Genomic DNA, 144,179 nt, shown 5'->3' with positions numbered 1-144,179 from the left:
TTAGGTGGTTCAGTTCCCCTTGGAGGAGGTGGGATTTGCAGATCCTGTTTGCACCGCCTGTCAGGGCTTCGATTGTGCTTCTTTTTTTACCTGGGTGATGGTTGGAGTTTTTATGTTTTATTTATTTGTGTACAGTATTTATATTCCACCCTTCTCACCCTGCAGGAGACTCAGGGCGGATTACGACATACATATACATGCAAACATTCAATGCCATAGACACACAACATATAAAGACAGACACTCAGAGGCTACTTAAAATTCCAGCTTTTTTTGATTAGGGTATTCTGGCCAACAGGGGAGCTGTTGCTTCATCATGCATACTTCCTCATTCTTTGCAATCTTGCTGAAGAGTTTTATGGTGTCATAAATTAGTTAAATTAGCCTCCCTGCATACGCAGTCCCTAAATTTCCTACTTGACAGATGCAACTGTCTTTCAGGCTGCAAAGGTCGACAGCAAGCTACACAAATTGGTCAGAAGCTCACTCCAACCCAGGCTTGCTTCAAACTCATGACCTTTTTTGGCCTGGGTGATGGTTGGAGTTTTTATGTTTAATTTATTTGTTTACAGTATTTATATTCCGGCCTTCCCACCCTGCAGGGGACTCAGGGCGGATTACAACGTACATATACATGGCAAACATTCAATGCTGTAGACACATAACATATATAGACAGACACACAGAGGCTACTTAAAATTCCAGCTTTTTGATGAGGGTATTCTGGCCACCAGGGGAGCTATCGATTCACCGTGCATACTTCCTCATTGTTTGCAAACTTGCTGAAGAGTTTTATGGTGTCATAAATTAGCTAAATTAGCCTCCCTGCATATGCAGTACCTAAATTTCCTACTTGACTGATGCAACTGTCTTTCAGGCTGCAAAGGTCGACAGCAAGCTACACAAATTGGTAGGAAGCTCACTCGGACCCAGGCTGGCTTCAAACTCATTACCTTTTTTGGCCTGGGTAATGGTTGGAGTTTTTATGTTTTCTGTAGACTGTGTGGCCCAATTGTTGATTTGGTATGGGGATGAATAGAACATTTAAGCAGAGGCTGGATGGCCATTTGTCAGGGGTGCTTTGAATGCAGTATTCCTGCTTCTTGGCAGGGGGTTGGACTGGATGGCCCATGAGGTCTCTTCCAACTCTTTGATTCTATGATTCTATGATCTAAAATTGATGGTTCTCCTTCATTTTTGTTTTCTGTGGTATATTGAACATTGGGTGGATGTTGTTGATGTGACCCAGGAACTTATTTAGTTCTTCTTCTCCAGAATCCTGCAAACAGAATCATGCTTGTTGCCTCAAGAGCATCAGAACTTTGACAAAGATGGGTGCTTTTCCTGGTCACCAGTCGATTTGTTAGCCAAGTTAAGTAAGGTTACCATCTATTTTTTGGACAGCTATCCTTTCTGCTTGGCACTTCACCCATTTATATACCTATTGGATGAGCCCCATTCTTCCCTTTGAATCCCCTACAAGAAAAAAAACAACAAGCCCCGGAGAATATTACACCCGGGACTGGAGTTGCCAATGCTGCATTTTATGGCCCACAAGTCTCTGTGACGATTGATTCTCCCAAGGTTATTCCCTCCTTATATCACCTCTCCTTTTGCAAGCCTTGCCATTTTTAATTGTCACTCTTTGTGGAACAAAGCTTTTATTTATCCTTTCTTTTCTGTGATGGCGTCTCTTTCAATAAAACTATCGACTGGGCAGAACAAAGGCGGGCGAGCGCTCTATGGGCCTTTATCTCCCTCCTCATCTGATACTTCCACGCTTCCCTCCCAAAGTGGGACCAAACTTTGCCGCTAATTGCAGCTTAGAGTTCTTCGAGGCTCCAAACTTCTGAGGTTTGGAGGCACTTTCCTGATTTGGTGGTGAGTGTCTTGCAAGGCCTTGGCTGCAGATTATTTATTCATTCATTTATTTACTGTATTTGTATACCACCTTTCTCAGCCAATCGGCAACTCAAGGCGGTTTCCAACAAATCAGTACACAGATTAAAACATTAAACAGTATAAAACACCTGAAAAGCAATTAAAACAACACCATTAGTGTCTAATGTATTGTCGAAGGCTTTCATGGCTGGAATCACTAGGTTCTTGTGGGTTTTTTCGGGGTATAGAGCCATGTTCTAGAGGCATTCTCTCCTGACGTTTCGCCTGCATCTATGGCAAGCATCCTCAGAGGTAGTGAGGTCTGTTGGAATTAGGACAATGGGTTTATAGAATGATAGAATCCTAGAATCAAAGAGTTGGAAGAGACCTCATGGGCCATCCAGTCCAACCCCATTCTGCCAAGAAGCAGGAATATTGCATTCAAATCACCCCTGACAAATGGCCATCCAGCCTCTGCTTAAAAGCAAGTTAAACATGAACCAACAATGTGATGTGGCGGCAAAAAAAGCCAATGGGATTTTGGCCTGCATCAATAGGAGCATAGTGTCTAGATCTAGGGAAGTCATGCTACCCCTCTATTCTGCTCTGGTTAGACCACATCTGGAATATTGTGTCCAGTTCTGGGCACCACATTTCAAGAGAGATATTGACAAGCTGGAATGTGTCCAGAGGAGGGCGACTAAAATGATAAAAGGTCTGGAGAACAATCCCTATGAGGAGCGGCTTAAGGAGCTGGACATGTTTAGCCTGAAGAAGAGAAGGCTGAGAGGGGATATGATAGTCATGTATAAATATGTGAGAGGAAGCCACAGGGAGGAGGGAGCAAGCTTGTTTTCTGCTTCCCTGGAGACTAGGACGCAAGGGAACAATGGCTTCAAACTACAAGAGAGGAGATTCCATCTGAACATGAGGAAGAACTTCCTGACTGTGAGAGCCATTCAGCAGTGGAACTCTCTGCCTCTGAGTGTGGTGGAGGCTCCTTCTTTGGAGGCTTTTAAGCAGAGGCTGGATGGCCATTTGTCAGGGGTGATTTGAGTGCAATATTCCTGCTTCTTGGCAGAATGGGGTTGGACTGGATGGCCCATGAGGTCTCTTCCAACTCTTTGATTCTATGATTCTATGATTCTAGGGGCCACCACTGAGAAGGCCCTGTCTCTCATCCCTGTCAAACGTACTTGTGACGAAGGCGGGACCAAGAGCAGGGCCTCCCCAGATGATCTTAGAGTCCTCGATGGTTCGTAAGGAGAGATACGTTCAGACAGGTAAGTTGGGCCAGAACCATTTAGGGCTTCATAGGCCAAAGCCAGCACTTTGAATTGGGCCTGGTAGCAAAGCGGCAGCCAGTGGAGCTGGCACAACAAGGGAGTTGTATGTTCCTTGAGTGCCGCTCCTGTTAGCAAAGTGGCTGCTCAGACCTCACTACCTCTGAGGATGCTTGCCATAGATGCAGGCGAAACGTCAAGAGAAATGCCTCTAGAACATGGCCATATAGCCCGAAAAAACCCACAAGAACTGAGAAAGTGGCTGCTGTTCGTTGGACTAGTTGAAGCTTCCAGACCGTCTTCAAAGGCAACCACACGTAGAGAGCATTGCAGTAGTCTATACGGGATGTAACCAGAGTGTGGACTATCGTGGCCAAGTCAGACTTCCCAAGGTATGGGCGCAGCTGGTGCACAAGCTTTAAATGTGCGAATGCTCCCCTCATCACTGCCGAAACTTGAGGTTCCAGGCTCAGCGATGAGTCCAGGATCACACCCAAGCTGCGAACCTGCATCTTCAGGGGGAGTGTGACCCCGTCCAACACAGGCTGTAACCCTATACCCTGTTTGGCCTTACGACTGACCAGGAGGACCTCTGTCTTGTCTGGATTCAATTTCAATTTGTTAACCCTAATCCAGACCGTCACAGCGGCCAAGCACCGGTTCACGACTTGGACAGCCTCCTTAGTGAGAGGTGGCTAGGAGTGACAGAGTTGGACATCATCTGCGTACAGAATGGGCAAGAGGAGGGCCTGGGACCGCTCTGGAAGACATCCAGAGAAGGGTGACACAAACGGTCCAAGGTCTGGAAGCCAAGCTTTGCAAGGAGAAGGGAAAGTTTAGCCTGGAGAGGAGAAGACTGAGAAGGGGACATGACAGCTACGTTTAAACATGTGGTGCCTCTCCATTCAGCTTTGGTCAGACCTCTCCACCTGTCTCAAATTCTGGCCACCACAGTGTAAAATAGATATTGACTCTAAGCTGGAAGGTGTCTATTTATTTATTTATCGTGTCAGTAACAACCAGACAATTGTATTACACTTTTAACAATTTTTTAACAAACAGACAAAACAGAGTTTGCAAGCTTGGCAGTTGACTAAATGTCCTTTGACCAGTATCTGGCCCCTTGGAGTGCCTCTGGTGTTGCTGCAAGGAGGTCCTCCATTGTGAATGTGGCGGAGCTCAGGGTGCATTGCAGCAGGTGGTCTGTAGTTTGCTCTTCTCCACACTCGCATGTCATGGATTCCACTTTGTGGCCCCATTTCTGAAGGTTGGCTCTGCATCTCGTGGTGCCAGAGCGCAGTCTGTTCAGCGCCTTCCAAGTCGTCCAGTTTTCTGTGTGCCCAGGGGGGAGTCTCTGGGTTTGGATGAGGTTCTGGGTTTGAGCCTGCCACTTTTGGACTCTGTCTTGCTGAGGTGCTCCAGCGAGTTTCTCTGTAGATCTTAGAAAACTATTTCTTGATTTAAGTCGTTGACGTGCTGGCTGATACCCAAACAGGGGATGAGCTGGAGATGTCTCTGCCTTGGTCCTTTCACTATTGGCTGCTACATTCCGGCGGATGTCAGGAGTGCAATACCGGCTAAACAGTGTAATTTCTCCAGTGGTGTAGGGCGCAGACACCCCGTGATAATGCAGCATGACTCATTAAGAGCCACATCCACTGTTTTAACAGTGGTGAAATACCGGCTAAACAGTGTAACTTCTCCAGTGGTGTAGGGTGCAGACACCCCGTGATAATGCGGCATGCCTCATTAAGGGCCACATCCACTGTTTTAGTGTGGTGAGATGTGTTCCACACTGGGCATGCGTACTCAGCAGCAGACTAGCATAGCGCAAGGGCAGATGTCTTCACTGTGTCTGGTTGTGATCTCCAGGTTGTGCCAGTCAGCTTGCGTATGATATGGTTTCTAGCACCCACTTTTTGCCTGATATTCAGGCAGTGCTTCTTGTAGGTCAGAGCACGGTCCACAGTGACTCCCAGGGATTTGGGTGCGCTGCAATGCTCCCGTGGGATTCCTCCCCAGGCAATAATCCTCAGAGCTTGGGATGCTTGTCCTTTCTTGAGATGAAAAGCACATGTCTGTGTTTTAGATGGATTAGGGATCAGCTGGTTTTCCCTGTAATAGGCAGTCAGAGCACCTAGAGCTTCGGAGAGCTTCTGTTCAACCATCTCAAAGCTCCCTGCTTGAGCAGTAAAGGCACCATCATCAGCATAGATGAAGCTCTCTGTCCCTTCTGGCAGTGGCAGGTGTCTGAAGGAAGAGGACTGTAAGCTGGAAGTTGTCTGAAGGACCAGGGGAGCATTTGCACAGTTAAAACATGTGTGCCAGCTGCGCCCGTACCTTGGGAAGTCTGACTTGGCCACGGTAGTCCACGATCTGGTTACATCCCATATAGATTACTGCAACGCTCTCTACGTGGGGTTGCCTTTGACGACTGCTTGGAAGCTTCAAATGGAGGGAGGCTCACGGCAGTGAGTCCCTTCAAGGCATGGGGGTTCTGTGTGGGAAGTTTGGCCCAATTCTATCATTGACGGGATGCAGAATGCTCTTTGACTGTAGGTGAACTATACATCCCAGTAACTACAACTCCCAAATGACAAGGTCTATTTCCCCCAAACTCCACCAGTGTTGGGTATCCATGCCAAGTTTGGTCCAGATCTATCACTGTTTGAGTCCACAGCGCTCTGGATGTAGGTGAACTACAACTTTGCCCATTAAACCCTTCCAGTATTTTTTGTTGGTCGTGGGAGTTCTGTGTGCCAAGTTTGGTTCAATTTCATCACTGGTTGAGTTCAGAATGCACTTTGATTGTAGCTGAACTATGGATCCCAGCAACGGCAACTCCCAAATGTCAAGGTCTATTTTCTTCAAACTCCATCAGTGTTGATAATCCATGCCAAGTTTGGTCCAGATCCATCATTGTTTGAGTCCACAGTGCTCTGGATGTACGTGAACTACAGCTTCCAAACTCGAGGTCAATGCCCACTAAACCCTTCCAGTATTTTTGTTGGTCGTGGGAGTTCTTTGTGCCAAGTTTGGTTCAACTTCATCATTGGTGGAGTTCAGAATGGTCTTTGATTGTAGCTGAACTATAAATCCCAGCAACGACAACTCCCAAATGTCAAGGTCTATTTTCCCCAAACTCCATCAGGGCTCACCGCTTTGAGTCACCTGAGGGCTGAGAAAAGTGGTATATAAATAAAGTAAATAAATTCACATTTGCGCATATTGAGTATTCGTGCCAAGTTTGGTCCAGATCTATCATTGTTTGAGTCCACAGTGCTCTGGACGTAGGTGAACTACAACTTCCAAACTCGAGGTCAATGCCCACTAAACCCTTCCAGTATTTTTTGTTGGTCGTGGGAGTTCTGTGTGCAAAGTTTGGTTCTATTCCATCATTGGTGGAGTTCAGAATGCGCTTTGACTGTAGGTGAACTATAAATCCCAGCAACGACAACTCTCAAATGTCAAGGTCTATTTCCCCCAAAGTCCAGCAGTGTTGAGTATCCATGCCAAGTTTGGTCTAGATCCATCATTGTTTGAGTCCACAGTGCTCTGGATGTAGGTGAACTACAACTTCCAAACTCAAGGTCAATCCCCACTAAACCTTTCCAGTATTTTTTGTTGGTTGTGGGAGTTATGTGAGCAAAGTTTGGTTCAGTTTCATCATTGGTGGGGTTCAAAATGCTCTTTGATTGTAGGTGAACTATAAATCCCAACAACCACTGTGCTGCCACGCACTGGGCCTGTAATAATTGATTTTTTAAACAGGACATGCTCTTTGTGCCCAGTGGGGAGCCGGGGTGCCTCGGGTGAGAGGCCTTCAAGGATTTTCCCATACACAGTCTTTAAAAGGCTTGAAATGTTTAACAAAGTTCTTTATTATTGCTTAGGTCTTCAATAAAACAACAAACATTTCTTGAATCTTCAACAGATTAAACAAATGCTTCTTAGCTTGCCCCAAAATGGACAGGCACCTTGCTTGGAGAACTATTTCTTTCTTTAACAAGGAAAAACCCCTTTTAACCCCTCCCAGGCAATCTACTGTCTAAGCTTTGCTGATGTGGGTTCTACTACCGGTTCCAATCTGCGTCTTGGGTCCTGAGTAGACCTACCAGTCAAGGCTATGTAGATTCTCCAGCTGGAGTTCTTTGGGTCTGAAAAACTGTTTTCTTCCGAAACTTTAGGACTGTTTCCCTCAGATGCTGTAAAGCTGAGAGGCTGTAAGCTCCCAGCCAGAGCTTTGGGACTGTTTTCTCCCAGAATTTCTGCCCCGGATGCTCTAGGAAATGAAGCTTTTCTATGGATGGAGCTAATCCACGTCTTGTAGCTTAGCTTTCCACTATAAGACTGAACTAAAAATGGCTCCCTCTCCTCCCGTGGCCCTGGGGAAAGGGGCAGAACCAAAACTTAACAATGATAGACAGGTGGCTAGCCCTATGATTGCAAACCAAGGGAAGCCACCTTGTTGCAAATGCATGGAACCTTGGAATATATGCAAACACTCAATAGAAAGAAAATGAAGCTGAAGCTCCTTGTACAGCTGTACCAGCACAACTACAACTCCCAAATGACAAAATCAGTCCCCACTCCAACTCCACCAGTATTCAAATTTGGGCGTATCGAGTATTTGTCCCAAATTTGGTCCAGTGAATGAAAATACACCCTGCCTATCAAATATTTACATTACAATTCATAACAGTAGCAAAATTACAGATAGGAAGTAAGAATGAAAATAATGTTATGTTTGGGGGTCACCACAACATGAGGAACTGCACTAAGGGGTCACGGCATTAGGAAGGTTCAGAACCAAACTCCACTTTGCAAAGTCTTAAACCCTAGAAACCATATTGAAAGTGTGTGCCCCCCACCCCCGTCCCCAACACCCCCTCTTTTTAAATTAATCCAACTGAATCTATTCCACTCAGGAAACGTTGTAATTATGAGATCCCCGTTGAAAGCTCCAGTGGATGCTGTCACATTCATTAGCTCCTCCGTTTATTAATTAGTGTCACCTATTACAATCAATGGGATAGATCGGGGCTGAGGCGGGGGCGAGGGGGGCCGGCTCCCAGCAGGCTCGGCGATAAGATTTCAAAAGCCCCAGCTTCCAGTTACTGGCAATCGCTATATCTATTTTGTTTTAAACTATGTTTGAGCAACTCTTTGCTGGAGGAATGAAGAACCTATCGATCTATCGGGCCGCGCGGAAAGCCGCTGCACAGGAATGCAAATCGGCATCGATCGGCCTGAACTTTTTAGAATTTCACTTTGAGATGGGCTTCTCATCTCACTCTTGGAAACAGGGAAAGGCAGGCCAGGCAATGTCGCCCTTCGCCTGTTGCTGCTGCGCATGGTGTCTTCTTCTCAGCGCCTCGGAAGCAAGGCTTGCCCAAGCCGGAGAGACACAGAAGTTACTCTTGCCCTTCAAACCTGAAAGGTCAACAACAGTTTCAGCTGCAAAGAACACAAGCGATCTTGGAAGCAGAGAATTGTGAAGTTGGAAGAGATGCGTGTCTGGGCGCTGCGTTTGGTGGTCCCTATGTAGACTGTAGTAAGAACTGACCACGGAACAACAGACTGGCTCAAGATTGGGAAAGGTGTCCGGCAAGGCTGCATCCTCTCACCCAACCTTTTTAAGGCCCGTCGCAAACTAGGTTCCTGCTGGAGAAACCCTTGCTAGCAAGTCCCTGACGTCATGAGCCTGCGCCTCTCTCCCCGCCCCTTTCTCCACCCCTTTCTCTTTGCGAGCGTGGTTTTTCCTTTGCTAGGGCAGCATTGCCCGCATTTTCTCTCAGTTGAATTCAGCCAACTGAGAGAAAATGCGGGCAATGCTGCCCTAGCAAAGGAAAAACCACGCTCGCATGGAGAAAGGGGCAGAGAAAGGGGCGGGGAGAGAGGCGGAGTCTCGTGACGTCAGGGACATGCTAGCAAGGTTTTCTCTCGCAGGAACAGAGTTTGCGACGGCTCTAACTTGTATGCAGAACACATCATGCGAGGATGTGCGGGGCTTGAGGAATGCAAAGCTGGGGTGAAAATTGCTGGAAGAAACATTAACAACCTCAGATATGCAGATGACACCACTCTGATGGCCGAAAGTGAGGAGGAGCGGAGGAGCCTTCTAATCAAGGTGAAAGAAGAAAGCGCAAAAGCCGGGTTGCAGCTAAACGTCAAAAAAACCAAGATTATGGCAACAAGAATGATTGACAACTGGAAAATAGAGGGAGAAACCGTGGAGGCCATGACAGACTTTGTATTTCTAGGTGCAAAGATTACTGCAAATGCAGACTGTAGCCAGGAAATCAGAAGACGCTTCCTTCTTGGGAGGAGAGCAAGGTCCAGTCTCCATAAAATAGTAAAGAGTAGAGACATCAGACTGGCAACAAAGATCCATTGCCTAGTCCAAGCCATGGTCTTCCCTGTAGTCACCTACGGATGTGAGAGCTGGACCTTCGGGAAGGCTGAGTGAAGGAAGAGAGATGCTTTTGAGCTGTGGTGTTGGAGGAAAGTTCTGAGAGTGCCTTGGACTGCGAGAAGATCCAACCAGTCCATCCTCCAGGAAATAAAGCCCGACTGCTCATTGGAGGGAAAGATACTAGAGACAAAGTTGAAGTCCTTTGGCCACATCATGAGGAGACAGGAAAGCCTAGAGAAGACAATTATGCTGGGGAAAGTGGAAGGCAAAAGGAAGAGGGGCCGACCAAGGGCAAGATGGATGGATGGCATCCTTGAAGTGACTGGACTGACCTTGAGGGAGCTGGGGGTGGTAACGGCCGACAGGGAGCTCTGGCGTGGGCTGGTCCATGAGGTCACGAAGTGTTGGAGACGACTGAACGAATGAACAACAAATGTAGACTGTAGTAAAGATGAAGATCCACCCAGAGGAAAGGTGTTCTTGCCATACATCAAGGGAACCACTGACCGCAGAGGGAAACTGATGAGGAAACACAACATACAAACCACTTACAGACCCACCAAGAAAATCCAACAAATGCTACGTTCAGCAAAGGACAAGAGGGATCCTCTCACCTCTGCAGGAGTCTACCATTGTAGACCATGCAGCTGTGGACAAGAAGTCTCTATAGATAGGGACCACCAAACGCAGCAGCATTGCCCAGACACGAATCAAGGAACATGAAAGGCACTGCAGACTACTTCAACCAGAGAAGTCAGCCATAGCAGAGCACCTGATGAACCAGCCTGCACACAGCGTATTATTGGAGAACACAGAAATGCTGGACCACTCTCACAACCACCATGTCAGACTACACAGAGAAGCCATTGACATCCACAAACATGTGGACAATTTCAACAGAAAGGAAGAAACCATGAAAATGAACAAAATCTGGCTACCAATATTAAAACACTCAAAAATTACAACAACAAAACAACAGAGGGAAAACAAACAGGCACATAAAATCACTCTCAACAAAAGATTTCCCCCAGGCACTTCCAAGCCATTGAATGCTAATCAAGGTGATCAGCTGAAACATTCACAGCTAGCCCCAGAAGACAAAAGTCCTTTGTCTCACCGTGGTCATTCCACAGATATATAAACCCATTTTTCCTACTTCCAACAGACCTCACTACCTCTGAGGATGCTTGCCATAGATGCAGGCGAAACGTCAGGAGAAAAATTGCCTCCAGAACATGGCCATATAGCCCGGAAAAACCTACAACAACCCAGTGATTCCGGCCATGGAAGCCTTCGACAATACACGGAAAACGGAATGTTGGAGGACAGGAGTGCTGTCTTTAGCTAATTGCAACATCCACATTTTCTTTTAAAAGGCAAAAGTTCACTTCACTTGCCCCATTGCCAACAGAACCTCTGAAGATGCCATTAGTCATAGATGCAGGTGAAGCATCAGGAGAGAATACTACTGGAACATGGCCATACAGCCCCAAAACTCACAGCAACCCTTTGAGTCTGGCTATGACAGCCTCCGACAACACCGTGATAGGATTGGCCACATGGGTGTGCTTGTGACACTGTGCGTATGGTGGAAAGGTCACCCTTGAATGCCAGGTGTCGGACTCTTCTTGGTCATGGGTTTGGGAATCCTAGTCCAACAGTCCAACAACAGCATGTTGGCTGTGAAGATGCTATAGACAGCCTCAAATATCGGAAGATCTGTCATGGGATCAGCACCTCTCAGGCTATCGTATGTGGGAGACCAGCCATCCCTCCCCCCCCTAAAGTACCAGTACCATTGACTACAGTTACGTTTTTGTCCTTTGGAAATTCGCCATAAACTGGTAGCCAAGGGCTCACAAACCATTCCTGGTCCAGAGTAGCACTAGGCAAAATAGGATAAATAAAACAAATTAACACAATATAACACAGCATACATGTTGGTGCAGGTCATCGAATCATAGAATACAGAGTTGGAAGAGAATTGTTCTCTGCGCAACCATGGGACTTGTTGGAGCAATCAGAGCAAGCTGAATTGTTGAATTCTTTTCTGTGGCTCCAAAGTCATAGAATAATAGAGTTGGAAGAGACCACATGTGTGACGGCGTGAGTGGCGCCACCTACATGTAGAACTGTTAGTTGCAAGATTTAAACTGTTGTATCATGCTTAATCCTGCCCTTTTACCCTGCTTATGTATAGTTGGATTGATTGGTTATTTATAGCTGTCAATCAGTGTTGTTTGCACCAGTTGAATTGTTTTTTCAGCTCATTTGTTTGGCCCCACCTCTTCCTGGAGGAGGGGAGTGCTTCCCTTTTTCATTCCACCATCAGATTTTCTACCAGATTGACGTAAGAGACTTGGCTCTAAAAGGCCCTGATTAAGTTACCTCTCAGCACCAATTCTGAGGTTCTTACCCTTGAGACTTATGCTTCATGTTCAGATCAACCAGAACGATGTTGGGAAGTCTCAAGCGCCTTCAAACCAGTTATTTTGGCACCAAATCAAGACTTTGTGTCTTCAAACATAGGCAATTCGGACAGGGGTTGTGGATTGCTCTGGCATTCACAGCCATTGAGAAAGAGGGACCTGGAAAAGCTTCTCAGCTGCAAAACTCCTTGGACCCAAGACAACCAGAGACTGTAATGTATGTTTTCCTTCACCCCTTTGAAACTTCCAGCTTATTGCCTTAAAGAGATAACTCTTTGTGAACAATAAAAAATGAAGTTCAACAGTGACAAATGCAAGATACTCCACTTTGGCAGAAAAAATGAAATGCAAAGATACAGAATGGGTGACGCCTGGCTCGAGAGCAGTACGTGTGAAAAAGATCTTGGAGTCCTCGTGGACAACAAGTTAAACATGAGCCAACAATGTGATGTGGCGGCAAAAAAAGCCAATGGGATTTTGGCCTGCATCCATAGGAGCCTAGTGTCTAGGTCCAGGGAAGTCATGCTACCCCTCTATTCTGCTTTGGTTAGACCACATCTGGAATATTGTGTCCAATTCTGGGCACCACAATTCAAGAGAGATATTGACAAGCTGGAATGTGTCCAGAGGAGGGCGACTAAAATGATCAAGGGTCTGGAGAACAAGCCCTATGAGGAGCGGCTTAGGGAACTGGGCATGTTTAGCCTGAAGAAGAGAAGGCTGAGAGGAGATATGATAGCCATGTAGAAATATGTGAGAGGAAGCCACAGGGAGGAGGGAGCAAGCTTGTTTTCTGCTTCCCTGGAGACTAGGACGCAATGGAGCAATGGCTTCAAACTACAAGAGAGGAGATTCCATCTGAACATTAGGAAGAACTTCCTGACTGTGAGAGCCGTTCAGCAGTGGAACTCTCTGCCCCGGAGTGTGGTGGAGGCTCCTTCTTTGGAAGCTTTTAAGCAGAGGCTGGATGGCCATCTGTCAGGGGTGATTTGAATGCAATATTCCTGCTTCTTGGCAGGGGGTTGGACTGGATGGCCCATGAGGTCTCTTCCAACTCTTTGATTCTATGATTCTATGATTCTATCTATAGTGTTTGGGTCTTTGAGAGTTCCAGTTTCCCTAAAGGAGGGCAAGAAGCAATCCCCTGGGGAAAGATGTCATGTCCATGCCTCTTTCACGAAGAGCTATAGCCCCCAGGCGTGATGGCACAACATGGGCCATCTAGTCCAACCCCCTGCCATGCAGGAAAAGCACAGGAAACGTGTAGCATCATAAACAATGGATTCGATAAGACAGCAAATGGCTGCACACATGCCTCGAAAATACTGGGCTCCTGCTTCACCTCTGAGTTTGGCAGACCAGAACTACAGTTCTAAAAATAATCACAATTACAGTAAACCCATTAAATCAATGGAGTTTATCTTATCTACTATTTATCAATTGATTTTATGCTTCTAACTCCAGTGTAGGATTCACACCCATTTTTCTGAGGACGCAGTTGTTCTCTGGTGCAGAAAAATATTCTAGAGCAGAGGTTCTCAACCTACTTAATGCTGCGACCCCTTAACAGAGTTCTTCATGTCATGATGACCCCCAACCATAACATTACTTTTGTTGCTACTTCATAACTGTAATTTTGCTACCGTTGTGAATGGTAATGTAAATATCTTATATACAAGGTGTATCTTCATTCACTGGACTAAATTTGGCACAAATATCCGATACGCCCAAATTTGAATATTGGTGGAGTTGGGGCGGGGATTGATTATGTCATTTGGGAATTGTAGTTGCTGGGATTTATAGTTCACCTACAATCGGAGCATTCTGAACTCCACCAACAATAGAATTGAACTAAACTTGGCACACAGTTCTCCCTTGACCAACAGAAAATACTGGAAGGGTTTGGTGGGCATTGACTTTGAGTTTTGGAGTTGTAGTTCATCTACATCCAGAGAACACTGTGGACTCAATCAACGATGGATCTGGACCAAACTTGGCATGAATACTCCATACGCTGAAATGTGAGCACTGGTGGAGTTTGGGGAAAAATAGACCTTGACATTTGGGAGTTGTAGTTTCTGGGATTTATAGTTTGCCTACAAGCAAAGAACATTCTGAACCCCTCCAGTGATAGAATTGGGCCAAACTTCCCACACAGAACCCACATGACGCAACAGAAAATGCTTCCAAAAAGGAAGAGATGGACAGGCGGAGAGATCTTCAGCCTCCTCTGCTAAAGGCGTTCCTAAGACTATCCGAAATATGTGTTTTCTGATGGTGTTTGGCGACCCCTCTGACACCCCCTCGTGACCTCCCCAGGGGTCCCGACCCCCATGTTGAGAAACGCTGTTCTAGAGGCACCCAAAATATTTTGGGCAAAGGGATTCCACTTTGGATAGAATCATAGAATCATAGAATCAAAGAGTTGGAAGAGACCTCATGGGCCATCCAGTCCAACCCCATTCTGCCAAGAAGCAGGAATATTGCATTCAAATCACCCCTGACAGATGGCCATCCAGCCTCTGCTTAAAAGCTTCTAAAGAAGGAGCCTCCACCACACTCCAGGGCAGAGAGTTCCACTGCTGAATGGCTCTCACAGTTAGGAAGTTCTTCCTAATGTTCAGATGGAATCTCCTTTCTTGTAGTTTGAATTTTGGAGCACAAGACTCCCGACCTCATGATTGTGTTAAAAAACAAAGTATGGGTTGTTGATGTCGCAATCCCAGGTGACAGCAGGATCAAAGAGAAACAACTGGAAAAGCTGATATGATATGAGGATTTAAAGATTGAACTGCAAAGAATCTGGCACGACCCAATCAAGGGGGTCCCAGTGGTGATGGGTGCAGTGCCTCAAGACCTTGGCCTGCACTTAAACACAATTGATGCTGACAAAATTACCATCTTCCTGCTGCAAAAGGCCAACTTACTGGGATCTGCACAGATTATTCGCCGATACATCACACAGTCCTAGACACTTAGAATCATAGAATCAAAGAGTTGGAAGAGACCTCCTGGGCCATCCAGTCCAACCCCATTCTGCCAAGAAGCAGGAAAATTGCATTCAAAGCACCCCTGACAGATGGCCATCCAGCCTTTGTTTAAAAGTATCCAAAGAAGGAGCCTCCACTACACTCCGGGGCAGAGAGTTCCACTGCTGAACGGCTCTCACAGTCAGGAAGTTCTTCCTCATGTTCAGATGGAATCTCCTTTCTTGTAGTTTGAAGCCATTCTTCCATTGCATCCTAGTCTCCAGGGAAGCAGAAAGGAAGCTTGCTACCTTCTCCTTATGACTTTATCTCACATTTTTATCCATGGCCCTCATCATGTCTCCTCTCAGTCTTCCCTTCTTCAGGCTAAACATGCCCAGCTCCTTAAACTGCTCCTCATAGGACTTGTTCTCCAGACTCTTGATCATTTTAGTCGCCCTCCTCTGGACACATTCCAGCTTGTCAATATCTCTCATGAATTGTGGTGCCCAGAATTGGACACAATATTCCAGGTGTGGTCTAACCACGGCAGAATAGAGCATGGGGAGCATGACTTCCCTGGATCTAGACACTATGCTCTTCCAATTCTAGGGTTTTATGACTTTCTGTTTAGACTTGGAACCCATCTCCAAGATACCTCACGATGTATGTATAAGCAAATATCCAAAATTCAGGAAAAAAAAATCCAAAACCCAATGCACTTCTGGTTCCAGGGATTTCAGACAAGGGATAAGCAAAGTGTAGCCTGAAGTGAATTACTAAAAACACATCCTCTGGGGTAACGCGATCAACCCAACACGCCATTTTCTCAAAAGCCAATGTTTCCTTAAAAAACAGATAGCCCACTTAACAATCAATGCAACAAATTAAGCTATGCCCACCAATCTTAATGACAGTGAATTAATTCTTCAATATCTAATGTTTTACATCCTAATGTTCCAGGCTGTGGAATGAATGTGTTGGGCGATGAATCTCTTGAGGATGCCAGTCAGAGGATCTGCTTTAATTGACATTTCAGTCTTCACTTTTTGTATGCTTCAGCCCTCTTTTCCCCCATACATCTCTGTCTTTCTAAACCTAGGTTACTTTGCTTATACTCCATAAAAGCTTATGGGAAAAGGTGCCACAACTCTTTATGGTTCTTTCGTTGTTGATACGTAGAAGGCGGCCAATGTACCCAATGCTAATCAACTCAGGGTACTCTGACTTTCCAGTAATCTTGCACACCAGATCCCCATTTCCAAGGCGTCTGAGTCTCATTCAAGACACTTTTTGAGAAATCTAGTGCAGACTCTAGTGCAGGAAACCAGTCCAATGTGGGCTAGGCAAAACTACGGTGAGGTGGATCTGTAATTGGTTAAGTGGACAAACACAGAGAGTGCTCACTAATGCTTCCTCTTCATCTTGGAAAGAAGTGACAAGTGGAGTGCCGCAGGGTTCCGTCCTGGGCCCGGTCCTGTTCAACATCTTTATTAATGACTTAGATGAAGGGTTAGAAGGCAGGATCATCAAGTTTGCAGACGACACCAAATTGGGAGGGATAGCCAAGACTCCAGAGGACAGGAGCAGGACTCAAAACGATCTTGACAGATTAGAGAGATGATGGGCCAAAACTAACAAAATGAAGTTCAACAGTGACAAATGCAAGATACTCCACTTTGGCGGAAAAAACGAAATGCAAAGAGACAGAATGGGTGACGCCTGGTTCGAGAGCAGTACGTGTGAAAAAGATCTTGGAGTCCTCGTGGACAGGAAGGTGAACATGAGCCAACAATGTGATGTGGCGGCAAAAAATGCCAATGGGATTTTGGCCTGCATCAATAGGAGCCTAGTGTCTAGATCTAAGGAAGTAATGCTACCCCTCTATTCCGCTTTGGTTAGACCACATCTGGAATATTGTTTCCAATTCTGGGCACCACAATTCAAGAGAGATATTGACTCTAAGCTGGAATGTGTCCAGAGGAGGGCGACTAAAATGATCAAGGGTCTGGAGAACAAGCCCTATGAGGAGCGGCTTAGGGAACTGGGCATGTTTAGCCTGAAGAAGAGAAGGCTGAGAGGAGATATGATAGCCATGTATAAATATGTGAGAGGAAGCCACAGGGAGGAGGAGGGAGCAAGCTTGTTTTCTGCTTCCCTGGAGACTAGGACGCAATGGAACAATGGCTTCAAACTACAAGAGAGGAGATTCCATCTGAACATGAGGAAGAACTTCCTGACTGTGAGAGCCGTTCAGCAGTGGAACTCTCTGCCCCGGAGTGTGGTGGAGGCTCCTTCTTTGGAAGCTTTTAAGCAGAGGCTGGATGGTCATTTGTCAGGGGTGATTTGAATGCAATATTCCTGCTTCTTGGCAGAATGGGGTTGGACTGGATGGCCCATGAGGTCTCTTCCAACTCTTTGATTCTATGATTCTATGACTCGAAAACAGTAGCTGGCTTATAGAATCTTAGAGTTGGAAAAGACCTGAACGGTCATCCAGTCCAACCCCTTTCTGCAAACATTCAATGCCAAAGACACACAACAGATATAGACAGACAGTCAGAGGCTATTTAACTGTTCTGGCCGCCAAGGGAGCTGTCTTCCACTTCCACATTCCCTGCATGCTTTTGCTGGAGTGCTTTGCTGGAGTATTATTTATGGCCTCATAAATAAGTTAAATTAGCCTCCCCACACACAGGTGGCACCTAATTTTCCTACTTGACAGATGCAACTGTCTTTCGGGTTGCAAAGGTCGACAACAGGCTACACAATTGGTTGGAAACCCACTCCAACCCGGGCTGGCTTGAAACTCATGACTTTTTGGTCAGAGTGATCTTAATGCAGCTGACACTCAGCCAGCTGCGCCACAATCCTGGTGCCATACAATTCAATGCCATACAATGTAATCATAAAATCATAGAATCCTATATTTGCATAATCTGGCAGTCGTTACAACACCAGAAGAGAGCCTTTAATGTGCAGAGTAGGAAGCTTGCGGAAACCAGAGCTAAAGTAGATGAATGCCAGTGGCTGTAAAAGGTACTCGGCCACCTTTAGAAATGGTGGACAACTCATTAGCTTACATGCATATTTAAATCAGGGGCAATAAACTTTGGAATTTCAGTAGATCGCATTACAGCATGGCACAAACACAGGAATGTGTGTGAGATTGCATTTACCCAACATTTATGGCCTCATAAATTAGTTAATTTAGCCTCCCCACACTTTAAGGTGGCACCTAATTTTCCTACTTGACAGATGCAACTGTCGTTCGGGTTGCAAAGGTCGACAACAAGCTGCACAATTGGTCGGAAGCTCACTCTGACCCAGGCTGTCTTCAAACTCATGACCTTTTGGTCAGAAGTGATCTTAATGCAGCTGACACTCAGCCAGCTGCGCCACAGTCCCGGTGCAATCATAGAATCATAGAATCAAAGAGTTGGAAGAGACCTCCTGGGCCATCCAGTCCAACCCCATTCTGCCAAGAAGCAGGAATATTGCATTCAAATCACCCCTGACAGATGGCCATCCAGCCTCTGTTTAAAAGCTTCCAAAGAAGGAGCTTCCACCACACTCCAGGGCAGAGAGTTCCACTGCTAAACGGCTCTCACAGTCAGGAAGTTCTTCCTCATGTTCAGATGGAATCTCCTCTCTTGTAGTTTGAAGCCATTGTTCCATTGCGTCCTAGTCTCCAAGGAAGCAGTCCCGGAGTGAGTCTTGGCCAATCAGTTCTCTGATTCATGCATCTTCAAATTTGGTCTTCCAGCTGTTTTTGTCTTCATCTCCCAGAATTCCTGATCATTGAACAAGCTGGCTAGGGCTTTTGGGAGTTGAAAGCTAAAATAGCTGGAGGGCCAGAGTTTGGGGTTGCCTACGCTAATGTGTTGAGGTCATTTTAAATCCTGATCCTGTCCTCTGGAGTATTAGGTCTCTCTCCCAATTTGGCGTCACTTGCAAACTTGCTCAGCCTGCCTCTAAACCTTCATCCGAGTCATTAATAAAGTCCTGAAAAGCCCAGGACAGAACCCCGAGCTTCTCTACTTCTCAAGCCAAGAATGCACAAAGAGGGGTTTGACGAGTTTTACTTAGTTTGAGTGAAAATGCTATTTCTGCCATGAATATATGAGATCTGTTTTGGGAAAAAGGGGATTTTCAGCTACTAACTTAATGGACTGTGCTTAAAAATATTCAATGCAGGCTAATACTGCCCCCCGCAGGAGCTCAGGTGCCTTGGTAGCTATTCCTGATGAAATTCGTTATCAGTTAGACCGAGACAGATCGGCGCTATTGGTACTCTGAACACGAGGAAGAACTTCCTGACTGTGAGAGCCGTTCAGCAGTGGAACTCTCTGCCCCGGAGTGTGGTGGAGGCTCCTTCTTTGGAAGCTTTTAAGCAGAGGCTGGATGGCCATCTGTCAGAGGTGATTTGAATGCAATATTCCTGCTTCTTGGCAGAATGGGGTTGGACTGGATGGCCCAGGAGGTCTCTCCCAACTCTTTGATTGTATGATTCTGTGATACTCTTGGACCTGACAGCTGCATTTGACACCGTGGACCATGACTTGCTGATTCATGGATTGGCTCTGTCTGGTGTACGAGGTTTAGCCCTGAAATGGTTTAATTCGTTCCTCCGGGACCGGAGACAGAGGGTGGAGTGGTGAGGCCAAAGCTCTGAGAGCTTTTGCTGTGGAGTGCTTTTGCTGTGGAGCCTTTGCTGTGGAGTGAGTTCACCAGGGTGCCATCCTCTCGCCCCTGTTATTTAACATCTACGTCCGACCACTTGCTGGACTGGAGAACAAGCCCTATGAGGAGTGGCTTAAGGAGCTGGGCATGTTTAGCCTAAAGAAGAGAAGGCTGAGAGGAGATATGATATCCATGTATAAATATGTGAGAGGAAGCCACAGGGAGGAGGGAGCAAGCTTCCTTTCTGTTTCCCTGGAGACTAGGATGCAATGGAACAATGGCTTCAAACTACAAGAGAGGAGATTCCATCTGAACATGAGGAAGAACTTCCTGACTGTGAGAGCCGTTCAGCAGTGGAACTCTCTGCCCCGGAGTGTGGTGGAGGCTCCTTCTTTGGAAGCTTTTAAACAGAGGCTGGATGGCCATCTGTCAGGGGTAATTTGAATGCAATATTCCTGCTTCTTGGCAGAATGGGGTTGGACTGGATGGCCCAGGAGGTCTCTTCCAACTCTTGGATTCTATGATTCTATGATTCTACGTCTGGTGCGGAGCTTTAGCCTAGAGTGCTACCAGTATGCAGATGATACCCAGCTACTCTTGCATCTCGAACCTGGGAGAACCACCGTGATTCCTGAGAACTTTAGGCTGTGTTTGGAAGCAGTGATGAGTTGGCTGCGAGCGAGCAGACTCAAAGTGAATCCTGCAAAAACTGAGATACTTGCCAGAATTAACCAAGTCTCTGCCTGATTTCGATGGGGAAGCTCTGGTTCCATCTGCCACTGTTCAAAGCCTTAAAGGGGTTGTGTTGGACTCATCGCTGACGATGGAGGCCCAGATCACGGCCATAAGTAAGCAGGCCTTTTTTCATCTTTGCCAGGCAAGGAAATTGGCATCTGACCTTTCGGTAGAAGCATTGGCAACAGTCATCCACGCAACAGTCGCCACGGGGTTGGACTATATATGCCGGCCTTCCCAAGTCAAGAACCCAGAAGATTCGGATGGTCCAAAATGCGGCGGCCAGGCTGCTAGCGGGATCTATAAGATCCCATATTACACCAATTCTGCAACAACTGCATTGGCTACCAATAGAACATTGGATCTCTTGCAAGATACTGATCCTGACCTTGAGAGCTCCAAATGGCCAAGGACCTTTATATCTTAGGGACCGCCTCATTCCTTTTCCCCATCAGTGGTCACCTCGATCCACCCAGGAAAATCTCCTCTACATACCGGGCCCTAGGGAGGGAGGCACACCTGGAAGCTACAAGGCGTAGTAGAGCTTTTTCGACCTATGCTCCTTGTTCTTGGGCTGCCAGAATCAGGCCATCCGTCTCCTTTTTCAAAATTCCATTTGTGAGCCACAGCCATGTTTTTTCTGTCAATTTGGCTCATTATCGACCAACCGAAGGGTTGCCAGTTTGAAGCCCCGAACTGATGTGAGCACCCAACTGTAAGCCCAGCTCACTGTTGACCTAAGCAGTTCGAAAAGTTTGAGCAGTAAGTAGAGAAATTACGTACCGCTAAAACAAGTGGGGAGGTATTTTATGACACCATAAAGAAAAAGATCAGAAAATGCCGTGACCACAAGTTCTGATGGCTCTTTGTCAGATGGAGCAAGAGCACCCCCCTGTGGCTGAATTCAAGTACAACCTCCAAGGTGTACCTGGATGGGTCGTGAGGGGGTGTCAAAGGGGTCACCAAAGACCATCAGAAAACAGTATTTTCTGTTGGTCATGGGGGTTCTGTGAGGGAAGTTTGGCACAATTCTAACCTTGGTGGGGTTCAGAATGCTCTTTGATTATGTTGTTCATTTGTTCAGTCGTCTCTGACTCTTCGTGACCTCATGGACCAGCCCACGCCAGAGCTCCCTGTCGGCCATCACCACCCCCAGCCTCCTTAAGGTCAGTTCAGTCACTTCAAGGATGCCACCCATCCATCTTGCCCTTCGTCGGCCTCTCTTCCTTTTACCTTCCACTTTCCCCAGCATCATTCCCTTCTCTAGGCTTTGCTGTCTCCTCATGATGTGGCCAAAGGACTTCCACTTTGTCTCTAGTCTCCTTCCCTCCAATGAGCAATCGGGCTTTATTTCCTGGAGGATGGACTGGTTGGATCTTCTCGCAGTCCAAGGCACTCTCAGCACTTTCCTCCAACACCACAGCTCAAAAGCATCTCTCTTCCTTCGCTCAGCCTTCCCTAAGGTCCAGCTCTCACATCCGTAGGTGACTACAGGGAAGACCATGGCTTGGACTAGGCAATGGATCTTGGTTGCCAGTCTGATGTCTCTACTCTTGACTATTTTATCGAGATTGGACATTGCTCTCCTCCCAAGAAGGAAGCATCTTCTGATTTCCTGGCCACAGTGTGTACTATAAATCCCAGCAACTATAACTCCCAAATGTCAAGTCTATTTTTCCCAAACTCCACCAGAGTTCACATTTGGACATATTGATTTTCATGCCAAGTTTGGTCCAGATCCATCATTGTTTGATTCCACAGTGTTCTATGGATGTAGGTGAACTACAACTCCAGAACTCAAGGTCAATGCCCACCAAACCTTTCCAGTATTTTCTGTTGGTCATGGGAGTTCTTTCTGCCAAGTTTGGTTCAATTCCATTGTTGGTGGAGTTCAGAATGCTCTTTGATTGTAGGTGAACTGTAAATCCCAGCAACTATAACTCCCAAATGATGGAATCAATCCCCCCAAATCCCACCAGTATTTGAATTTGGGCGTATCGGGTCTTTGTGCCAAATTTGGTCCAGTGAATGAAAACACATCCTGCAAGAGAGGAGATTCCATCTGAACATGAGGAAGAACTTCCTGACTGTGAGAGCCGTTCAGCAGTGGAACTCTCTGCCCCGGAGTGTGGTGGAGGCTCCTTCTTTGGAAGCTTTTAAACAGAGGCTGGATGGCCATCTGTCAGGGGTGATTTGAATGCAATATTCCTTCTTCTTGGCAGAATGGGGTTGGGCTGGATGATGGCCCAGGAGGTCTCTTCCAACTCTTTGATTCTATGATTCCTGTGTGCCAAGTTTGGTTCAATTCCATCACTGGTGGAGTTCAGAATGCTCTTTGATTGTAGGTGAACTATAAATCCCAGCAACTACAACTCCCAAATGATGGAATCAATCCCCCCAAATCCCACCAGTATTCAAATTTGGGCGTATCGGGTCTTTGTGCCAAGTTTGGTCCAGTGAATGAAAACACATCCTGCATTTCAGATATTTACATTCATAACAGTAGCAAAATTACAGCTGTGAAGTAGTAATGAAAATAATTTTATGGTTGGGGGATCACCACAACATAAGGAACTGTATTAAGGGGTCGCAGCATTGGGAAGGTTGAGAACCACTGACTTAACAGCTCACTCGATACCCAATAAAAAAAAACTTTGCAGAAGTAAGGCAAACACCCAGTTTCAATGACAGGTTTCAATGACAAGCAAAGGAAGACACACAAAGACAAGTTTAATCATGGTCCGTTGTATTTTTCCCCCCTGACAATCATACACACTGATTGACTCTCAAACAATAGTTGGCAAACAAACAACCAGGATCTGATATGCGTTCAAGACACGTTTGCAGCAATCAAGACAGGAACCGGACACATGCTACATGACTGCCTGATGGCTACAAGGCGACAGAAGGGACGGTCCAGGACTGGCCACCTCCTGCATGCTGCTAATGCATGCCCTTGGGGTCGCCCCACAAAGAGGGGCTAGCAGAGGGCGGAGGGAGCCTGCAAGCAAGTTGACTCTCTGCAATCCATCAACACACATTGACCCAAATGAAGAAGGTAGGGGAGAAGAAAGGGGTCCATTTAGGTGCCAGAATATAGGCTCATCAGCTGCAGGAATTCCCTTACACTAATCCTTCATATGTGTCTGGATCACAACTCCCAGCAGCTCTGGTAAGCCTAGGCAATTGTGAGAAATATATTGGAAATTGCAGCCTTATTAACACCTGGAGGACTACATGATCCCCCATCCTTACCTATATTATGTATACATTATTGTAGGATACAAAGGGCACATGTACACAACGCCTGCTTGGGAGACAACTTCAGCAGCAACTTCAGACAACTTCTGCAGCAAACAATGAAGCACCACCACCACGAGTTCAGATTTCTGACTGTTTTGAACTAGTTGATATCATTTGCAGACCACGAAAGAAGGATGGAGGACTTCTGAAGGGCAGTGGAAAGAAAGATCTTTAAAGTTGGGGGAATGGCAAAACACTTGCTGTCTTGGGCAGCTCCAAGTTTTCCTCCCTGGGAATCCTGGCATGACGGGACATTCTGGGATAAAAAAAAGAAGGCTACCAACAAGGGAAGATTTGAGTCTGTTGAGGAAATGGTGGCATCACAGAGGCAGGGGGAATAATGCTATCACAGAACTATAACACCTTCTCAGCCCTTTAAGATCTTCAACTCCCTCCAAATCATCCCTGGATTTGGTCCTGTCCCCTTAAATTCAAACTAAGTTTAGATAATTTGGAGTTGTTGGGTTTCATCCCTGACTGCACAAGTCTCCAGCTCTCAATGAGTAGCTAGCCTAGATAGACTTAGGGATTCCTCCCCAATTTCTTTTAGCTAGGTTGTTGAAGAAGGGGTTAAAAGGAGGGGGGGTTGTCTTACTGATCTTTGCATGGCACTATCTCCTCCCCGGGTTTTTTAGTTTTTTTCGGGCTGTATGGCCAAGGTCTAGAGGCATTCTCTCCTGACGTTTTGCCTGCATCTATGCCAAGCATCCTCAGAGGTAGTGAGGTCTGTTGGAACTAGGAAAAAGGGTTTATATACCTGTGGAATGACCAGGGTGGGACAAAGGACTTTTGTCTGCTGCAGCTAGGTGTGAATGTTTCAACTGACCACCTTGATTAGCATTTAATGGCTTGGAAGTGCCTGGGGGGAATCTTTTGTTGAGAGTGATTTGATGTGCCTGATTGTTTACTCTCTGTTGTTTTGCATTAGGAGAAAATGCCTCTAGAACATGGCCACATAGCCCGAAAAACCTACAACAACCCATTATTATTATTATTATTATTATTATTATTATTATTCATTTTTCCTTAGAAGATAGCTCAGTGAAGCTAGTCAGCTCCAAGAACCTTTCCTATCTAGAATGGATTTCTTTTATCTTCAATAAACAAATTATTTTTGATCGTATGAGTTGTGGATCTGCAACCCTGTTCCATCCTGTTGAAAGGAAGTCAATCCTTGCTCACTACATGTAGTTTCTGCTGCTTGTGAACTGTGCATCCTGCACTCTGCTATATTTTTGGTGGAATCACCCCCAGAGAGGGTTATTTTTGAGCCTAACAGCTCTTGATTCCCACCAGGAGTCTGTATCAAGAACCGTAGAATGAAAAGGAACACATTCGAGACCAGGGGTCCTCAAACTAAGGCCCGGGGGGCTGGATATGGCTCTCCAAGGTCATTTACTCGGCCCTCACTCAGGGTCAACCTAAGTCTGAAAAGACTTGAAAGTACACAACAACAACAATCCTACCTCATCAGCCAAAAGCAGGCCCACACTTCCCATTGAAATACTAATACGTTTATATTTGTTAAAATTGTTCTTCTTTTTAATTATTGTATTGTTTTAAAGTGATTTTTGCACTACAAATAAGATATGTGCAGTGTGCATAGGAATTCATTCAATTTTTTTTTCAAATTATAATCCGGCCCTCCAACAGTTTGAGGGACTGTGATCTGGCCTTCTATTTAAAAAGTTTGAGGATCCCTGTTCTACAGAGATACTAACAGGATCACCTCAGCAAGCAAGAGTCTAAAAGTGGCAGGCTAAAACCCAGAACCTCAATCAGTGGCTGAGACTGGATGAGAACTCCCCTCACATGCCAAAGGCTGACCGACTTGGAAGGTGCTGAACAAACTGCGTTCTGGCCCTCTGGTTAAAAGGTTTGTGGACCCCTGGTCTAGACCAACTGTTCATCTGTTACTCTAATCGAAGGGCTCACTGAAAAGGCATCCTTGGGAACAATTGCCACCTGAATACTTGACAGAGACATCAACGTTAGGAGGTATATATACATATCCACATATATGGTAGAAGTGCATGCGTGCATAGCTAAAGAGGCCACCAGAATAAGGCTCTAAGTTAAGGCAATGGATGGTGGCTCTCAATATGGATGAGGTCTTCTGAAAAAGGGGAGACCCATTGGGTGAGGGGACAGAAGGAAAATCAGTTCCAATCACTGACTCCTTAGGTTTGTGTTTCTATCAAACAACTAGAATGTACAAGGTAAACCAAGTTAGCAATGCAAACTGGGAACTCATCGCGCCACACCGGATTAGCTTCAGCCACATAGATCCGTCCAGTGAGGGGCCAGGGAAGCATGTCAGAGGGATCAAACTCGCTTTTCAAGTTGACTCTCTGCAATCCATCAACATACATTGACCCAAATAAAGAAGGTGGGCTTGTTGACTATCCACAAACAGAACAGGATGATTTTCCAGAGAAACACAACTTAAGCCATTCCTGCAGAACGTACACCCAACAGAAGTCAACACCAAATAAATAACCGAAACAGATGCCTCCCCTTCACAGGGTGCTGTTGAATTTGATTATCAAATTTATGGACTGAGCAAGAAATATTTAGATAACCGTAAACAAAAAAACCCGAGTTGGGTTCCAATGAGGGGCAGAAATTAGAGTGAATTTAGCAGGAAGTCTCTATTTGTCTGTGTGACACAGTAGTGCAAATATATAATTTAAGGACTAGATTTCCCATGCTCTGCGGCTGTCGCTCAACCTCGATGCATTTCAGTGGGGTGGGGCAAGATCAAGCACCTGCCCACCTGGAAATGCAAAAGCTAAGCATCACCAGAGCCTGGTGGGTTGCGTCTTTGGAGGCTCCGTCATATCAAGACCACGTAAACATGTTAAGAGAATGATTCTTTTGCTCTTTCTCCCAGGTGTAGCCCCAAGATACCCTGAATGCTCGGTCATGCTCATTCCACAAAATACCCAATAATCACTTCGCAGAGCATGGCAAAGACAGCAGACATCTATTTAAAGCAGACATCTATTCACTTTGGCCCTCCAGATGTTTTGGACTTCAACTCCCACAATTAGGAATTGTGGGAGTTGAAGTCCAAAACATCTGGAAGGAGGGGCGAAGTTTGCTCATGCCTGATTTACAGAAATACATGAGAGAAAGACATTCCGGTAATAAGAAATATATAGATCAAGGGTTATATGTCACGGCTCCCTTAACCCTCCTTTTCATTTGCTGGGATATCTCTACCACGCCTTCAGCTTCATGTGGATGTGGACAGAGGCGAGGGCATGAGCTCTCCAAGCCCTCTTTCACAAGACTCAGCCAAGGAGAGAGGGAACAAGAAGCTTTCCTGGAAGGGAGAGGAAGAGCAAGGGCTCACTGGCTGCTGTCGCTGAAGTAGGTGTTGGCCTCCAAGAGCAGCCCCTTGACATAAACACGCACAGTGTAGAAGAGCGTGAGGAAGTCCTGAGTGCTGAAAACGGTGTCAGCCAGGGCAAAAGGGAGCGTCGAGGGGATGAAACCGCGGCCGTACTCCACCATCCATGTGCCGGCACTCCACTGCACCGAGGTGGCCTCTCCAGAGTGGTGGACAATGGTGTCACCTGCACGGACAGACAGAGGACACAATCAATAGTTCACTCAGAGTTTCACATTACTCCTTTGCCTCTGTGTGATGTGCCAATTGAATGAAACTGTATGATTAGAGTCTGATTAAGGACCTACTAAGGCTTGCCAGGGCTGAGGATACCACCCTAAAAATGACATTATGGAGAAACAAAGGCGGTGAAGAAAAGTTCTGATGGAGGAAAACTGATAAACTGCTGACATAATTGACCTGAGAACTCTTGGGTAAATAGGACCTGTTTATATGGTCAGAGACAATACTTATTTAATAATAATAATAATAATAATAATAATAATAATAATAATCCTTTATTTATACCCTGCTACCATCTCCCGAAGGAGCCCCCGGTGGCGTAGTGGGTTAAAGCACTGAGCTGCTGAGCTTGTTGATCGAAAGGTCGCAGGTTCGATTCCGGGGAGCGGTGTGAGCTTCCGCTATCAGCCCTAGCTTCTGCCAACCTAGCAGTTCGAAAACATGCAAATGTGAGTAGATCAATAGGTACTGCTCCGGCGGGAAGGTAATGGCGCTCCATGCAGTCATGCCAGTGGCCACATGACCTTGGAGGTGTCTACGGACAACGCTGGCTCTTCGGCTTAGAAATGGAGATGAGCACCACACCCCAGAGTCAGACATGACTGGACTTAATGTCAGGGGACTACCTTTACCTTTTACCATCTCCCGAGGGACTTGTTGCGGCTTACAAGAGGCCGAGCCCAATTACATCAATAAAAAAGCAACAACAACAATACAGACAATAAATAAACTCATAAACAAAGCAATAAACAGTAACAATAACACCACGATGCATTAAAAACCTATGGCAGGCCAATTGTAATAATTAAAATTTTAAAAATGCTGGGCATGACAAGGTGACATATAACTAGGATAGGTATTTGGAGAGAGATGGAGTGAGCAGACAATCCTAGATCAAAGTAAAGTGCGATTAGGGACAAGTTGCTTAGGGTTTCCTTATTCTGGGAAAGCACACTGGAACAGCCACGTTTTCAGGCTTCTCTTAAAGACTGCCAAAGTTGGGGCATGCCTAATGTCCTTATACTTATTTAAGTTACCAGAAATGCTCGAGTACAAGCTGACCTGGATATAAGCCAAGGCATCTAATTTTACCCCAAAAAAATAAAATGGGAAAACATTAGGATTGGGTAACAACGCAAAAATTTGTTTCTAAAATCGATTTGTATTTGGGGTTTTTTTTTTGTTTCGATATTTAAAATAATTACAAAATTTTCCTTTTAAAAAGTTCGATATTTACGAAATTTCGTAAATGGTAAAAAATTAACGAATCGATTTCCGAAACAATAACGAATCGATTCGTTAATGGCGGACGCGACCGCGAAATACACTAAAAAACCTCCAAAAATTTCTGAAGCTTCCCTCTCCCTCTGTTCTTGACTGTTGGTGTGATATTATAATTTTTTTTCACTAATTAAACCATAAAACTGGCCCAGACATGCGGAAATAATAACGAAACGACCTCAGAACAATAACGAAACGAATACAATAACGAAATACGAAGCATTTACAAAACGTGTTTAAAAATTCGTTTTTTTTAATGATTGCTCCAGAATGGTTCGTTATCGTTTTGTAACTGGAAAAATTAACGAATTATTAACGAATTACGAATTAACGAAACGAAACCGTCCAGGCCTAGAAAACATATTGACCCGAGTATAAGCCGAGGGTGGGAAATGCAGCAGCTACTGGTAAGTTTCAAAATAAAAATACATACCAATAAAATTACATTAATTTAGGCACCAGTAGGTTAAATGATTTTGAATATTTACATAAAACTGTAATTTAACATAAGACTGTCCAACTCTGATTAAACCATTATTCTAACCTTCTTCAATGTCAATGTGCTTACGTATCCTTCCAATAATAATAGAGTAAAATAATAAATGTAACAAAAATAAGGTGCAGCCTACACACCAACCCTCCTCGGCAGCAGCTACACCTCGCTGCCCCCTCCCTCCAACAGCCAGCAAGGAGGAGGTGAAAAGGAGGCCAGGAGACTTCAGCAACTCCAGAGTGCAAGGTGCAGCCTACACACCAACTCTCCTCAGGGGCAGCTGCACGTCGTTGCCCTTCCCTATCCTCAGTCTACTGGCAAGTGATATCTCACACCTAACTTATGACACCACAACTGATAAAATCTATGTTCCTCTGGACTTCTACGAAACTGATCAGTAGCCTACTACCATCATCAGATAAGACTCTCCTTCCACCCGCCCCAAGAACCTCATATCACATTTACCATCCCCCAAGAAGGCCCAGGACTTTTTTTTTACCCTCCCCATTTTGTATTCAATCTGTACCTAAATAACGTTGTGTCTGTTGGTATGTGGCGGAGAGCAGGGAGGGTATAAAGGGAAGGGCTGAAATGCTATGGAGAGAGAGTTGGGGGGGGGGGGGGGGAGGAAGAGACGGGGTCTACATTGTTAATTGCAGCATTAATATGTTTCATGCTTATGCCTATGTTTGATGTTTCGATAGTTTTAACGGTTTTTATCTACAGTTATATGTTATCGATTTAGATATGTGATATTTTTATATATATGTGAGCCACTGAATTTGCCATTTGCCATTTATTATGTGAGAAAAGCGGTATAGAAATGTAGCTAATAAATAAATAATAAAAATGAATAACCATAGAGTAAAATAATGGAAATGTAATAACAGTAATAGAGTAAAATAATGTAATAATAATAGAGTAAAATAATAAATGTAATAAAATAATCATGAAGTAAAATAATGTAAATGTAATAATAAAAATAGATTAAAGTAATACATTTAATGAAAAGAATAATAGAGTAAAATAATGGAAATGTAATAACAGTAATAATAGAGCAAAATAATGTAACAATAATAATAATAATAATAGAGTAAAACAATAAATGTAATACAAATAATAATAAAGTAAAATAATGTACATGTAATAACAATAAAAATAGAGTAAAATAATAAATTTAATAAAATAATAATAAAGTAAATAATGTAACTGTACTAATAATAGAGTAAAATAATAAATGTAATAATAATAACAATAACAGAGAAAACAAATAAATAACTTCGACTCAAGTATAAGCCGAGGGGGGTTTTCAGCCTAAAAGAAGGGCTGAAAAACTTGGCTTATACTTTAGTATATATAAACCAAAACAATGGCTCTTGACAGGAAAAAAAACAACATCTGTCCGGAAATTGATGGAGATTCAGCTAATCTTAGCTGAATAACAAGTCAATCAATCAAGAGAACAACAAACAACAGGAAAAACTGTTACATAAAGGGATATTTTAGTCATGGAAAAGAGTGTCAGATCTGCAGGGGAATACACAGTCTGGGCACCCGCCAAAAAAGGCCTGAAATGCAGAAGGTGGTGAGTATGGATGAAAGAATGCAACTGGATTGAATGCTGAGTGAGTGTTTCCTGTTTGTCTGTGTAATCAATATAGCGACTATAAAACCAGTTTTAGATCTGTGTGACTACTTCTTTCGCTGATATTTATTTATTTATAGCATTTTTACCCTGGCCTTTTCACACACACCCCCCCTGGGGGGGGCGGCTCAGAGCGGCTAACGTAGGCAGCAATTCGATGCCACATCAATAACAACAGTATAAAACCATAAATTTTTATCATTGAGTTCGGTCCTGCCCAGACTAATCCTCTTGTGTTTCAATGTTTGATTTGTTTTTGCTGTTCGCTTATTATATTGGTTTTGCATTTTATGTATTTTATTTTCTGGTTTTGTTATGCTTTTGTGTTATATTGTGTTACTATATTTTTGGGCGTGGCCTCATGTAAGCCACACCGAGTCCCCCTGGAGGGAGATGGAGCGGGGTATAAATAAAGTTTGTTGTTGTTGTTATTATTATTATTATTATTATTATTATTATTATAATATCTGTTTCCAATTATCGTAAGTCATCAGGTCCAGTTCCATGTTCAAAGTGCTGTTGCATCCACTAGCCAAAGTGCCTAATGCAATTTTTAAGGTTCAAAAAGTATTCATGGCATCTGGAGGCTGCTCCTACAAACGAAAAGGAAACTCACCTGGGTAGTAGATCTCGCTTTTGGTTGTTCCCTCTTTCCACTGCCGAAAGGTCCCTGAGATGACTGTGTCATAAATATCAGCCCAGTAACGTCCTATAAGGGATGGCGCAAAATAATAATAATAATAATAAAAAAGTCAACAGTTAAGGCCTGGGACTCAGTGTGAATCAATACTGAAAGTTGCCTGCTCTTAAGGATTATAATTTTCCCATTATGCTTCTGAGGAAAAGGCAATGACAGCTGGCTGAGTGTCAGCTACATTAAGATCACTCTGACCAAAAGGTCATGAGTTCGAAGCCAGCCTGGGTTGGAGTGAGTTTCCAACCATTGTGTAGCCTGTTGTCGACCTTTGCAACCCGAAAGACAGTTGCATCTGTCAAGTAGGAAAATAAGGTACCACCTTAAAGTTGGGGAGGCTAAATTAACTGATTTATGAGGCCATAAAAAAGACTCCAGCAAAAAAGCATGCTGGGAATGCAGAAGTACTTCATCAGTGTCGTAGATGGACGATGAAAGCGACAGATCCCCTGGCGGCCAGAAAAAGTTAAATAGCCTCTATGTCTGTATATGTTGTATGTCAAATTGGCATTGAATGTTTGCCATATATGTGTACACTGTAATCCGCCCTGAGTCCCCTGCGGGGTGAGAAGGGCGGAATATAAAAGCTGTAAATAAATAAATACTTGCAATAATTTTTTTTTCTTGGCAACTATCAAACACTTTATGAATACATAAAAATATATAGAGAGAACCTTGGATCCCAAAAATAAGATTTCACACAACCTTATTGCAGGCCCTCTTCCAGGTGTTTTGGACTGTAACTCCCACTACCGGATGTTACGAATTGTGGGAATTGGAGTCCAAAACACATGGAGAGTTGAAGTTTGTCCATGTTTTTTATACAGGCTTCCTTCAGTCCTCCTCCTTCACAGTCCATGATAGGGGAGATTGATATTTCCATGGTTTGGTAATGTGCTACAGGTGGAGACAGCACCGTTTAAGGCAGGTATCGTGCTCCCAGTTACCTAAAACAGGGTGCATGATTCACAAAGCTATTGACAAGGAAAGCCAAAGTTTGAAGGTAGGATATGGACACTGAACAAGACACAAGGGATGTCTTGTTCAACTCCAAGGCACTATGCCACCTTGCCCAATTAACACAGTGACAAAACGCTAGCTGAGCCTGAACCCAAGTTTTGCAAATGGGGACCTACGAAAAGAAAGCATGCATTCCCTCTTTGCTGATGGAACAGTTCGACCCATCTTACCCGAATGTCCCCCAGTGTCAACCGCTGTGCCAAAGAGCAGGACGTACTCCGAGAAGGAAGCATGGAGCAGGCACATGGAGCCCATCCAGCCCCCGGCATTGACAAAGACCCACTGCAAGTCCTCATCTGGCAGGATGTGCCCAGGATGCTTCTTGCGCAGTTCCACAATGATCTTGGAAAACGCCTGCTCGTGGTCCAAACCTGCAGGCAATAAAATGCCCAAAGTGAGGCTTTGTTCCATAACCACCTTTTGGGGGGGGGGGGGGGGGGTAGAAAAGCTAGGAAGTTTAAAAAACCCAGTGACCAAGGCCCTCTCAATGGGCTGCCGTAGTCCAATCAGGCCATCTGGTCTTTACAGTCAACCTGCCCTATATTTGCAGAAACCCGGTGAATCTATTACTGTGTTATTGTATTACTGTGTATTGATGATTTTTATCTGTTAATCATTTCAAGTGTTTTTTGTATGTTGTATATTTGATATAGGTATCGAATTGTGCCTTCTTTGTAAGCCGCCCTGAGTCCCCCCTCGGGGGTGAGAAGGGCGGGGTAAAAGTAACTGAAATAAATAATAAATAATAAGTGAAAAACCATGAATTTAAAAAATGCATTTTTTTTACCTGAGAGAACACTTCTCTAGGAATGCCTAGGCCAGGCATGGGCAAACTTTGGCCCTCCCTACAGGCGTTTTGGACTTCAACATAATAAACATAATTCCTAACAGCTGGTAGGCTATTAGGAATTGTGAGAGTTGAAGTCCAAAATGCTTGGAGGGAAGGCCAAAGTTTGCCCATTCCTGGTCTAGGTTTCCAGCACAATCCTATGGTCAATTTCCACTGGAATGGAACACAGAATCACATTAGAGGACCTAGAAATTCTTAGAAAGGTATTTTTTTTCTCAAAATCTTTTGCCTAAGTGGGGGAAACTGCCTGTAGAGTCACACTGGGAGACCTAGAGAGAACATCCGTGTTATGACTTGCCATTCTGGGAGACTTTTCTTCCTCCCTGTTTAATAATTTACTAAGAGTGATAAATCAGAACAGGATGAGAAATAATTAGTAAACAGAAGAGGGAAGATGCCAAGACGTAATAAACCATTAACAAAATACCAATGAGGAAAGGCAAATACAGAAGATGAAGAGAACCCCACAGATGAGAGGGAAGACGCATAAAAAATAAACATAAACATAAAACACAACAAAATCCTAAAAAGGCAAAACTGCAAATGTGAAGACCCTATTTGCAAAAATGATCAGTTGGAAGAGCTCCCTTTTGGTTACCATTTTATTGCCCTGTCAACCTTTTCATGTGTGTGTTTTCCATGGCAGGCATTGATCATTGATCTAAAACTCTTCTAAGACTACGGTTTTCTATTTATTATAGAATCATAGAGTTGGAAGAGACCTCGTGGGCCATCCAGTCCAACTTCCTGTCAAGAAGAAGGAATATTGCATTCAAAGCACCCCTGACAGATGGCCATCCAGCCTCTGTTTAAAAGCTTCCAAAGAAGGAGCCTCCACCAAACTCCGGGGCAGAGAGTTCCACTGCTGAACGGCTCTTGCAGTCACGAAGTTCTTCCTCATGTTCAGATGGAATCTCCTCTCTTGTAGTTGGAAGCCACTGTTCCACATCCTAGTCTCCAGGGCAGCGGAAAACAAGCTCTCACATATTTATACATGGCTATCATATCTCCTCTCAGCCTTCTCTTCTTCAGGCTAAACATCCCCAGCTCTTTAAGATGCTCTTCATAGGGCTTGTTCTCCAGACCCTTGATCATTTTAGTCGCCCTCCTCTGGACACATTCCAGCTTGTCAATATCTCTCTTGAATTGTATGAAGAATTCATAGTATTCTTCATACCATTGCAATTTATTACTTAAATCTTGTCCCCTTCACCATGAAAATGAATAGAATCTGGTTACCAGTATTAAAAAATGCCAAAATCAAGACACGAAACAAGGAACATGAAGGGGACAATGGACACCTCTTTAATTTGATTAATATATAGCAATGGTATGAAGCATAGTTTGATCAAATAAATAGGCTTAGTCTTTAGTGTTAGAATCTGCTATGAGAAAAACAGGCTGACAGGGCAAAGAAAGGCAACCACCTTCTTTAGAGATTCGGAGAGCTCAATTGAAGGTCTGGAAGGTCAAATTGGAATTGGGAAGTTGTGTTTTCCTGAGCTGTTTTGGTAAGCATCTGATCAAATGGTGCCATGTGCAGGATGAAACAAAATGAAAAGGAGAGGGGGCGTGAGAACAAGGATGTTTGTGAAGTGCACTGTACCTGCAAAAACTATAAGAATCCTATGTAAGATCTCATTTTGGTGTGCGGCTTTCCTTTCAGGATGGTCACCTGCAGCTGATTTGCAAATAACTCTGTGTTTTTCTGTCTACGCTGCCTTCTAGTTCCTTATTGGAAACCAAGACTAGGGGGTTCCACAAGCTTTGCCTGCTTAAAAAGGGGTTTCGCACGTTAGCCTCTTCACTCTGGAGTATTAGCTCTCCCTCCTAATTTGGTGTCATCTGCAAACTTGATTGGCATGCCTGCTAAACCAGGCTTGGGCAAACTTGGGCCCTCTCTCCAGGTGTTTTGGACTTCAACTCCCACAATTCCTAACAGTCAGTAGGAATTGTGGGAGTTGAAGTCCAAAACACCTGGAGAAAGGGCCCAAGTACTGGTATAGAATCCTAGAGTTGGAAGAGACCTGGTGAGCCATCCAGTTCAACCCCATTCTGCCAGCAAGCAGGAAAATTACATTCAAAGCACCCCCGCACCATCCAGCCTCTGTTTAAAAGCTTCTGTGTAGGAAAAAAAAACCCTTTGCTATGTAGGAACCCTGTGTAGGAAAAAAAAAAACCCTGTACTGGTATGGCTGTACCAGGAGCTCCAACTTTATTTTCTTTCTGTTAAAGTTTGCAATCATAGGGCAGGCCACCTGTCCATCTTAATTAAGCTTTGGTTCCGCCCTTGTTCAGGGCTCTGGGAGGGAAAGGAGCCCTTTTTGGTCAGTCTCACACAAGGTAGCTAAGCTATATGATGTAGACCAGCTCGTCCCGTAGAAAAGCTTCCTTTCTCCAGAGCATCCAGGGGAACAGACCATTCGGGTAAACAGAAATTCCAGGGAAAAGGTCCCAAGGCTCTGGCTGAGAGCTCACAGCCTCACAGCAAACAGAGGGAAAACAGCCCTGAAGTTCTCAAAGAATTCTCTGAGGGAGGACAGCACTACAGATCCATGGAACTCCATCTGAAATATCTACAAGCCTTGGCTGGTAGGTCTACTTGATACCCAGACGCATTTGGAATCGGTAGTAGGACCCACACTGATGAGGCATAGATAGTAAACAGCCTGGGAAAGGTTAAAAAGGGGGTTTTTTTCCTACAGAGAAAGTACAGTTAATTAAAGTCAGGTGCCAGCCCATTGAGGACTAGACTAAGAAAGCCTTGAAGTGTTGTTTGAACCATTGAAGATTTGTTGTTTGTTCCTTAATAAAGACGTATCGTTAAAGACTCTAAAGACCATCACTTCAGAAAAATCCCTGAGAACCTCTCTTTGAGGCTTCCCGCTGGGCTTAAAGTATACGTCCTATAGAAAAGACAGCTCTTACAGGCCCAGCTTCCAAAGAAAGAGAAAGCTAAGGTTTTAGTGGACCGCAATGGACTGATTTGGATGACGATTTGAACCGGCAAACTGTTTTAATGCATATTTTATGTATATTTATAACTGTTTTTAATGTATGCTAATTGTATTTAATGTTATGTTATTATATTGTGTCGGCATCGAATAGCTGCCTGTTGGAAGCCGTCCTGAGTCCCTCCCAAACTGAGGGCGCCTCCAGGCCACAGCAGCCAGGCCACCTCCAGGCAGATACCTTCACTGATTGACTTTGCAATTGCCAGTGAAGACCTCCCAAACTGAGGGTGCCTCCAGGCCACAGCAGCCAGGCCACCTCCAGGCAGATACCTTCACTGATTGACTTTGCAACTTCATGCTGTCCAAAATTCCTTTGCACAGACAATAAAAGAAACTACAATCCCTGGACGGAGCCTGCGCCTACACTGAGGAACGAATGCGGGTCGGTAACGCTGCCAGGGCCAGGGGAGGCCTACCCACCGGCGTGGTGCTTCCCGAGCCGGGCGATCTCCTCCGGGTCGAACTCGAAGCGGCGGGCAGAGCTGGAGGCGGCGGCCCAGCTGCGCAGCACCTGGACGAGGAGCGCGGCGGCGGCCACGGCGAGGGCCACCCGGACGGAGCGCGACCCCGGCAGGCCCCTCATCCTGGCCGCGGAGGGCGCTACGCGAGCAGCGCCTCGGAGGGCCCACCAGGCCGCCGCCAAGGACAGGCACAGCCAATCACCGGCGCGGGCCTCTTTCCCGCTCTCGGCGCGAGACAGAAAGCAGCCAATGGCGGCGCTCCTCTCTTTACAGCGGCCGGCCAATCGCAGTCCTCGCTTTCGGGCTCGCCCGATGGCTGGGCGGGGAAAGTGACGTGTGTGAATCGGCGCGCTTGATTGGCGGAGGTCTTCAACCAATCGCGGATGGGATTGGTCACGTGAGCGCCCCGGCAGGAAAAGCAAGATGGCGTCTGAGGGAAAGTTCCAGCCAAGCGGTAGGTAGGGTCTCCCTGTCTATTAAAACAAACATGTTGAAATATTGATTTTATTTATTTAAAAGTTTTGTATGCCGGCCTTCTCACCTCTCTTGAGGGACTCAGACCGGTTTCCAACCATAATATCACATACAATCAATAAAACATCATAATACATATTACAGTAAAACATTAAAACAGCAATTACAATCAATAACTACAATGGTCAGTCGTCACACTAAAATCCTTGCTCATCATCCTCCATCTGTATCTCAGGGTGTTGGTTCACTCATCGAATGCCTGTCTCCATAACCACGTCTTCACCTGTTTCCTAAATGTCAGAATAGAAGGGGCAGTTCTGATCTCCAGTGGGAGAGAGTTCCAGAGTCGAGGGGCCACCACCGAGAAGGCCCTGTCCCTCGTCCCCACCAGACGCGCTTGCAGGGCCTCTCCAGACGATCTTAATAATGTATTGTCGAAGGCTTTCATGGCTGGAATCACTAGGTTCTTGTAGGTTTTTTCGGGCTATAGGGCCATGTTCTAGAGGCATTTCTCCTGACTATCTTAATAATCTTGATGGTTCATAGGGGAGAATACATTCGGAGAGGTAAACAGGGCCGGAGTCGTTTAGGGCTTTATAGTAGGGCTGTCCAAACACGGAAAAAATTGTTTCTAAACTCGATTCATTTTTAGGGGTTTTTTGCGTTTCGTTATTTAAAAGAATTCCGAAATTTTCCTTTAAAAAAGTTCGATATTTACGAAATGTCGGAAATCATAAAACAATTACGAAACTATTACGAATCAATTACGAATCGATTCGTTAATGGCGGCCGCGATCGCGCAATACGCTAAAAAAACTTCTGAAGCTTTCCTCTCCCTCTGTTGTTGACTGTTGGTGTGATAATTATATTTTTTTTCACTGAGAAAACAAACAGCAACCCTAAAACTTGCACCAGGCATGCGGAAATAATAATGAAACATTTACAAATCAATAACGAATCAATTACGAAACAATTACGAAACGAATTGGAAAAATTTGTTTCGTTTTTTAGTTGCTCCTGAATGGTTCAATATCGCTTCGTTATCCCAAAAAAAAACAACGAATTTTTAACGAATTAGGAAATTACGAAACGAAACCGCCCAGCCCTACTTTATATTTTAACACCAGCACTTTGAATTGTGCTCGGAAGCTAATTGGCAACCAGTGGAGCTGGTGTAACAGCGGAGTGGTGTGCTCCCTGTACCCAGCATCCGTTAGTAGTCTGGCTGCCGAGCGCTGGACTAGCTGCAGCTTCCGGGCAGTCTTCAGAGGCAACCCCACGTAGAGAGCGTTGCAGTAGTCTAAACAGGATGTAACCAATATCTGAGACGGGCGTCAAAATACAACAATTTAAAAGCAATAACTAAAACTGACTGGTCTGGCCAGCTGAATGAGGATTGGAACCCTTGTCCCTGAAGTGATAGCTCTTTGCTCAAACCTGGTTCCAAACATCCTCTCAGGTGCCTGAAAGAAAAGTAGATACGAGACAAAGAGGGAAAGGAGAGAAGTAAGAAATAAAGAACGGAAAAAGAGAGAAGATATTCAGATTTCAGAAAGCTGGGATGGTTTGAGGAGCCCTGCACTATTGAATAATGCAGATTGGCACCACTTTTAAATCACCCTATTTATATTTGTCGTGTCAGGGCAACCAGTCAATTATATTACATTTCTAACAGAACAAAGCAAACAAACACACAAAATTTCTGAGTTTGGTCGTTGATTAAATGTCCTTTGAGCAGTATCTGGCCACTTGGAGTGCTTCTGGTGTTGCCGCAAGAAGGTCCTCCATTGTGCATGTGGCAGGGCTCAGGGTCAATGGATTGCTCTTTTCCACACTCGCATCTCGTGGATTCTACTTTGTGGCCCCATTTCTTAAGATTGGCTCTGCATCTTGTGGTGCCAGAGCGCAGTCTGTTCAGCGCCTTCCAAGTCGCCCAGTTTTCTGTGTGCCCAGGAGGGAGTCTCTCATTTGGTATCAGCCATGGATTGAGGTTCTGGGTTTGAGCCTGCCACTTTTGGACTCTCGCTTGCTGGGGTGTTCCAGCAAGTGTCTCTGTAGATCTTAGAAAACTATTTCTAGATTTAAGTCGTTGATGTGCTGGCTGATACCCAAACAAGGGATGGGCTGGAGATGTCACTGCCTTGGTCCTCAGAGCTTGGGATGCTTGTCTGTTCTTAAGGTGGAAGCCACATGTCTGTCTTTTAGATGGATTAGGGATCAGCTGGTTTTCCCTGTAATAGGCAGTAAGAGCACCTAGAGCTTCGGAGAGCTTCTGTTCAACCATCTCAAAGCTCCCTGCTTGAGCAGTGATGGCACGATCATCAGCATAGATGAAACTCTCTGTCCCTTCTGGCAGTGGCTGGTTATTTGTGTAGATGTTGAACATGGATGGAGCAAGCACGCTCCCCTGAGGCAGGCCGTTCTTCTGTTTCCGCCATCTGCTTCACCTTAACCCTAACCCATTTAAAATTCTATTACTAATAGTAATAATTCTAGTTGGACTTGTAGCTTTTTCATTATGTCCTCTATCACTTCCGGCATCACCTTTCTGGCCATCCTCTGAGATATCATGGATGTATGATACCTAGTTATTAGTCTCACCTTTTGCTTAAGGGATACATGTACGAGGGGTATTTTTTAAGTAAGGTCCGTTTGAACATAAGTACACAACTAAAGTTTATTTAGTTTCAGAAAGTACATACTTACTCTATTTTTCGACATAGTTGCCAAGTTTGTTCAAACACTTATCATACCTCTGAACCAATTTAAAAATACCCTCTTCATAAAAACTTGCCGCCTGCTACGATAACCAAGAGTTCACTGTCTGTTCTCACGAATCCTCGTTTCAACTGAAGCCACCAAATCGTCTGTAATCAAAGAAGGGCGACCAGAGCGGTCCTCATCATGGATGTTGTCACAGCCATCTTTGAATTGTCGTACCCACTTACGCACTTTGCTTTCGCTCATAACAGTATCACCATACACTTCACAAATCTGTTGATGAATTTCTGCAGCAGTCTTAAACATTTTTAAAGCACAGAACAGAACGGTACAGGTTAGCTGCAGAGCGGAAATTGAGCACAGTTGTTCCTGAGGCATGCCGGAACATGATGCATGCGCTCGTTGCGGTATGCACGCAAACTACTAGTGTCTACAACAAAACGGACCTTACTTAAAAAATACCCCTCGTAGGTATGGTGATTTGCTACTGGTGTTCACTACAATGCATAGCATGTCTGAGCTTTGCCTCTAAGTTCATGCCAATGTTCCTCCATTTATCTGTTTTTTTTCCTACTGAATTTTTGCCAAAATTAAGATTGTTTCTGAGAGTAAGAAATGCATGGTTATTGATGGCTTTGATGGCCAGAATCACTGGAGTGTTTTGCCAGACTGTCAGGAGAAAATGCTGCTAGAATACACCCATACAGCCTGGAAACTACACAACACTCCAGCACCTGGTTACTTTGCTGTGTGTTTCTAAGGCTTCACCTTTAAAGAGATTGGGGTGACCTCTTCTCCTTCTTTCCCTCTTTTCATGGTCTGGCTTTGGCACAGAACACCAGCACCTGCGCTACAACCCGCTGCGCGATGACTGGGTGCTGGTCTCTGCTCATCGCATGAAGCGGCCCTGGCAAGGGCAAGTGGAGGAGTCAGCCCAGGATGACGTCCCCCGCCACGACCCAGGCAACCCCCTCTGCCCAGGGGCACAAAGGGCCAGTGGCCAGGTAACTGACTGTCACGAATACTTTTTGAATCTTAAAAATGCCCTTTAATCCATTTTCAGTGGGACAGAGTACATCAGGCACTTTCAGATTTATTTATCGTGTCAGAAGTGAATTGAGAATACAGTTATAATGCATACAAGAAACCACGAAGTTAAGAGCTTGGCATTGTACTAATTTTCCTTTGACCAGAAGTTGGCCACTTCAAGTGCCTCTGGTGTGGCTGTAAGATGGTCCTCCATTGTGCACGTGGCAAGGCTCAGATTGCATTGTAATAGGTAGTCTGTGGTTTGCTCTTCTCCACACTTCCACATCGTGGACTCCACTTTGTAGCCCCATTTCTTAAGGTGGGCTCTGCATCTTGTGGTGCCAGATCGCAGTTTGTTCAGTACCTTCCAAGTCGCTCAGCCTTCTGTGTGCCATAGGGGAAGTTTCTCATCCAGTCTCAGTCACTGATTTAGCCTGCCACTTTTGGACTCTCGCTTGCTGAGATGATCCTGTGAGTATCTCTATAGAATCTTAGCAAGCTGTTTCTTGATTTAAGGCATTGGCATGCTTGTTGATATCCATACAGAGGATGGGCTGGAAATGTCAGTGCCTTTGTCCTTTCATTACAGGCTGCTACTTCCTGACTGATCTCAGGTGGTGCAATACTGACCAAATAGTATCATTTCTCCAATGGTGTAGGGTGTAGACATCTTGTGATAATGTGGCATGTCTCACTAAGTCCCACATCCACTGTTTTAATATGGTGAGATGTCTATGACTGCCACATTACATTTAAAATGAACACCAGCGCCAGCCATTTTTAATTTTAAATTTCTTTTAGGGTATTTGTTTTTATTTATGTTTTAATTCACTATGTCTTATTGAATTATTTTGTTTAATTTTTCATCGTAAGCTCACTGTTCTTACTATTGCATTATTGTGTATTATTTTGATATGTTTATACTTACCTGAGGTATTGAATGCTTGTCTTTTTGTGTATGTAAACTGCCCTTCGTCTCTTCGGGGGGGGGGGAGTGGCTAAATCGAGGAAGGTAATTGTCACACGCTCTCCTTTGATCAGACCTCACCTGGAATAGACCTGTGTCCAGTTTTGGGCAACACAATTCCGGATATGGTTATGGACAAGCTGGAAGGTGTCCAGAGAAGAGTGACTGAAATGATCAAAGGTTTGGAAAGCAAGTCCTTTGAGGATTGGCTTTGGAAGTGGGGAATGCATAGCTTGGTACAAAGAAGGCTGAGAGAAGGGAACATGAGCGCCATGTTTACATATTGTAAAGGATGTCCCACTGAGCAGCTGGAAAACTTATTTTGGGCTGCTCTAGGGCACAATGGAGCAATGGATTCAAATTGCAGCAAAAGAGATTTTACCTGAGCATTAGGAAGAACCGTTATGGGTAAGAGCTGTTGGACTGAGGAATACGCTGTGGTGGAGTCTCCTTCTCTGGAGGTTTTTAAGCAGAGGCTGTATGGTCATCTGTAGGGAGGGTTTGGATGGAGCCTTTGTGCCTGGCAGAAGGGGATTGGACTGGATGACCTTTAGGATCTCTTTGAACTCTAGGAATCCACAATTTTCTGGTGCCCTTACTCCAAACCTATTGTGGGATTTTTCTTGGCAAGATTCATTCAAAACCACAGATGTACAGAGAAAATGCAGTTAAAGTGGTTTTGAACTGCAATAATTCTGCATGTAGATGCACCCTGAGATTTGAAATTTGAATGATATTTTTCTCTTGTCTTCTCTCATGCAGGTGAATCCCAACTATGAGGGTACGTTTGTCTTTGACAATGACTTCCCTGCGTTGCAGCCAGATGCCCCAGAGCCAGGTAAGAATTCCTTCCTTTTGACTCTGTGCTTAATGAGCTACTTAAGAAGTAAGGGTTGGCAACCTCATCCATATAGAATTAATGCAGTTTGACCCCTCTTTAATGGCCATGGTTCAATGCTAAGAGTGTGGTGGAGGCTCCTTCTTTGGAAACTTTTAAACAGAGGCTGGATGGCCATCTGTCAGGGGTGATTTGAATGCAATATTCCTGCTTCTTGGCAGAATGGGGTTGGACTGGATGGTCCATGAGGTCTCTTCCAACTCTTTGATTCTATGATTCTAAGGGAATTTGGGACCTGATGTTTTATGAGGTCTTTAGACTTCTCTGCCAAGGAGTGCTGGTGCTTCAGCAAACTGCAACTCCCATTCTTCCACATCTGCTCACCCCACCAGCTCCATAGATATCTTGAGCAATGATTAATCAATTTGCTCCAAAGAAATTGGAAATTATTGTTTCCATTTGATGTTTGATGTTTTGTCTTATGTCTGTTATAACAGGCTGTGCATTTTATTTGATTTTATAATTCGTATTTATATATTGGGTTGTATACATTTTGTTAGTATGGATGTATATTGTTGTTGTATTTGGGCATTGAATGTTTGCCTTTTATGTTTGGAATCTGCCCTGAGTTCCTTTGGGGAGATAGAACAGAATATAAATAAATTATTATTATTATTATTATTATTATTATTATTATCATCATCATCATAAACACAACAAGATAAGTCCACAGCAGACATTCTGCTGGCTGTTGTATTGGATTACACGTCAGACACTTCCCAAGTGTCCAGGACTGTGTGATGTATCAGCGAATAATGCGTGCAGATCCCAGTAAGGTGGCCTTCTGCAACTGGCAGATGGTAATTTTGTCAGCATCGATTGTGTTTAAGTGCAGGCCCAGGTCTTTAGGCACTGCACCCTAGTCACCATTGGAACCACCTTTACTGATTTGTGCCAGAGTCTTTGCAGTTCATATGTGTCAGCTTTTCCAGTTGTTTCTCTTCAATCTTCACCTGGGATTGCAACATTGTCAATCAATTCTTTGTTTTTTATCACGATTGTGAGGTCAGGAGTCTTGTGCTCCAAAACTCTGTCTGTCTGAATCCGGAAGTCCCAGTGGAGTTTGGCGTGTTTATTCTCTGTAACTTTTTCCAGCTTGTGATCCCACCCAGTTCTTTGTCGCAGGCAGATGGTGTTTGTGGCACAAGTTCCAATGAATCATCTGAGCAACGGTGTTATGCCTCTGCGTGTAGTCTGTCTGCGATCTTCTCGCAGCAGTTGAGGATGTGATCTATTGATTATTATTATTATTACTATTATTATTATTATTATTATGGCAGTTACAGTGGGATCCAACTGCACTACTTTTACTATGTAGATCAGGGGTCTACAAACTTTTTAAACAGAGGGCCAGGTCACAGTTCCTCAAACTGTTGGAGGGCCGGATTATAATTTGAGAAAACGTGAATGAATTCCTATGCACACTGCACATATCTTATTTGTAGTGGGAAAAAAAACCCACTTAAAAACAATACGATAATTAAAATGAAGTACAATTTTAACAAATATAAACTTATTACTATTTCAATGGGAAGTGTGGGCCTGCTTTTGGTTGATGAGATAGAATTGTTGTTGTTGTTGTTGTTGTATGCTTTCAAGTCATTTCAGACTTAGGTAGACCCTGAGCAAGGGCCGGGTAAATGACCTTGGAGGGCCGTATCCAGCCCCCGGGCCTTAGTTTGAGGACCCCTGGTGTAGATGCTCCTTGGGAAACCAGTGGGCTTTACTTCTTCTTAGGGAAAAGGGATCGAATGCAAGTTAGAGATGTCAGGTAGCTTCCTGTTAAGTTTCCTGCTACCTGTGTATCACCAAGAACATAAACAGACAAAGACAGAAGCCCTGTTTGGAGGAAAGAGTCAGGAAGACAGTTTCATTAAGAATGAAAGCATTTCCACCCCAAATTGGGGTGTGCCTTGGCTGAAGAATGTTGTTTCGACAGGAGGAAATGCTCAACCTAAAACACTAATTTGTATGGGAACACTATTGAATGGATGAAGTTGACCGTTGGAGAACCTGGTTTGTCCGTGCTCAGGTGCTGGAGTTGTGAGTGGGCTGCCCCTCATGCTGTCTTGTTTGTGGTTACAACTCTCACTGCCTTCTGGCTTCTCACTGGGTTCCCTCTCTTTCCCCAGATGCCGACGGCCACCCCTTGCTCCGCGCTGCGTCTGCCCGAGGCGTGTGGTAAATGTAGACGTGTCTGGGTCGGGACAGCTCCGGGCCTTCCTTTTCTGCTTGTTGCTTTTGCACTTTCTGGCCCAGACTTCCTTTGCTGGCCTCTACTTTGCAAGGCATGTCAGGCTAGAACTTGGGGCTCAAGCATTTCTAAATGGGGCCTGTTCCCTTATGCGAGACGAAAGGGGCATAATTCCACTTCTTTCTCTTTCTGAAGTGAGCTTGTAACTGCAGCCCCATTTTTAGGGTTTCTCCATTTATAGGGATGACACATTGCATGGGGCAAGGCACACATCTCGCAAGGAGCTTCATACTGCTTTCTGGCATCCAGCCTGTTCTGTCCATCGTGGTTTCCTGAGACATTTAGGGAATGAGCATCTCTGAATGCTATGCTGCAAATTGGTTGGGAAACATATTCTAAGGAGGGCGACTAAAATGATCAAGGGTCTGGAGAACAAACCCCATGAGGAGTGGCTTAAAGACCTGGGCATGTTTAGCCTGAAGAAGAGAAGGCTGAGAGGAGACATTATGAGGGTCGTGTATAAATATGTGAGAGGAAGTCACAGGGAGGAGGGAGCAGGCTTCCTTTTTGCTGTCCTGGAGAGCTGGACTGACATGGAGGCATCTGATTGGGAAGGGATTGAATTGGATGGTGGATCCTTCCCAACAATTGTTTCTCTCCTCTCTGCCCTCCTTCCATCCTTCTAGCAAAGTCATGTGCTTCCACCCGTGGTCTGACCTGACGCTGCCCCTGATGTCCTTGGCTGAGATCCGCAATGTTGTCGACAAGTGGATGGAGATAGCCGTGGAGTTGGGTGCCTCTTACTCTTGGGTGCAGGTTGGTGTGTGCAAGGCCTTATTATTGAGTTGCGATGGCAAGCAAGCTGTCGTGACCTACAGAACACAGAATGTCTTAAACAGCAGTTGAGGTGCAAAATAGTAGTATTTTAATGCAAAACAAACTTAATAAGGCACTTTAAAAGTCAGTGCAAACAGTTCAAAGGATGTTTTCAAACAGGAACACAAAACGCTAGATAAGCAGGCTTGAATTGCAGCCAAGAAATAACAGGAGATACGATGAACTAGGAGCAGAATACAAAACAAACAGTCTTTAAGGGTTGCAAGGCATGGAGCAAAATCCGGTAGGCAAACGTGTAGTCAGTCAGTTCCAAGGGTCAAGAAGCCAGATGTACACTCACGAGCGAAGGTTCCAAGGTCCGAGGCACGGCAGGGAAAACAGGATACTGGGAATCCAAAACAAGATTAGGCAGAGAACAACATGAAACAACACTTTGTCATCTGCAAAGGAATAGGTCCCAGAGTGCTCATTTTATTCACTATCAGAAGAATGAGATTCATTGCTTGCATCTGATTCTGCTCCCGCAGCTGAAGCATCTACACCACGCCAAGCCTGCCACCTTTTCTCTAGTGCCTGATCCTGCCAATCAGTACTCTCATTCCCATTATCCCCAAAACCTTCAAAATCATCACTTGATGTTGCTTGATTGCAAATGTCTCTAATGTTCTGAACCAGAGTCCAGTCTACAGCCTCCTCCAACTCATCCTCACTATCACTGAAGTTATCTGCTGTGTCTCTAAGCCTCTTAGACATAGTGTCACTCTCACTGCCAGAATCACTAGCCACTCTCTTCACTCCCCTGTAATCTGCTTCCATAGCCTCCTCTGGCCTGAATCCTGCAAAGTCTTCTTCATCACTGGGAGCCAGAAAGATGTCACGAATGCGTTTCAGCTGGCGCTGATTCTCCTCTGTTTCTGCATCACTCCTTCTTCTTCTCCTACTACTAGTAGTAGGTATGGTGTCAGAATGCTGACTCACAACACAAGCTTTCAGTCTGGAGGGTTGACTTCTTCAGGCAGGATGTCAGAGAATTATAAAGGGAAGAGAGATAAAAAGATGTATGGGAATTGACGTCCAGGTTACTGGAAGGGGTGAATCTTCTGATACGAGTCTATCTAAGGCAGGTATGGGCAAACTTTGGCCCTCCGGGTGTTTTGGATTTTAACTCCCACAATTCCTAACAGTCTACCATGTTGCGGATTATACAAAAGCTAACCCAGAAAACGTGCAGTCCTGTCCAGACTTCCCAGCCCTTTGTTCATTCACAAAAATATAAGCCAAGTAAATGGGAAAAACAAAAATTTACTCTTAAGTAACAGAGTCAGATAAGCAGCTTCACAAAAAAATCCATCTTTGAAAATAACTCAGTCCATTTGCAGAAAATAAAACTCACACAAAGTCCTATGCATTAAATCCATGCATCTTCTTCTTCTTCTTCCTCAATGGTGCAAGGAGACAAGTCTTGAAGCAAGTGGTTCAGTAAGTCCCAAAATCCATTAGTAACACTCCTCATGTTATACTCCATTCAGGGAGTCTACCAGCTGTTAGGAATTGTGGGTGTTGTAGTCTAAAACACCTGGAGGACCCAAGTTTGCCTATGCCTGATCTAAGGTCTTCAAGAAAAGCATTTTTGACCAATCCCACCATTCTCGCAACCACATTGTCCCTATTGTTTTTAGTATCCGGCCTTTTCCTCTATTTAGGACCGGAACCCCCGGTGGCACAGTGGGTTAAACTGCTGAGCTGCTAAACTTGTTGACTGAAAGGTCACAGATTCGAATCCGGGGAGCGAAATGAGCTTCCGCTGTCAGCCCCAGCTTCTGCCAACAGAACAGTTCAAAAACATGCAAATGTGAGTAGATGAATAGGTAGCGCTTCGGCGGGAAGGTAACGGCACTCCACGCAGACATGCCAGCCACATGAATTTGGAGGCGTTTATGGACAATGCCAGCTCTTTGGCTTAGAAATGGAGATGAGCACCAACCCCCAGAGTTGGACATGACTGGACTTAATGTCAGGGGAAAATCTTTACCTTTGCCTAACATATTGGAGTCCTCGTGGATCTTGGAGTCCTCGTGGACAACAAGTTAAACATGAGCCAACAATGTGATGTGGCGGCAAAAAAAGCCAATGGGATTTTGGCCTGCATCAATAGGAGCCTAGTGTCTAGATCTAAGGAAGTAATGCTCCCCATGCTCTATTCTGCTTTGGTTAGACCACATCTGGAATATTGTGTCCAATTCTGGGCACCACAATTCAAGAGAGATATTGACAAGCTGGAATGTGTCCAGAGGAGGGCGACTAAAATGATCAAGGGTCTGGAGAACAAGCCCTATGAGGAGCGGCTTAAGGAACTGGGCATGTTTAGCCTGAAGAAGAGAAGGCTGAGAGGAGATATGATAGCCATGTATAAATATGTGAGAGGAAGCCACAGGGAGGAGGGAGCAAAGTTGTTTTCTGCTTCCCTGGAGACTAGGACGCAATGGAACAATGGCTTCAAACTACAAGAGAGGAGATTCCATCTGAAAATGAGGAAGAACTTCCTGACTGTGAGAGCCGTTCAGCAGTGGAACTCTCTGCCCCGGAGTGTGGTGGAGGCTCCTTCTTTGGAGGCTTTGAAACAGAGGCTGGATGGCCATCTGTCAGGGGTGATTTGAATGCAATATTCCTGCTTCTTGGCAGAATGGGGTTGGACTGGATGGCCCAGGAGGTCTCTTCCAACTCTTTGATTCTATGATTCTATATAACTATAAATTAACCTAACCAAACCTAACATAATCATAAAAGAACATTTAGACATCTATATAAATAAAAATGTAATGTTTGTGGGATTAACAACTCAAAAACCAATGGATGAATGGACACCAAATTTGGACACAAGACACCTATCAGGCCAACGAGTGACCATCACTCATAAAAACACTGGAAAACGCAGCAGAAGAGAAAAGCAGAAGCCAAAAAAATAAAAATTACATTACAACGCATGCTCAAAACCACATATAAATGCAAACACACATATATACACATATATACACTCAAAACCACATATACACAGACAGGACCACAGCAATGCGTGGCAGGAGATGGCTAGTTAAGCATAAAAAACATCAATAATATAATATTTATTAGGCCTGGGCAACCACGGAAAAATTTGTTTCTAAAATCGATTCGTTTTTTGGGGTTTTTTGCGTTTCGATATTTAAAAGAATTCCGAAATTTTTCTTTTAAAAAGTTCGATATTTACGAAATTTCGTAAATGTTAAAAAAATTACGAAACATTAACGAAACAAATACGAAACAATAACGAATCGATACGCTAAAAAACCTCCAAATGGGACAGGGGGAACTTCTGAAGCTTCCCTCTCCCTCTGTTGTTGACTGTTGGTGTGATATTATAATTTTTTTTCACTAATTAAACAAAAAACAACTATAAAACTTGCCCCAGACATGCGGAAATAATAACGAAACGACCTCAAACCGATAACGAAACGAATACATAACGAATCCGAAGCATTTACGAAACAAATTTAAAAATTCGTTTAGTTTTTAAGTTGCTCCAGAATGGTTCGTTATTGCTTCGTTATATATAAAAAAAATAACGAATTTTTAACGAATTACGAATTAACGAAACGAAACCGCCCAGCCCTAATATTTATATTAAAACCCACTAATAAGCAACATAATCTAAAAACAGTTATTAAATTCCGCCATCCAAAATCAAGTCCTTAGTCTTTCCATCGGTCCATTCACTATTCCTTATTATCTTATTGTTGAGGACTATAAACTTGTGTAGGGTGTGGTTGAGTTTTCGACTCTAGGTTTACAATCAAAAACGACTATAGTGGGCACTCTAGCATTTGCCAAGGTTCAGAGTGAGACCCCCTGGTTAACAACATCCATGGGTGCTCAAGTACCATTGTATACCATCACAAAGCAAAATGGCACCCCTCGTATATAATGTGTTTATTGTTGTGACTCAGCTGGAATCAGAGAGTGTTTCTGATGAGGATGATGGGACTCAGGTTCACAGTTTGGTTCAAAATGTCCCTGTTATAGACAGTGAAGAAATGCAGTTTCCCACAGCAAGGCATGAGAGTGTTGATATTGAAAATAGCCAGTTGCAGTTTGACTCCGAGAAGGAATCATAGAATCATAGAATCAAAGAGTTGGAAGAGACCTCATGGGCCATCCAGTCCAACCCCCTGCCAAGAAGCAGGAATATTGCATTCAAATCACCCTGGTTCTCAGCCTGGTTCTCCGCCTGATAATGAGCAAGCAGGGAAACAGGCTAACGAACAGACTGACCTTGACGATATGGGAACTTTAGATCGGGCTGACCGGTTGGAATTCCGAATTCGAAGGAGTGAAAGGATAGCTAACAAGAGGGAGGCCAGAGAAACGCCTTCATGTTTTGCAAAAGGTATTGAACTGTGTGTTTGAGACCAGATCTTTGTCAAAGCAACTTCGCGTTTACCTAAGGAGTTTGCCTAACCTAGGCTGGATTATCTTGCAGTTTTGTTGTTCATGGTTCCAGGACTTAATCATGTTCTCTTGGGTTTTGCTTTGCTGTTGCCTTTTTGGATTAAGCTTCAAGCGCTATGTTATATTGATCTTCAGAACATTAACCTTTGCTTTCAAGAACTTTTTTACTTTTTATTTTTAGTAAAGTATAAAGACTTCTGGCTGTGTGCAGTTTGGTGTTCTTCAGCAAGGTGAATCTACTCTGAGGTGCAACAGTTATATAAAATGGCAAAAGCAAGGGGGTTTTGGGGAACTTTTTTTGGAATATTTCAAAAGCCGTAGATGGTTGAATCCATGGATACAGAATCTCTGGATATGTAAGGCATTCAGGGAGCACACCACTCCTCTGTTGCGCCAGCTCCACTGGCTGCCAGTCTGGCACAATTCAAAGTGCTGGCTTTAGCCTATAAAGCCCTAAACGGTTCTGGCCCAACTTCCCTGTCCGAACGCATCTCCTCTTATGAACCCACCAGGAATCTAAGATCTACTGGGGAGGTTGTGCTCTCGGTCCCGCCTTCGTCACAAGTATGTTTGGTGGGGACGAGAGACAGGGCCTTCTCAGTGGTGGCCTCTCGGCTATGGAACGCCCTCCCTAGGAATATTAGATCGGCCCCTTCCCTTTTAACATTCCAAGAAAAGGTCAAGACTTGGCTTTATGAGCAGGCATTTGCAAATACAATATAACAGACATAGAGGAAAAAACGAAATGGCTAGACGACGTTATTGGATAATGTTTTTAACAAGGAGACTCAAACTGATACATATTTTTATTGATATTGATTGTTTTATCTGGTTTTATATTTAATTAACTGTTTTATCATATATCATATATACTCGAGTATAAGCCAACCCGAATATAAGCCGAGGCACCTAATTTTACCACAAAAACTGGGAAAATGTATTGACTCGAGTATAAGCCGAGGGTGGGAAATGCAGGCGCTATGGGTAAATGTCAAAATAAAAATAGATAACCAATAAAATTACATTAATTGAGGCATCAAGAAGTGGAAATGTTTTTGAATATTTACATAAGACTGTAATTTAAGATAAAACTGCCCAACTCTGATTAAATCTTTATTCTAACCTTCTTTAATGTAAACATACTTATGTATCCTTCCAACAATAATAAAGAGAGTAAAATAATAATAATAATAATAATAATAGAGTAAAATAATGGAAATGCAATTATAACAGTAATAATAGAGTAAAATAATAAATGCAACAATAATAAAGTAAATTAATATATGTAATGATAATAATAAATAGAGTAAAATAATAAATGTAATGATAATAATAGAGTAAAATAATAAATGTAATAATAATAAGGTAAAATGCTGTAAATGTAATAATAGTAATAAATAGTGTAATATAAATGTAATAAAATAATGCTAATAATAGAGAAAAATAATAAATAACCTTGACTCCAGTATTAACCGAAGGGAGCTTTTTCAGGCTAAAAAAGGGGTAAAAGACTAGGCTTATACTCGAGTATATACAGTATATGTTTTTGATGCTGACTGTACACCACCCTGAGTCACCTGCCGGGCTGAGAGGGTTGGTATATAAATATAGTAAATAAATAAGGCTGACTGTACTTGGAAAAGTACCTTGTTTACAGGAATGAGTTGCGTAGCATCAGTTTGTGCCTCTGGCTGTTCTTCAGCCCTCCTTACCTTCTGCACTCTCAGCTGTAGATCTTTTTTGTTGATCTGCTTGAGTTGAAAAACTGAATATACTCTTTAGGATGGTTACAGGGAAGTTTACAAAAAAAGTGTTTGATCCTCGCTCCTCCTGTCCCATTGGAATTGTTATTCTGATGGTTTTGGAAGGGCCTGCATTATCGGATTTAACTGGAAATAATTGGCTCCATTTGAATTGCCAAAGGAACGTGGAGTTGTTGGGAGCTTTGGCTCAGCAGGACTACAGAGCCTTTCAGCCGCTACAGCCGCGTTCCTCTGAATTTCATTTTTAACAGCCTTCTAGCTTGCTTTGAAATTCCATTCTGATTTTGCTAAGAAAGGAAGGAGCTGAAAGCATTCTTCCTTGTTTAAAAGTAGGCTATTCTCAGAGGACGAGGAGACTCCCTTCGTAGTGGAAGGTAACTTTAAGCTCCCTTTCCAAAGTGAAAACTCATCTCCAGGCACTGAGAAAGCTGTCTTTTCCTTGTCAAAATATATATGTATGATGTATGTATGTATAAATATGTGTGTGTGTGTATGTGTGTGTCAGTTGTGATGGACTGGATGAGGATGAACAAATTGAAATTGATGTTGCAACTCAGAGTAGGCTTCACCTTGTTTCCAAACACCACCACACAAGAGCTGTAGTTTTACAGTTTATTGAGGAAAAAATCCAAGTCAAAATAAAGAATAAGCACTGCAAAGTCCCAGAGATTAAGGTTGAATGAAGAATACAGTTCCAAAGATCTTCAGGTAAAAGCAGGAGACATAATCCTATTGGCAAAGTTCAAACCAGAGTCCCAGGTACAAGCAATGAAACATTTGCCCCAAGAAACACAATGCAAGAAATCCCAAGCATACTGCTTTCCAGGCTAAGGTTATTCCATGAAGCTTTCAGGCTAATAAGCTACGTTGAACTGACACTTTCACAGAGTTTCCAGGAGGCCTAAATACCTTTCTAACATCAAAACATTAGGCTCTCAGCATCATAAAAGCATTGTGACGACCTTTCACCGAGCTAGCCTCCCGTCTACTTGCCAGACACGAACTCCGCCTGATCCGGAGATCAAGGCGAGCTTCTCGGGTCAAATCCTTATCTACATTTTCGGTATCATAGTGAGAAGGCACCTGCTCACTATTTCCTTCATTAAAATTCCTTTGTGGTGAAAACAGCTGTGTTGACACTGCACTGTCTGTGGGAGCCTCAGAAGCAGGCTCAGAGATTTGAGGCACAGACAAAGAGCCAGGAAGCTGAAACCCAACAGGAATCTGAATCCCATCGTTCTCATCGTCAGAAACTAGCTCAGCCACAACAATTGAATCCAGACAAGAAGGAGTTACTACTGGTCAGTTGTAGGGCTGATCAGGGTTATAAACAGACTGGGCCACAGCAACACGTGGCAGGGGACAGCTAGTAGTAGTAGTAGTAATAGGATTTAAAGATCGAACTGCAAAGAGTCTGGCACAAACCAGTAAAGGTGGTCCCAATGGTGATCGGCACACTGGGTGCAGTGCCTAAAGACCTTGGCCTGCACTTAGACACAATTGGTGCTGACAAAATCACCATTTGCCAGCTGCAGAATGCCACTCTACTAGGATCTGCACACATTATTTGCTGATACATCACACAGTCCTAGACACTTGGGAAGGGTCCAACGTGTGATCCAATACATCAGCCAGTGGAGTGATCTTGTTTGCTGTGGACCCATCTTGTTGTGTTTCTAATAATAATAATAATAATAATTTATTTCTAATAATAATAATAATAATAATAATAATAATAGGAATGCACATTTCCCTTAAAGAAAAATGTGTGAACATGGTAGAAATGAGACCCATTGGCATTAGAGAAATGGGACCCAAATGAGATGACAAGATAATATTGGAATAGAGGAAAGAGTTAAGATCCAGGACAGGACACTTCTCCAGTTTGATCTATAAGGAACTGAGGGTGCAACTACACTGTAGGAGTAACTCGTGTAGATCCATGCTGGGGAGTCCTGGGAGCTGTGGTGTGTTGAGGCAGAGAAGACTAAAGACTTTGTGAAACTTTAGCTCCTATGTTTCCATGGCAGCTAAAGTGGTATCCTAAACCATTAGTTCCACAGTGCAGGTGGACCTTGAGAGAGAAGGCCTTGGACAGGCTCAAGGGTCACTTCTCCTTTTCCTTCCCTTGCAGATCTTTGAGAACAAGGGGGCCATGATGGGCTGTTCCAACCCCCATCCGCACTGCCAGGTAAGAAAGTGTTCTTCCAGCATCCAGCCTCAGAAAGGTCTGGGTTGGCAATGGCTTCTGGGCAAGGAATGGGTATTGTTTCAGGCCTCCTCCAGAGTGCTTTTGGTGCCAGTCCTGCCTCCCCTCCTCTCCCCTCAATGCTAAAGCATAAGCTTTCTCAGACATTAATGGGTTAATGGAGGCTGGAGATGTTCAGCTTGGAGAAGAAAAGGTGAAGAGAGGACATGAGAGCCAGGTTGATATATTTGAAGGGATGTCACATTGAGGTGGGAGCGAAGTTTACTAAAGTTTATGTGAAAGTGATCTAGGAGTCTTAGTAGACCACAAGCATAATAATAATAATAATAATAATAATAATAATAATAATAATTTATTTATTATTATTTCGGTTACTTCTACCCCGCCCTTCTCACCCTGGAGAGGACTCAGGGCGGCTTACAAAGACACAATTCGATGCCAGCATCAACATAACAATAGAATAAAAACAATATAGCAGCAGTTAAGCAATTAGCAATCAGATTCTGCATTACAACTGTAAAACCAATAAAACCTGATTTCACACAATTAATGCTCCGCGTTCGCCATCTCCTAGTCCAAATTCCAATTCCACTTTGTCAGTCCTGTCAGTCCTAGTCGTCTGATTGTCCTTATCTAGTTGTCAGATTGCCCGAAGGCCTGGTCCCACAACCACGTTTTTACTTTCCTCCTGAAGGAGAGGAGGGATGTTGATGACCTAATTTCCCCCGGGAGTGAGTTCCATAGGTGGGGGGCCACTACTTAGAAGGCCCTGCTCCTTGTCCCCACCAGCCTCACTTGTGATAGCGGTGGGGTCAAGAGCAGGGCCTCCCCAGATGATCTCAAACTCTGGGGTGGGACGTAGAGGGAGATGCGTTCGGACAGATACGCTTGACCGGGACCGTATAGGGTTTTGTAGGTCAAAACCAGCACCTTGAATTGTGCTCGGAACTGAACTGGCAGCCAGTGGAGCTGACACAACAGGGGGGTGGTGTGCTCCCTGTATGTCGCTCCGGTGAGTAATCTGGCTAGTCCAAGTTTCTGAGATCGGCCTTGCAGGTACCTAAATGTGTTTCTAATGCCACCCTGCGACTAGAGACGGGTTTTATGAGAGTGGAGGCCAGGGTGTGGGTGGCCATACTTAACCTCTGGCTCAGACTGTCCCGTGCACCCCTTGGCCTTGCCCCACTAACCATGGAGGATGACTTCCAATCCACATGGAAGCAGGCGGTAGCATCCAAAATCTCCTCGTTGGGATTTTCTCCAGGTCTACTATTAGCTATGGATTACAATCAAGCCAAAGCACTTATTAAACAACGTATCACAGACACAGAGCGCCAACTAGATCTGGCCTCGGCTCCAACCTTTCTTGTCAGTGAAGACAGCAGATACCTTGCCTCCCCTATGGCATATTTAACATACTTAGAGGTTCCTATTCATCGGAGGGCTTTCACCCTGGCCCGATGCCACGCTCTCCCATCAGCTGTACTCGAGGGCCGCTACCGGAAGATCCCTTTCCCAGAGAGACTCTGCCCCTGTGACTCGGGTCATGTGGAAACAATAGAACATGTGCTCCTTCAGTGTCCGTTCTACAGGGATACCCGTGCCAGGCTTATCTTACCCCTGATAGACAAGCACCCAGGCCATTCAGGACAATTTTATACCTCCCTGCTACTTGCGGATACTAATTCAGCTACAACCTACAATGTCGCAAAGTTTTGTGCAGCAGCATACAAAATCCGCCAGGGAATGACTAGTTCCAAAAGTCAACTGTGTGTCCAGTAATCGTCTTCCCTGAATCTACAATTTGGTGATGGATCTGGACATTGTATGTTTTTACCCTGTTTCCCCTTCTGCTCCCTCACCCATATTGTGTTTTTAGTAGTTGTATTTATATTTTTAATGTACCAAACATGCCAGGTTTGTAAGGAAACGTGACACTATTTCCTGTGCTGGTCAATGACCGAAATAAATGTTTTGATTTGATTTGAGTAATCTGGCTGCCGCTCACTGAACCAGTTGAAGTTTCCGAGCAGTCTTCAAGGGCAACCCCACGTAGAGCGCGTTGCAGTAATCTATCCGGTATGTAACAAGAGCGTGGACCACCGTGGCCAGATCCGACTTCCCAAGGTACGAGCGCAACAAGTTTTAATTGTGCAAAAGCTCTCCCGGCCTCCGCCAAGACCTGGGGTTCCAGGCTCAGCGATGAGTCCAGGATCACTCGCAAGCTGCGAACCTGCCCCTTCAGGGGGAGTGTATTATTAATAATATTATTAATATTATTATATTATTATTAATAATAACTTTAATTTATTTATATATACCCCGCTCCATCTCCCCCAGGGGCCCTCCAACAGATTGGACCTCCAACTTTCAGAATTCTGACCATTGAAGAAGCTGGCGAGAACTTCTGGGAGTTGGAGGCCCAAACAGCGGGAGGGCTGCAGTTTGAGGATGCCTGACACTCCTCCTTGTTCAAGGTAACTGAATTTCCTCCTTGTAGTTGCCATGAGAAGACAATTATGCTGGGGAAAGTGGAAGGCAAAAGGAAGAGGGGCCGACCAAGGGCAAGATGGATGGATGGCATCCTTGAAGTGACTGGACTGACCTTGAGGGAGCTGGGGGTGGTAACGGCCGACAGGGAGCTCTGGCGTAGGCTGGTCCATGAGGTCACGAAGAGTCGGAGACGACTGAACGAATGAACAACAACAACAGTTGCCATGAACCAAACAACCAGGAGGTGGCAGTGTTACCCCATAAATAGCTGCACAGGGCTCCTGTTTGCAGGTAGCTGTAGTTTGATAGGAGAGGCAGAGATGTGGAAATGGACCAGGCCACATGGTCTGGCTCATAGAGCCAAACAGCTAGAAGCATCCCCAGGAGCCATCCGATCTTACTGCGTTCTGTCATGCATGAATACACAATACAAGCCCTCCTGACAGATGGCTATCCAGCCTCAGCTTAAATGCCTCTAGAGGAGGAGGACACTGCAAGAGGCTGTCGAGCAGCAGCGTATTCCATTGCCAATCAACTCTTGCTGCCAGAGAGCTCTTTCTCGTGTCTAGATGGAATCTCTTTTCCTGCAATTTGAATCCATGGCTTTATTGCATCTCAGTCTCTGGAGCAGCAGAAAACAAGTTAGCCCTCTTCTCAATGGGATAGCCTTGCCAATATTCAAACATGGTTCTCAAGTTCCCTCTCATCCTTCCTTTCCCCAAGTGAACAGTTTTAACCCCTAAGCTGCTCTTCATAGGTCTTGGTCTCCAAACTTCCGACTATTTTAGTCACCCTTCTCAGGACAGTTTCCATCTTGTCAATATCCTTGAATTGCTTTGCCCAGAACTGGACTACAGGGTTATTCCAGGTGAGGCTTAACCAAAGGAGAAGAGTTCTGGGACTATAACTTTCCCTCGAGTAGTAGTAGTAGTAGTAATAATAATAATAAAAATTAATAAATGTTTATTTATAATCCTGTCCCATCTCCCAATGGGATTTGGGGCGGCTCACAACATAATCATAGAATCATAGAATCAAAGAGTTGGAAGAGACCTCCTGGGCCATCCAGTCCAACCCCATTCTGCCAAGAAGCAGGAATATTGCATTCAAATCACCCCTGACAGATGGCCATCCAGCCTCTGCTTAAAAGCTTCCAAAGAAGGAGCCTCCACCACACTCCGGGGCAGAGAGTTCCACTGCTGAACGGCTCTCACAGTCAGGAAGTTCTTCCTCATGTTCAGATGGAATCTTCTCTCTTGTAGTTTGAAGCCATTGTTCCGCGTCCTAGTCTCCAAGGAAGCAGAAAACAAGCTTGCTCCCTCCTCCTCCCTGTGACTTCCTCTCACATATTTATACATGGCTATCATATCTCCTCTCAGCCTTCTCTTCTTCAGGCTAAACATGGCCAGTTCCCTAAGCCGCCCCTCATAGGGCTTGTTCTCCAGACCCTTGATCATTTTAGTCGCCCTCCTCTGGACACATTCCAGCTTGTCAATATCTCTCTTGAATTGTGGTGCCCAGAATTGGACACAATATTCCAGGTGTGGTCTAACCAAAGCAGAATAGAGCATGGGGAGCATTACTTCCTTAGATCTAGACACTATGCTCCTATTGATGCAATGCAATACAATAAATACAATACAATACAATACATAAGATAGGATGAACAATAATGTCTCAATATAAGACAACAAGACATAATACGGTAAAATAGGAGAGAAGGCAGCTTTTTTTTTTTTTTTGCATAGTCAATAAGGTAATTTAATTATTCACTGGTAACATAGATGTTTAACACTACAGTTTCTGATTTCATGTTCTCACACATTGGCAAACTTGTTCTTAGTTGTCTACTAGAGCACAGGGGGGCAACTACATTTGTTTCTCTCTCCTTTTTAAAAATAGTTTTTATTGAATTCTTTTTCATAAGTATACATAAAAAAACCCAAGACAAAACTTTCATAAAATACCTTCAATAACATCTAACCCACCACCACCACCAAATATAACACCAAAAAACATAAAACAATAAACAAAATAAACACCCTAGTGTGGCTTCCGTTCTTCTTACTTAACCTTATATATATTCATCCCTTTCCTTTCCTCTTTCCTCATTCTTCCGACCCAAATTACTTATGTTCAGAGGAAAGGATTTATGTAAATTATTTCTATCTCCCTTATTGATTTAATTTGACCAATCTTTCTCTATATATTCTTGCACTGCTTTCCAGTCGGTTAACTTTTTACCTTGTCCATTGTTATACCTTAACCAATATGTTAGTTCGTCCATGTCCTTAATATCAAGAATTTTCTCAATCCAGTCCATTTTTGACGGCATTTTATCCAGTTTCCAAAGTTTGGCGAAGACCATTCTTGCCACCGTAGCAAAGAAAGTAAATAGCTTTTCCTTGTTTTTGTCTTTAAATATATCTGCATCAAACATCCCTAGTAAATACATTTCTGGTACCAGTGGGAAGTCCATATCTAATTTTTTTTGCATTTTGAATGAATCATTTTCCAATATTTGTTTGTCCTCTCACACGACCACCACATATGGTGGGGTTGCCTTTGAAGACAGCTCGGAAGCTCCAACTAGTCCAACGCTCGGGAGCCATGATTTTAACAGGAGCGGAGCGCAGGGAGCATACAACCCCCCTGTTGCGCCAACTCCACTGGCTACCGATCTGCTACCGGGCTGAATTCAAAGTGCTGGCGTTGGCCTTTAAAGCCCTAAACGGTTCTGGCCCAAGCTACCTATCTGACCGCATCTCTGCCTATGAACCCACCAGGACTTTGAGATCTTCCAGGGAGACCCTGCTCTCGATCCCACCTGCTTCTCAAGCTCGGCTGGCGGGGACGAGAGATAGGGCCTTCTCGGTGGTGGCTCCTCGGCTGTGGAACGCCCTTCCTACGGACATTAGACTAGCACCATCTCTAATGGTATTCCACAAAAAGGTGAAGACCTGGATGTTTGTGCAGGCGTTTGAGTAATTTAGTGCATTCTGGTAATGGAACATAGGAATGGAACAATGGACGACGAACCTGGACTACGCTTGGATGATGAGAAGATTGGGTACGGTTGTTTTTTGTAATAATTGTGCATTGTAATTGCTTATTGGTAATTTATGGATAATGTGTTAAGTCAATTGTTATATGTTGCATGGAACCACTGCTGTTTCTACTGTTTTTACTGTTTGTGAACCGCCGTGAGTTGCCTTCGGGCTTGAGATACAGCCGTATAGAAGCAAAGTAAATAAATAAAATAATAAATAAATATGGTAGAACATTCCTTCTTGCTTCTTAATAATATAATGTCTCAATATAAGACAACAAGACATAATACGATAAAATAGGACTGAAGGCAGCTTTTACCACCTTTACTAAGCAGCACCAAATTTCAGCTTCATTAAAGAAACACACTTTTGTGCATTAATACCTAGAACAAACTCATATGTTGCTCCATTGTAGAAATTTTCCTCTTTCACAACCACATTGGGCTGTAGCACAGTTGGTTAATCACCAGCAGCAATAGATCAGGGCTGACCGGAAGGCGGCAAGTTTGAAGGTTGAGTTTGTTTATTTATTTACAGTATTTATATTCTGCCCTTCTCACCCTGCAGGGGACTCAGGGTGGATTATAATGCACACATATATGGCAAACATTCAGTGCCAAAGACATACAACAGATATAGACAGACAGGCAGAGGCTATTTAACTTTTCTGGCCGCCAGGGGAGCTGTCGCTTTCATCGTCCATCTGCGACACTGATGAAGTACTTCTGCATTGGGTTGTTGTAGGTTTTTCCGGGCTATATGGCCATTTCTAGAGGCATTTCTCCTGACGTTTCGCCTGCATGTATGGCAAGCATCCTCAGAGGTAGTGACCTCACTACCTCTGAGGTTCCTTGCCATAGATGCAGGCGAAACGTCAGGAGAAAATGCCTCTAGAACATGGCCATATAGCCCGGAAAAACATACAACAACCCAGTGATTCCAGCCTTCGACGATACTTCTGCATTCCCCGCATGCTTTTGCTGGAGTACTTTGCTGGAGTCTTTTTTATGGCCTCATAAATTAGTTAATTTAGCCTCCCCACACAAGGTGGCACCTAATTTTCCTACTTGACAGATGCAACTGTCTTTTGGGTTGCAAAGGTCAACAACAAGCTACACAATTGGTTGGAAGCTCACTCTGACCTGGGCTGGCTTTGAACTCATGGCCTTTTGGTCAGAAGTGATCTTAATACAGCTGACACTCAAACAGCTGTGCCGCAGTCCCGGTGAGTTGGATTGAGCACCTGACTGTTAAGCCTAGCTTACTATCCACCTAAGCAGTTACGAAGGTGGAGGCATTACTTTTCATTCACTCGCAGAACCAATTAGGAAATTATATTTATGACCCAGGAATGAAAATTTGTGTTGCATACGGCTATCTGTCATTGATTCCTTCCCTCCCTAGATCTGGGCCAGCAACTTCCTTCCCAACGAAGCCTCTTTGGAAAACCGAACGCAGAAGCAGTACCTGGCCGAGCGTGGCGTTCCCATGCTGCTGGATTATGCCAAGTTGGAGGCTGTGAGGAAGGTAAATGCTGCCGGTGTGCATGAGGGGCGGGGCGTGAACCTGAGGACCTCTCACTCTCTCTTTTGTGGGGTCTCTTGCAGGAGAGGATCGTGGTGGAGAATGCGGACTGGCTGGTGGTGGTCCCTTACTGGGCCACTTGGCCTTTCCAGACCCTCTTGCTCCCTCGGAGGCACGTTTGTCGGCTTCAGGACCTTCAGGAGAGCGAAAGGGACAGTAAGTGTGTGTGGTTCTAGAGAGATGGCCAGCTGGGCCTTGAGGAAGGAAGGAAGGTGCATATACACCAGGTAAGGGCAAACTTTGGCCCTCCAGGTGTTTTGGACTCCAACTCCCACAATTCCTAACAGCCTACCGGCTGTTAGGAATTGTGGGAGTTGAAGTCCAAAACACCTGGAGGGCCAAAGTTTGCCCTTACCTCATCTACACCATAGAATTAATGCATCTTGACTTTATATAATTGCCTCACCAAACTACAACTTCCAGGGTTCCATGCTTGTGATGGGTTCATCTTAGGGTCATATTAATGCAGTTGGGCCCCATTTGAACTGCCATGGCTCAATGCTATGGAAGCTTGGGGTTTGTCCTTTAGCTTTGGCTTTTTACTTACTTAGGCGATCCTTCGTTGTCCGAGTAGGGTAATCCCCCAGGGTGGGTCCGTAGGTGACTGTGGAGCCCTATTCTTGACCTGCATGTTCTCCCTCAGTAAGGGCATTGGTTTCCAGGTGGAAGGTGGTCTCGGTCGGGGTTGGCTTGATGCACCTTCCTCTTGGCACATTTCTCTCTTTTGCCTTCCATTCAAATTATACAACACTGCTGGTCACAGCTGACCTCCAGCTGGAGCACTCAGGCCAGGGTTTCCTGGTTCTCAGTGTCTATGCCAGAGTTTTTAAGGTTGGCTTTGAGCCCATCTTTAAATCTCTTTTCCTGCCGTTTTCCGTTCTTGAGTTCGGAGTACAGCAACTGTTTTGGGAGACGGTGGTTGGGCATCCAGACAATGTGGCCAGTCCAGCGGTGTTGATGGTGGAGCACCATCGTGTCAGAGCGTGACACCTGGGTCATGCACAGAGTACTTGAGGTTACTCAATCACACAGACTCACATAGTACACTGCAGTCTTCTTAAGTTTCAAAAATAATAAAGTTTACTGAAAGCATTTCAAGACACGTCTACATCTTGGCGGCTGAAAATGGCGACTCACAACAGCACAGCACAAAACACAGTCAAAGAACATCTGCCCTCTGCCTTATCTGTCTTCTAGCTGGTATCCTCCCTTTTCTTCCCAAAGCAAAGGAATTCCTGTTATCTCGTTTCAAGGACTCTACTCTCTGGCCTTATTCTCTCTCTCTTATAATAACAATCTAATGCACAAATGAACAAAACTGAACATAACTGAATCCATTTTGAAATACATATGAATCCATTATTAACACATTGAAAAACATACATATAATACTTCCAATTATCCTGACACATCGCTTCAATGCTGGTGGTCTTTGCTTCTTCCAGCACGCTGACATTGGTCCTCTTGTCTTCCCAAGAGATTTGCAGTATTTTTTGGAGGCAATGCTGATGGAATCGTTCCAGGAGTTGTATGTGACGTCTGTAGACTGTCCATGTCTCACAGGCATAGAGCAGGGTTGGGAGGACAATCTATATGAATAAATAAAAATGTAATGTTCGTTTGTGGGATGAACAGAACTCAAAAACCACTGGACGAATTGACACCAAATTTGGACACAAGACACTTAACAGTCCAATGTAAGTCCTTCACTCAAAAAATACTGAAAAACACAGCAGAAGGGTCTTAAAAAGCCCCAAAAAGCTAAATGATGAAAAGCTAAATGAAAATACAGAAAAAAGGGAAGAAAGAGGGAAGGAAGGGGAGAAAAGAAAGAGGGAGGGAGGGAAAGAAAGAAGGAAAGGGAGAAGGAAGCAAAGAGAGAAGGAAAGATGTAGAGAAGGAAGAAAGGAGGGAAAGAAAAATGGGGGAGGAAGGAAGGAGAGAAGGAAAGAAGGAAGGAAAGAGGGAGCCAAGGAAGGGGGGAGGATGTAGAGAAAGAGGGAGGGAAGGAAAGAAAGAAAGAGAATGAAGAAAAGAGATACAGCAGAAGAGAAAGATAAAGGGGGAAGAAAGGAAAGAGATAGAGAAGGAAGGGAGAAGAGAAGGAAAGACAGGAAGGAAGGAAAGAGGGAGGGAAGGAAGGAAAGAAGGAGAGAAAGAGGGAAGGTTGGCCACAGCAACGCATGGCAGGTACAGCTAGTCTATATAAATAAAAATGTAATGTTTGTTTGTGGGATTAACAGAACTCAAAAACCACTGGACAAATTGACACCAAATTTGGACACAAGACACTTAACAACCCAATGTATGTCCTTCACTCCAAAAAAAAAAATTGATTTTGTCATTTGGGAGTTGTAGTTGCTGGGATTTATAGTTCATCTACAATCAAAGAACATTCTGAGCCCCAGCAATTATGGAATTGAACCAAACTTGGCACACAGTTCTCCCATGACCAACAGAAAATATTGGAAGGGTTTGGAGGGCAGTGTCCTTTGGTTTTGGAGTTGTAGTTCACCTACATTCAGAGATCACTGTGGACTCAAACAATGACGGATCGGGACCAAACTCTACACGAATACTCAATATGCCCAAATGTGAACACTGGTGGAGTTTGGGGAAAATAGAATCTTGACATTTGGGAGTTGTAGTTGCTGGGATGTATAGTTCACCTACAATCACAGAGCACTCTGAACTCCACCAATGATAGAATTGGGCCAAACCTCCCACACAGAAACCCCATGTGGGCCACAGCAATGCGTGGCAGGGGACAGCTAGTAGCTTTATAAACAAGCACCTTGGTATCCTGAGGGATGTTCCGGTCCTCAAATACTCTCTGCTTCATTCGGAAAAATGCTGCACTTGCAGAGCTCAGGCGGTGTTGAATTTCAGTGTTAATGTTGACTTTTGTGGAGTGGTGCCTGCCAAGGGAGTGGAAATGGTCAACATTTTCTAATGTTACTCTATTAAGCTGTATTTCTGGCATTGGAGAGGGATTGGCTGGTGACTGATGGAAAAGCACTTTTGCGAACCCCACCTTCTCCAAGAGGAACTGAACCACCTCAACTGGGCTCTCCGGGCCAATGGAGACTCCACCTCAGACATCAGAAGAGCTGCAAGACAGCCGAGAAGAAGCCACGAGAGTCAAGACGAAGATCCACCCCGAGGAAAAGTGTTCCTGCCATACATCAAGGGAACCACTGACCGCTTAGGGAAGCTGATTAGGAAACACAACATACAAACCACTTACAGAGCCACCAAGAAAATCCAACAAATGCTACGTTCAGCAAAGGACAAGAAGGATCCTCTCACCTCCGCAGGAGTCTACCGTGTACTATGCAGCTGTGGACAAGTCTACATAGGGACCACCAAACGCAGCGCCCAGACACGCATCAAGGAACATGAAAGGCACTGCAAACTACTCCAACCAGAGAAGTCAGCCATAGCAGAGCACCTGATGAACCAGCCTGGACACAGCATATTATTTGAGGACACAGAAGTGCTGGACCACTCTAACAACCACCATGTCAGACTACACAGAGAAGCCACTGAAATCCACAAGAAGCATGTGGACAATCTCAACAGAAAGGAGGAAACCATGAAAATGAACAAAATCTGGCTACCAGTATTAAAAAACTCAAAAATTACAGCAGCAAAACAACAGAGGGGAAACAAACAGGCACATGAAATCACTCTAAACAAAAGATTCCCCCCAGGCGCTTCCAAGCCATTGAATGCAAATCAAGGTGATCAGCTGAAACATTCACAGTTAGCCCCAGCAAACAAAAGTCCTTTGTCTCACCCTGGTCATTCCACAGATATATAAACCCATTTTCCTATTTCCAACAGACCTCACTACCTCTGAGGATGCTTGCCATAGATGCAGGCGAAACGTCAGGAGAAAAATTGCCTCCAGAACATGGCCATATAGCCCGGAAAAACCTACAACAACCCAAAAGCACTTTTGTTTTCTTGATGTTCAATGACAGGGTGAGCTTTAGCAGAGAAAGCTTAAAGACCTCATAAAATTACACGTCCCATAACCCCATAGCATTGAGCCATGGTAGATAACAAAGCAAGCATCATCAGTCTCAAAAGTGCCATTAAGATCTGTCATTCAATCGCATTGAGCTGTGGCAGATAAAATGGTGCCAAACAGCATGCATTCTACAATACTGATGGACCTTTAATCAGATCCGGGGGTGGGAATAAAATTTTGATAAGAAAGTTAGGTAGTTTGTACAACTGGTTCTCCATATCAGTAAATTATTGTGCATAGCTCATTTTTTTTTTCATTTACCATACAGGAAACTTTGCCTCTAGGCCAGTGTTTCTCAACCTGGGGGTCGCGAAGGGGTGTCAGAGGGGTCTCCTTAAAGAAGTACTCCTTAAAGACTGTGTTGCTAAAAGAAGAATTCTTTTGAGGATAAAGACAGAAACTGTTGAATTCCTGCACTGAAATCTGACTCCAGGAAAGGATGGACTTTATTATCTCTAGTCTACTATTCATTGCTCTATGTTGATCAGATACCTACATTTACTTATAATGTGCTGATAACATTACTGTTAAATGCTATAAATGATATAAAGTCTAGACAATTTACTCCATTAGAGAACATATTATCCTGATTTATATTATTTTCTTGAGAGTCTTATAAAATACACATACATATATTCTTGTTTCTATGTTACTATAGATATTTGTGCATTGTTTGCTGTGTCAGAGGGGTCGCCAAAGACCATCAGAAAACACAGTATTTTCTGATGGTCATGGGGATTCCATATGGGAAGTTTGAGACAATTCTATCATTGGTGGAGTTCAGAATGTTCTTTGATTGTAATGAACTATAAATCCCAGCAACTACAACTCCCAAAAGTCAAGGTCTATTTTCCCCAGGCTCCACCAGTGTTCACATTTGTGCATATTGAGTATTTGTGCCAAGTTTGGTCCAGATCCACCATTGCGTGAGTCCACAGTGCTCTCTGGATATAGGTGAACTACAACTCCCAAACTCAAGGTCAATACCCACCAAACCCTTCCAGTGTTTTCCGTTGGTCATGGGAGTTCTGTGTGGCAAATTAGGTTCAAATCCATCGCTGGTGGAGTTCAGAATGCTCTTTGATGATAGGTGTACTATAAATCCCAGCAACTACAACTCCCAAATGACAAAATCAATCCTCCCCCAACCCCACTAGCATTTACATGTAGGTGCATTGGGTATTGTGCCCAGTTTGGTCCAGTGAATGAAAATACATCTTGCATATCTAATATTTACATTATGATTTATAGCAGTAGTAAAATGACTGTTATGAAGTAGCAACAAAAACAGTGTTATGGTTGGGGGTCACCACAACCATGAGGGACTGTATTAAGGGGTCGCGGCATTAAGAAGGTTGAGAACCACTGCTCTAGACCATGGCCATATAGCCCGAAAAAACCTACAACAGCCCAGTGATTCCGGCCATGAAAGCCTTCGATAATACAGTTTATTCATTGTTCTTAACATACCCCAAACCCAGTTTTTTTTTTAAAAAAGGTTTTTTTTAGGGAAAAAAAACACACGAAAAGGTTGACTTTTTTGGGCCTTTTCTGTTGCAGGTCTGGCTTCCATCATGAAGAGGCTTCTCTCCAAATACGACAATCTCTTCCAGATTTCCTTCCCTTACTCCATGGGATGGCATGGTAAAGCACCTCCTCTTCCATTTGGGCATCCCCCTTTCCCCTCTTTTCACTGAAAGAACAACAACTCTCTCTCAGCTTCAAGCCTTCCTCTGTTTCGGCAGTTTATGGCCTTCAAATCATAGAATCCTAGAATCAAAGAGTTGGAAGAGACTTCCTGGGCCATCCAGTCCAACCCCATTCTGCCAAGAAGCAGGAATATTGCATTCAAATCACCCCTGACAGATGGCCATCCAGCCTCTGTTTAAAAGCTTCCAAAGAAGGAGCCTCCACCACACTCCGGGGCAAAGAGTTCCACTGCTGAACGGCTCTCACAGTCAGGAAGTTCTTCCTTATGTTCAGATGGAATCTCCTCTCTTGTAGTTTGAAGCCATTGCTCCATTGCGTCCTAGTCTCCAAGGAAGCAGAAAACAAGCTTGCTCCCTCCTCCCTGTGACTTCCTCTCACATATTTATACATGGCTATTAGGGCTGGGCGGTTTCGTTTCGTAATTTCGTAATTCGTTAAAAATTCGTTATTTTTTTATAACGAAGCGATTTTGAACCATTCAGGAGCATCTAAAAAACGAAACGAATTTTTCAATTCGTTTCGTAATTGCTTCGTATTCGTTTCGAAATCGTTTCAAAATTGTTTCGTTATTATTTCTGCATGTCTGGGGCAAGTTTTATAGCTGTTGTTTGTTTAATCAGTGAAAAAAAATATAAATATCACACCAACAGTCAACAACAGAGGGAGAGGGAAGCTTCAGAAGTTCACCCTGTCCCATTTGGAGGTTTTTTAGCGTATTGCGCGGTCGCGCCCGCCATTAACGAATCGATTCGTATTCGTTTCGAAATCGTTTCGTAATTTACGAAATTTCGTAAATATCGAACTTTTTTAAAGAAAAATTTCGGAATTCTTTTAAATATCGAAACGCAAAAAACCCCAAAAAACGAATCGAGTTTAGAAACAAATTTTTCCGTGGTTGCCCAGCCCTAATGGCTATCATATTTATCCATGTATTTATTTATGACATTTATAGCATTGGATTATAACTCCCATCATTCCTGACAAGCCAGGATGGGAACTGGAGTCCCTAGGACAGTTTCTGAAGGTCTTTGGTGTCCTTATTCCTTTTTGTAGAGGTGATATGATAACTCCAGGTGCATCTACACTGTGGATTTAATTCAGCTTAACAGCACTTGAACTCCCTTGGCTTAGTGTTATCTAATCATGGGAGAGTTGTAGTTTTGCAAGGCCTTAGCTTTCTCGGTCAAAGAGGACTGGTTCCTCGCTACGCTATAAATCTCTTAATTCCGTAGCATTGAGCCAAAGGAGTTAAATTGGTTGTCAAACTGCATTAATTTAATTTTGTAGATCTGACCTTCTTTAAATAGTTGGGAGAATATGGAAGGGAGGCAGGGCTTTCCCTATTCTTGCTGCCAGTTAATATTGTTATTATTTTTATATTTATTTATAGCTTGCTTTTATCTCTTGATTAAAGCACAGAGCAGCTCACAATATAAAAAAAAACCAGTGCAATTTAACATCCAAAATTTACAAACAGTAAAATAGAATTGCCTCTGGATTCCTGGCACCGTCTCTTGGGAAGAGAACAAGGGTCTGGAGAACAAGCCCTATGAGGAGCGGCTTAAGGAGCTGGGCATGTTTAGCCTGAAGAAGAGAAGGCTGAGAGGAGATATGATAGCCATGTATAAATATGTGAGAGGAAGCCACAGGAAGGAAGGAGCAAGCTTGTTTTCTGCTTCCTTGGAGACTAGGACACAATTGAACAATGGCTTCAAACTACATGAAAGGAGATTCCATCTTAACATGAGGAACAACTTCCTGACTGTGAGAGCCGTTAAGCAGTGGAACTCTCTGCCCCGGAGTGTGGTGGAGGCTCCTTCTTTGGAAGCTTTTAAACAGAGGCTGAATGGCCATCTGTCAGGGGTGATTTAAATGCAATATTCCTGCTTCTTGGCAGAATGGGGTTGGACTGGATGATGGCCCAGGAGGTCTCTTCCAACTCTTTGATTCTATGATTCTAAGAGACCTCCCAATTATTTCCCATTGTCCCACCAAAATACAAATCCAGGATTCCATAGCAAAGTATTAAAAAAACTCTAAAATTACAACAACAAAATAGCAGAGAGGAAACAACCAGGCCCATCTTAACACCTCTCAACAAAAGATTCCCCCAGGCTCAGCCAGGCCTTCAAATGCTAATGAAGGTGGTCAGTTGAAACATTCACACCTAGCTCCAGCAGAGAAGAGCTCTTTGCCCCACCCCAGTCATTCCATAGATATATAAACCCATTTTCCTAACTCCAACAGACCTCACTATCTCTGAGGATGCTTGCCATAGATGCAGGCGAAACGTCAGGAGAAAATGCCTCTAGAACATAGCCATATAGCCCAAAAAAACCCACAAGAACCTAGTGATTCCAGCCATGAAAGCCTTCGACAATACGGTTAAAGTTGTGTCAAAAAGGCCATTTATTGCTTCTAGGGTGCATCTACATCATAAAATCAATGCAGTTTGACATCAGTTTGGTTACAACTTGAAGAATTAGGGTCTTCCACAGGCTTGGGCAAACTTGGGCCTGCCCTCCAGGTGTTTTGGACTTCAACTCCCACAATTCCTAACAGCCTACCGGCTGTTAGGAATTGTGGGAGTTGAAGTCCAAAACACCTGGAGGGCAGGCCCAAGTTTGCCCAAGCCTGGTTTTCTATTATTCTCAACTTTATAAAACTACAACTCCCATGACTCCAAAGCAGTGAGCCATGGTGGTTAACTCTCATGCACCCTCAGCCTCAATGATGCGACAAGACCCCTTGCACTCCTTCCTTTCTCATCTTAGCCCTCCTCTTCCGGCCTTCGCTTGTGCTGCCTTCTGGCCATTTGCTTTGTGTGGGGCTCCTTATGCTCAATGGGTCCTTCTGTCCGGCAGGTGCCCCGACCGGATCGTACCTGGACACTGACTGCAGCCACTGGCAGCTCCATGCACATTACTATCCACCTTTGCTGCGTTCAGCCTCGGTGCGGAAGTTCATGGTGGGCTACGAAATGCTGGCTCAGGCCCAGAGGGACTTGACTCCGGAGCAAGTGAGTGGGACTCCAGAAATGCTGTTGTTGTTGTTGTTGTTGTTATTTTACTGATGGAAAAACACAGTATGTCAGAGCAAATGACATAAGTTCCAGTGAATAATTTGGGCCACAGAGTTGTGCCTCTGTTTGTAGTCCGTCTCTGTGATTTTCTGAGGATATGGTCCATATATATTGTTGAAGGCTTTCATGGCTGGAATCACTGGGTTATTGTAGGTTTTTCCGGGCTATATGGCCATGTTCTAGAGGCATTCTCTCCTGACATTTCGCCTGCATCTCTGGCTAGCATCCTCAGAGGTAGTGAGGTCTGTTGGAACTAGGAAAATGGGTTTATATATCTGAGGAATGACCAAGGTGGGACAAAGGACTTCTGTCCGCTGGAGCTAGGTGTGAATGTTCAGCAAAGGACAAGAGGGATCCTCTCACCTCTGCAGGAGTCTCCCGTGTACCATGCAGCTGTGGACAGGTCTACAGTGGGACCACCAAATGCAGCATTGCCCAGACACGCATCAAGGAACATGAAAGGCACTGCAGACTACTTCAACCAGAGAAGTCAGCCATAGCAGAGCACCTGATGAACCAACCTGGACACAGCATATTATTTGAGAACACAGAAATGCTGAATCACTCTCACAACCACCATGTCAGACTACACAGAGAAGCCATTGAAACCCATGAGCATGTGGACAATTTCAATAGAAAGGAGGAAACCATGAAAATGAGCAAAATCTGGCTAACAGTAGTAAAAAACTCTAAAATTACAACAGCAAAACAGCAGAGGGAAAACAATCAGGGGCATCTAATCACCTCTCAACAAAAGTTTGCTCTAGGCACTGTCAGGCCATTGTATGCTAATCAAGGTGGTCAGTTGAAACATTCCCACCTAGCTCCAACAGACAAGAGTCCTTTGTCCCACCCTGGTCATTCCACAGATATATAAACCCTTTTTCCTAGTTCCAACAGACCTCACTACCTCTGAGGATGCTTGCCATAGATGCAGGCGAAACGTCAGGAGAGAATGCCTCTAGACCATGGCCATATAGCCCGAAAAAAACTACAACAACCCAGTGATTCCGTCCATGAAAGCCTTCGATAAAACATGTGTGACTAGTTCAATAGGTACTGCTTTGGTGGAAAGGTAATGGCACACTTTGAAGTCATGCTGACCACATGACCTTGGAGGTGTCTATGGACAATGCCGGCTCTTTGGCTTAGAACTGGAGATGAGCACCACCCCCCAGAGTCAGACATGACTCAGGAGAAACCTTTACCTTTACTTATCATACCCCTCTGAGCCATGCTAGACATCTCCAGCTATTTATTTATCGTGTCATCAGCAACCATACCATTGTATTACATTTCTAACAGAACAAAACAAACACACACATTAAAAAAAAACAGATTTTGCAAACTTGGTAGTTGGTTAAATGTCCTTTGAGCAGTATCTGGCCCCTTGGAGTGCCTCTGGTGTTACTAGAAGAAGATCCTCCCTTGTGCATCATGTGGCAGGGCTCAGGGTGCATTGCAGCAGGTGGTCAGTGGTTTGCTCCTCTACGCACTCGCATGTCGAAGATTCCACTTTGTGGCCCCATTTCCTACAGTTGGCTCTGCATCTCGTGGTGCCAGAGCGCAGTCTGTTCAGCGCCTTCCAAGTCGCCCAGTCTTCTATGTGCCCAGGGGGGAGTCTCTCATCTGGTATCACCCATGGATTGAGGTGCTGGGTTTGGGCCTGCCACTTTTGGACTCTCGCTTGCTGAGGTGTTCCATCGAGTGTCTCTGTAGATCTAAGAAAACTATGTCTTGATTTAAGTCGTTGACATGCTGGCTGATACCCAAACAGGGGATGAGCTGGAGATATCTCTGCCTTGGTCCTTTCACTATTGGCTGCTACTTCCCGGCGGATGTCAGGTGGTGCAATACCGGCTAAGCAGTGCAATTTCTCCAGAGGTGTAGGGCACAGACACCCTGTGATAATGCGGCATGTCTCATTAAGAACTACATCCACTGTTTTAGCGTGGTGAGATGTGTTCCACTCTGGGCATGCATACTCAGCAGCAGAGTAGCATAGCGCAAGGGCAGATGTCTTCACTGTGTCTGGTTGTGATCCCCAGGTTGTGCCAGTCAGCTTTCGTATGATGTTGTTTCTAGTGCCCACTTTTTGCTTGATGTTCAGGCAGTGCTTCTTGTAGGTCAGAGCACGGTCCAGAGTGACTCCCAGGTATTTGGGTGTGTTGCAATGCTCCAGTGGGATCCCTTCCCAGGTAATCCTCAGAGCTCGTTTCTCTTCAAAGGGATTCATGGTTTCCAGGCCTTTGCCCATTTTGCCCATTGCATGTTTGCTAGAGAGTGGTGGGATTCCCTGTGACCTTCCCTTTTCCCAGAGAACCAACATGGGACTGTGAAGGGTCTGCCTTTGAGTTACGCCTCCGGTTGTGTGCCATTCTCAGTCTATAAAAAGCGATCAATAAACGCTTGTCTTGGAGAGGCATTCACATGATGGATAAGCCCATAGCCTCCAACAAGTACTGCATCCATCATACCCAGTGGGAACAATATTAAAGGAACTGGAAACAAAGATTTGTGGGGAGGACAAAGAATATAGGGACAAGCAGTGGCTTGAGTTTCAGAGTGAATCTGAGACCTCCCTCTTTTCAGAGAGCTTTTGTTTACAATAATAAATAATAATAATAATAATAAACCTTTATTTGTACCCCACTACCATCTCTCGCAGGACTTTGTGCGGCTTACAAGAGGCCGAGCCCAAAGTACACCATTAACAAAAACCCAACAGACAACAATACAATGCAACAATAAATAAGCAAGCAATAAAACAATAACAAAAACACGACACTGTTAAAAACCTGTGGCAGGGCCAAATGTAATAGTTAAAATTCTAAAAATGGTGGGTATGTCCAGGTGAGGTAGACTGGATATTTTGGGAATCGAAGGGTGTGCAGACAATTCTAACTCTCTCACAAAGTTCATTAGAGACAATTGTTTGGGATTCCTTAATCTGGGAAGGCACACTGGAACATCCGTGTTTTCAAGCTCCTTCTGAAGACTGCCCGTGTTGGGGCATGCCTGATGTCTTTGGGGAGGGAGTTCCAGAGTCGTGGGGCCACCACCGAGAAGGCTCTGTCCCTCGTCCCCACCAATCGCGCTTGCGATACTGGTGGGATCATGAGCAGGGCCTCAACAGAAGGGATTGTGTGGGTTCGTATATGGAAATGCGGTCACGCAGGTAGGTGGGTCCCAAACCGTTTAGGGTTTTGTAGGTAAGCACCTGCACCTTGAATTGGGACCGGAAAATGAACGGCAGCCAATAGAGCTCCTTAAACAGGAGGGTTGACCTCTCTCTGTAAGGAGAATCAGTTAACAGCCTGGCCCGCCACCTGTTGAACCAACTGAAATTTCTGGGCCGTCTTTTTATTATTATTATTATTATTAAACTTTATTTGTACCCCGCTAGCATCTCCCGAAGGATTCGATGCGGCTTACTAAGGCCAAGGCCTCAAGACACAACATAACAATATAATCTAATCAAATCAACAATTAAAAACAGAATAAAGCAAAAATAAACAACAGGCAAAAAAAAACCCAATACATTAAACACAATAGAACTGAGAGTAATGGGTACAAGAATTAAAAGTGCTGATGTGACAGGAGGTGTATATGAGGCTTCCAGGGCAAGTGCGATGTGCGATGTGCAGCAATCATTGGTTCTAGTAAACTGCTTATGGGACTTGGTAATGGAGATTTCGTAATCTGGGAAGGCGCATCGGAAAAGCCAGGCCTTCAAGTTCTTTCTGAAGACTGCCAGTGTAGGGGCCTGTGTAAGATCTTTGGGGAGGGTGTTCCAGAGTCGGGGGGCCACTATGGAAAAGGCCCTGTCCTGCGTCACCACCAAGCGCGCTTGCGACGAAGGTGGGATCACGAGCAGGGCCTCTCCAGATGAACGAAGGGAGCGCATGGGTTCATAAATGGAGATGCGGTCACGCAGGTAGGCTGGTCCCAAACCGTTCAGGGCTTTGTAGGTAAGCACCTGCACCTTAAATTGGGCTCGGAATATAAACGGCAGCCAGTAGAGCTCCTTGAACAGGAGGGTTGACCTCTCTGTAAGGGGCCCCAGTTAGCATCCTGGCTGCTGATCGTCTTCAGGGGCAGCCCCACGTAGAGTACGTTACAGTAGTCCAATAGTAGTAGTAATTGGACTATTACAGTAGTCCATGGACCACCTGCTGCAATGCAACCTGAGCCCTGCTACATGCACAATGGAGGACCTCCTTGCAGCAACACCAGAAGCACTCCAAGTGGCCAGATACTGGTCAAAGGACATCTAATCAACTACCAAACTCACAAATTTTGTATTCTGTATTTTGTATTTTTGTATTTTGTCTGTTTGTTTGCTTTGTTCTGTTAGAAATGTAATATAATTGACTGGTTGCTGATGACTCGATAAATAAAATAAATAGTAGTCCAGTCTGCGTTACAATAGTCCAAGTAGTACAATGCAAGTACCTCTTCTTATCTGCCCCTGGTTCATGTTTCTTCCCCTCCCAGGCTGCTGAGCGCTTGAGGAACCTGCCTGAAGAACATTACCGCCTGAAAGAGAGGGACGCTTCCTAGCGCAAACCTTGGTGGGCTTCGGACTCTGACCGTTGGACGACCGCTGCAGTTCGGACCAAGGAGGTTTCCGCAGCCTGAACTCTCTTGCTAGCGCTTTCTGGCTCTGGTCAACCGCAACAGATTGGGATAATTCTGCCTTGGGGTCTTAATGAAGTTTTGTGAGTCCTGGTGCTTCCTCTAGTCACACAAGGCATTTTCTGCATCTCACAAGGACTATAATTACCTTTTATGTAATTCAAGGAGTGGAAGTTCAGGGAAACTTTCTGCTCAAGGACAGATTTTAATGTTCCCCGTATTTCCTTAGCTGTGCATCCCCAGTGCTGGGGAGCTGATGGGATTGATGCAAATCTTTACAGAGAAAGAGGTGGATGTGTTCATTTGCCTGTCTCTCCATTTTTGCAAGGGATACGGGTACAACTCTACTGCAAAAGTGGAAAAACTGTGGTGGTGGTGGTGGGGAGAATGGGGTGCTATTGCTGTAGTCTGGGGGGCTACTCATCATCTTTCCATGGAGAAGAAGAGAAAGAATGGGTCCTGCATGCTACTTCACTTGGCATATTTTGTTGTGTAATAGTTGCATTTTTGCCAGAAAAAGCGTCTGGAGTTAAAATTGCTGGAAGAAACATCAACAACCTTAGATATGCAGATGATACCACTTTGATGACTGGAAGTGGAACTAGGAAAATGGATTTATATATATGTGGAATGACAATAAACCCATTTTCCTAGTTCCAACAGACCTCACAACCTCTGAGGATGCTTGCCATAGATAGGCGAAACGTCAGGAGAGAATGCTTCTAGAACATGGCCATATAGCCCGAAAAAACCTACAACAACCCAGTGATTCCGGCTATGAAAGCCTTCGAAAATAAAGTGTTTTGGGGTTTTTTTTGGTTGGGCTGTGTAATCCAAACCATAAGTGTGAACCCTCCCAAAATGTGTCCCCAACCAAGTACATCATCGCTGTAGAATGAATGCAACTTAACTTCCATGGTTCAAGGGCATACAATCCTGGGAGTTGTAGTTTTGCAAAGGCCTCCAGTCTAGTCTCTCCCAGAGCGTTGGTGCCTCACCATGCTACAGCTGCCAGGATTCCATAGCTTTGAGATAAAGAGGTATCAAAGTGCATTTGTTGTACAGTGTAGATGGGCACCTTCTACCTTTTCAGAACTCCAACCACCCCAGTAATACAGTGCTTAAAAATATAAATATATATATAAATATAAAACTTCATATGAAGGGAAAAATAATAAAAATATTCAGAACTACCTACTAAAGACATCTAACTAACTACTTGTTAGTAAAATAATAGAATCAAAGAGTTGGAAGAGACCTCATGGGCCATCCAGTCCAACCCCATTCTGCCAAGAAGCAGGAAAATTGCATTCAAATCACCCCTGACAGATGGCCATCCAGCCTCTGTTTAAAAGCTTCCAAAGAAGGAGCCTCTACCAAACTCCGGGGCAGAGAGTTCCACTGCTGAACAGCTCTCACAGTCAGGAAGTTCTTCCTCATGTTCAGATGGAATTTCCTTTCTTGTAGTTTGAAGCCATGGTTCCTTGTCCTAATCTCCATGGAAACAGAAAACAAGCTTGCTCCCTCCTCCCTGTGGCTTCCTCTCACATATTTATACATGGCTATCATATCTCCTCTCAGCCTTCTCTTCTTCAGGCTAAACATGCCCAGCTCCTTAAGCCGCTCCTCATAGGGCTTGTTCTCCAGACCCTTGACCATTTGAGTCGCCCTCTTCTGGACACATTCCAGCTTGTCAATCTCTCTTGAATTGTGGTGCCCAGAATTGGACACAATATTCCAGGTAAAGTGGTCTAACCAAAGCGGAATAGAGCATGGAGAGCATTACTTCCTTAGATCTAGACACTAGGCTCCTCTTGATGCAGGCCAAAATCCCATTGGCTTTTTTTGCCGCCACATCACATTGTTGGCTCATGTTTAAACTGCTGTCGACGAGGACTCCAAGATCTTTTTCACACGTACTGCTCTCGAGCCAGGCCTCATCGTCCCCCATTCTGTATCTTTGCATTTCATTTTTTTCTGCCAAAGTGGAGTATCTTGCATTTGTCCCTGTTGAACTTCATTTTGTTAGTTTTGGCCCATCTCTCTAATCCGTCAAGATCGTTTTAAATCAAACTGCCTTTGTTGTACAGTGTAGATGGGTACCTTCTACCTTTTCAGGACTCCAACCACCCCAGTAATAGGGTGCTTTATATATATATATATATATATATATATATATATATATATATATGAATGAGTGTGCAACTTAAAAATATAAAACTTCATATGAAGGAAAAAATAATAAAAATATTCAGAACTACCTAATAAATAAAATAACAATAAAAAACAGCCTTATATTCAGAACTACCTACTAACGGCATCTAACTAACTACTTGTTAGTACTATATGAACTAATTAAAATGGAACTATATATGGACCAGGTTATGATTTCAATTATTAAATAGTTCTTCTGCTTTAAGGGGAGGGGGTGGAGAATATAAATTTCAATCATGTTACTGACTTTTAAATGCTGGGTCAAAGCAGTTCCTGGGCAGAGTAGAAATTATTCATAAGTGAAGACAAAAGAGACCAGAACAATTATATATTTTTTTCCAAGGCTGGAATACGTGCCCTTTTAGAGGTTTCTGTATTCGCTGTACGCAAAGCGTTTCCGAAATAGAACAGAGTTAAGCAAACTCTTTTGGGGAGGATCGTTTTGGCGCTCGGGCTCTCGATGCCCTTTTCCTCTTGTTTGTTTGTCTCCTGATCCAAATCTTTGTAATTAAAAATGAAGACAATCTGTTCACTGCGGCTTGAGGCTTTCGTTGGCTCTTTTCTAGTGGAATCGAGGGTTTCCATGCCATTGGGTGCGTCTATACCAGGCATGGGCAAACTTCGGCCCTCATGGTGTTTTGGACTTCAACTCCCACAAGTCCTAACAGCCGGCAAGACTTTTTGCTGGAGTCTTTTTTATGGCCTCATAAATTAGTTAATTTAGCCTCCCCACACTTTAAGGTGGTACCTAATTTTCCTACTTGACAGATGCAACTGTCTTTCGGGTTGCAAAGGTTGACAACAGGCTACACACAATTGGTTGGAAACCCACTCCAACCTGGGCTGGCTTCGAACTCATGACTTTTTGGTCAGAGTGATCTTACTGCAGCTGACACTCAGCCAGCTGCGCCACAATACATGCAGTTTGACTCCACTTGAGTTATTAAGAGTAGAAGTGGTGTCACGCTGCATTAATTCTGCAGTGTGGATGCACCCTTAGTTAATGAAGTAGATGTGTGTTCAATGAAATCAATTGCCTGGAGTGGTAAGAAGGGCCTCTTTCTCCAAATTGCCCGTCAACTTCATATATTTCATAGGGTGTTTTTGCCAATTTCTGTCCTCTAAAATACAACCGACAGCACCTGATTGTTGGGGTTCAGCCTGATCCTGATCTGTGTGAACCAGATTCTCTGATAGTTTTTCCAACTGAGCAAGCTCTCCCTGACCCTGACAGTGTGGAATCTGTTGTTGATGCAGAGGTCAGCAGCGATGAAAACGAAACTCAACAGCTGGAGGAGAATGTTTTGGAAGTTAGCCGTGATATCACTAGCCGTGATATCTCTCCACCTGGGGTTTTTAATGAGGAGCGAAGAGAACAGATAGTTAGAGACAGAAATGTTTCCCAATTTCTACGAAGGTCACATCGTTTACAGGAGAGACAGGCCCAGACTTCAAAGTCAAGGGGCGTTTCAAAGAATAGCTTCTTTGGTTTAAGAGGCCTCCTGCCAGGTGCCTCTTTAGATCAAGCAACGTTTGGGACTGTGGCTGTGCCTTGGCAGAATTCCTGTGTTTCATGGCCAGTAATCCCATAGGCTTGTAGCTATCAAGTTCATGGTTAGTAAAAGGCTAACAGGTTCCTGGTTCTTGTATTGTGGCTTTTGAAATTTTGCTCAAGTTCAGAGATTCTACTGACTGCTGTATTTTCTGTGGCTTTTTGACTTTGCATTTACCTTTCTTTTGTAAGAGCCGTCGCAAACTAGGTTCCTGCGGGAGAAAACCTTGCTAGCACGTCCCTGACATCATGAGCCTGCGCCTCTCTCCCCGCCCCTTTCTCCGCCCCTTTCTCTTTGCCAGCGTGGTTTTTCCTTTGCTAGGGCAGCATTGCCCGCATTTTCTCTCACTTGAATTCTGCCAACTGAGAGAGAATGCTGGCAATGCTGCCCTAGCAAAGGAAAAACCACGCTGGCACGGAGAAAGGGGCGGAGAAAGGGGCGGGGCGAGAGGCGGAGTCTCGTGACGTCAGGGACGTGCTAGCAAGGTTTTCTCCCGCAGGAACCTAGTTTGCGACGGGTCTAACCAATTATTCATCAATAAACATGGATTGCTTCTTCTCCAGTCCAGTGTGGTGGATTTAATCTTATGGTCTCGTTTCTTGAACTGGGATGCAACACTGATATTCCTTGGTTGTCTCCCATCCAAGTACTAACCAGGGCTGACCCTGCTTAGCTTTCACAATCAGATGGGATCTGGTGCCTTTAGAATATTCTCTCCCTTCCTGATTCATCTGCAAAGAGATAGGGGAATTAATTGTAATTAAAGCACCTTCTCCAGTCTTGGGTGAGCGTTTGCCCCTCTCGCTCAAGCCTTGTGTCACTTGGGTTTTGAAATAAGAACGCTCTGTGTTTGGACCCTCATTGTCAGCTTTGGAAAGTGAATCCCGAAACACTTCGTTCCAGACGGCGTTCTTTAATTAACGGTAGTTTTATTTTGGAAGGCCCTGGAGGTGCAGCCGATGTTTTATTGTCTCCGTGCGATGCTCCTGGATTGGATTTCAAATCGTTCTCTTTGATGTTTGTTCCTTCTTACCAGCTGCTTTTTCGTGCCTACTTCCAAAGAAGGCAAGGCACTATTTAAAAAAATTAATGGATTATTTAATTAAAAATGGTGCTTCCCCCCCCCCCCCTCCAATCCTGCTCAAAACCTATTCTTATACACACAGAATCATAGAATCAAAGAGTTGGAAGAGACCTCCTGGGCCATCCAGTCCAACCCCATTCTGCCAAGAAGCAGGAATATTGCATTCAAATCACCCCTGACAGATGGCCATCCAGCCTCTGTTTAAAAGCTTCCAAAGAAGGAGCTTCCACCACACTCCCTCTGGGGCAGAGAGTTCCACTGCTGAACAGCTCTCACAGTCAGGAAGTTCTTCCTGATGTTCAGATGGAATCTCCTCTCTTGTAGTTTGAAGCCATTGTTCCATTGCGTCCTAGTCTCCAGGGAAGCAGAAAACAAGCTTGCTCCCTCCTCCTCCCTGTGGCTTCCTCTCACATATTTATACATGGCTATCATATCTCCTCTCAGCCTTCTCTTCTTCAGGCTAAACATGCCCAACTCCTTAAGCTGCTCCTCATAGGGCTTATTCTCCAGACCCTTGATCATTTTAGTCGCCCTCCTCTGGACACATTCCAGCTTGTCAATATCTCTCTTGAATTGTGGTGCCCAGAATTGGACACAATATTCCAGGTGTGGTCTAACCAAAGCGGAATAGAGCATGGGGAGCATGACTTCCCTAGATGTAGACACTAGGCTCCTCTTGACGCAGGCCAAAATCTCATTGGCTTTTTTTGCCGCCACATCACATTCCTGGCTCATGTTTAACTTGTTGTCCACAAGGACTCCAAGATCTTTTTCACACGTACTGCTCTCGAGCCAGGCATCATCGTCCCCCATTCTGTATCTTTGCTTTTTGCTTTTCCTGCCAAAGTGGAGTATCTTGCATTTGTCACTGTTGAACTTCATTTTGTTAGTTTTGGCCCATCTCTCTAATCTGTCAATATCCCTTTGAGTCCTGCTCCTGTCCTCTGGACTATTGGCTCTCCCTCCCAATTTGGTGTCGTTTGCAAACTTGATGATCCTGCCTTCTAACCCTTCATCTAAGTCATTAATAAAGATGTTGAACAGGACCGGGCCCAGGACGGAACCTTGCGGCACTCCACTTGTCACTTCTTTCCAGGATGAAGAGGAAGCATTGGTGAGAATCACCCTCTGGGTTCGTCCATTAAACCCTCTGGGTTCGTCCACATGTTTGACATTCTATTGGGATACATGGAATCCGCAACTGTTCATCATGAGAAGTCTGTTAATCATGAGAAAGCATGGCCCAGAGCTTGGGAAAGCAATTTCAAAGACTACAGTGCCCATAATCCCCAGCCAGCATGGTCATCATCCACCAAAGAAACCACCTCGAGTCGCCTCTGGGCTGAGAGGGTCGGTATACAAATATAGTAAATAAATAAACAAACAAACAAAGTAACTTTTCCAAACTCTAGAGTGGACTTTGGGACTCTCATATAGCTAAAATGGAAACTGGAGTGGAGATTTCCATGCTCAGCTGCACTGGATTTCAAAAAATGAAGGGCAAGTTGATTCTGGGTGCATCTGTACCAGGCATGGGCAAACTTGGGCCCTCCAGGTGTTTTGGACTTCAACTCCCACAATTCCTAACGGGCAGTAGTATAATGGTTTCCATGTTGTGCTGTCACGCGCTGGGCCTATGACAATGTCTGTTTACAGGATGTGCTTTCTGTATGCCCAACGCCACTCCGGGGTGCCTCAGCTAAAGGGTCCCAGAGGTTTCCCAACACAAAGTTCTGTAGAGGCTCAAAATAGGTTCAACAAAGTTCTTTATTAAGACTTAAATCTTCGAATATATATATATATATATATATATATATATATATATATATATATATTCTCGTGTCAGGAGTGACTTGAGAAACTGCAAGTCGCTTCTGGTGTGAGAGAATTGGCTGTCTGCAAGGACGTTGCCCAGGGGACGCCAGGATGATTTCAAACAAATGAATTAAATGCTATATAATCTTGAAAAAGCTGGTAGCTTTCTCGATCTGCTGACAAGGGACAGGCAACCGCTTGATAAACTGTTCCTATCTTCTTTAGGGAAACTTTCCAACCCCTCCTTGGGCAATCTTTCTTAACCCTGCTGGCGTGAGGCACCAACTCCCGGCTCCAAGCTGCGTTATGGATAGCCCGAGTGGTCCCTTACCAGGCAATGGTTGCTATAGATCCACCAAGTTGGTGTCCTGTAGATTTGCCCTACAAAGGCTGTGGAACCATTCCTTTATTTTCCAGCAAAGCTTGTTGCAGGATATGGATTTGTATATTAAGTTTTGACAAGGATCATCTCCTGTATGGGTGTGTGTTGAGGAAGAACACCTGGACACTTAAGCAATTAAGTGTGAGTCACTCCCTGATTAGTGTATATCAGGTGAAATCTTTCTTGATGTATTCAGAAGAGGGGGAATGATCAGATGAGAGACCGGATGGGAGTATACTATAAGAATTGCTGACTATTTACCAAGGAAGAAGCAGATAATGCATGAATTTAATGCATTGGATTTTGTAAGTTATTTTGCTGAAATGGACTAAGTATATTTCCAAGGCTGGTGTTTTTTGTTTTTGTTTTTTTTTTTGTAAAGCTGCATATTTGACTACTCAAGAGTAAAATTTGTTTTTCCTTCTACTCTGTGTGATTCAACTTAAGGGCTGGAGCTGGAAAGACTGCTGGGTAGCTTCCGTATAGACTAATAAACCACAACAAAGCTGGCTGTATTTCCCCAGCAAAAGCTGTGTAACTGTAACTTTACTCTCTAGCAAAGCTGTAGAGGTTTTCCTTTTCCCCCAGCAAAAGCTGCAAGAAGTGAAGCTTTTTACAGGTGGGACAGAGAAAGCTCACACGTCCTGTTATAAGGCTCCAAACTGTGAGACTGAACTAAAAGTCCCCTTTTCATAGAATCATAGAATCAAAGAGTTGGAAGAAACCTCCTGGGCCATCCAGTCCAACCTCATTCTGCCAAGAAGCAGGAATATTGCATTCAAATCACCCCTGACAGATGGCCATCCAGCCTCTGTTTAAAAGCTTCCAAAGAAGGAGCCTCCACCACACTCCGGGGCAGAGAGTTCCACTGCTGAACGGCTCTCACAGTCAGGAAGTTCTTCTTCGTGTTCAGATGGAATCTCCTCTCTTGTAGTTTGAAGCCATTGTTCCGTGTCCTAGTCTCCAAGGAAGCAGAAAACAAGCTTGCTCCCTCCTCCCTGTGGCTTCCTCTCACATATTTATACATGGCTATCATATCTCCTCTCAGCCTTCTCTTCTTCAGGCTAAACATGCCCAGTTCCCTAAGCCGCTCCTCATAGGGCTTGTTCTCCAGACCCTTGATCATTTTAGTCGCCCTCCTCTGGACACATTCCAGCTTGTCAATATCTCTCTTGAATTGTAGTGCCCAGAATTGGACACCACATTTGTTTTCCACATTTCTTGCATTTGTTTTCCTTCCAAAGTTTTCCTTCCAAACCTGGGGAAAGGGGCGGATCTAAAGGCTCTAATGATGATTGATAGTTTGTTGGCCCTGTAAAGAAGCCTTTATCCCACCGAATGGGACCACCAAAAATGTAAAGAAGTATCAATGCCACCGATAAAATGTAAAGACGTGGTGTTAATCCCACCAAATGGGATTACCAAAAATGTAGGAAAGTTCCTAGACTTCTATTAAATTAAACTGCCACCAATATGTTTAGAGACGCTGGTCTTAAAGTCTCTGTTTATCCCTATTTGCGTTGTGAGGTATCTTTGGTAGAGTGGAATGCACCGAACATAAAATCAATGGAGGAGGCAGGTTTAAAATACAAAGAGAACAAGTTTATTGTTAACAAAGCGTAATTGTTGCAATACTGAGATGTTGAACTTGGCACATGCTTGGTGGTTACAATATGGCTTGGTTGAGATACATTCAAGGCTTTTGATGTTACAATCTTATAAACTCCTTCTTCAGTGAAGTACTTTATTATTTCAGAGTTCACTATTGTGAATATTCACACTGTTTGTCCTATACTGGATCAAACCACTGATCTCCAGTCTTCCACTACTGGTGATCCTAAAACCCCCTCTGTTAGATTCTTTTTAACTCAAGCAATCTAACGAGGTTTCTCCTTCAGCTCCCTTGCTGAAGAAATATTCACAAATACTAAGAACTAACTGAATTTACACTACTTCACACCACAGAGCCCTAACTGACTCTGCCCTCTTCTCAGGGTCTCATCCTCCTGACTAAACTACTTTCTCCAGAGTCCTATCTGACTCTTCTATTTCCCCAGAGTCCTTAACTGACTCTGTTCTTCCTCTCAGGGTCTCTTCCTCCTGACTGAAGCTTAACTGCCACTTTCAAACCTTTTTCTCCTTAAGCTCCGCCCACCTCCTCTGCTGCCTTGTCACCATGGCAACCTATCTCTCACAGCTAGGCCATGGCAACAAATGTAAAACACAAATACAGTTTAAACACAGTATAATAAACACTTTATAATAAACATATCTCTACAGCCCTATGATTGCAACCTGGGGAAAGCTACCCAATTGCAAAATGCAAGGCCCAAATAAATTCAAACAAACTAACAGTGCAAGAAAAAGAAATTCAAATCTCCTGGCACAGCCGTGCCAGCACACATGTTGTTGTTGTTGTTACTATTAATATGCTGACTCCTTGCACAAAACCTAAGACTCCAAAAGCACACTTCTTCCTCTTCCCTTGAGAAAGAAGCCTCAAAGTGACCAGACTGCTCCCTTGCAAATCTGCCACTCTCCCTAGGTACGCTATCTCTCTCCTTCCCGGGGAGCAGAGCATGGTGGGTGGAGCAGACTCCTCAGGTCTGCCACACTTTGAGCATTATTAGATTGAGTCTTTTATAGGAATATTTCGCTGATGTCATCCCAAAGTTGTAAATGAATGATGGACATCTTCCATCCTGGCTCCATCTCAGTTTCCTGGCCAGATGTTGATTCTTCTTGATTGTTGTTGATCTTATGTTGACATCTTTCTTAACGTTGTAAACATTTCTGTTATCACTGTTCCAGTTCTTATCAGAGTTTAATTTTCAGTTCTTATTAGTTCTTTTAATTACAGTCCAGCAAGCAGGCAGTTAGTCATTGCAGGCCTTAATATTATACTGGTGTCTCCAAAAATATTAACTCCATCCATACATATGCCGCACCTTGCTGCGACATATGTATGGATTGAGTTAATAATTTTGTAGATTCGCCTTGCTGAAAACACCAAACTGCACGCAGCCAGAAGTCTTTATACTTTATTACAAATAAAAGGTAAAAAGTTCTTAAAAGCAAAGGTAATGTTCCAAAAGAACAATACAAAATAACACTTTGAAGCTTGATCCAAAAAGACACCAACAAAACAAAATCCCATAAGAACATAACTAAGTCCTGAAACCATGAACACAAGAACTGCAAGATAATCCAGACAAGCAAAAGCAAGCTTCTTGGTTAAACGAAAAGTTGCTTTGACAAAGATTTGGTCCCAAATTCACTACTTAATACCCTTTGCAAAACATGGTGTTACTTTGGCCTCTGGCCTCCTTCTTGTTAGCTATTCTCTCACTCCTTCAAACTCTGAATTCCAAACGGTCAGCCCGATCTAAGGTTCCCATTTCGTCAAGGTCAGTCTGTTCATTAGTGTCAGCCTGTTTCCCCTCCTGCTCATTATCAGGCTGAGAACTGTCCTCCTTCTCTGAGTCAATTTGCACATGAACCTGGTTAGTTTCAGTATCAACAATCTCATTCCTTGCTGTGGGAAACTCACTGTCTATGATGGGGACATTGTGAACCTGAGTCCCATCATCCTCATCAGAGACACTCTGTGGTTCCAGTTGAGTCACAACAACATAGAATCATAGAATCAAAGAGTTGGAAGAGACCTCCTGGGCCATCCAGTCCAACCCCTTTCTGCCAAGAAGCAGGAATATTGCATTCAAATCACCCCTGACAGATGGCCATCCAGCCTCTGTTTAAAAGCTTCCAAAGAAGGAGCCTCCACCACACTCTGGGGCAGAGAGTTCCACTGCTGAACGGCTCTCACAGGCAGGAAGTTCTTCCTCTTGTTCAGATGGAATCTCCTCTCTTGTAGTTTGAAGCCATTGCTCCTTTGCATCCTAGTCTCCAAGGAAGCAGAAAACAAGCTTGCTCCCTCCTCCCTGTGGCTTCCTCTCACATATTTATACATGGCTATCATGTCTCCTCTCGGCCTTCTCTTCTTCAGGCTAAACATGCCCAGCTCCTTAAGCCGCTCCTCATAGGGCTTGTTCTCCAGACCCTTGATCATTTTAGTCGCCCTCTTTCTCTGGACACATTCCAGCTTGTCAATATTTCTCTTGAATTGTGGTGCCCAGAATTGGACACAATATTCCAGGTGTGGTCTAACCAAAGCGGAATAGAGCATGGGGAGCATGACTTCCCTGGATCTAGACACTAGGCTCCTATTGATGCAGGCCAAAATCCCCTTGGCTTTTTTTGCCGCCACATCACATTCCTGGCTCATGTTGAACTTGTTGTCAACGAGGACTCCAAGATCTCCAACATCCTTCCATTCATTCCCACACATCATTAAATCCACATTGATCAAATCTGCAATGATATTTTCATGGCACTACTACTACTACTACTACTAATAGTATTGAAAGCTGATTATTATTATTATTATTATTATTGACCAAACCTCAGTGTAAGTATGATGGCTTCCATGACAAAATAGTTTTTTATAATGGTAAGCGTCTTGTTGACGGAGATCTATCCTCTCCTTATGCCTAAGGGAAGTAATGCTACCCCTCTATTCCGCTTTGGTTAGACCACGTTACCTGGAATATTGTGTCCAATTCTAGGCACCACAATTGAAGAGAGATATTGACAAGCTGGAATGTGTCCAGAGGAAGGTGACTAAAATGATCAAGGGTCTGGAGAACAAGCCCTATGAGGAGCGGCTTAAGGAGCTGAGCATGTTTAGCCTGAAGAAGAGAAGGCTGAGAGGAGATATGATAGCCATGTATAAATACGTGAGAGGAAGCCACAGGGAGGAGGGAGCAAGCTTGTTTTCTGCTTCCATGGAGACTAGGACGCAATGGAACAATGGCTTCAAACGACAAGAGAGGAAATTCCATCTGAACACGAGGAAGAACTTCCTGACTGTGAGAGCCGTTCAGCAGTGGAACTCTCTGCCCCGGAGTGTGGTGGAGGCTCCTTCTTTGGAGGCTTTTAAACAGAGGCTGGATGGCCATCTGTCAGGGGTGATTTGAATGCAATATTCCTGCTTCTTGGCAGAATGGGGTTGGACTGGATGGCCCAGGAGGTCTCTTCCAACTCTTTGATTCTATGATTGTAAAGAAAGAGTAGGACATTTTGGAGCATTTGCCTTGCGCTCCGTATTAATTACTTGCCCCTAGGTCTTTTCCGATGTCTTATTTGGAGGGAAGAATTTTTATAGCATGGGTCATTTTTTTAAAAATCCCATCGCCTTGTTTTCCCTGTTAACAAATTATACAATCGTCGGAGGGTTTGAGAAACGACACTCCGCAGCTTGCGCCCCTCTGGACAGTAATTGAGTTCATCTCCTGGCCTGGCAGCACCGTTTAATTAGACCTGGAGGATCGAGGAAAGAAAAAAAAAAAGGAAGGAGTTAATATATTATGGCTTGACTTATTTTATTAAACAGCGGATTAACGGCAGCGTTTGTAATACAGGGCCCTTTTATGCGCTGGTTGCAAATGGCTTTGTTCTGTAATAGAGCCGTCCACTTACGCCAGCCTGCCTTAATCCAAGCCGCTCTTTAAATCCGCTGAAAACCAAGAAGCCATTTCATGCTCAGTTTTCAAAAAACACTAATTTTTTAAACTGCGGAAATCTCCTTTTTTGGGCACACGCTGCTAATATATAACCCAAGAATTGAAAAGTGGGAACATGGTATTTCCTGCAGGCCTCCCCAGTTACTGTTAAAGCTGGGAATTCAAATGTGCATGATTTTAATGGGTTGTAATAGTTGCTCTATGTTTTTTATATACGTGTTTTAATTGTTTTTATCTACATATTTCAACTATGTTGTACCCCACTTTCAGAGCCGGGCTTTAGCATGGCCAGGCTTTAGCACAGCTGGTAAATCACCTGCAGCGATAAGATCCACCAACCAAAAGATTGCCAGTTCGAAGTCTTAATGGTTTGAAAGTGTTATTTCCTGTTTCATTGGGTAGTCTTTACTTTGAAAGTAGATGTTTTACTCCAGGAGCGGGGGAAAGCAAGTGGAGGAAATTCCTTCCTTCTCTGGTTTAAAACTGGCTTCTCTGGCTTTAAAACTGGCTTCTCTGGCTTGAGCTGAGACCAGGGAACAGAAGCAGGGACCAGAATAATTTCCGACTCACTTCCTGAATCGGAATAAAAATGACGAGACTACCTTCGGAAGGGCAAAGGGACTTCCGGTTTCCTAAAAAAGCTTCAAAATCGCTTCAAAAAGGTAATGTTTCCGAATTTATTCTGAATTATGAAGATTCTGACTGGACCTAACCATGCCTTATATATACTCCACTTTCCAACAAAACCCTCATTTCCAACAGTGTTGTGACTCAGCTATTATTATTATTATTATTATTATTATTAAACTTTATTTGTACCCAGGACTTGATGCGGCTTACAAAGGCCAAGGCCTCAACACAACAACATCAAAACAATAACAGTACAATTTAAAGCAAAATAAAACATAAACAATAAAAAAATTACATCAATTACGCAGTAAAACCAGGGCCGGGCCAGTGATGGGTACAGGTTAAAAAAGTGCTGGGTGTGGCAGGTGGTATTTGGATTTCTGGGCAAGTGCAATGTGCAGAGTCTTAAGCTCTAATAAAGTCCTTCTCGGACGTAGTGCTGGAGATTATCCTATTCCGGAAAGGCACATCGGAATAGCCAGGTCTTCAGATTCTTCCTGAAGACTGCCAATGTGGGTGCTAGTCTAATATCTTTGGGGAGGGTGTTCCAGAGTCGGAGGGCAGCCACAGAGAAGGTCCTGTCCCTCGTCCCCACCAAACGCGCCTGTGACGCAGGTGGGATCGTAAGCAGGGCCTCTCCGGATGAGCGAAGGGATCGTGTGGGTTCATACAAGGAGATGCGGTCACGCAGGTAGGCAGGTCCCAAACCGTTCAGGGCTTTGTAGGTAAGCACCTGCACCTTGAATTGGGCTCGGTAAGTAAACGGCAGCCAATGGAGCTCCTTAAACAGAAGGGTTGACCTCTCTCTGTAAGGAGCGCCAGTTAACATCCTGGCCGCCGCCCGTTGAACCAGTTGGAATTTCCGAGCCGTTTTCAAGGGCAGCCCCACCTAGAGCGCATTACAGTAATCCAATCTAGAGGTGACCAAGGCATGGACCACCCTTGCCAAATCAACCTTTGCGAGGTACGGTTGCAGCTGGCGCACAAGTCTTAGTTGTTCAAAAGCCCTCCCGGACACCGCCAACGCCTGAGCCTCAAGCGTAAGTGATGAACCCAGGAGGACTGCCAAACTGCGGACCTGTGACTTCAGGGGGAGTGCAACCCCGTCCAACACAGGTTGCCACCCTATACCCCCATCCAATTTACGATCGACCAGGAGAACCTCTGTCTTGTCGGGATTGATAGGATGTGCACCTTGTGCTCAGTGGAAAGCCAGGGCGCCAAGAAAGAGGCCCTCAAGGATTTTCCGGAAGAAATTGTCTTTAGATGGCTTGAAAGGTTAAACAAAGTCCTTTATTACTGAACAAATTAAGCAGATCTTTGTCAATTCTTCAGTGAGTCAAACAAATGCTTCAAGGCTTTAAATCAACTGGTGGCTTCCTTACTTTTGTCCACAAGGGACAGGCAGCTGTCTTCGTTCATTGTTCTTATAAGTTGAGAGGAAAACCCTTTTTTAACCTCTCCCAGGCTGTCTGTTATCTAAGTTTTGTTATCTAAGAATTTCCCCCCGGAATGTCTTGAGAAATGAAGCTTTTCTGCAGGTGAAGCTTGTCCACGTCCTCTAACTTAGCTTTCCTCACTAAGACTAACTAAAATGGCCCCCCTCTTCCCTTCCCATCTCCCTGGGAGAAGGGGTGGATCCAAAATTAACAACGATAGACAGGTGGCTTGCCCTATGACTGCAAACCAAAGGAAGCCACCTTTTTGCAGAATCCCTGAAACTTTGGAATGCATGCAAACACTTAATAGAAAGAAAATAAAGTTGGAGCTCCTGGTATAGACGTACCAGCACAGTTTTTATTTTGTATACTAAATGTTTTTAATTCTATTTTATGTTATTGGTGCATTGAATTGTTGCCGACTGTAAAGTGCCTTGAGTTGCCTTTGGGCTGAGAAAGGCGGGATACAAATATGGTAAATAAATAAATACATAAATATAGCAAAAAAAAAGGGCAACTTTGCCGTTGTCTGCATGTAGAGCTTCCTTGGTGTGTCTTCCCTCTTCTTTCTGACAGTCCTGGAGAAGGAGCATCGGATCCGCACGGTTGTGCAAATCCGGACCGCCATAGCAACCCAGCAAACCGCTTGTATTGGGGCCCATCATCCCTGTCTGCGCGCACAGTTAGCATTGATTTAAGAGGCCGGTGGCGCTCCGCTTTTGTTCGGGATGGGCCTGGCATCTGGGAGCACAGTGAACAAAACCCGCAGTAAGTCAAGCAGTATTAAACTTTATGGCTGCCGTATTTAAAAAAACGAGACACTTCCTCCTATCCATCAGAGCGAGCGGAATTGTAAATATCCAGGCTGGGTCCATATTGCTTAATTAAACAGCGGCTAATGAGCATCCTGGTTGTTGGACTGTGATTTAGGACAAGGATTGTGCAGATGGAGGGAACGTGACGGAGGGTTCGGTGGAAAGGTAGCCGAGTGCGGAACCGGCAAAGGGCTTCCTTGGGTGGAACTTAACCCAACAAAGTTGGAAAAGAAAGCAGGGAAGGATGGGACTGAAAAGGATTGAGTTCACAATGTAGAATTTGCATTGTTGAAGGCTTTCATAGTCGGAATCACTGGGTCGCTGTGAGTTTTGCGGGCTGTATGGCCATGTTCAATTAGCATTCTCTCCTGATGTTTTACCTGCATCTGTGGCTAGCAAGGTGCAGGTTATCACCTATAAAGTTCTTAACGGTTCAGGATATGCCTATCTGCTCAACCGCCTCCTCCTTTACGAGCCCACATGGTCCAGATTAGAGAGATGGGCCAAAACTAACAAAATGAAGTTCAACAGGGACAAATGCAAGAGACTCCACTTAGGCAGAAAAAACGAAATGCAAAGATACAGAATGGGATAGCCTGGCTCGAGAGCAGGACGTGTGAAAAAGATCTTGGAGTCCTCGTGGGGAGGAAGTTAAACATGTGGCGGCAAAAAAAGCCAATGGGATTTTGGCCTGCATCAATAGGAGCCTAGTGTCTAGATCTAGGGAAGTCATGCTCCCCATGCTCTATTCTGCTTTGGTTAGACCACACCTGGAATATTGTGTCCAATTCTGGGCACCGCAATTCAAGAGAGATATTGACAAGCTGGAATGTGTCCAGAGGAGGCGATTAAAATGATCAAGGGTCTGGAGAACAAGCCCTATGAGGAGCGGCTTAAGGAGCTGGGCATGTTTAGCCTAAAGAAGAGAAGGCTGAGAGGAGACATTATGAGGGCCACGTATAAATATGTGAGAGGAAGCCACAGGGAGGAGGGAGCAAGCTTGTTTTCTGCTTCCTTGGAGACTAGGACGCAACGGAGCAATGGCTTCAAACTACAAGAGAGTAGATTCCATCTGAACATGAGGAAGAACTTCCTGACTGTGAGAGCTGTGTTCAGCAGTGGAACTCTCTGCCCCGGAGTGTGGTGCAGGCTCCTTCTTTGGAAGCTTTTAAGCAGAGGCCGGATGGCCATCTGTCAGGGGTGCTTTGAATGCAATATTCCTGCTTCTTGGCAGAATGGGGCTGGACTGGATGGCCCATGATGTCTCTTCCAACTCTTCTAGGATTCTATGAAAGTTCAAGCTATTCCTAGGAAGGTTATTTCCCAGGTAAACAACCAAAAAGAGCCGTTTCATTACGTGAGGTTTTCCAGTTGCGAATGCAGAAGGCTCTCTGTATCATGCCAATGGTTGTTTTAGTACTAAAATAAGATTTACAAGCCGTGGGGGAAGCGGATGCTTCTTTGACAGGCCTGCAAACACGAGAATGAATCTTTTACCCAGAATCGATGCTTTATTTCAAATAACTCCATTATCTGTCTCAGGGAGCAGATGGAAAGATCGGCAAAATGGCTTAATTTGGGGAAAGAAGAAGATAGATGGAGACCAGCCCTTCTCTGAAGTGTTGCATCACAGGTTATTCTGCCCATTCCTCCCAGATATTCATTCTCCCCAGATTGAAGGTTTGAAAAGCATTAATGCGGATATGAATATTCAGGACAAGGGTTTTTTTTTTAAAAAAAAGGGGGGGGGCATTCACATAATTCCCCAGACTCCCAGACAGCAATGTATTCCACTGTGGAAGGAACTCGTGAAGTTCTTTCTAGCATTCAGATGGACCCATTTTCCATTTGTGTCTTTCTGCCCAGTGGAAGGGGATTTGGCTGGATGCAGTCTCTTCCAACTCTTTGTTGTCTATTTGTTTAGTCACTTCTGACTCTTGGTGATCTCCTGGACCAGCCCAGGCCAGAGCTCCCTGTCAGCCATGGCCACCCCCAGCTCCTTCAAGGCCAAGCCAATCACTTCAAGGATACCATCCATCCCCTTTGACCTTGGTTGGCCCCTCTTCCTTTTTCCTTCCATTTTCCTCAGCATCATTCTCAGGGGCGGCTCGTCCATTACGCGAAGTAAGCGGTCGCAGAACACTTTTTTTTGCCAGGGGTGCAGAGGCGGCTCTGTAAATGCCCCTCGACCGCCACTTGAGGAGCGCCCCCTCAGCTCACAACAGCCCTAGCAGTCCGGCGGGAGCCTCGGCTTTCTTGCCTCGCTGCCGGGCGATCCTCTTCCCAAAGGGGCCGGGCCCTTGAGCCTTGCCTCGCCCCTCTCGTTCCTGCTCCACCCGGCCACCGGGTGTGCGAGCAGAGCCGGCACTCAATCGTTCTCCGCGTTCGATCCCTTCCCCACGACTGGCTCCCTTTCCCGATCCCCCGGTGCTCCACCCGCCTCCTCTCCTCTCCCCAATCCGCGGGTGGGCCAAGGGGCAGAGCCGCCGCACCTGGCTCACTTCGAGTCTGGAGGCGTGTCTGAAGACCCCAGCGTGCGCACCAAAAGTCGCCTCTTCTCCTGACTTTCTCTTCAGCCATTGGGACCAAGAGAGGGGGAGAGAGAGAGAGAGAGAGAGAGAGAGAGAGAGAGAGCCCTTCCGGCTGGAGGTATCTCCCACCTCCGCTCCCTCCTTTGTTTTTGCGCCTACCTTCAGGAAAGGTGGGCATCTCCACCTCTGTCTCTCTCTGAACCAAATATGGCACACAGAACTCCCACAACAAACAGAAAATATATATCAATAATTGGTTGGGGGGGGGGGCAAAATACTGTTTGCTTACCGTTGAAAATTACCTAGGGCCGCCTCTGATCATTCTCTTCTTCAAGCTTTCCTGTTTTCTCATGATGTGGCCAAAGTGCTTCATATTTGCCTCTCATATCCTTCCCTCCAGCAGTTGGGCATTATTTCCTGGATGTCATATATCATGTCCCACAGTTGATGGGGGCTGGTAGTGGCAGACCTAGCAGTTGGAAAGGTTAATATAAGTCTTAGTTCTAAAGGATGGAGTAATTTGTAAGTAACAGTTTACAAGTAAAAGCAATTAAGGGTGGAGGCATGCAAGGGATAGGTTGTAGCTGGGTGTTACTGGATTTAAGGAGATAACCTTGGGGCTGATCTTTGGGAGAAAAGTATTTGTATTATTTTGGTGGTAGATGCTGCTGGTTTTCCCCCAGGTTTGTGGATATTCAGTGTCCTGACCTGTCTCCTGAACTCTTGGAATCCTGGAACCTTGAGTCTCTGGACTGGCTTTTGACTACGGTATAGACTCTTGATCCCTGGACTTTGCTCATTGACCTCTTGGCATTTGACCACTGACTGGACCCTTTGGCTATGATTTACAAAAGCCGAAGAGAGGGGCACCATGACTTTCCTCGAGTTTGACACTGGACTCCTATTGATTGGCATTGGCCTTTTTAGCTGCCGCATCATATTGTTGGCTTACGTTCAGCTTGTGGATGTTCAAAGATCTCCTAGATCCCTTTCTCGTGAGCTATTTTTACAGAAACTATTTTAAAACCAGATGTCACATATCCTATATCTGTGCGTTTAATTTTGTTTCCTAAGTGTAGCACCATTCTTCCTTTTGAAGGTCATTGTGTTAGTTTTGGCTCAGTTTTCAGTCTAATCCTGTGTTTCTCAACCTTCCTAATGCTGCGACTCCTTGATACAGTTCCTCATGTTGTGGTGACCCCCAACCATAACATTATTTATGTTGCTACTTCATAACTGTCATTTTGCTACTGTTATGAATCATAATGTAAATATTTGATATGCAGGATGGATTCTCATTCACCAGACCAAATTTTGTCATTTGGGAGTTGTAGTTGCTGGGATTTATAGTGAACCTACAATCAAAGAGCATTCTGAACTCCACCAGTGATGGAATTGAACCAAATTTTTGGATATCAAGTACTCCATATTTGCAAGCACGCGGTCAGAGCTCAGTCCAGGTGTATCAATGTTTTTATTTCCGTCCTGCAAGTTATTTGATCAAGAAGATTGCCTTGCGGTGCATTTCTGCCCAACAACATATTTCCATATTTTTCTGCCCAGAGCGCTTTCCGTGCTGCTTTCCCACATTTCTCTGCATCCTAACAGTCTTTTTATGAAAGCACTTTCAAGGATAATAATGCATCAAAAAGTTGATTAGAAGATGGAAAAGTGGGAATGGGTTGGTTGGCTGGGGAAGAAGAAGGAAAGAGAAATATGTGTTCTTCTGGATGGAAATGGATCGGCCCATTTTGCAGTCTGCAGTTTAATCTCTAGCACGGCTCTAAATGTGATGTATCTCTTCATATTCTTGCAAAACAGAAATCCCATTGTCTGGAAATAGCTCAAGCAAAGACTCTCTCTCTCTCTCTCTCTCTCTCTGTGTGTGTGTGTCTCAGCTGAAACATTTTTTTTTAATGCAAATGAATTAATTCTTCGCTTTGCAAAGCCTAGACAAGAGGCACTAAATTCTTCAGATGGTGTTTAGGGGGAAAATGGCAAAATTATGGGATTGATACTTTGGTTTGACCCAAAGAACTCTTAGGCAGAGAACGGCAAAAACCTAATAAAACTCCCATGTGTTGGAGTTCAGCCTGTGATTGTGTCTAATTATCAGGGTACTCTGGATGTTGGGAATGACAATGATGTTTCTGAGGTTCCTGTATCTAGTGATGTGTATAATGATTTTTTTTTTGTCGTGTCAGGAGTGACTCCTGGTGTGAGAGAATTGGCCGTCTGCAAGGACGTTGCCCAGGGGACACCTGGATGATTTTTGTTTTTATCATCCTTGTGGGAGGCTTCTCTCATGCCCCCGCATGAGGAGCTGGAGCTGATAGAGGGAGCTCATCCGCCTCTCCCCGGATTTGAACCTGTGACCTGTCCTTCAGTCCTGCCGGCACAGGGGTTTAACACACTGCGCCACCGATGATGAGGTTACTCTAGATTAATAATGATGAGGTTACTCTAGATTAGTGGTCCTCAACCTTCCAAATGCTGTGACCCCTTAATACAGTTCCTCATGTTGTGGTGACCCCCAACCATAACATTATTTTTGTTGCTACTTCATAACTATTTATTTGTCGTGTCAGGGCAACCAGTCAGTTATATTACATTTCTAACAGAACAAAGCAAACAAACAGACAGACAAAATACAATATTTGTGAGTTTGGTAGTCATTTAAATGTCCTTTGACCAGTATCTGGCCACTTGGGGTGCTTCTGGAGTTGCTGCAAGAAGGTGCATGTGGCGGGGCTCAGGTTACATTGCAGCAGGTGGTCAGTGGTTTGCTCCTCTCCACATTCGCATATCGAGGATTCCACTTTGTGGCCCCATTTCTTAATGTTGGCTCTGCATCTCGTGGTGCCAGAGTGCAGTCTGTTCAGCGCCTTCCAAGTCGCCCAGTCTTCTTCTGTGTGCCCAGGGGGAAGTCTTTCATTTGGTATCAGCCATTGGTTGAGGTTCTGAGTTTGAGCCTGCCACTTTTGGACTCTTGCTTGCTGAGGTGTTCCAGCGAGTGTCTCTGTAGACCTAAGAAAACTATGTCTTGATTTAAGCCGTTGACGTGCTGGCTGATACCTAAACAGGGGATGAGCTGGAGATGTCTCTGCCTTGGTCCTTTCACTATTGGCTGCTACTTCCCGGCAGATGTCAGGTGGTGCAATACCGGCAATACCGGCTAGACAGTGTAATGTCTTCACTGTATCTGGTTGTGATCCCCAGGTTGTGCCAGTCAGCTTTCGTATGATATTGTTTTTGCTTGATGTTCAGGCAAACTTCACTTCATAACTGTAATTTTGCTACTGTTATGAACAATAATGTAAATATCTGTTATGTAGGATGTATTTTCATTCACTGGACCCAATTTGGCACAAGTACCCGATTCACCCAAATCTGAATACTTTTGGGGTTGTGGTGTGTGTGTGGTGGTGGATTGATTTTGTCATTTGGGAGTTGTAGTTGCTGGGATTTACAGTACACCTACAATCAAAGAGCATTCTGAACTCCACCAACAATAGAATTGAATGAAACTTAGAACACAGAACTCCCATGACCAACAGAAAATACTGAAAGGGTTAGGCGGGTATTGACCTTGTGCTTGGGAGTTGTAGTTCGCCTACATCTAGGGAGCACTGTGGACTCAAACAATTGTGGATCTGGACCAAACTTGTTACGGATACTCGATATGCCCAAGTGAACAGTGGTGGAGTTTGGGGAAAACAGACCCTGAGATTGGGTAGTTGCTGGGATTTATAGTTTACCTACAATCAAAGAACACTCTGAACCCCACCAATCATAGAATTAGGCCAAACTTCCCACACAGAAACCCCATGACAAACGGAAAGTACTGTGTTTTTTTCTGATGGTCTTTTCGACCCCTCTGACACCTCCTCACAACCCCCTGCCCAGGGGTCTCGAACCCCAGGTTGAGAAACACTGCTCAAGATGCAGAGAATGGCAATGGGATTCCTGTTCAAAGCATCTTTTCTGTTGAGAATGTTCCTGAAGGGTTTGGGGATGATGGTATGGTTCCTGGAAGAGGGCCTGAATTGCTACCAAAGAATTCCCAGGACTTTGAGCGTGAGTAAACCTCAGCTCCTGGCCCAGCTGCAAAAATTAATGAGCCAGTAGATAGAAGGCACATTTTCAGTCAACGCAGGCAAAGAAACCAATCTCTCAGGTGTTCTGATAACAGAGTCAAGACTGAAACGAAATCCGTTTCTAGCCGCTAGGGATATAGAGTAGATTTGGGGATAAAAGTGCCAAGTACAGAATCTGTAGTCAGACGAAGCAATGTTGAAATTGAGTCAAGACATCTTTCTTGCTCCTTGGAAGCCTTTATTTGGATAGATTCATGTGTTAAGTGCCTTGTTTGATTTCATGATTCAAGTTTTGGAGTTTTACCTTGGAAGTTTCTGTATTTGTTTTTCATGAACTCTGATGGACTAATTTCCTGGACTATTTATTTCTGCTTATCTTTTTACCTAATTGGATTTACCTATTTTTATGGAGTGTTTTTTTTTTTCTGATGGGAATGTTCCCGAAGGGTTTGGGGATGGTGGTCTGTTTCCCTGGGCCTGAATTGCTACCAGAGAATTCCCAAGGCTTTGAGCCTGAGAAAGGCTCGGCACCAGCTGCAGAAATTAACGATCCAGTAGATAGGAGAAATGCTTTCAGTCAACAAAGAAAAACGAGCCAGGCTCTCAGGTGCTCTGCCAGATTGCGGGAGAGACTGATAGCAGATTCAAGGCTGAGACAAAATCCATTCCTGGCCGCTTGGGATATAGAGTAGATTAGGAGATAAAAGTGCCAAGAACGGAATCTGTAGTCAGACGAAGCAATGTTGGAAACGAGTCAATACATTGTTTCAGGTCCCTGGAAGCCTCGCCTTGGATAGATTCCTGTTATCAAGTACCTTGCAATTTCCATGCTGCAGTACCTTGTTTGATTCATGCTCAAGTTTTGGGGTTTTGCCTTGGAAGTCCCACCATTTGTTATCATGAACTCTGATGGACTATTTCCTGGATTTCTTGTTCCTTTATTTTCTTTCTACCTAATTGGATTTACCTATTTTTATGGATTGCTTTTTACTGTTACTGCTTTTTGATTATCTTCAATAAACTGCTTGCATTTTGCCCAGCTGTGACGTGTTCAAAGTCAGAAGGCTTTCCTAGCCTGGAGTGCAACACCATGATTCAATGGCAGTCAAAGTAGCATTAAACTGTGATAATTCTACAGTGTACCTGGACCCTAAAACTTGTTGTTGTTGTTCATTCGTTCAGTCATCTCCGACTCTTCGTGACCTCATGGACCAGCCCACGCCAGAGCTCCCTGTCGGCTGTCACCACCCCCAGCTCCTTCAAGGTCAGTCCAGTCACTTCAAGGATGCCATCCATCCATCTTGCCCTTGGTTGGCCCCTCTTCCTTTTGCCTTCCACTTTCCCCAGCATCATTGTCTTCTCTAGGCTTTGCTGTCTCCTCATGATGTGGCCAAAGGACTTCCACTTTGTCTCTAGTATCCTTCCCTCCAGTGAGCAGTCGGGCTTTATTTCCTGGAGGATGGACTGGTTGGATCTTCTCGCGGTCCAAGGCACTCTCAGCACTTTCCTCCAACACCACAGCTCAAAAGCATCTCTCTTCCTTCGCTCAGCCTTCCCGAAGGTCCAGCTCTCACATCCGTAGGTGACTACAGGGAAGACCATGGCTTTGACTAGGCAATGGATCTTGGTTGCCAGTCTGATGTCTCTACTCTTTACTATTTTGTCGAGACTGGACATTGCTCTCCTCCCAAGAAGGAAGCGTCTTCTGATTTCCTGGCCTCAGTCTGCATCTGCAGTCATCTTCCCACCTAGAGATACAAACCCTGTCACGGCCTCCACCTTTTCTCCCTCTAACTACCCTCTAACTCCCTGAAACTACCCAATCACAAAGGTCAGCTCAGGACAAAGGTACTGTGCACCTTTTAAATATTGTTTTAAAGGTTCAAAACACTTCAATTCTCTCGTTTTTTTATTTTATTTTAATGGAAACAGTGTAATTTAAAGCAAAAGTAAACAGAAAAGAAAGAGAAAAAAATGAGTGGAAAGAAAAACTTACATGTGTGAACACATACTCAAGTCGAAGCCTAAAACAAAAACTCAAAACACGACGCCAAATCTACATTTGAAAATAATAAACACAAAATATGACACTAAGCAGTCTCTAAATAAAGCATTAACAAACCCCGACCCGTGCTTTCAAAACTGTAATGAAAACAAAACAAAACTGAAAGAGATAATATGCTATTTTACCTTGACAGATCCAACTAAAAGCCTTGCAGAATTGCTCATAATCGCAGCTGCGAATAATTAGGCTGTTAGGTTTCTGATGGCTCGCAAAACCCATGAACTATTTTTTGATAAGACATCCATGCATTTATTCTTTAAAGTCTATGTTAGTTTAATGTATTCTTGAAGGCTTTCATGGCTGGAATCACTGGGTTGTTGTAGGTTTTTCAGGCTATATGGCCATGTTCCAGAAGCATTCTCTCCTGACGTTTCACCTGCATCTATAGAAAGCATCCTCAGAGGTTTTGAGGTCATAGAATCATAGAATCAAAGAGTTGGAAGAGACCTCCTGGGCCATCCAGTCCAACCCCATTCTGCCAAGAAGCAGGAATATTGCATTCAAATCACCCCTAACAGATGGCCATCCAGCCTCTGTTTAAAAGCTTCCAAAGAAGGAGCCTCCACCACACTCCGGGGCAGAGAGTTCCACTGCTGAACGGCTCTCACAGTCAGGAAGTTCTTCCTCAGGTTCAGATGGAATCTCTTCTCTTGTAGTTTGAAGCCATTGTTCCGCGTCCTAGTCTTCAGGGAAGCAGAAAACAAGCTTGCTCCCTCCTCCTCCCTGTGGCTTCCTCTCACATATTTATACATGGCTATCATATCCCCTCTCAGCCTTCTCTTCTTCAGGCTAAACATGCCCAGCTCCTTAAGCCGCTCCTCATAGGGCTTGTTCTCCAGACCTTTTATCATTTTAGTCGCCCTCCTCTGGACACATTCCAGCTTGTCAATATCTCTCTTGAACTGTGGTGCCCAGAATTGGACACAATATTCCAGATGTGGTCTAACCAGAGCAGAATAGAGCATGGGGAGCATGACTTCCCTAGATCTAGACACTATGCTCCTATTGAGGCAGGCCAAAATCCCATTGGCTTTTTTTGCCGCCACATCACATTCCTGGCTCATGTTTAACTTCTTGTCCACGAGGACTCCAAGATCTTTTTCACACATACTGCTCTCGAGCCAGGCACCCCCCATTCTGTATCTTTGCAAGGTCTATGTTAGTTTGACTATTTGGGCTAACTGGCCCACTTTAACAACCCAATTTTCCAGTACTTTGGACTGTTTCCAGTGGCGCATCTACACTGGAGGATTAATGCAGTTTGGCACCACTTGAACTTTTTTTTTTTGTCGTGTCAGGAGCGACTTGAGAAACTGCAAGTTGCTTCTGGTGTGAGAGAATTGGCCGTCTGCAAGGACGTTGCCCAGGGGATGCCCGGATGTTTTGATGTTTTGTCACCCTTGTGGGAGACTTCCCTCATGTTCCCGCATGAGGAGCTGGAGCTGACAGAGGGAGCTCATCCACGCTCTCCCCGGATTCGAACCTGCGACCTGTTGGTCTTCAGTCCTGCCGGCACAGGGGTTTAACTCCTACCACTTGAACTGTCTTTGCTCAATGCTATGCAATCTTGGGAGTCGTTGTTTGGTGAGGCACTTTCACTCATAGGTGGAGAAAGCTCAAGACCTTGTAAAACTACAACTTACAGGATTCCATCACATTGAGTCACTACGACTTTCCTCAATCTAGGGGCCCTTCCACACAGCTGTATAACCCAGAAGGAGAAAATTCCATAATACATGCTTTGAACTGAGTTATCTGTGTCCACACTGCCATATATTCCAGTTCAAAGCAGAAAATGTGGGATTTTATTCAGCTGTGTGGAAGGGGCCTTAGATGCCATGATTTGGGGTCAACTGAGGATACATCAGAGCATCCTGATTCGGCACCAAACAGCATCAGAATTCACTAACACAGTTGCATACCATATCAGAGACATACTTACTTTGAGGTGCATCCAAACAGTAGAATGAATATATTCTGATGTCACTTTAGCTGCCATGGCTCAATGCAATAGAAACGTGGGAGTTGTAGTTTGGTGAGGTATCGGCACCTTTTGGCAGAGAACGCTCAAAACTGTGTCAAACTTTCATGGCCAGAATCACTGGGTTGTTGTAGGTTTTTCTGGGCTATATGGCCATGTTCTAGAGGCATGTTCTCCTGACATTTCGCCTGATCTGTGGCAAGCATCCTCAGAGGTATGGCAGGTGAAAGATGCAGGTGAAACGTTACATGGCCATATAGCCCGGAAAAACCTACAACAACCATGTTATTGTTACGATTCTATGGCACTGAGCCATGGTACTTAAAGGGTGATGGACTGCATTAATTCTACAGTGGAGGGCGACTAAAATGATAAAAGGTCTGGAGAACAAGCCCTATGAGGAGCGGCTTAAGGAGCTGGGCATGTTTAGCCTGAAGAAGAGAAGGCTGAGAGGGGATATGATAGCCATGTATAAATATGTGAGAGGAAGCCACAGGGAGGAGGGAGCAAGCTTCCTTTCTGCTTCCCTGGAGACTAGGATGCAATGGAACAATGGCTTCAAACTACAAGAGAGGAGATTCCATCTGAACATGAGGAAGAACTTCCTGACTGTGAGAGCCGTTCAGCAGTGGAACTCTCTGCCCCGGAGTGTGGTGGAGGCTCCTTCTTTGGAGGCTTTTAAGCAGAGGCTGGATGGCCATCTGTCAGGGGTGATTTGAATGCAATATTCCTGCTTCTTGGCAGAATGGGGTTGGACTGGATGGCCCATGAGGTCTCTTCCAACTCTTTGATTCTATGATTCTATGATTCTATGTGTAGATGCACCCAATACCTCACCAAACTACAACTCCTACAGCAGTGGTTCTCAACCTTCCTAATGCCGTGACCCCTTAATACAATCCCTCATGTTGTGGTGACGCCCAACCATAATATTGTTTTCGTTGCTACTTCATAACAGTCATTTTACTACTGTTATAAATCATAATGTAAATATCTGATATGCAGGGTGTATTTTCATTCACTGGGCACAAATACCCAATACACCCAAATGTGAATGCTAGTGGGGTTGGGGGAGGATTGGTTTTGTAATTTGGGAGTTGTAGTTGCTGGGATTTATAGTTCACTTATAATCAAAGAGCATTCTGAACTCCACTAGCGATGGATTTGAACCAAACTTGGCTCCCATGACCAATGGAAAACACTGGAAGGGTTTGATGGACATTGACCTTGAGTTTGGGAGTTGTAGTTCACCTATATCCAGAGAGCACTGTGGACTCATGCAATGGTGGATCTGGACCAAACTTGGCATGGATACTCAATATGCCCAAATGTGAACACTGGTGGAGTCTGGGGAAAATAGATCTTGACATTTGGGAGTTGTAGTTGCTGGGATTTATAGTTCATTACAATCAAAGAACATTCTGAACTCCACCAACAATAGAATTGGCTCAAACTTCCCACATGGAATCCCTATGACCATCAGAAAATACTGTGTTTTCTGATGGTCTTTGGCGACCCCTCTGAGACCCCCTCGCGACCCCCTCAGGGGTCCTGAACCCCAGATTGAGAAACACTGTCCTACACCCTTTAAACAACTGTCCCTTTCCCTCTTTTATGACCAATAGAAGAAAAGAATGGGGTTGCATCCCACCATGTAAACTGGGGCTGTGTTTTGCACGGAGAGGGTTAACTGCTCTCCTCCTTTGCCATGGACCCAATCCAAATTGTTTCCTGTCCTGTTTGGATGGGAGGTAAAGGTCCCAAGAACTGTCACATATCTCCAGCGCACTGTCCTGACCTCCTTTCGAGGGTCTTCCAGGAAATCCTCTGCCGCACCCTTCATTCTTCAACCTGTCATCTTTGCAACCTGTAAGCAGGACGCTTGGCGTTCCTGGAAGCCCTGCAGCCGTTTGTTTCAGGAAACTCCAATGCTCCAAGCAATTTTTATTACAGCTGACAGAAGGCCTTAAGTATTGACACAAACTCACCCGAGTGTCCATCATCTCCTGTAAGCACTTCTGACAAGCTGAACTGGAAACCTCTGGCTTTAGGTCAGGCTCCAGACTGTGGCATCAGGAGGTCAGGTTGCAAACAGACCCAATGGAAAAGCGAAATACAACCAGAGGCATTACAATGTGTTCGCTGCCTGATGGTCTCTTCCTATAACCAGTCAAAGAAATATCAGTTGTAGGGATTGTTGGGAAGACATGTCTCCTGCAACCTTTATGTGTCTGTCAATAATAGTAATAATAATAATAAATAATGTTAGACACCCTAAATTGGGTCTTCTTAGGTCCACATCATGGGAACACGTAAGGAAGGAGACAGTCCCCCAAAAAAGATCAAAAAACAAGGTTTATTTTAGTTTCTTCATGAAGAAGACGGACAGCCTGGCAGCATACGCAGATGCTATCCTTCACGTGACTGCCGCCCCCTCCTCTGTTTCTGCTGACTTTTATACTCATGTAATAGGTCATGGAAAGTACTCTCTTTCCAGCCCCTCTCCCTTGACCTTTTGATGGAAAGTACCTTCTTGTACCTGCAGACTCTGCGCTTAACCACAACCTTCTAGATCTAAGGAAGTAATGCTACCCCTCTATTCTGCTTTGGTTAGACCACACCAGGAATATTGGGTCCAATTCTGGGCACCACAATTCAAGAGAGATGTTGACAAGCTGGAATGTGTCCAGAGGAGGGGGACTCAAATGATCAAGGGTCTGGAGAACAAGCCCTATGAGGAGCGGCTTAAGGAGCTGGCCATGTTTAGCCTGAAGAAAAGAAGGCTGAGAGGAGATATGATAGCCATGTATAAATATGTGAGAGGAAGCCACAGGGAGGAGGAGGGAGCAAGCTTGTTTTCTGCTGCCCTGGAGACTAGGACGCGCAACAATGGCTTCAAATTACAAGAAAGGAGATTCTATCTGAACATGAGGAAGAACTTCCTGACTGTGAGAGCCGTTCAGCAGCGGAACTCTCTGCCCCGGAGTGTGGTGGAGGCTCCTTCTTTGGAAGCTTTTAAACAGAGGCTGGATGGCCAACTGTCAGGGGTGATTTGAATGCAATATTCCTGCTTCTTGGCAGAATGGGGTTGGACTGGATGGCCCAGGAGGTCTCTTCTCACTCCTTGATTCTATGATTCTATTCTATGAAACAGACAAAACACAACATTTGCAAGTTTGGTAGTTGATTAAATGTCCTTTGACCAGTATCTGGCCACTTGGAGTGCTTCTGGTGTTGCCGCAAGAAGGTCCTCCATTGTGCATGTGGAGGTTTCATTGCAGCAGGTGGTCAGTGGTTTGCTCTTCTCCACACTCGCATGTTGTGGATTCCACTTTGTGGCCCCATTTCTTAAGGTTGGCTCTGCATCTCGTGGTGCCAGAGCGCAGTCTGTTCAGAGCCTTCCAAGTCACCCAGTCTTCTGTGTGCCCAGGGGGGAGTCTCTCATTTGGTATCAGCCATTGGTTGAGGTTCTGTGTTTGAGCCTGCCACGTTTGGACTCTTGCTTGCTGAGGTGTTCCAGTGAGTGTCTCTGTCGATCTTAGAAAACTATGTCTGGATTTAAGTTGTTGACGTGCTGGCTGATACCTAAACAGGGGATGAGCTGGAGATGTCTCTGCCTTGGTCCTTTCACTATTGGTTGCTATGTCCTGGCGGATGTCAGGTGGTGCAATACCGGCTAAGCAGTGTAATTTCTCCAGTGGTGTAGGGCACAGACACCCTGTGCTAATGCGGCATGTCTCCTTAAGAGCCACATCTACTGTTTTAGTGTGGTGAGGCATGCGTACTCAGCAGCAGAGTAGCATAGAGCAAGGGCGGGTGTCTTCACTGTGCCTGGTTGTGATCCCCAGGTTGTGCCAGTCACCTTTAGTATGATATTGTTTCTAGCACCCACCTTTTGCTTGATGTTCAGGCAGTGCTTCTTGTAGGTCAGAGCACGGTCCAGAGTGACTCCCAGGTATTTGGGTGCGCTGCAATGCTCCAGTGGGATTCCTTTCCAGGTAATAATCCTCAGAGCTCAGGATGCTTCTCTGTTCTTAAGGTGAAAAGCACATGTCTGTGTTTTAGATGGGTTGGGGATCAGTTGGTTTTCCCTGTAATAGGCAGGAAGAGCACCTAGAGCTCAGGAGGAGGTGGTGATTCACAGTATCATAGGCTGCTGACAAGTCTATGAAGACAGCTCCTGTGATCTGCTGCCTCCTCGCAGGATTGCAAGATATCCGGGCGTCCCCTGGGCAACCTCTTCGTAGACGGCTGATTCTCTCACTCCAGAAGTCATAGAATCATAGAATCCTAGAATCAAAGAGTTGGAAGAGACCTCATGGGCCATCCAGTCCAACCTCATTCTGCCAAGAAGCAGGAATATTGCATTCAAATCACCCCTGACAAATGGCCATCCAGCCTCTGCTTAAAAGCTTCCAAAGAAGGAGCCTCCACCACACTCCGGGGCAGAGAGTTCCACTGCTGAACGGCTCTCACAGTCAGGAAGTTCTTCCTAATGTTCAGATGGAATCTCCTCTCTTGTAGTTTGAAGCCATTGTTCCGCGTCCTAGTCTCCATGGAAGCAGAAAACAGGCTTGCTCCCTCTTCCTCCCTGTGGCTTCCTCTCACATATTTATACATGGCTATCATATCTCCTCTCAGCCTTCTCTTCTTCAGGCTAAACATGCCCAGTTCCCTAAGCCGCTCCTCGTAGGGCTTGTTCTCCAGACCCTTGATCATTTTAGTCGCTCTCCTCTGGACACATAGAAGTGACCAGAAGGCAAAGAGTAGTGTTAGAAGAATTGCCCAGAACATCTCTTTGGAGCAAGGCCTCATCAATTGAAACAATGAGCCGATGACGATCAATAAGCAAATAAGGTCAGTTTTTCCCTATCTTGTAATCTAGTTGAGAACAACCTGGCAGCGAAGAGCAATCTGCTTCCTTCAGAGTTTAATTATTCCGTCTCTGGCATGTGCTGCCGCTCTTTTTTTCGTGGCAAACTCTTTCCGTGACCCATTTGTTCTGTTTAATAAAATGAAAAGGGGAACAAGGGAGATAAGGTAATTCTAGGAATAGTATCACCTACTTCTTCAAGCGCTCTCATTCTTTGAGCCAGAAGGAAAAAGTCTTTTTTCTTTTACGAATATATATATATAGGGAAGAAGAAAGCCTTCTTCATCCCACTTTCTCAGCCGCCCCCCGGGAAGCAAACGCAATTACCGGCCGAAAATTGGGCAGCCTTATCAGAGGTAGTTAAAGCTCTCTGTAAATCAATCGTTTAATTAACACTTACCAGGAAAAAGATTACAACTCTGCCCCAAATGAGCCTGGGGTATTTTCCCCAAAGGGGATTCGCTTTCAGGAAGAAATTCTGAGATCGCCCTTGTCTGGGTCTCAGCGGAAGAGAACCATCTACACTGGAGAATGAATGCAGTTTGACACCACCGAATGCAAGTGAATCCTGGGATTTGTAGTTTGGTGAGACAGCAAAGCCTAGAGAAGACAATGATGCTGCGGAAAGTAGAAGGCAAAAGGAAGAGGGGCCGACCAAGGGCAAGATGGATGGATGGCATCCTTGAAGTGACTGGACTGACCTTGAAGGAGCTGGGGGTGGCCACGGCCAACAGGGAGCTCTGGCTCGTCCATGAAGTCACGAAGAGTCGGAGACGACTGAACGAATGAACAACAACGAGGCACATATTGACAGAGAAGGCTAAAGACCTCGGAAAACTACAATCTACAATCAAAGAGCACTCTGAGCTCCACCAATGATGGAATTGAACCAAACTTGGCAAACATGACCAACAGAAAATACTGGAAGAGTTTGGTGGGCATTGACCTTGAGTTTTGGAGTTGTAGTTCACCTCCATCCAGAGAGCACTGTGGAATCAAACAATAATAGATCTGGACCAAACTTGTCACGAATACTCAATATGCCCTAATGTGAACAGTGGGGAAAATAGACCTTGACATTTGGGAGTTGTGGTTACTGGGATTTATAGTTCACCTACAATCAAAGAGCATTCTGAACTCCACCAACAATGGAATTGAACCAAACTTGGCACACAGAACTCCCATGACCAAGAGAAAATACTGGAATGGTTTGGTGGGCATTGACCTTGAGTTTTGGAGTTGTAGTTCACCTCCATCCAGAGAGCACTGTGGAATCAAACAATAATAGATCTGGACCAAACTTGTCACAAATACTCAATATGCCCAAATGTGAACACTGGGGAAAATAGACCTTGACATTTGGGAATTGTGGTTGCTGGGATGTATAGTTCATCTACAATCAAAGAGCATTCTGAGCTCCACCAATCATGGAATTGAACCAAACTTGGCACACAGAACTCCCATGACCAAGAGAAAATACTGGAAGGGTTTGGTAGGCATTGACCTTGAGTTTTGGAGTTGTAGTTCACCTCCATCCAGAGAGCACTGACCAAACTTGTCAATATTGAGTATGCCCAAATGTGAACACTGGGGGAAATAGCCCTTGACATTTGGGAGTTGTAGTTGCTGGGATTTATAGTTCACCTACAGTCTAAGAGCATTCTGAACCCTACCAACATTGGAATTGAACCAAACTTGGCACACAGAGCCCCCCTGCCTGAAGGGACTTGCTGGCATGAGCCTCCCTCCAGCCTTGCACGCACTCCCTCACATGCACATGTGCGCCACGCTGCCATGTGCCGAGCACACCTGCTCTCCCCTCCCCGCGTGGAGTCTCAGAAACAGCCCTCCTCTTGGGAAGTAGCAGATAAAGCAACTTGTTAGGTACATTTTATAGATACTATCCACTTTCTAACTGGTGCCCAACATGCGCACATGGGCATGTAAGGATCAGCGGAGGGCTTTATGATTAATGAATCTTCAAAGGTCCTCTTTGTCTGTGGATTAGCCCATCCCGAAGGGTCAGAAAATTCCTCTGGGAGGTCAGCGAGAGGTGATGACCCTTGTGGTTTGTCCAGGCAGAAATCATAACTTGATTAATATATCATGACAGATGGGCATAGACGTATCGGAGAGGCTGGGGAAGGGGGTAAAAGCATAACTTGGAATTGGTTAAATGGACGAACCCAGAGGGTGATTCTCCCCAAGGCTTCCTATTCATCCTGGAAAGAAGTGACGAGTGGAGTGCCATCCGCAGGGTTCCGTCCTGGGCCCGGTCCTGCTCAGGATCTTTATTAATGACTTAGATGAAGGGCTAGAAAGCATGATCATCAAGTTTGCAGACGGGACCAAATTGGGAGGGAGAGCCAAGACTCCAGAGGACAGGAGCAGGATTCAAAGGGATCTTGACAGATTAAGAGATGGGCCAAAACGAACAAAATGAAGTTCAACAGTGACAAATGCAAGATACTCCTCTTTGGCAGGAAAAACAAAATGCAAAGAGACAGAATGGGGACAATGCCTGGCTCGAGAGCAGTACGTGTGAAAAAGATCTTGGAGTCCTCGTGGACAACAAGTTAAACATGAGCCAACAATGTGATGTGGCGGCAAAAAAAGCCAATGGGATGTTGGCCTGCATCAAGAGGAGCATCGTGTCTAGATCTAGGGAAGTCATGCTCCCCATGCTCTATTCCGCTTTGGTTAGACCACACCTGGAATATTGTGTCCAATTCTGGGCACCACAATTCAAGAGAAATATTGACAAGGTGGAATGTATTGTCGAAGGCTTTCATGGCCGGAATCACTCAGTTCTTGTGGGTTTTTTCGGGCTATATGGCCATGTTCTAGAGGCATTTCTCCTGACGTTTCGCCTGCATCTATGGCAAGCATCCTCAGAGGGTCTGGTTGCAATTAGTACAATGGGTTTATATATCTGTGGAATGGTTGGGGTGGGGCAAGGAGCTCTTCCCTGCTGCAGTTAGGTGTGAATGTTAGCTAATCACCTTCATTAGCATTTGTAGGCCTGCCTGAGTCTGGGAAAATCTGTTGCTGGGAGTTGTTAATCTGTGCCTGGTTTCTTCCTCTCTGATGTTTAGCTGTTAAAATTTTAGAGTTTTTTAAAACTGGTAGCCAGATTTTGTTCATTTTCATGGTCTCTTCCTTTCTGTTGAAATTGTCCACATGCTTGTGGCTTTGAAACAGAGGCTGAATGGGCAGATGCAGGCGAAACGTCAGGAGAAATGCCTCTAGAACATGGCCATATAGCCCGAAAAAAACCCACAAGAACTGAAGGTGGAATGTGTCCAGAGGAGGGTGACTAAAATGATCAAGGGTCTGGAGAACAAGCCCTATGAGGAGCGGCTTAAGGAGCTGGGCATGTTTAGCCTGAAGAAGAGAAGGCTGAGAGGAGATATGATAGCCATGTATAAATATGTGAGAGGAAGCCACAGGGAGGAGGGAGCAAGCTTGTTTTCTGTTTCCCAGGAGACTAGGACGCAATGGAGCCATGGCTTCAAACTACAAGAGAGGAGATTCCATCTGAACATGAGGAAGAACTTCCTGACTGTGAGAGCCGTTCAGCAGTGGAACTCTCTGCCCCGGAGTGTGGTGGAGGCTCCTTCTTTGGAGGCTTTGAAACAGAGGCTGAATGGGCATCTGTCAGGGGTGCTTTGAATGCAATTTTCCTGCTTCTTGGCAGAATGGGGTTGGATTGGATGGCCCATGAGGTCTCTTCCAAGTCTATGATTCTATGTTTCTATGTGGGCAAGAGGTTGTGGAGAGAGACACAAACAGACACACTCGGGAGAGAAAATGGTATATTTTATCAAAGGGGAAATCAGGGCTTTCATGTGTGAGAGATCTGTTACTGTGGATTCAGTTTGTGTGTGGGATAGTGTGAATTAGTGCAAATCTGTGGGTTATTAATAAACAGGAATAAAGATATATATAGTGGGGATTGACTTTTTTTGGGGGGGGGGGGGTCTGCTGCTACCAGTCCATCATGTGGGTGTGGAGACTTCATGGGAAGTGGGGAAAGGAAACATATTCATCTATTTTGCCATGGGTGTCCTTGGTGGACTTTAAATCGTCGAGGTGGAGGATGCTGCATTCGACAACATAACAGCAAATATATCTATGTAAATAAAAATGTAATGTTCGTTTGTGGGATTAACAGAACTCAAAAACCACTGGGCGAATTGACACCAAATTTGGACACAAGACACCTAACAACCCAATGTATGTCCTTCACTCAAAAATTTGATTTTGTCTTTTGGAAGTTGTAGTTGCTGGGATTTATAGTTCACCTACAATCAAAGAGCATTCAGAACCCCACCAATGATGGAATTGAACCAAACGTGGCACACAGGACTCCCAAGACCAACAGAAGACACTAGAAGGGGTTGGTAGGCACTGATCTTGAGTTTGTGAGTTGTAGTTCACCTACATCCAGAGACTACCATGGACTCAAACAATGATGGATCTGGACCAAACTTGGCACAAATATTCCATATGCCCAAATATGAACACAGATGGAGTTTGGGGGAAATAGACCTTAACATTTAGGAGTTGTAGTTACTGGGATTTATAGTTCACTTACAATCAAAGAGCGTTCTGAACCCCATCAATGACAGAATTGGGGCAAACTTCCCACACAGAACCCACATGACCAACAGAAAATACTTAAGGCTATCCAGTCCAACTTCCTTCACCAGGGCAAGAAACCATAATCAAAGCCCTCCTGACAGCCATCCAGCCATAGATATAGATATATGATTCACACACACACAGATATAGTATCATAGATTTGAAAGGAACCCCTAAAGAAGGACAATGATATGTTGCATGTTCCAGAGTAAGCAAACCAGACACTCTCCACATCAACACTGACAAAGAGACAACAAGAAATACTGTTTACCCTCAAGAACAAAGAAATTACATATATTAGAAACCAACACTTTCTCATTACTTTATTTTCCAGATCAACAGACTGGGCCACAGCAACGCATGGCAGGGGACCGCTAGTATCTATATAAATAAAAATGTAATGTTTGTTTGTGGGATTAACATAACTCAAAAACCACTGGGTGAATTGACACCAAATTTGGACACAATGCACCTATCAGGCCAACGAGTGACCATCACTCATAAAAACACTGAAAAACACAGCGACAAAAACAACTCCAACCCCAAAAGGCTGTTAGGGAGGCTGTTAGGAATTGTGGGAGTTGGAGTCCATAACCCCTGGAGGGCCAAAGTCTGCCCCTACCTGGTCTGCACCATGGAATTAATCCACAGCATTGAGCCATGGTGGTTAAAGGGACCCCATAGGCCATCCAGCCCAACCACTTTTTGCAGGAAAGGAAGGCACCATCAAAGCCCTCCCAACAGATGGCCATCCAGTTAGAAAGGAGCCGCAAAGGCCATCCAGTCCAACCTCATTGGGTGGTAAAGGAAGACACAATCAACGCCTACCCAACAGATGGCCAACCAGTTGGAAGGGAGCCCCAAAGACCATCCAGTCCAACCTCATTGGGCGGTAAAGGAAGACACTATCAATGCCTACCCAACAGATGGTCATCCAGTTGGAAAGGAGCCCCAAAGGCCATCCAGTCCTACCTCATTGGGCAGTAAAGGAAGACACTATCAATGCCTACCCAACAGATGGCCATCCAGTTGGAAAGGAGCCCAAAGGCCATCCAGTCCAACCTCATTGGGCGGTAAAGGAAGACACTATCATTGCCTACCCAACAGATGGCCATCCAGTTGGAAAGGAGCCCCAAAGGCCATCCAGTCCTACCTCATTGGGCGGTAAAGGAAGACACAACAGATGTCCATCCCAACAGATGGCCATCCAGTTGGAAAGGAGCCCCAAAGGCCATCCAGTCCAACCTCATTGGGCGGTAAAGGAAGACACAACAGATGTGCCTACCCAACAGATGGCCAACCAGTTGGAAGGGAGCCCCAAAGACCATCCAGTCCAACCTCATTGGGTGGTAAAGGAAGACGCAATCAACACCTACCCAACAGATGGCCAACCAGTTGGAAGGGAGCCCCAAAGACCATCCAGTCCAACCTCATTGTGCGGTAAAGGAAGACACAATCAACACCTACCCAACAGATGGCAAACCAGTTGGAAGGGAGCCCCAAAAGCCATCCAGTCCAACCCCCTTTGGCCCCTTAAATATGTGTGTGTCTGTCTGACCATCCATCCATCTACCTACCTACCTATCTATGTTCTATCCATCTACCTCCTGTTCCATCTATCAATGTCCCTTCCATATGTCTCTTCTCTCTATTGTTTCATGCCTGGAATTCCTCTGTGACATGAAGGTGCGTAACTACAACAACTGTTTGAAAATAATGTCTGCTCCTGGTAGGGATTTGGTGATGGAAACATCTCCCTCGCTTCCTTAGGAGGTCGGCAGCTGCTTTCAGAAGGAGAAAACCGTGATAAGGCACCCAATTGCAAATCTTCTGCTGGGTCCCTAATTGCAGCCCCTTTCCTTGTGCATCTCACACAAATCAATAGAACAGATGGGAAGCCGGGCCTTTCAGGTCTGAGAAACACATGGGGAGAAGGCTCTGGGTTCGCCCTGCTGATCAAAAGCACGTGGCTTTTGAAAGGCTCCTTTGAGCTTCTGGGAAAACAAATGTAAACATTAGACCAGCGCTCCCTGGCTCATGCTGTCTTGGCCCAGTGAAAAAACGTTGTGCATTTACATAGAATCCTAGAATCAAAGAGTTGGAAGAGACCTCCTGGGCCATCCAGTCCAACCCCATTCTGCCAAGAAGCAGGAATATTGCATTCAAATCACCCCTGATAGATGACCATCCAGCCTCTGCTTAAAAGCTTCCAAGGAAGGAGCCTCCACCACACTCCGGGGCAGAGAGTTCCACTGCTGAACGGCTCTCACAGTCAGGAAGTTCTTCCTAATGTTCAGATGGAATCTCCTTTCTTGTAGTTTGAAGCCATTGTTCCGCGTTCTAGTCTGCAAGGAAGCAGAAAACAAGCTTGCTCCCTCCTCCCTGTGGCTTCCTCTCACATATTTATACATGGCTATCATATCTCCTCTCATCCTTCTCTTCTTCAGGCTAATCATGCCCAGTTCCCTAAGCCACTCCTCGTAGGGCTTGTTCTCCAGACCTTTTATCATTTTAGTCACTCTCCTCTGGACACATTCCAGCTTGTCAATATCTCTCTTGAATTGTGGTGCCCAGAATTGGACACAATATTCCAGGTGTGGTCTAACCAAAGCAGAATAGAGGGGTAGCATTACTTCCTTAGATCTAGACACTATGCTCCTCTTGATGCAGGCCAAAATCCCATTGGCTTTTTTTGCCGCCACATCACATTGTTGGCTCATGTTTAACTTGTTGTCCACAAGGACTCCAAGATCTTTTTCACACGTACTGCTCTCGAGCCAGGCATTGTCCCCCATTCTGTATTTTTGCATTTCATTTTTTCTGCCAAAGTGGAGTATCTTGCATTTGTCACTGTTGAACTTCATTGTGTTAGTTTTGGCCAATCATCTCTCTAATCTGTCAAGATCCCTTTGAATCCTGCTCCTGTCCTCTGGAGTCTTGGCTCTCCCTCCCAATTTGGTGTCGTCTGCAAACTTGATGATCCTGCCTTCTAGCCCTTCATCTAAGTCATTAATAAAGATGTTGAACAGGACCGGGCCCAGGACAGAACCCTGCTTGTGGCACTCCACTTGTCACTTCTTTCCAAGATGAAGAGGAAGCATTGGGGAGAATCACCCTCTGGGTTTGTCCAGCTCATTACAGCTCGCTTTCAAAGCCCCACAATCCTGAACACATCCATTGGAAAGGGAGAAAGAGGGAATGTTATGATGTGATGGCGCAACTGGTGCCACCTGTATGTAAAACTTTAAGTTGCAAAGATTTGAACTTGCCTGTTTACCCTGTAAATGTATAGTTTAATTCATTGGTTATCTACAGCTGTCAATCAATGTTGTTTTACATCAATTGGCTTGCTCCCCAGCTCAATTGTTTAGCTCCACCCCTTCCTAGGGAGAAAAACAGTACTTGTTCTCATTCTTACCACCAAAAGCTCAACAGATGGACGTGCGAAAGGCTTGGCTCAAAGCCCTTGGTCAAGTCATTTCTTACCACCAATTCTTAAGTTTATACCCTTAAGATTCATACTTCATGCCCAGCTCATCTGGACGACGTTGAGGAATCTTAAGCACCTTCAAACCAGTCCTTTGGCATCAAGAGGAAGAATTTGTGTCTTCAATATATGACCAATGGAAAACACTGGAAGGGTTTGATGGGCATTGACCTTGAGTTTGGGAGTTGTAGTTCACCTATATCCAGAGAGCACTGTGGACTCATGCAATGGTGGATCTGGACCAAAGTTGGCACAAATACTCAATATGCCCAAATGTGAACACTGGTGGAATCTGGGGGAAAATAGATCCTGACATTTGGGAGTTGTAGTTGCTGGGATTTATAGTTCATTATAATCAAAGAACATTCTGAAGACTTTGTGTCTTCAATATAGGCAATTGGACTGGGGTTGTGAGTGTTTCGACCTCATAGCCATTGAGAAAGAGGGAACTTAGAAGCTACTCAGCTGGAAAACTCCTTGGACCCAAGACAACCAGAGACTGTAATGTATATTTTCTTTACCCTTTTTGGAACATCAAGTTTAATGCCTCAGAAAGATAACTCCTTGTAAACAATAAAGCCTATTTCAAGTTATCTATAGTGTCTTGTTGATCCTCGAGAGTTCTAGTTCTCTAAAGGAAAGCAAGAAGCAATCCCCTGGGGAAATGTTGCCACATCCTTGTTTTTTCACTAAGAACTATAGATCCCCAGGCAGCGACGGCACATATGATGAGTGTGCATGTAGACTAGGACCACGGATATGGAGGGTCCGTGCCCGGTGAGCGTTTACACTAAGGCCTGAAATTCCCAATTTTGCCCAGTCCCAGATGTCCAGGATATTCCTCAGTGGGGTCAGCGAGGGGCGATGACCCCTGTGGCTTCCTTGGGCAGAAACCATAGTATTAAAATAGATTAGGTATATATAAGGATAAAGCAGGGAACAAGGGATACAAAGGTATATAAAACGTAAACAGAAAAGGATGCATTTTATCAAAGGGTTGGGAAAGGATAGAGATTTGCCACTGCAGATGTGATCCACATGTGCCCTGAAATGTATCAGCACATATCTACGGACCTTTAATCACATATATATTTCTGATAACCTATCAGCAGGTAGCTATATAAGAAATGAAAGAATCCATCTTTCTCTCTCCTGTGTGACTCAGTGTGAGCATCTGCCTGTGTTGTATGTAACCATCTGATGGCTCTGATTGTTTGCAAGTACAAGGAAAGAGGATCTGCGTATCCTGTTTGTATATTTGTATATATTGCAATGCTAAAGCCTCAGGATATTTTGAATGAAAACTGGGCACAAATACCCAATACACCCAAATGTGAATGCTAGTGGGGTTGGGGGAGGATTGATTTTGTAATTTGGGAGTTGTAGTTGCTGGGATTTATAGTTCACTTATAATCAAAGAGCATTTTGAACTCCACCAGCGATGGATTTGAACGAAACTTGGCTCCCATGACCAATGGAAAACACTGGAAGGGTTTGATGGGCATTGACCTTGAGTTTGGGAGTTGTAGTTCACCTACATCCAGACAGCACTGTGGACTCATGCAATGGTGGATCTGGACCAAACTTGGCACAAATACTCAATATGCCCAAATGTGAACACCGGTGGAGTGTGGGGGAAAATAGATCCTGACATTTGGGAGTTGTAGTTGCTGGGATTTGTAGTTCATTATAATCAAAGAACATTCTGAACTCCACCAACGATAGAATTGGCTCAAACTTCCCATATGGAATCCCCATGACCATCAGAAAATACTGTGTTTTCTTATGGTCTTTGGTGGCCCCTCTGACACCCCCTCGCGAACCCCTCAGGGGTCCTGACCCCCAGGTTGAGAAACACTGCTCTATGTCATATATTTAGTATTTTCCTCTCTAGCCTTCTTTTTATGGAACAGGTTGTTGGAAGCTGTCCATTTAACTGAAGCTCCACTCAGGATGTTGCGCCATGCAAAAGCCACCTTCTGTGTTGTCCTTCTCATTCCAAACCCAGGCTGAAATCTCATATCATTGCTTTGTGGTGGCCAGAACCTTTGCTTTTGCATCCAGGAGTTGGCGGGTGTTAATTGTCACCGAGGCTGGCCAAAGGGAGACAACAAACTCCTGCTTCTCCAAAGCTGTCCTATTGGCAGCACCAGGCAGGGAAAAGCAGGGTTGCCTCCAGTGCTTTGGAGAAGAAATGAAACCTTGGCAGATGAGAAAGTCCCTTCTCCTCCAATGGTTCCTCTTGACCAGCCGGTTGGGAGATGAGGATAGAACCAGTTGCAGGCATCGGAAAGTGTTTGTTCTTCTCAGGGTGCATCTGCACTGAAGAGTCAATGCAGTTTGGCATCACCTGAACTGCCACGGTTCAAGGCTGTGAGATCCTGGGATCTGTAGTTTGGTGATGCGCCACTACTCCTTGGCAGAGAAGGCTATAGGCCTTGTAAAACCACAGCTCCCTTAACACCGAAGCATTGAGCCAGAGCAGTTAAAACGAAAAACTTCCAATGCAGAAGATTGATTCAACATCCCAAGCAAACAGACGGCGGGGTTGGAATTTTTGGAGCGAGCATGGAGTTTTAATTCATTTCAATATTTTAGCTTTAATGCTTTTAATGATTGAATTGGATACACACACACAGAGTAGAGCCTCACTTATCATCATCATCATAGAATCATAGAATCAAAGAGCTGGAAGAGACCTCCTGGGCCATCCAGTCCAACCCCATTCTGCCAAGAAGCAGGAATATTGCATTCAAATCACCCCTGACAAATGGCCATCCAGCCTCTGCTTAAAAGCTTCCAAAGAAGGAGCCTCCACCACACTCCGGGGCAGAGAGTTCCACTGCTGAACGGCTCTCACAGTCAGGAAGTTCTTCCTCATGTTCAGATGGAATCTCCTCTCTTGTAGTTTGAAGCCATTGTTCCGCGTCCTAGTCTCCAAGGAAGCAGAAAACAAGCTTGCTCCCTCCTCCTCCCTGTGGCTTCCTCTCACATATTTATACATGGCTATCATATCTCCTCTCAGCCTTCTCTTCTTCAGGCTAAACATGCCCAGTTCCCTAAGCCGCTCCTCATAGGGCTTGTTCTCCAGACCCTTGATCATTTTAGTCGCCCTCCTCTGGACACATTCCAGCTTGTCAATATCTCTCTTGAATTGTGGTGCCCAGAATTGGACACAATATTCCAGATGTGGTCTAACCAAAGCAGAATTGAGGGGTAGCATTACTTCCTTAGATCTAGACACTAGGCTCCTATTGATGCAGGCCAAAATCCCATTGGCTTTTTTTGCCGCCACATCACATTGTTGGCTCATGTTTAACTTGTGGAGGCAATATGGAGGCAATGAGTTCCACAGAATTGGAGCATAGATCGAAAAAGCTCTACTATGCCTTGTAGCTTCCAAATGTGCCTCCCTAGGACCCGGTATGTAGAGGAGATTTTCCTGGGTGGATTGAGGTGACCACTGATGGAGAAAAAGTATGAGGCGGTCCCTAAGATATCAAGGTCCTTGGCCATTTTGAGCTCTCAATGTCAGGATCAGTATCTTGTAAGAGATCCGATGTTCTATTGGTAGCCAATGCAGTTGTTGCAGAATCGGTGTGATATGGGATCTTATAGATGATCCCGCTAGCAGCCTGGCTGCCGCATTTTGGACCATTCGAATTTTATGGGTTGTTGACTTCGGAAGGCCAGCATAGAAGGCATTGCAATAGTCCAACCTCGTGGTGACTGTTGCGTGGATTACTGTTGCCAATGCTTCTACTGAAAGGTCGGATGCCAATTTCCTTGCCTGGCGAAGATGAGAAAAGGCCTGCTTCCTTATGGCAGTGAGTGGGCCTCCATCGTTAGCGTTGAGTCCAACACAACCCCTTTAAGGCTTTTAACGGTGGCAGACGGAACCAGAGCTTCCCCATCGAAATCAGGCAGAGACTGGGTTAATTCTGGCGGCTGGCCAGGCCAGAGGATCTCAAAGAGGCAGGAGATATGGAGATGTAACCCAACTGTTGGGTCCTTTCCCCTCTCCAAAGGCCTTTTCCTCTCCCTGCCCTCCTGGTGCGTTAATAGCCTTGTGTTTCCATGCGCAGGCAGTGCGTCTGTGCTGACCCAGCAATGCAATCTCGCTTGTGAAGTGCCCCCCCTCCCCACAGCCCTCCTTATTAGCACTCCCTAGCAAAAGCAAACAGGCTGATGGGATTTTAATGTGCTGCTAATGGGTCAATGGCAGGACTGACAGCCGCCATGAGCAATCCCTCCATGCAGGCTCGCTGCCTTCTCCTCATTTCTCTTTTTTCAGTGAAAGACAAAATTGCACTCAGTTTTCACAGAAAGTACCCCCCCCCCAAAAAAAAAAAAACCCCAACAACCCCTCATTGTGCAGAAGGACTTGCACTCTTGCCAACAGAGAGGAAAAGTTTGGAAAACTTATTTGTCCTTGCATGTGACCTTGTCTTGGAAAATCTGTATTTGTGAAAGTCAATGTATGTACTACAAAGGCTGTTGCTAGGTGAAGTGGCCCTCTGTGATGTCAGTAGGATGAAAAGGTGATGTGTATGAAGGGAAGGGAGGGAGGGAGGAAAGAGAAAAAAGAATGGAAATAAAGGAATGGAGGAGGGAGGGAGAAAAAAGAAAGAGAAAGGAAGGAAGGAAGGAAGGAAGGAAGGAAGGAAGGAAGGAAGGAAGGAAGGAAGGAAGGAAGGAGAAAGCAGGTAGGCAGTGGTCCCAATGACACCTGGGTAACACCAGATATATATTCTAGTGACCTTGTTTACAACAACATCTGTTATAGAACTCCAGTATGCTGATGGCAATGTCATCTGTGTGCTTTCAGAAGAAGTTCTACAAGCCATTGTAAACACCTTTGCAGAAGCATATGAGAAGCTCGGCCTGTCATTGAACATTGAAAAAACCAAGGTGCTGTTCCAGCAGACACCAACCAACCTCTCTCCAATGCCAGAGATACAGCTTAATGGTGTAACATTAGAAAATGTTGATCATTTCCGCTCCCTTGGCAGCCACCTCTCCACCAAAGTCAACATTGACACCGAAATACACCGCCTGAGCTCTGCGAGTGCAGCATTTTCCCGAATGAAGCAGAGAGTGTTTGAGGACTGGGACATCCGTAGGGATACCAAGGAGCTTGTTTATAAAGCTATTGTCCTCCCAACCCTGCTCTATGCCTGTGAGACGTGGACTGTCTACAGACGTCACATGCAACTCCTGGAATGATTCCATCAGCACTGCCTCCGGAAAATCCTGCAAATCTCTTGGGAAGACAGGTGGACAAACATCAGCATGCTGGAAGAAGCAAAGACCACCAGCATTGAAGTGATGGTCCTCCACCATCAGCTCTGCTGGACCGGCCACGTTGTCCGGATGCCCGACCACCGTCTCCCAAAGCAGTTGCTCTACTCTGAACTTAAGAACGGAAAACGGAACGTTGGTGGACAGGAAAAGAGATTGAAAGATGGGCTCAAAGCCAACCTTAAAAACTCTGGCATAGTCACTGAGAACTGGGAAGCCCTGGCCCTTGACCGCTCCTGCTGGAGGTCAGCTGTGACCAGCAGTGCTGCAGATATTGAAAAGGCACGAATGGAGGGCGAAAGGGAGAAGCGTGCCAAGAGGAAGGCGCGTCAAGCCAACCCCGACCGAGACCGTCTTCCACCTGGAAACCAATGCCCTCAATGCGGGAGAACATGCAGAGCAAGAAGAGGGCTCCACAGCCACATATGGACCCACAAAACACTGGAAGACAATCATCCTCGGAAAGCGAGGGATCGCCTAAGTGAATTCTAGTGACCTATAAAACTTACTCAAATGCCGTCCTAGTTTCCATGTTGCCTGTGAGATTGCAGGAGCTATATATTTTTTAAAAAAGTTGGATTTTCCCATTTCTGGCCTTCTTGAGAATTGGCAGATTCCTCCATTGCTCTTTCTTCCAGTCTCTTGCGATGCATCTACATTGTAGAATGAATGCAGTTTGACACCACCTTAACTGCCATGGCACCGTGCTATGGTATCCTCGGAGCTGTAGTTTTACATGGCTTTACTCTCCTCTGTTGGTGCTTCACCAAACTACAAATCCCAGAATTGCATAGCGTTGAGCCACAGCTGTTAAAGTAGTGTCAAACTGCATTAATTTTGCACTCCAAGTTTGTTCTCCCATCTTGGGAGGGCCTCTGACTCTGTTGGGGTTCAGCCTGAGTTTGAACTTGAACCTGATTCTGTTTGTTCCTCCTGATGCTAATGAAAGTATATTTACTGATGCTAGTGGAAATGTACCTTTTGATGCCAATGCTCCTGAAATTAGTGAGGAAGAAACTGCTGTAGGTTTGGAAAATGCCAATGTTCCTGAAATTAGTGAGGAAGGAACTTCTGTAGATTTGGAAAATGAAAGTACCAGTGTTCATGAGAATGTTTCAGAGGGAGACCTTGACCTTTCCCTCCCTTCTGCACCTGTTAACTGTAATGACAACAGAAGGGGCCAAATTTGGGAAGACAGAAGTAAATCACTCAGTTTGCGTTGATCCTCCCGAATTCAAGAATTAAAAACATTGGCTTCAAAACAGAAGGGTGGTTCACGGAACCAATTCTTGAGTTTTAATTGCAATACGCCGAGCTGATTCCCTCAGTTCAGGCATCGTTTCAGAATTGATGAAGACCTTGGCAGTTCTCCCGGTTCCCTGGCCATAGTCTGGGAAGATTTCTAGGATATCAAGTACGGTTAGTGGATTGCTAACAGATTCCAGTATTTCCCAGTGAGGCTTTTGGTTTTGCTTTGTCCATTTAAATTCATGTTTGCTGATTTTGCTGTGGCTTTTGACTTGCATTTTCCTTTATTTTGTAACCATTTTTCTTCAATAAAAAAGGATTGTTTTTCACAGCCAAGTGTGGTGGAGAGTTATCTTACGGCCTCGTTCCCTGCTCTGGATTGCAACAGACTCAGAGCTGACGAATATGCTGGGTCGGTGCAGATATCCGGCAGCATGCTAGACTCCTGAGTCGATGCCGAGCGCAACGGGCCATTAGCTCCCCAACAAGGCACTTCTGCACCTTGCGCTTGCGGCTGCCTTTTCGGCGGGGCAGGTGCTGCTTCCCTGGGAATTCATGGGACAATTAGAGAAATGTCAGGAGTGAGCAGACATGAGAGACGGGGAGCGTTCGTGGCCGCCATGCAAATGCGCCTAAATTCATCGCCGCTGTCGGCAAAGCCTCCATAAAACCTCCATAACCTTTTAATATTGCAGCAGGTATAGCTCAGCGCAATTGGAAAAGCAATTTATAGGAACTGCTGAATCGGCTCCTCACCAGGTGGAAGGGCTGGAGGTGAAGCCCGGGAGAAGGCCGGAAAGGGAGACGGAGATGGACCAAGAGCTGTCTTTGCTCTCCTGGCCCGTTGAGGGAATTGGACACAGTGCATGCCCATGTAGGGTTGTCCTTGTGGGGATCGCCAATGACCACTTGTCCGGGGACTGATCCAGAGCAGCAAAGGTGGAGGCGGAAGGGAGGGAGTCCTGATTGCCCCTCACCATCCCCTCTCATTCTCCACATTGCTGTGGCCAGCAGAATAATAAAAATAAAAAAACTTTATTTATGCCCCGCCACCATCTCTCCAAGGGGACTCGGGGTGGCTTACATGAGGCCAAGCCCAACAACACATCAGTGAAATCAAAACATCAAGCAAATAAAATGGTACAATTAATATAACTCGTATAATATATAACTATAACTAATATATAACTAATATAATATAACTCATATAATTAATATAACTCGTATAATAATAAGTGGAGTGCCGCAGGGTTCCGTCCTGGGCCCGGTCCTGTTCAACATCTTTATTAATGACTTAGATGAAGGGCTAGAAGGCAGGATCATCAAGTTTGCAGACGGGACCAAATTGGGAGGGAGAGCCAATACTCCAGAGGACAGGAGCAGGATTCAAAACGATCTTGACAGATTAGAGAGATGAATGGCCAAAACTAACACAATGAAGTTCAACAGGGACAAATGCAAGATACTCCACGTTGGCAGGAAAAACGAAATGCAAAGATACAAAATGGGGGACAACGCCTGGCTCGAGAGCAGTACGTGTGAAAAAGATCTTGGAGTCCTCGTGGACAACAAGTTAAACATGAGCCAACAATGTGATGTGGCGGCAAAAAAAGCCAATGGGATTTTGGCCTGCATCAAGAGGAGCCTAGTGTCTAGATCTAGGGAAGTCATGCTCCCCATGCTCTATTCCGCTTTGGTTAGACCACACCTGGAATATTGTGTCCAATTCTGGGCACCACAATTCAAGAGAGATATTGACAAGCTGGAATGTGTCCAGAGGAGGGCAACTAAAATGATCAAGGGTCTGGAGAACAAGCCCTATGAGGAGCGGCTTAAGGAGCTGGGCATGTTTAGCCAGAAGAAGAGAAGGCTGAGAGGAGATACGATAGCCATGTATAAATATGTGAGAGGAAGCCACAGGGAGGAGGGAGCAAGCTTGTTTTTTGCTTCCTTGGAGACTAGGACGCGGAACAATGGCTTCAAACTACAAGAGAGGAGATTCCATCTGAACATTAGGAAGAACTTCCTGACTGTGAGAGCCGTTCAGCAGTGGAACTCTCTGCCCCGGAGTGTGGTGGAGGCTCCTTCTTTGGAAGCTTTTAAGCAGAGGCTGGATGGCCATTTGTCAGGGGTGATTTGAATGCAATATTCCTGCTTCTTGGCAGAATGGGGTTGGACTGGATGGCCCATGAGGTCTCTTCCAACTCTTGGATTCTATGATTCTATGATTCTATGAACTCACATATCAGCAATAACACACAAAAATTTAAAACCTTATGGCCGGGTCAGCTGTAATAGATTAAAATTTTAAAATAAGCACTGGGCAGGAACAGAGGTAGGATGTACCTAAGCAGGAGGGTTTTAAAAGATAATGTAGGGAGATCAACCCAACAGGTAGTTAAGGTGCTTCTGAGGACATTTTGCAGGGAATTGGTCAGGGCAGGGCTTTGTTTCCTTTATTCAGGGAAGGCACACTGAAACAGCCACGTTTTGAGGATCCTCCTACAGACTGCCTTTGTGGGGACTTGTCTGATATCCTTGGGGAGTGAGTTCCAAAGTTGGGGGGCCACCATAGAGAAGGCCCTCTCCCTCATCCCCAGTAATCGCGCCTGCGAAGAGGGCGAGAGTGAGAGCAGGTCCTCTCCAGATGATCGAAGAGATTGAGTGGGTTCATACAATGCGGTCACGCAGGTAGGCAGGTCCCAAACTGCTCAGGGCTTTGTAGGTAAGAACCTGCACCTTGAATTGGGACCAGAAAATGAACGGCAACCAATGGAGCTCCTAAAACAGGGGGGTTGACCGCTCCCTGCAAGTCGCTCCAGTTAGTAACCTGGCTGCCGCCCGTTAGAGCAATTGAAATTTCCGAGCCGTCTTCAAAGGCAGCCCCACGTAGAGTGCATTACAGTAATCCAATCAAGGTAACTAAGGCATGGACCACCATGGCCAGATCCGACTTCACGAGGTATGGTCGCAGCTGGTGCACGAGTTTTAATTGTGCAAAGGCCCTCCCAGCCACCACCAACACCTGAGCTTCAAGTGTTAGCAATGAATCTAGGAGGACACCCAAGGTGCAGCTGATGTCTGTGACTGGTCACCTGGAGTGACCTCGGACCTGGCACCAGGACCACAAGGGATGGGGGTGTTATCAAAATCCTGGGACCCCAAAGAGGATCCTCAAACCAGTGGCCATGGAAAGGTCTTGATAGCCACATCCAAGGTGAACTAAAAAAAGTGGGTTTGAAAATCATGAGACCTAATAGCAAATCCAGACAGAGATCGATCAGTCCCTGTAAATACTCTTCCGCTGTCCTGACACCTTCCTTTGCAGCGGATTTTACAAATCCGCAAGATGGACTGGGGAAATACGGTCATGCCAATATGCAAACTCTGTCAAGGATATTATCTGATCCAATATGCTCCTCATTTGTCTTGCAGACAATTTCATTTTCCAGAAGGAGGAAGAAGCAAGAAGAAGATCACCTAACAGAGGTACCTGGTATATGGGGTGGAAGTGGCAGATTTCTTTGGGAAGCGCAACCACATAAGAAGTGTGCAGTTGGACTATTGCAACGCCTTATATGCCGGCCTTCCGAAGTCAGCAACCTGAGCCCTGCCACGTGCACAATGGAGGACCTCCTTGCGGCAACACCAGAGGCACTCCAAGTGGCCAGCTACTGGTCAAAGGACATTTAATCAACTACCAAACTTTGTGTTTTGTTTGTTTGTTTGTTTGTTTGTCAAAAATGCAATACAACTGTTTGGATTGCTCCTGACATGATAAATAAACCACGAGATGCAGAGCCCACCTTAAAAAATGGGGCCACAAAGTGGAATCCACGACATGCGAGTGCGGAGAAGAGCAAACCACTGACCACCTGCTGCAATGCACCCTGAGCCCTGCCACATGATACACAATGGAGGACCTTCTTGCGGCAACACCAGAGGCACTCCAAGTGGCCAGATACTGGCCAAAGGACATTTAATCAACTACCAAGTCTGCAAACTTTGTGTTTTGTTTGTTTTTAATGCAATGCAACTGTTTTGGTTTGTTCCTGACACGATAAATACATCTCATTGATTTGGAATTTAATCCTAACAGGTTAAACAGTCTGGTCAAGTGGCCAGATATTCCCATCATGCACCTGAGGTTCGGAGCGATGGAATGACCCCTTCCCTCCTAATCTGAATGACTGTGCTGTTGCACGCTGGGCCTGTGCATCAGACTGTAGACAGGACATAAATTCTGTGTGCCCAACGGGACGCCGGGGCTGCCTCAGATTAAAGGCCTTTGGATTTCCTTAAAACAGAGTCTTTAGATTGCTTAAAGGTTCAATAATTTTATTTGTTGATGAAAACAAACAGGTATTTTATGGCTTTCTTAACAGTCTATTGGCTCTTTCAATCTTGTCCACAGGGAACAGGCACTATCTTCTTAACTGTAATTAACTAATGGGGAAATCCTTAACTTCTAATCTGGGCAGTCTGTCTTTGCCTCTGTTGGCGTGGAGCCCCTGCACCCGGTACCAACTGCTTCTGGCTTCCGCGAGAGACCCTTACCAAGCAGAGCTTTGTAGACTTCCACAGGAAAAAGGAGTTCAGATTTCGGTGATGGCTGGCTGAAGTCCCTCAGCAAAGGAGCTGTAAGGCTGTATAATCTTCGGCCAAGCTGTAGGGCTGTATAACCCTGGCCAAGCTGTAGAAGACGAAGCTTTCTACAGGAGCTCTTGGTATTATGTCCTGCGTGAAAGGCTTCTCTGTGTGGACTGAACCCAAACTGGCTCCTATTCCCTCTAAAAACCCAAAAGGGGGTGGGACCAGGGAACCTAACTATAATTGACAGGTGGCTTGCCCTATGATTGCAACCAAAAGAAGCCACCTATCTGCAGAGTCCCCGAAACTTGGGACTACAACAAACATTCAATGCAAAGCAAACAAAATTGTAGCTCGTGGTACAGTTGTACCTGCACAACGACGCTGTGATCTACATGCACATGAATCCACATCTGGAAGCAGGTGATCTCATTTCCCTCTCCTTGCACATATAATTTCCCTGGGTGATAAATTCCAGCTCGTTCGTGTCGGAATCGTCCTTTGTTCTTGGCCCAGAGACCTGCTGCTTTGGATCCACTTTGTTCTTAAGGATTGATGCGAGGGAACTTGTGGGCTCCCTTTCTCCTTTCTCTCCTGCCAGTGGGGAGCAGGTGGGAGGAACAGAAGCCCTCCATTTTTAAAATCGGAGATCGAGAAGGAAGGAGAGAAGGAAATAACACGCTCGAGGCTTTAAACCAGTGTTTCTCAACCTTCCTAATGCCGCGACCTCTTAATACAGTTCCTCGTGTTGTGGTGACCCCCAACCATAAAATTATTTTCATTGCTCATCCATAACTGTAATTTTGCTATTGTAATGCATCATATGCATTACAATAGCAAATCCTGATATGCAGGATGTATTTTCATTCACTGGACCAAATTTGGCACAAAATACCCAATACGTCCAATTCTGAATATTGGTGGAGTTGGGGGAGGGGGTTGATTTTGTCATTTGGGAGTTATAGTTGATGGATCAGGACCAAACTTGGCATGAATACTCAATATACCCAAATGTGAAAACTGGTGGAGTTTGGGAAAAAATAGACCTTGACATTTGGGAGTTGTAATTGCTGGGATTTATAGTGTGCCTACAACCAAAGAGCATTCTGAACTCCATCAACAATGGAATTGAACCAAACTTGGCATCAGAACTCCCATGACCAACAGAAAGTGCTGGAAGGGTTTGATGGGCATTGGCCTTGAGTTTTGGAGTTGTAGTTCACCTACATCCAGAGAACACTGTGGACTCAAACATTGATGGATCTGGGCCAAACTTGGCACGAATACTCAATATGCCCAAATGTGAACACTGGTGGAGTTTGGGGAAAATAGATATTTGGGAGTTGTAGTTGCTGGGATTTATAGTTCATCTGCTGAACTCCACCAACGATGGAATTGGGCCAAACTTCCCACACAGAACTCCCGTGTCCAACAGAAAATACTTGTGTTTCTGATGGTCTTTGGCGACTCCTCTGACACCCCCTCGCGACCCCCTCAGGGGTCCCAACCCCCAGGGTGAGAAACACTGCTTTAAACTTTACATCACTTCTGTCTAAAACAGCTCGTTGCAAAGACTTGTCTTGTGGCGTTTCATCTCCGTATCATTGCAGATTTCTGAATCAAAGAGTAGCGGTCATAATAAAATAATGTCATAATAAAATGAGCCCGGCCTCCTTGCTCCCTTAATGGAGTAACTGTAGGTGCAGGAAAGATGAACCAAGGCATATAAGCAGTTTGAGTGTTTTCATGTCCCTTGCAGTTGCAGAGAGTGACATGCGGCGTTGCTTATAAAACCAAATCTTGCAATCTACGGAGGGAGGAGAGGAAATGGCAATGCAGCGCAGTGACTATTGGCCAAAGTTTATGATTCGTATGACTTTTATTTTTATATTCATACCTTGACCTTCAGCTAGAAGGGCCCCCAAAGTGGTTTGCAAATTGTTGAGATGATCTACACACTTACTTACTTATTTACTTACTTATTTATTTATTTACAGATGTTCAAGCTGGGTTTAGAAAAGGCAGAGGAACGAGAGACCAGATTGCCAAGATCCGCTGGATAATGGAGAAAGGCAGGGAGTTTCAGAAAAACATCTATTTCTGCTTCATTGACTATTCTAAAGCCTTTGACTGTGTGGTTCATAATAAATTGTGGCAAGTTCTTGGTGGGATGGGCATCCCAAGCCCCCTTCCCTCTCTCCTGAGGAATCTGTACAAGGACCAAGGAGCCACAGTCAGAACTGACCACGGAACAACAGACGGGTTCAAGATTGGGAAAGGTGTCCGGCAAGGCTGCATCCTCTCACCCAACCTTTTTAACTTGTATGCAGAACACATCATGCGAGGATGTGAGGGGCTTGAGGAGTGCAAAGCTGGGGTGAAAATTGCTGGAAGAAACATTAACAACCTCAGATATGCAGATGACACCACTCTGATGGCCGAAAGCGAGGAGGAGCTGAGGAGCCTTCTCATCAAGGTGAAAGAAGAAAGTGCAAAAGCCGGGTTGCAGCTAAACGTCAAAAAAACCAAGATTATGGCAACAAGAATGATTGACAACTGGAAAATAGAGGGAAAAAATGTGGAGGCCGTGACAGACTTTGTATTTCTAGGCGCAAAGATTACTGCAGATGCAGACTGTAGCCAGGAAATCAGAAGACGCTTCCTTCTTGGGAGGGGAGCAATGTCCAATCTCGATAAAATAGTCAAGAGTAGAGACATCAGACTGGCAACAAAGATCCGCCTAGTCAAAGCCATGGTATTCCCTGTAGTCACATCTACGGATGTGAGAGCTGGACCTTAGGGAAGGCTGAGCCAAGGAAGATCGATGCTTTTGAGCTGTGGTGTTGGAGGAAAGTTCGGAGAGTGTCTTGGACTGCGAGAAGATCCAACCAGTCCATCCTCCAGGAAATAAAGCCTGGCTGCTCACTGGAAGGAAGGAGACTAGAGACAAAGTTGAAGTCCTTTGGCCACATCATGAGGAGACAGCCAAGCCGAGAGAAGACAATGATGCTGGGGAAAGTGGAAGGCAAAAGGAAGAGGGGCCGACCAAGGGCAAGATGGATGGATGGCATCCTTGAAGTGACTGGACTGACCTTGAAGGAGCTGGGGGTGGTGACGGCTGACAGGGAGCTCTGGTGTGAGCTGGTCCGTGAGGTCACGAAGAGTCGGAGACGACTGAAACAACATTTACTTACTTAGGCAATCCCTCATAGTCTGCATCATTAAGAAGATGGATCGGGAGGAGTCGAAGTCCCAATATCTTTTGCATTGATCAGTTCTCACCTGGAATAACAGCTCTGGGTTCAGTTCTGGGCAAAGCAATTCAAGGAGATGGACAAGAGGAAACATGTCCAGAGAAGGGCCACATAAATGGTCAAAAGTCTGGAAATTATGAATTAATCTGAGGAGTGTCTTAGGAAGCGGGGAGAAGGGGGCTGGACTAGATGGCCCCTGGGGGTCCCTTCCAACTCCACGATTCTATGGCATTGCTTCCTGCACATACAGGTCCTAACTCAGATATAGAAGTCCTGAGAGATATCTTCAAGGGAAGGAAGGAAATCATATTCTTTCTGCGGCAGAAAGTGCTTTGCAAAGGCCAGGTAACTTGCTAATTCAGCACTTTGGGTCTACAAAAGTTCAGCTAAATCAAAGGCAAGAGAATGCAAATGGCACCATAAACATTTCCCTGGAAGCGATATTAAAATGGCAACTTGGTCGGGGCGATGTTGATGTCTTCCTGCTCTGTAAAAGATAGGAGCTAAACATCTTTATTCCGTTTGTATCTGCAACTTCTAAGATGGGCAAAACTGATGCTCCCTTCATGCTTTCTTTAAACAAGAACCGTGGGCAGATCTAAGTATCCCTTTCACACTCACTTTCTTTGAGCCAAATTGACTTTTTTATGATGACTGTTCATTGTTAAGGAAGCGGTCTGCAAACACTTAGAAACAAATGCAGTCATCGCTAATAGTCAACATGGATTTATCAAAAACAAGTCATGCCAGACTAATCTGATCTCTTTCTTCGATAGAGTTACAAGCTGGGTAGATGCGGGGAATGATGCCGTGGATGGAGCGTACCTGGATTTCAGGAAGGCCTTCTTTGACAAGGTCCCCCATGACCTTCTGGCAAGGAAACTAGTCCAATGTGGGCTAGGCAAAACTACGGTGAGGTGGATCTGGAATTGGTTAAGTGGACGAACACAGAGAGTGCTCACTAATGCTTCCTCTTCATCTTGGAAAGAAGTAACAAGTGGAGTGCCGCAGGGTTCCGTCCTGGGCCCGGTCCTGTTCAACATCTTTATTAATGACTTAGATGAAGGGCTAGAAGGCATGATCATCACGTTTGCAGACGACACCAAATTGGGAGGGATAGCCAATAGTCCAGAGGACAGGAGCAGGATTCAAAACGATCTTGACAGATTAGAGAGATGGGCCAAAACTAACAAAATGAAGTTCAACAGTGACAAATGCAAGATACTCCACTTTGGCAGAAAAAATGAAATGCAAAGATACAGAATGGGTGACGCCTGGCTCGAGAGCAGTACGTGTGAAAAAGATCTTGGAGTCCTCGTGGACAACAAGTTAGACATGAGCCAACAATGGGATGTGGCGGCAAAAAAAGCCAATGGGATTTTGGCCTGCATCAAGAGGAGCATAGTGTCTAGATCTAGGGAAGTAATGCTACCCCTCTATTCTGTTTTGGTTAGACCACATCTGGAATATTGTGTCCAGTTCTGGGCACCACAATTCAAGAGAGATGTTGACAAGCTGGAATGTGTCCAGAGGAGAGCGACTAAAATGATAAAAGGTCTGGAGAACAAGCCCTATGAGGAGCGGCTTAACGAGCTGGGCATGTTTAGCCTGAAGAAGAGAAGGCTGAGAGGAGATATGATAGCCATGTATAAATATGTGAGAGGAAGCCACAGGGAGGAGGAGGGAGCAAGCTTGTTTTCTGCTTCCTTGGAGACGGACGCAATGGAACAATGGCTTCAAACTACAAGAGAGGAGATTCCATCTGAACATGAGGAAGAACTTCCTGACTGTGAGAGCCGTTCAGCAGTGGAACTCTCTGCCCCGGAGGGAGTGTGGTGGAGGTTCCTTCTTTGGAAGCTTTTAAGCAGAGGCTGGATGGCCATTTGTCAGGGGTGATTTGAATGCAATATTCCTGCTTCTTGGCAGAATGGGGTTGGACTGGATGGCCCATGAGGTCTCTTCCAACTCTTTGATTCTATGATTCTATGATTCTCAGCTAATTGCAGTTGATTTCTCAGGGGCCTTCATAAGTTTCCATCACCACAAATGCCATACTCTCCTACTTGTCCTAATTTGGCATTCATCCAATATTTCAGCCGCTTTTAAAATGTCCTGGTTCCTTTCTCCTCCTCCCATTTTCCCACTTAACTTCAGTTGCTGCAAACTGAGTTGATTAACATCCATCAAGGCTCATGCTGAAATAAATAAATTGTACTTCACAACTGTAGCACTAAGAACCCACTTTGAAGTGCTGTGGCAACATCTTCTGGAATAATAATAATAATAATGTAATAATAGTATTAAAAACTCTAAAATTACAACAGCAAAACAACAGAGAGGAAACAACCAGGCACAGATTAACACCTACCAGCAAGAGATTTTCCCAGGCTCAGGCAGGCCTTCAAATGCTAATGAAGGTGATCAGCTGAAACATTCACACCTAGCTCCAGCAGGGAAGAGCTCCTTGCCCCACCCCAGCCATTCCACAGATATATAAACCCATTGTCCTAATTCCAACAGACCTCACTACCTCTGAGGATGCTTGCCATAGATGCAGGTGAAACGTCAGGAGAAATGCCTCTAGAACATGGCCCTATAGCCCGAAAAAAACCCCACAAGAACCTAGTGATTCCAGCCATGAAAGCCTTCGACAATACATCTTCTGGAATGCTATGTTTTCAAGGTAGGGACAGCACCCCCCTGTGGACGGAATCAAGTACAACCTCCAGGACACCAAAGTTGGGAAAAAGGCTGACATATACCTCTATCTGTTGACTGTTCAGCCTGTTTAACAGCATGAATGCTCGCTGTGTATGTGTTCTGTGATCTCCTTTGGAGTGAGAAGGGTGGAATATAAATGCTGTAAATAAATAATAAATAATTGTCTTCCTGTAGGTCAGAAGAGGGTTGGACTAGATGACCTTTGGGATCTCTTCTAACTCTATGACATCTCCCTTTGGGAGGGTTTGGATGTTGTCTTCCTTCAGGGCAAAAGAGTGTTAGAATCATTGAATCCTAGAGTTGGAAGAGACCTGATGGGCCCTCCAGTCCAACCCAATTCTGCCAAGAAGCAGGAAAATTGCATTCAAAGCACCTCTGACAGATGGCCATACAGACTCTGCTTGAAAGCTTCCAAAGAAGGAGCCTCCACCACACTCCGGGGCAGAGAGTTCCACTACTGAACGGCTCTCACAGTCAGGAAGTTCTCCCTAATGTTCAAATGGAATCTCCTTACTCGTAGTTTGAAGCCATTGTTCCGCGTCCTAGTCTCCAGGGCAGCAGAAAACAAGCATGCTCCCTCCTCCCTATGACTTCCTCTCACATATTTCTACATGGCCCCCATCATATCTCCTCTCAGCCTTCTCTTCTTCAGGCTAAACATCCACAGTTCTTTAAGCCACTCCTCATAGGGCTTGTTCTCCAGACCCTTGATCCTTTGAGTCGCTCTCCTCTGGACACATTCCAGCTTGTCAATATCTCTCTTGATTTGTGTTGCCCAGAATTTATTTATTTGTCGTGTCAGGGCAACCAGTCAATTATATTACATTTCTAACAGAACAAAGCAAACAAACAGGCAAAATACAAAAATTGTGCGTTTGGTAGTTGATTAAATGTCCTTTGACCAGTATCTGGCCACTTGGAGTGCTTCTGGTGTTGCTGCAAGAAGGTCCTCCATTGTGCATGTGGCAGGGCTCAGGTTGCATTGCAGCAGGTGGTCAGTGGTTTGCTCTTCTCCACACTCGCATGTCGAGGATTCCACTTTGTCTCCCCATTTCTTGAGGTTGGCTCTGCATCTCGTGGTCCCTGAGCGCAGTCTGTTCAGTGCCTTCCAGGTCGCCCAGTCCTCTGTGTGCCCAGGAGGGAGTCTCTCATTTGGTATCAGCCATTGGTTGAGGTTCTGGGTTTGAGCCTGCCACTTTTGGACTCTCGCTTGCTGAGGTGTTCCAGTGAGTGTGCCCAGAATTGGACACAATATTCCAGGTTGGACTAGGTGACTTTTGGGATCTCTTCCAACTCTATGACATCTACCCTTCCAGTTTGCAACTTCCTAATTTCCTTCTGAATTTATCAGATAAGTTATTTTGCAGGAGCATTTTTTGCACATCTATATTTGAATGCCAAATAATGCAAGAAAGGAGATTCCAGATAGATCTTAGATCTTCCTAGAGATAAATGCTAATTGACAGCAGAAGGGACACGTTCACAGGATGTGGGACTTTCCTTCACCGTAGATTTTAGAGCAGAAGATGCATATCCATCAGTGTGGATTTGGAGTAGATTAGATGGCTTCCAGGGGTCCCTTCTAACTCAATGCTACAATAATTCCAGTGTTTGTATTGCATGGAGGACTTTCTTTGGCTCTCTCTTGAAAGCACTTCCAAATCCCAGGAGATCAAGAACTTTGTGCAAAACGCTGTCATGTTTTGGGAGACAACAAAGATGCTCGGATGTCACTAAAGCGTTCCTTGCCCTCCACGAACCACCGAAGGAAGCGTTACAGGAGCCAAGCTGTTTATGTGACCGATGGTGACGAGGGTGGCAGGTACACCATGCGGCGCAGAGGCGCCAGCCCTGGCGGATTGTTTTGACAGCTGGTTGGCATGAATTATGTATGGCCTCTGCACCACTCCGAGTCCCCGAGGTGAAATGGGATGATCAAAAAAAGAGCAGGGTGAATATTGATGGGGGATGGAAATCAAAAACATCCTCTGCCAGGTGTTGCAAAGACCAGAGGAACAGAGAAACACACAGCGGCCCTGAAGCCTTATCCGTGACCTTTGTGAAACCGCCGTTTGACGTATGGATGAATGCCAACAGGATTGTTGATAGAGAGGTCCAATATTTGGAAAAATCAGGTTCCTGTTTCAAGCAGGAACCCAAAGTTGACATTGGGGATGTGCCGTCACACCTAGACACTGTAAAATTAAAACTAAGATGTGCTTCTTGTGAGAGGAAGCCACAGGGAGGAGGGAGCAAGCTTGTTTTCTGCTTCCTTGGAGACTAGGACGCGGAACAATGGCTTCAAACTACAAGAGAGGAGATTCCATCTGAACATGAGGAAGAACTTCCTGACTGTGAGAGCCGTTCAGCAGTGGAACTCTCTGCCCCGGAGTGTGGTGGAGGCTCCTTCTTTGGAAGCTTTTAAGCAGAGGCTGGATGGCCATCTGTCAGGGGTGATTTGAATGCAATATTCCTGCTTCTTCGCAGAATGGGGTTGGACTGGATGATGGCCCAGGAGGTCTCTTCCAACTCTTTGATTCTATGATTCTATGATTCTCTCTTTATCTGGGTGAGCCGCTGGGGGTTTTTCTTTGAAGCAATAGCTCAATACTTTCAGCAACTGATGCCAGTCAAGATATGAATATCAACAAAATATTTATTTCCAAAGTCCTTGGCAGACTTGGCACAGCTTGACAAAGTTACAACACAAACAGTCAATTTGGGAAACCACAGAGATGTTCTTTCTTTCCCTTTTTCTTCAGTTACTGAGGTAACCTTTCTCCAAATGGTAGAAAAAATCCTGGGATCTTTCACCCTAACCCTGAGCTGCTATGGTTAGAAAGAAGAGGTCTCCCCCTATCTAAGCTCAAGGTTAGCTTTGGAGATGAAGTAATGCTCAATAGTACTCAATAACTATTTCTCTTTTTTTTTCAATTGCCTTTCTTAATGACTCAATCTCTATCTATAACTCAATTTCTGTGTATTGTCGAAGGCTTTCATGGCCAGAATCACTGGGTTGTTGTAGGTTTTTCCGGGCTACATGGCCATGTTCTAGAGGCATATTTTCTCCCGACGTTTCGCCTGCATCTATGGCAAGCATCCTCAGAGGTAGTGAGGTCTGTTTGGAAGTAGGAAAATGGGTTTATATATCTGTGGAATGACCAGGGTGGGACAAAGGACTTTTGTCTGATGCAGCTAGGTGTGAATGTTTCAACTGACCACCTTGATTAGCATTTAATGGCTTGGAAGTGCCTGGGGGAATGTTTTTTTGAGAGGTGATGTGATGTGCCTGATTGTTTACTCTCTGTTGTTTTGCTGTTGTATTAAGAAACTCTAAAATTATAACATAGGCTAAAGCCAGCACTTTGAATTGTGCTTGGTAGCAGATTGGCAGCCAGTGGAGCTGGCTCAACAGAGGAGTTGTATACTCCCTGAGTGTCGCTCCTGTTAGTAACCTGGCTGCCGTCCGTTGGACCATTTGAAGCTTCCGGACAGTCTTCAAAGTCAACCCCATGTAGAGAGCATTGCAGTAGTCTATACAGGATGTAACCAGAGCGTGGACTACTGTGGCCAAGTCAGACTTCCCAAGGTACGGGCACATCTGGCGCACAAGTTTTAACTGTGCAAATGCTCCCCTGGTCACTAACGAAACCTGGGATTCCAGGCTCAGCAATGAGTCCAAGATGACACCCAAGCTGCGAGCCTGTGCCTTCAGGGGGAGTGTAACCCATTTAGCACAGGCTGTAACCCTATGCCCTGTTTGGCCTTATGACTGACCAGGAATACACAATCCAAGCCCTCCTGACAGATGGCCATTCAACCTCTTCTTCAAAACCTTCAAGAAAGAAACTCCAAGAGACTCCCAGGCACCGTCAGATGCCATTCTCAAACTGCTCTGAGGTTGGGTTGGATGGCCCTGGGAATCTCTTTCAACTCTAGGATTTTATGATTACACCTGCGCCAGGTAAGCACAGCTTCCCTGGTTGCTATGGTGACGCCTCTCCTCCACATAGGAGCTGCCAATCTGCCCAGCAGGCAGCCTGAGGTTCCAGGTAAATGCCAGCTGTCTTGCTGAAGCCCAAATTGCAGGGTGGGTTTCTGCAACAGGCTTCTCTTCACAAAGGCAGTTTGGGGAAACGGCATAACGGGCATAACCGGCACAATTAGCTTTCTCAAAGCACTCAAAACTCAGAAAAGGGACGGATGTGACCAAAGGGAAGCACCAAGAACAGGTGGGGTGATGACAGAAGACACGTTTGGGACCGCTCTAGAGGTAACCCACACTTGGCACTTCCAGGGCCATCACAGTGCGTAAAAGCCCTTCTCTGTTGCTTTTGGAGAGCAAAGTAGCAGCTGTGCATTATGGGGCGCATAAACATCAGGCAGCTGCTTCCCCGTGGGGGAAATGTGCATAGCGGGTACTTTGTCAGAAGCTTCTGGGTTTGCCTCACTATCTGTGCAAACATCATTAGCTTCCTGAACAGCAAATTAGGGAATGAGGCCCTGGAGTGTGAGGCTGGAGAGATGGAAGTGACAGGGAGAGTTGCCTGGCTTGCTTGTGCTTAGCCATGCTTTCCTCTGAAAGTAACAGCTAATGGGACTAAAGCAGGCATGGCACACTTGGGCTCTCCAGGTGTTTTGGACTTCAACTCCCACAATTCCTAACAGCCGGTAGGCTTAGTAAATAGCCAGAAGAAATAAACACTTGTAAGAAAACAAAAAAGTTCCAAAAAGTAATAAGTCCATAAAAAATAGTAACACAAAGCAATGTCCACACCAGATATAAAAGCAATCCAAGACAGCATTTAACCAGACAGAAATCAACAGGATGCAAAGACAATCCAAAAGGCTAAAAAACTCCACAGGAACAAGACTCCTTGAACAGGATTTCCATGGCACATGAACTTGATTTCCAAACGATGCCTGATCTAACAGGTTTCCCCTTGAGGCAAACTTTATATCCCAAAACTCAGAAACTGATTTTGTCCCCCCCCCCCCACATTTCCCCCTTATCAGACGAAGCCTTTCAGAGTGACATAAACACTGAGTTTGCTGTCGATCCTAGCTAATCTCCAGCCGCCTATTCTTCAGCTCCCTATCTGGCTGCTCATTAAAATTCCCAGGTGTCAGATTAAAGTGCATATGTGAACATGCATATGTGACTCCATTCTGCCAATGTGCATTATGCACTTGTCTTGTGCTTGCAGATACACACAGCACCTTGTGCATTACACAGGTACTGCATGGTGTGCACAGAGGCAGGTAAAAAATAATAGTTGTTGTTGTTGTTGTTATTGTTATTATTATTATTATTATTATTATTATTATTATTAAGGTCAGTTAAAGTTGCATACATGAGCATACATATGTACTCCATTCTGAAAATGTCCATGGTGCTTGCAGATACACAGCACACAATGTACATTAAACAGTCACTGCATGGTGTGCTAATTTATTATGCATTTCTTGAATTAATGCCCTTCTTTTTTCTCCCTGTCTTTAGTTGCATAATGGCACAATTCAGGAGTGGTATTGTACAAAGGATGCTGCTTCCACATCAAGCATAAAGTTACACTTTCCCTCTTTGATATAAGATCTTGGCAGATGTTTTGTAAACGCTGTATTTTTAATTCTGGATAGAGCTCAAGTGAAGTGGCAACCTGTACAGTGGTTGAAAAGCAGGTCTCAAGACCCAGAAACACAACAGAAATGGAAAAATGCAAAGCTGTGCAAACATCCAAGTGCAAATGGCCGGAGAGGAGCCTTGACCCGACAGGTGCCCATTAGCGATGGAGGATTCCATGAAATATGGATGGAGGATGGAGAAGAGCTGAACTGGAAAGCCTTGCCTTGCGACACTTTTCCTTGTGATTTTCCTCCAGAGCAAGACGAGGGGACAAGGTCACGGAGCAGCCTGTCCACCGATGCAGGAGAGTTAACCTTTCCGTGTTTGGTCAAGATCTGTCAAACTGCAGGGAGCGAGGCAGTGAAGGATCAAAGGAGAGATTGACTCGATGCAAAACTCCCACCCCTGCTGCCATGATGGGCCCAGCAGAGAGAGGAGAGGAGCCTTCCTTTGATGGATGTCATACATTTCACACTCAGCTGCTTCGGAGGATGTGGGTTAGGAGTTACCTGGGCGGCTCAAACGGTGCTCATGCATCATTCATGCAGCCCGGGATGGATGTGTTGCGGACGTCCGAGCTGCACACTCCGTATAAGTGAGCGATGAAGCTGCTTGGCCTCCTCATTATCTGTGGTCTCATAGATTTCTAGGCTGCCCTGCAATCACCCCAATGGCATCCTTGGCTTATCATGTACTCTTTCATATCCCTCACCTGGACACAAGTAGCCAGGCACCTTCAGTGACGGCAAAAGTTATGAAGGTCTTCAACCTTCTGGATTCCTTGGAAGAAGAATGGTCTTGAGCCACACATATAATGTACACTAACACTAATGATAGCTAATGAGCAAACGCAACAAAAATAACAAAAAGGTCATTTTGCAGGGGTATTGTTGCACTCTAGGTCTAGAAGCAGGGTTGGGAGGATCCTGCTCCCAACCCTGCTCTATGCCTGCGAAACGTGGACTGTCTACAGACGTCACATGCAACTCCTGGAACGATTCCATCAGCGCTGCCTCCGGAAAATCCTGCAAATATCTTGGGAAGACAAGCGGACAAATGTCAGCGTGCTGGAAGAAGCAAAGACCACCAGCATTGAAGTGACGGTCCTCTGCCATCAACTCCGCTGGACCGGCCACGTTGTCTGGATGCCTGACCACCATCTCCCAAAGCAGTTGCTCTACTCTGAACTTAAGAATGGAAAACGGAATGTTGGTGAACAGGGAAAGAGATGTAAAGATGGTCTCAAAGCCAACCTTAAAAACTCTGGCATAGACACTAAGAACTGGGAAGCCCTGGCCCATGAGTGCTCCAGCTGGAGGTCAGCTGTGACCAGCAGTGCTGCAGAATTCAAGGAGGCACGAGTGGAGGGTGAAAGAGAGAAACATGCGAGGAGGAAGGCGCGTCAAGCTAACCCCGACCGGAACCGCCTTCCACCTGGAAACCAATGCCTTCACTGTGGGAGAAGATGCGGGTCAAGAATAGGGTTTCACAGTCATCTACGAACCCACAAAAATAGTCATCAATGAAGACCATCTTACTCGTCCAACGAGGGATCGCCTAAGTAAGTAAGTAAGTAAGGTCTAGAAGAAGCCCTTTGACTTAAAACATACCACACGAAGAGTGAAGAAACAAATCTTCTTTTATTGAAGCTTAGCAAATAGCCAGTAGAAATAAATGCTTGTAAGAAAATAAGAAGGTTCCAAAAAGTATTAGTTCATAAACAGTAGTAATCCAAGGCAATTTCCACACAAGAAATACAGGCAATCCAAGACAGCATTAATCCAGACAGGAATCAAGCAGGATGCAAAGACAATCCAAAAGGCTAAAAAAAACTCCACAGGAACAAGACCCCTTGAACAAGACTTCCATGGCACAAGAACTTGGTTTCCAAATGATGCCTGATCTGACAGGTTTTCCCTTGAAGCAAACTTTATATCCCAAATCTCAGAAATTGGTTTCGTTTCCCTCCATATTTTCCCTTTATCAGACACAGCCTTGCTGATCCTGGCTAATCTCCAGCTGCCTCTTCTTCAACTCCTTATCTGGCTGCTCAGGTTGCTCATTAATATTCCCAGGTGTCAGATTGTTTTCCAAATCCAAATCTTGAGAGCTCACAGAGAGAGAGAGAGAGAGAGAGAACCATCATTGCTAGGCCCAGCAGGGATATTCTCATGGGAAACTGCCCTTTGCACTGGGGCCTCTCTGTCATTGTCTGTATGAAAATCATTGACCAAACCATCTCCATCTTGTACCTCAGTCTCAGCAACATCATTTCCCTCATCATTTCCCACAGCCTCGGCACCATCATTTCCCACATCAGGATCCTGAAACACAAACACAGGCTGATTCTCAACAGGTATAGTAAACATACAGAACACCCTGCTAGGTAGGTATGTGAATCATTTCTCTCATATCCTCCTCCAGCTGTGCATGGGATGGATTCTATCTCAAGGCAAGCAGTTAGCTCCAATCCAAAATACTGCAGAGTCCTTATTACAGTTTGCAGAGATTTATAGCACAGCCTCTGACCTTGTTTATTGTCGTCTGGAGGTTTTATTCTTCATTTGTTGCTCTCTATATAGCTATTTACAGGTATGCTATCAGTATGTACAGGGATACTCACAATCATCGCAAGATGACAATTAGCTAGGCATGCAACCCCCTCGATGGACTGTCACCTTGTCATGGTGAGGGGGCTTGCGTGTTCCAATGAACCTGTGGGCACAACGACTGGAGTTGTGCACTCCCAGGAGTTGCCACGGGGGAGGTTCCAGACCAAGCACAGTCCGAAGACCCAAAGACCTCAATGGTAGAGCAGGCGGAGGATAACATGGTACATGTTACAACATCTGTGAAGGCAGAAGAAGGCTGCAACAGCCACGGCCATCTTGTTAAACTATGCCACCTGTGGAACCTCACTCTGTGAAGACTGTGTGTTGATCAATATGCACTGCCTAGTTTGGAAGAAGTCAGCAATGCCATCAGCCAACAAAAAAATAACAAAGCCAGCGGACCTGATAGGATCCCTGCTGAAATCTTTAAAGAGGGAGGACCTGAGCTGACACAGCAACTCCACCAGCTCATAGAAAAAGTGTGGGTGACCAAGAAAATCCCAGCAGATTTCAAGGATGCCACCATCATTACCCTCTTCAAAAAAAGGGGAACGAACAGACACAAATGGAGAGTCAGAGGGGTGACTCTCGCAATGACTTGCGAACACATGTACATTAGAATTGTATTTGTCACACACTGGAGTTACATGCAGATCTAGGAATCTGACCAGACTACAGGCAGAATATGAGTCAACCGTGTAATGCAGCAGCTAAAAAAGACCAATGTGATTCTAGTCTGCATCTATGGGAGTAGAATAGGAATAGAATAATAACATCAGTTCCCATTGGCTGTGGTCTGTATTGCTGATGGGGAAGAATGCCGGTGATTGACCGTAATTCCCTTTCATAAAAGCTATCTTTTGGACAGAAGTGCCTTCAAAGAAGCTTATAGCAGCAGCTGAATAAGAATTTAGGACCTTGCTACGTGCAATGTGCAGTTAAAGCCTGTCTCTTCAGTCGTATATACCCGCCGCAGGTTGTGAAAATGCCTCTTAAAGGTTTTTATGAGCGAGTCTACGGCAGGCAACGGCCAGCATCAATCCACGATTCCCCTTTTCAGCTCAAAGAGCCACTCTCCTGCAATATTGTAAATTGCAGACCCCACAACCTCTGAGGATGCCTTGCCATAGATGCAGGCGAAACATCAGGAGAGAATGCTTCTAGAACATGGTGTAAAGATCCCTTACCTTACCAGCCTGGATGGCAGGGCCTAGGAGAAGCAGGCCAGTTAGTTGCAGCTTTAGTAAGGCCTGGCAGAGGGCTGCAGCAGCCATTTTAGTTCAGGGAAAACACCATTTTAGAGAGGGGGAGTGGCCTAGGCCTGAGTTAGCATTAGGACAGCCGGGATTGGTTTAGGAAAGGGGGCGGAGTTTAGCATGGTTTGGAGGGAAAGAAGAGGGCTTTTTCAGTCAGTCTGTTGTTGTTAGAGTGTAGAGTAGGATTAGAGAAGTAGTTTTAGGAGTTCGTGTTTGAGATTAGTTAAGAATAGGCAGTTTGCCTTAGGTTTGCCAGCGAAGTAAGCTGTAGCAAACTGGTACAGCTATCAGGGAGAGATAGCTGGAGTGTAGTTAGCTAGGCCACAGTTGAGGGTAGCTAAGCTACAGTTGTATCTTGACAGAGATTCGGTTCCTGTCAAGTGTACTTGTTTTGTTTTAAAGAAGAAAATCTCTGTATCTGTAACAAAGAAAGAACCAGTACATGTAACCATTACACTTTGAAGACAAGAACCAACATTTCTATGTAACAGCCAAGATTATTAAACAGCATTTACTTTCTGTATTCCATCAATAAACTTTCCTTGATTATTTTGAAACTTAAAAAGCCTGAGTCCAGTGTGCCTTTGTGGCTATAGTTCTTTCCAAATAACCTCAACTAGTTTTCTTTGAAGAGAAAATAATAAAACACAGTACTTGGTGGTCTAAAAAGCCTTGTTAATATTTTGAATAGCTAGAGTGTTCCTGTGCATTTTAGTTTATGGTGGCAGTGGAAGTTAATTAGAGTGACATCCCCTCATAACATTTATATTGGTGCCATATGTGAATTCTTTATATTGGAGGGACAGTTGGTGGGATCTGCTTTCTCCCCTTGTCCAGCTATTGTTTGCCCATATACCAGTCTTTATACATGGCCATACAGCTCAAAAAATCTACAACAACCCAATATTGCAAATAATGTTTTGGAAGCACACTTTTGTCTTTTGTCTCAGACCCCAGGAGCATGTTCAATAATAATAATAATAATAATAATAATAATAATAATAATAAGAAGAAGAAGAAGAAGGTTCCCTGGTTGACGTCAATAATCAGAGTCAGTACAAGAAAACTGCACTCCAGACTAGAGCTGACAGCTGGCAGAACAAAGCATGATGTGGTCTCTTCAATGCAATTTTCTGAATCAGCACCCCAAATCACCAAACAGAATCTAAAGTTGACCAAAAACGGATTCGTAATCTTTTGGTGCTAATGGTAAAAAAAAGTTTGGGAACCACAGATCTATATACCAGGATTTTTCCATCCAGAAACATTAACAACCTTAGATATGCAGATGACACCACTCTGATGGCCAAAAGCGAGGAGGAGCTGAGGAGCCTTCTGATCAAGGTGAAAGAAGAAAGCGCAAAAGCCGGGTTGCAGCTAAACGTCAAAAAAACCAAGATTATGGCAACAAGAATGATTGACAACTGGAAAATAGAGGGAGAAACCGTGGAGGCCGTGACAGACTTTGTATTTCTAGGTGCAAAGATGACTGCAGATGCAGACTGTAGCCAGGAAATCAGAAGACGCTTCCTTCTTGGGAGGAGAGCAAGGTCCAGTCTCGATAAAATAGTCAAGAGTAGAGACATCAGACTGGCAACAAAGATCCGCCTAGTCAAAGCCATGGTATTCCCTGTAGTAACCTACGGATGTGAGAGCTGGACCTTCGGGAAGGCTGAGCGAAGGAAGATCGATGCTTTTGAGCTGTGGTGCTGGAGGAAAGTGCTGAGAGTGCCTTGGACTGCGAGAAGATCCAACCAGTCCATCCTCCAGGAAATAAAGCCCAACTGCTCACTGGAGGGAAAGATACTAGAGACAAAGTTGAAGTACTTTGGCCACATCATGAGGAGACAGGAAAGCCTAGAGAAGGGAATGATGCTGGGGAAAGTGGAAGGCAAAAGGAAGAGGGGCCGACCAAGGGCAAGATGGATGGATGGCACCCTTGAAGTGACCGGACTGACCTTGAGGGAGCTGGGGGTGGTAACGGCCGACAGGGAGCTCTGGCGTGGGCTGGTCCATGAGGTCACGAAGAGTCGGAGACGACTGAACGAATGAACAACAACAACAATGCCATCTCTGCTTCCTCCTCAACGTGCATTGGTCAGCTGTTCTGGCCAATTCTTGCAAGTAGGAATCACAGCAGCTTTCCATGATGCCGGAACCCACTTTTGTCCCTCCCGATCCCTAGAGATTGGGCAGGTGAGGGCAAATAGAGCGGCACGGGGTGAAAAGGTGCCCAGGAGTTCTTGAAATGCCAAGAGAAGAATGCAAATGGATTCTTGGATCCGTTTCCCGCTGAGGCACAAAATGCTTTCCTTGAAGACGACTTTGAAACACTGTTTAAAAAGTGCACGATTAAATGCAATTAAAGAACTATTAAAACCCTGCAGAATGTCAGATCTCCCGGGAGGAGGATTCCTTCCCTTGCCTTGCCGTCTAACCTAATATATCTTCCACTTTCTTTGTTTTACATCCGCTGAGCAGAAAAAAAAAGTCATCTTGCAAGGGAAGAGATGTAATAGAGAAAGCTCTAACGGTGCTGTCTGGGGGATTCTGGGAGTTGTAGTCCAAAAAGAAGCATGCAAATGCTCTGGCTCATTGGAAAACTATGCATCCCCCTGAGGAGTGGCTGAGGGATCTGGGGATTTTTAGGTTGGAGGAGAGAAGGATGAATCATAGAATCATAGAGTTGGAAGAGACCACATAGGCCATCTAGTCCAACCCCCTTCTGCCATGCAGGAAAAGCACTATTAAAGCACCCCCAACAGATGGCCATCCAGCCTCTGTTTGAAAGCCTCCAAGGAAGGAATTTCCACCAGACTTCAAGGAGGCAGAGAGTTCCACTGTTGAAAAGCTCTTCTTACAGTCAGGATGTTGGGACAGTATTCTAGGTCTAACTAAAGCAGAATACAAAGGCACCATGACTTCCCTCAATCTGGACACGAGACTCCTTTGGATACAGCCCAAAATCCCATTGGCTTTTCCCACTGCTGCATGACACTGTTGCCTCATGTTCAACTTGTTGTCCATGAAGAGCCAGGCTTCCCTCTTCCTGTATCTTTGCATTTCCTTTTTTCTGCCTAAGTGGAGTATCTTACATTTGTCTTTGTTGACATTCATTTTGTTTTGGCCAATCAACTCTCTATCCTGTTGAGGTCATTTTGCCTGTTGTGACTGTCTTTTCCAAGGCTCAAATGTGATGGCGGTGGGTCCATACATGATGGTGGAGCCCTATTCTTGATCTGCATCTTCTCCCACAGTGTGGGCATTGGTTTCCAGGTGGAAGGCAGTCCCGTTCGGAGTTGGCTTGATGTGCCTTCCTCTTGGCACATTTCTCTCTTTCACCCTCTATTCATGCCTCTTCAAATTCTGCAGCACTGCTGGTCACCGCTGACCTCCAGCTGGAGCGCTCAAGGGCCAGGGCT

At 44.9% G+C, this 144,179-nt stretch overlaps 2 protein-coding genes across 6 annotated transcripts; one reads left to right on the top strand and one right to left on the bottom strand.

Moving 5' to 3' along the window:
• Positions 1-23,121: 23,121 nt before the first annotated feature.
• Positions 23,122-36,995, bottom strand: SIGMAR1 (sigma non-opioid intracellular receptor 1). Its single transcript, XM_060761147.2, has 4 exons — positions 36,750-36,995; positions 32,636-32,836; positions 31,368-31,460; positions 23,122-27,276 (listed from the first exon to the last, which is right to left on the bottom strand). The coding sequence occupies exons 1-4, from the start codon at positions 36,910-36,912 to the stop codon at positions 27,050-27,052; spliced, it is 684 nt and encodes a 227-aa protein (XP_060617130.2). The 5' UTR covers positions 36,913-36,995; the 3' UTR covers positions 23,122-27,049.
• Positions 36,996-37,165: 170 nt separating this feature from the next.
• On the top strand, positions 37,166-77,708 carry GALT (galactose-1-phosphate uridylyltransferase). 5 transcript variants are annotated; one of them, XM_060761148.2, is made up of 11 exons: positions 37,166-37,244; positions 40,820-40,989; positions 42,744-42,819; positions 45,012-45,060; positions 45,760-45,889; positions 54,290-54,346; positions 61,312-61,434; positions 61,515-61,647; positions 67,088-67,171; positions 70,102-70,256; positions 74,817-77,708. In XM_060761148.2, the coding sequence occupies exons 1-11, from the start codon at positions 37,214-37,216 to the stop codon at positions 74,880-74,882; spliced, it is 1,074 nt and encodes a 357-aa protein (XP_060617131.2). In that variant the 5' UTR covers positions 37,166-37,213; the 3' UTR covers positions 74,883-77,708. The 5 variants fall into 5 exon arrangements, with proteins under 5 accessions (XP_060617131.2, XP_067320792.1, XP_067320794.1 ...); XM_067464693.1 differs by having other exon boundaries at positions 37,181-37,248; XM_067464691.1 differs by lacking the exon at positions 54,290-54,346 and having other exon boundaries at positions 37,169-37,244.
• The last annotated feature ends 66,471 nt before the right edge of the window (positions 77,709-144,179 follow it).

This window comes from Anolis sagrei, chromosome 2, assembly GCF_037176765.1.
Source record: "Anolis sagrei isolate rAnoSag1 chromosome 2, rAnoSag1.mat, whole genome shotgun sequence".
Classification (NCBI taxonomy): Eukaryota; Metazoa; Chordata; class Lepidosauria; order Squamata; family Dactyloidae; genus Anolis; species Anolis sagrei.
The sequence above is the reverse complement of the archived record's forward strand: the minus strand, read 5'-3'. Positions and strand labels throughout refer to the sequence as shown.

Bases quoted from the DNA above. Each gene is read 5' to 3' on its own strand.
- GALT (XM_060761148.2), top strand. From the start codon at position 37,214: ATGGCGTCTGAGGGAAAGTTCCAGCCAAGCG. The intron at 45,061-45,759 runs GTAAATGTAGAC...CCATCCTTCTAG, and splicing joins GCGTCTGCCCGAGGCGTGTG to CAAAGTCATGTGCTTCCACC. The intron at 54,347-61,311 runs GTAAGAAAGTGT...TTCCCTCCCTAG, and splicing joins ACCCCCATCCGCACTGCCAG to ATCTGGGCCAGCAACTTCCT.
- SIGMAR1 (XM_060761147.2), bottom strand. From the start codon at position 36,912: ATGAGGGGCCTGCCGGGGTCGCGCTCCGTCCGGGTGGCCCTCGCCGTG. The intron at 32,837-36,749 runs GTGGGTAGGCCT...TATTGCCTGCAG, and splicing joins GCTCGGGAAGCACCACGCCG to GTTTGGACCACGAGCAGGCG. The intron at 27,277-31,367 runs GTGAGTTTCCTT...CTGTCCGTGCAG, and splicing joins AAGCGAGATCTACTACCCAG to GTGACACCATTGTCCACCAC.